General features: G+C 39.8%; 4 protein-coding genes across 9 annotated transcripts; 2 read left to right on the plus strand and 2 right to left on the minus strand.

Moving 5' to 3' along the window:
* The first annotated feature begins 2,295 nt into the window (after positions 1-2,295).
* HAL (histidine ammonia-lyase) lies at positions 2,296-25,015 on the plus strand. Its single transcript, XM_019732150.3, has 20 exons — positions 2,296-2,935; positions 3,654-3,714; positions 3,804-3,831; positions 4,181-4,255; positions 4,351-4,423; positions 4,530-4,596; positions 4,902-4,939; positions 5,755-5,880; positions 7,923-8,062; positions 9,930-9,977; positions 10,624-10,771; positions 11,529-11,624; positions 11,718-11,776; positions 12,650-12,730; positions 15,121-15,186; positions 15,263-15,428; positions 18,124-18,258; positions 21,911-22,019; positions 22,118-22,187; positions 24,616-25,015. Exons 1-20 carry the CDS (start codon positions 2,689-2,691, stop codon positions 24,754-24,756), a joined length of 1,974 nt encoding a protein of 657 aa, XP_019587709.2. The 5' UTR covers positions 2,296-2,688; the 3' UTR covers positions 24,757-25,015.
* Positions 25,016-31,111: 6,096 nt separating this feature from the next.
* Positions 31,112-44,730, minus strand: AMDHD1 (amidohydrolase domain containing 1). Of its 6 annotated transcripts, none has more exons than XR_016020906.1 (9): positions 44,496-44,730; positions 42,983-43,089; positions 41,271-41,335; positions 39,102-39,379; positions 36,845-37,070; positions 34,352-34,476; positions 33,024-33,117; positions 32,290-32,472; positions 31,112-31,457 (listed from the first exon to the last, which is right to left on the minus strand). XR_016020906.1 is itself a non-coding variant. In XM_074326175.2 (9 exons), the coding sequence occupies exons 1-9, from the start codon at positions 44,630-44,632 to the stop codon at positions 31,448-31,450; spliced, it is 1,203 nt and encodes a 400-aa protein (XP_074182276.2). In that variant the 5' UTR covers positions 44,633-44,729; the 3' UTR covers positions 31,112-31,447. The 6 variants fall into 6 exon arrangements, 3 of the variants coding, with proteins under 3 accessions (XP_074182276.2, XP_019587752.3, XP_074182275.2); XR_016020905.1 differs by having other exon boundaries at positions 31,112-31,436; positions 44,496-44,729; XM_074326175.2 differs by having other exon boundaries at positions 32,290-32,450; positions 44,496-44,729.
* A 95-nt stretch (positions 44,731-44,825) lies between these two features.
* CCDC38 (coiled-coil domain containing 38) lies at positions 44,826-84,858 on the plus strand. The gene is made up of 16 exons (XM_074326182.2): positions 44,826-45,437; positions 51,814-51,867; positions 54,459-54,556; positions 55,895-56,060; positions 58,347-58,411; positions 60,552-60,715; positions 60,828-60,908; positions 63,204-63,367; positions 65,182-65,271; positions 66,023-66,185; positions 71,961-72,030; positions 73,350-73,501; positions 74,801-74,936; positions 79,345-79,550; positions 81,559-81,652; positions 83,930-84,858. The coding sequence occupies exons 2-16, from the start codon at positions 51,828-51,830 to the stop codon at positions 84,041-84,043; spliced, it is 1,803 nt and encodes a 600-aa protein (XP_074182283.2). The 5' UTR covers positions 44,826-45,437; positions 51,814-51,827; the 3' UTR covers positions 84,044-84,858.
* Positions 84,859-85,063: 205 nt separating this feature from the next.
* SNRPF (small nuclear ribonucleoprotein polypeptide F) lies at positions 85,064-90,955 on the minus strand. The gene is made up of 4 exons (XM_019732190.3): positions 90,797-90,955; positions 88,769-88,894; positions 85,767-85,831; positions 85,064-85,178 (listed from the first exon to the last, which is right to left on the minus strand). Exons 1-4 carry the CDS (start codon positions 90,797-90,799, stop codon positions 85,112-85,114), a joined length of 261 nt encoding a protein of 86 aa, XP_019587749.1. The 5' UTR covers positions 90,800-90,955; the 3' UTR covers positions 85,064-85,111.
* Between the last annotated feature and the right edge of the window lie 15,769 nt (positions 90,956-106,724).

A 106,724-nucleotide genomic window follows, 5' to 3' on the forward strand; every position in this document is an offset into this window, starting at 1 on the left:
CTGGGGCTGGCCCTCTACATTTATTCACCACTAATAAACACGTTGAGTGTCTAGGTGTCAGGCTGGATGTATGCGTAATTTCTGGGTGAATAAAGGTAGGTAATGTCTGCAGAATATTAAAGACGAGGGATGCTAAAGCAGCCCAGAGAAGGGCCACTTAACCCCAACCAAAGGGTTTAAGGAATGCTTCATGGAAAAGAGAAGGCATAAACTAAGACTTGAGGAATAAGGAAGATCTAGCCAAGCAAATGTGGAAGTGTGTTCTAGGTGGAGAAAGAATAACATAAGTAAAGGTGTAGACTTACGGGTTCTTTGGGTCATGAATCTTGATGGAGCCAGTGGAAATAATTTGTCTCTGCTCCAGTATCTAGGGCCTGTGCTTGGAATCCTCAAATGGCTGGTTGGGATTCAAATCGCTGGGAGCTGGTGTCATCTGGAGGCTTCTCCCTCACATTTCTGACATCTGGCCTGGGATTATGCAAAAGCTGAGGTCAGCTGGAATTGGCAACTGGAGTGCTGCATCATTTGGGTTTTCTTACAACACAGAGATGTTGGACTTCTTATCAGTCCTCCTGATATGTCATCACCAGAGAGTAAGCGCCATGAAGGCAGACAATGTATCTTATTTATTTCACCCCTAGCACTTAGCATAGAGCTTGGGACACTGGGACATAATAGGCGTTCAAGAAATATTTGTTGGAGGAGTGAACGAGCAGAAAGTTAAGGTACTTCATGTGTAAGGGCCTCAGTTTTCTCAGAGGGAGGAGGTAAGGTTTTCCTCTGAGAATTAGGGGAGGTGGATACTGAATAGGCCCTTGAGGAGTGGGGTAAATGTTTGGAAAGCTCTGAGGGGGCACGGCAGGTACACAGCCAATGCCATGATCTACACCATCACAGGACTTTCTGTAGCAGAGCCTTCCGGCTGGGTGAACACAGATGGAAGTTTGCTGTTAGGACTCTGTTTGTCTCAGCGTGCAGGCATAGGTTTAGGGTCATAAAGGAATTTCAAAATGCTGAAGAAAGTGGTACAGGTGAGCAACTAGGGGACCAGCTTCCTAAGAAAGGAAGTATGGAAGCTAGTGGGAGGTGGACGGAAGAAGGAACTCACCAGAAGTCAGGTCCAAGGGCAGAGATGACTGAAGTAAGGGGAGAACTAGAATGCTATAAGGTCATGGTCAGAATGTCGAGTATTGGAATTTAAGATTTATGTATATCGAATTCAGGTGAGGACAAATTCCAGTGTGGTCAGGGTGTGGGTGGCTCAAGCGCAAGTTTCAATAAGGCTGAAGGGGTGGTATCTCTTGATCTGTACACATCCCGGAAGCTGTCAAAGAGATGCTGGGTGTGGGTGTTCTCTGTGAGCAAATGTTTCTAGCCCCAGAAGTCTATTTTAGTGGAAACAGGGTTTTCAGGATTTTCCTACTGCAATAATCAAATCTCTAGAAACGCTTCCTACTAAAATGCTGCTTGATTCCTTTTTCCTGCTGTTCAGAGTCCCTTATGCTAGTGATAATGAATTGGGTGCGGGGAGCAGTTATCTGTATTGAAGAAGCTTAATTGGATTAGAGCTATCCATGTACCAAGAGTAAAGAACATTTATAAAGCAATATAGGTATCTCGAGTATTAAAGTCCAAATAATAACAATCACAAACACTTTGGTAGCATTTCCAATATCCCAGGTGCTACTTTATATATATATCCCAGGTGCTCATATATATATATGAACTCACTTAATCCTCCCAACAGCCCTTTAAAATAGGTACTATTATCTCCATTTTATAGATGAAGAAATAGAGGCCCAGAGAAGTCAAATAACTTGTTAGAGGTCCCACAATTAGTAAATGGCAGAGCCAGGATTTGATCCCAGGTAGATTCAGAAAATACTGCAGTGAGACAGTTAGCATCTTTGTCTTTTGAAGAGAAAGCAAAGGCTAATTAATAATTTACTTGCTGGAGGCTACTAAGTCGTGGACCTGGAGTCCCAGCCATGGCTGTGAGAGCTGTAACCTCCAAGCCATGGTGGCTCTTTCGTCCAGACAATGACCTTTAGTTATAAAAATGATCTCTGGCCTTTGCAGCTTCCCGCTGTGGAGGGACAGCTTCAGAAAACCTTAGCAGTGGCAAAGAGTAGTTGCTCAACACATGTTAGTGGAATAAACAAATGAATGAGGATTGCCACACTCCCTGGTGTCACACTTGGCCAGCAAGGTGCATTTTACAGTTGAGTAATTCCAGATAAAGACAGGAACATGGTGTTTATAAGCTGCCCTAAGGGATGAGAATGCAGACCAGAGCCAGGAGAGGGAGAAATCAGGGACCCTGAAGAAAGGGGGCCAGCATGCAATAGGACCCCTAGGCCTTCCTGCCAGCAGGGCTGCACCACAGGTGGACAGGCGGCTGGCCTGCCTGCACCCCAGGTCCCCCACTCCAGCCCCTAGCTCAACTGCAAAAACCCAGAGACAACGTGGGGCCCTTAATAAATATTTGTCCAACGCGTGAATGAGTCAAGTCAAGGGAGGTGGCATATTTTGAAAGTCTATCCTTGGCCTCCCCGCCAACCACAGCTCAGGAGTCCCTGCCAGATAAAACTCTCCCCTCCTGGTGACTGTCACCAGTACCTGTCACCGGTATAGGTGCAGGTGCCTGGTTGTGGTGGCCTCATCGGGCCACAGGAGCGGCAGGGAGCCATGCCCCGGTACACAGTGCACGTGCGCGGAGAATGGCTGGCCGTGCCCTGCCGGGATGCACAGCTCACCGTGGGCTGGCTAGGCCGCGAGGCCGTGCGGAGGTACGTCAAGAACAAGCCAGACAACGGTGGCTTTGCCTCGGTGGACGACGTGCAGTTTCTCGTGCGCCGCTGCAAGGGCCTGGGCCTGCTGGACAATGAGGACCCACTTGAGGTGGCCCTGGAGGACAATGAGTTCGTGGAAGTGGGTGAGTGGCCAGAGGGGAGCAGCGTGAACTGACGTGGCATGGCCTCACATAGTACTGACATCCCTCTGAGGGAGGTTGCGTTGTCATCCCCACTCCCGGGAAAATGCGTGAGGGCTGGGTGCAGGCAGGCTAAGCCTCTGTGTGCCTTAGATTCTCACACAGCCCTGCGAGAAAGATTCTCACACAGCCCTGCGAGAAAGCTCAGATTCTTATCCACCTTTTATAATGAGGCAATGGACTCTAAAAGGAGGCCTTATCTATACTCAGGCGTCTAGTAAGAAGCAAAGATCACATTTGAACTCAGGACTATAGGTCTGAATCCCTTTGCACTTACTGAATTACTTTGTGTTACACAATTATTTTTACAGACTTGAAGGTGAAGATCTTTTCACCCTTCCAAACAACTTCACCCACTAGAGGCCAGTGGCATAGAGGAGTTCAGATTCAAAACAAAGCCAGGGATGGGGGTAGAGGTGGGGGTTTGATCTTGAACTTTCACTTAAACCCGAGGCAATGCCTGTCACCTACATCTCTGCCTTTTGCTCTCCTTCTTTGTAAAGACGCTAAGAACACTTGAAAGTATCTAAAGTCATTTTAAAGAGACCATGTCTATAGAATTCAAAGGCAATTGAAGAGTCCTTCCTTGGTTTACCAGCAAGGCCAAAAGTGGCTCTCGGTTGTGATAGGTCAGGGGTCTCCTCTTGTGTTCTTGTTTCAGTTATAGAAGGAGATGCCATGTCTCCTGACTTCATTCCATCGCAGCCGGAAGGAGTTTACCTGTATCCTTTCCTGCAGGCTCCTTGGCCTGCTCTGGGGGCTGGGGCTCTTCCGTACTCCCCAGTATTTTTCTTTACCTGGCTGACTTCAGATACAGCAAATACCGGGAGCCTGAAAAGGTAAGCTTCAAAACGACTGCTCTTTTGTTAAGAAAATTAAGCCCCCTTCCCCACCCCCCATTGAAGTGGGTGGGGAGAGTCAGCAAAATCTCTGAGCAAACACTATCAGATAGGACAGGACTTTGACCAGCTCTATGTAGTAGGGAAAGTCATTATGCTTTCTTGTTTCTAATTTTCCTTACTCGGCCTCCTCTTAAGCACGCTGTCTTTTAACTGAGCATGTTAGTGTGTCCCAGCAATGATAAAAATCTCTGAAGTGTCAAAGTTTGGTTCTGCTTAAGGCTTCCCTTCTCGCTTATACGAGCAACTGAGCTGTTTGGACTGATGGAGGTCCCCTTCTTTTGTGCAGTACATCGACTTAGATGGGGACAGCTTGACCACAGAGGATCTGGTCAATTTGGGCAAGGGATACTACAAAATAAAGGTATGGGGGTGGGAAGGGAAGGATGTCCTCTGCCTTTTCTTCTGCTGCGTGTGGAAGTCTTCAGTGTGTTCAGCTCTGACCAATTGTTTTCCTAGCTCACCCCAGTTGCTGAAAAGAAGGTGCAAAAATCCAGGGAAGTCATAGATCGCATCATAAAAGAAAAAACTGGTATCTTTTTCCCTTTGTGTCATACAATTATTTTCATAGACTTAAAAAACATGGCCTGAACCTAATTGTGTAACATCTGTTTTTTGGTTATTTTTTTTTATTCCAGTTGTTTACGGCATTACCACTGGTTTTGGGAAATTTGCCAGAACTGTAATTCCTATCAGTAAGCTAGAGTAAGTTGGAGTCCTGCCCTCCCCACCAAACGCACACACATTCACATGCCACCTACCGCCATCTTTGAGATTTCTTTCAAAAAGGGAAGTAATTCATATTTGCCCCAATTTACAGATGAGGAGGATAAGGCTTGGGTTGACTTGCCCAGGAGCTGGTATTATAAACGCAGGCTTGCTGCTTTCTTCCATTGCTTCATGCTACCTCATCCTGTCCCTCCAAAGGTTTAACTATCCCTCCCTTCGTTTCTCCAGCTGAGGGAACACTTTTACCAAGAGGGTTGTGTTTTTTTTTCTTTCTCTTCTAGGGAGCTCCAGGTCAACCTAGTACGTTCACATTCTTCAGGTAAACCATTCCAAACACTGGGTGCCTCCTAGGTCTTGTCTGATTGGATGAATAAAGTACAGCACAGTGTGGGGCATCCTGTAACAGCCATGAGGACTAGGTGCCAATTCTGCTCGAGGGGAGGCAAGGAAGCAGGAAGCATCAGACAAGACCACCTTCCAGCTGACTCTCCAAAAAAGGAACAGGCCAGATGGAAGGATAGGGTTGGGACCGAAGCCTGTGTACAATCATGCCAAGAGAGCGGTGCATTCAGGAAATGGAATTAAAGCTGAAAGTCAGGGAATGAGTGGGTCAGGATGAGGAGAGATGGGACAGTGTGTCAAGAATCAGCTCCCATCAGATTGCAAGGGAACTTGTGCTCAGGAGTCTGGACTCTATTCTAAGGGTTTTGAACAAGTGGTGGGGGCTCACTAAAAATGTTCCAAGAAGGGGAACTGAGACGGCAAAACTGGGGTTTCACCTTTGTCTGGAAGATGGGAGTTTAAGAAGCAAGACAGGAGGGAGAGCAGTCCAACTACCTGAGTCAAGAAGTGGAGAAAGACTTTTTTAAATTTTATTGCGGAATATTGGAGAACAGTGTGCTTCCCCAGAACCCATCAGCTCCAAGTTGTGGTCCTTTGATCTAGTTTTGGAGGGCACAGCTCACTGGCCTATGTGGGAATCGAACCAGCAACCCAGTTCTTCAGAGCTCGCCCTCTAACCAACTGAGCCATCTGGCCATCCCAAGAAGTGGAGAAAGATTTGAGAGATAAAGGCAGTCAGAAGGTGGAAAAGATTTTGTTTCTCTTGTAGAAAACATCAATTCTGTTTTGTAGGTGTTGGGAAACCACTCATCCCTGAGAGATGTCGGATGCTCTTGGCTTTGAGGATCAATGTCTTAGCTAAAGGATACAGTGGCATTTCCCTGGAGACCCTCAAACAAGTTATCGAAGCATTTAATGGTAATGCAGTGGATCCCCAATCCATCCCCTGAGGCATGTCCCACAGGGCAGACTTGATTGATGGGTTGGTGAAGAATCGGTTGAGACAAGAAGACATAAAATAATGGAGATGAATGGAAAACGGTTTTGGCAAGGAGGACAGCTAGGTGTGGGATTATGGCAGAGAAGCTTACCCCTGTGTACTCTAACCCATTCTCTATCATCCTTCCCTTAGAGTATTTGGCATCTTTAAGACTGGAACCAGCCCCTCAAGTGTGGGCTTAAGTTCAGGGCTGGAGAGAACTTTGATTCAGTGGTGCCCAAATGTAGTTAGAGAAGTTGCGTCAAATCATCTGGGAAACATCATGAATCTTGGATGTCCGTCCCAAAGACTGACTCAATAGTTGTGGTTGGTGCCTGGGCATCTGAAATCGTAATGCTCCCCAAGTGGTAGGATTGCCAGACTTAAATAACTAAATCTAACTTCTCCCAAAGATAGAACAGAAAAGAGATGTAAGACTTGCTTGTGATCGTGAAGCCATCTAGTGCTAGGATATGATGCAGTTCAACTCTTTGGAGCTTACTTCAGGGGATAGGAAAATTAAAATACGGAGACAAGCTTTGAAATGCTTGGGAGGCCATTGTCCCTTCTCACAAATAGTGATAAATATTTAGGTCAGCAGAGGCTCAGGCACTCTTTGTGGGAGGAGAAGCAGGGCTGGGCAGTCACATAGACCAAAACACATGCTAGAGTTCCCATGCTACAGACACAAGTGATCCATAGATGTGATATGCTGATCAGTGAATAGCAATTTGAATGAACCCTCTATTGTGTATGGGGCTGTGCTAAACAGACCAGTCATGATTCCAGCGCCTGTTTATTTCTGCTCCCATCCTGGTCTGCCCTACAATCCCAGATAGTACAATTTTGGCCACAAACCCACATATGTATGCTTTATGGGCGAGTCTAAGGCACCCCTGGGTCCCTAAGAGTTCTGAGAATTCCCCAGGGTGACTTGAACTCTGATCTGGATGTTGGCTTGTGGGTGGCACTGCTTCGTTCTATCGACATTATTTAGCAGTGGCAAAAACACTACTCTCAGGCATCTGAATTTACTTAGAAAAACAAAGCCTTTTTTTTTTTTTTTTTTCAGTAACTTACTGGGAATTTCCTATAAAACTATGTTCACTTATAAGTGGTAGTGAGGTGGCAGACCGGGTGACGAGGAATCTGGCAAAAAGAAGAGATTAACTTGCCTATGACTTTCCTCTCCAGAGAACCCCTGTCAATACTTTGGTGGACCTTATCCTCCTGGAACATTTTATATTACTTTTCTAATGTAAATATTTACATGTTTCCAGACATTCTCTAACAGGTTTTAATGGCGACACACAACTTTTGGTCATAGGAAAATCTCTTAATTCCGTACTGAGATCTTTTGTAACTTTTTGTTCTTAGAGACAAGTCTATAAGGAACAAGTTAGTTCCTGATCACGTCTTTAAGATGCATTGCTAGAATTCTTGAAATTTCTAGGTCAGATTGGAACATGCACAGTAAGTGAAGGGGCAGAGGACCAAGAAGAAGGAAGAAGTTAACAGATAATCGTTATGGGGATATGGGTTCCAGATCAGCTTTCTGCCATCTTGATTGTTTCTCCATGTAGTGTTCCGCCAGCCACTTTCACACAGCAAATCTGAGCATATCCTGGCTAACACCTATACTGCTTCCCTTTGTCCTTAGGAGAAAGTCTAAACGTAGAGAGGCTTACAAGAGAAGGCTTGGTTACTGGGAGGGTCCTCTTCCCTTCCTGCCCTGACTTCCTTTCCTCCCTTCTCCCTTCCTGCCTTTCTTTCTCTCATCCTCCCCCTCACTCTTTCTTTTGAACTCAGCCAGGTCACCTAAGCATTAGTTGTGTTTGAGGAATTGTCTTTCCTCAGGTATTTGTGCCATGTGTGCCGTAAAGTGATACTAGATCCTATTGGGGGTGGTTGGTCTCACTGGCAAAATGGGACAGCCAGAATGAAGTACTCCTGAGGTAACCGATGCCTACTTCCCTCCCAGCCTCCTGCCTGCCCTATGTTCCAGAGAAAGGAACCGTTGGTGCCAGTGGAGACCTGGCTCCACTCTCTCACCTTGCCCTTGGGCTAACTGGAGAAGGGAAGATGTGGTCTCCAAAAAGTGGCTGGGCTGACGCTAAATACGTAAGACTTTCATAACAGCTTCCATGTGCAGTATTTTCCCCACACTGGGCATTGGGTATATTGCATGCTTCATATCACTTAATCTTTACAGCAGCCCAGGGAGGGAGTTGCTGTTGTCCATACTTTATAGATGAGAAATCAAAGCTTGGAAGTCAAATTAGTCCAGAGGCTGACAAGCTGACAGTTGAATTCCATACTTGGTGATCACCTTGGTGAAAAGGTACAGCTACCAGTGTTGATCCAGGAATTTATTCTGCATCTAAAACACTTCCAGTGCCTATCCGGGAGGTCACACATTGTCGCAAGTTTACTTAGTTGCTGGTCTCACAGGTGCAAAGCTGAGCATCGTAGCACTTACTCTGTAGCCTCTGGAAAGCAGGTTCCATTCCTCCCTCCCCAAGCTCCCACCTTGGTGGCTAATCAGAAAGGCTTGTTTTTGATAAAACTTTAATGTTTTCTTCATTCATCTCCAAATTCCATCAGAGAAGCCCAAAGAATGATTTGAAGTGCCATCTCTGATCAATTGCTGGGAAGTCCCCAAACAGTAAGCAAGAGGACGAGGACTAAGAAGGAGGGAGAAGTTAAGCAAACAGATAATCCTTATGGGGATACAGATTCTAGATCACCTCTCTGCCATGCAGCCCCATCTTGATGATGTCTGCATGTGCAGTGTTCCTCAACCTCCTTCACAGCAAATCTGAGCGTATCCTGGCTAAAACCCATGATGCTGCCCATTGCCCTTAGAAGAAAGTCAGAACTCAAAGTGGCCTACAAGACGGATGTCTTGTTTGGCATCCCTCATCCCTCCCTGCCAGGGTTCAACATCACAGAAGCGGGAGAGGCCATGCAGCTGGAATATGTTGTGGCCCAGGCAGAGGAACCAGCACAGGTCCATTCTTCTCTTCTCTCCTCACTCCTGTTCTCCTTCCGATAAGTCCCCTGGGAAACTACCCTCTCTGCTCTTCTGGCTCCACACACCCACCACCCCCACCCCGCCCTGTCCCTTTTGCTCCTCCTTTGTGCTCTCCTGGCATCTTATGTGATTATCTTCCACTGAACTGTACTCACTTCCTACCTCCTGCAGCACTTAACATTCTATCACTGTAATTGCCTTTGAGCTCGTCTTTCTTAACCCAGCCCCAGTCCAGCACCTAAAACAGAATTGGGTGTTTAACAAGGACTCTAATAAATTTGTGAAATTGACCTAGTAAATGATGCTTGCTCTGTCTTTCTTCTTGCCTACAGAGACCTTAACCTAGTGACTGCTTTCACTTCTTTTATTTTGGAGGAAGATTGTTCTGCCCATTTCCCCTCAGGACTGTGTTTCCATCTGTTAGGCCAACAACCCCACCCCACCCCACACCTTCATTGGTGTTTACACATTTGCCCCACAAGTAAGAAGCCCTGCTCTGAGGTTCTGCTAGTGTTTAGATAACTAGGAGGAGGGGAGAGGATGTCTTATGTCAAGCTCTGGAGGCAAGGAAGTGTAGACAGATAGTCAGGAGCCCAGCCTTAGCACAGTACAGGTGGGCATATGTGCCCAGGAAGCAGCAGGAGAAAGGTGAATCATTAAAGTGGGCACTGAACACAAAGCACCTAGAAATCAAAACTCAGGGTTGATTCTGTAGACACTAGAGCCCCTGATTTAGGTATGAATATTATTGAGAGCTAAGTCTGCTTTCAGACTAAAGGACAGAACTAGAGAATAAACCAGAGATGATGAACAGAACCAATGCATGTAGGTCTAACCTTTTATAAGACAGACTTGTGGGCTTAAAGATCTTTCATTAGATCCCTCATGAAATTAGAAATAGGCTGGTATTTCATTTGATACCCATTTTTTATATTTTTTTAAATTATTCTTTAGGTCCTGGAAGCCCATGGGCTGAAACCAATTATTTTGAAACCAAAAGAGGTAAGGAGATTCAAGGAAAATCTGCTCATGTTAACAAGTCTTTATGCACTATTTTCAGTCTTAATTTCAGTCTCACCAGTTTCTTAAAATAAATGTGACTTACATGTCTGTTAAAATTTGTCCACCAAAGAAAGGGCTCCTCCATATGCATTTAAAAGATTCTTCATGCCACACGTGCTTAGGGGTTCTCTTACCTAAGAACTTAAACTTCACATCGGGATCTCTAGGGATCCCTAAGAGATACTCTCAGCCAGCATCCCTTCGGATGCTCTAAACCAAGATTTTTGGACCAGACATGTTTCCAGGGGTCTTGTCTACAATGATGAGAAGTTAAAAAAGAAATGCAGCATAATTAAGAGCTAAAGATTTTATACGCATTGTACACTGGAGCTACACTGCTGCCTTGAGAACAGGGATACTTACTAGCTATTCCATTTGGCAGATGCATAGTAACGACTTCACATAGGATGGCACTTAGTCCTCAAGTGCTTAAATAAGCACTTCTACACTGCACTTCAGAAACCCTGAATCAGCATCCTTCAGCTGACAGCCTAACTTTTCCCTTAGGAAAGCAAAAGACATGAAATCAACTTCATAGGCTTGTTATAATAAATACAGTAGGAAGCTTCTCTCCCCCGCCCCAAAGGGTCTGGCGCTCATCAATGGGACGCAGATGATCACCTCCCTGGGCTGCGAAGCTGTGGAGAGAGCCAGTGCTATCGCTCGGCAGGCTGACATCGTGGCCGCCTTGACCCTGGAGGTGCTGAAAGGCACCACCAAAGCCTTCGATACCGGTCAGCATGTTTCTTCCTTTTGGTTGCTATTCATTGAACCAGAGCTGGTAGGCTGGGCTGGTTGAGGTCTTTAGTCACAAGAGTGGTGGAGGTGGGTGGTAGGAAAGAAGGAGAAAACCCAAGTGCCTATGGCATACCCAGTGCTGCGACAGCTTCATCTGGATTATGCCGCACTTGGTCCTTGAAATGATCACATTTGACAGACAGATGCTGACCCTGAGAGTTAAGTGACCTGTCCCAGATCACCTAGGTCTGACTCCCAACAAACTATATGCTGTTTTAGGAATCTGTTTGCAGGGTTTTAGAATTATAGTGGAACGCAGGTTGGTCCCCATTAGAAATTTGGAAGGAAAAAGAAAACTGTAGAAGTGGTAGCTTACCTAGAAAGTAGTGTTTGAAAGACTTTCCACTATTATATATAGTAGGACAGAAAAACTGTCTAAAAATTACTTAGTTAAATTAAGCCATTACAGGGCTCCCTTCCATTATAAGCCAAAATATTTTTAGGGTAACTCAATGTCTTCAGCTAAATTCCCAGTAGCCTCAACACATAATTTGCACTCAGATACTGAAAGTAGAAAGAACAAAGACAACAAGGAAAATCTTGCTTTTGGTGTTCGCTTTCTTATTCTAAGTGGTTAAGGACCCCTGGGATTTTGAGGGTTGTATTAGCACACCATGGATGATCCTGAGCCATCCGTTGTAGTTCGTTCTAATGTAAGAGTTGCTCAGACTTTTTCTCCTTTATCAATTCTAGACATTCATAGTCTTCGCCCTCATCCTGGGCAAATTGAAGTTTCTTTTCGATTTCGGTCACTCTTGGACTCGGATCACCATCCATCAGAAATAGCAGGTCTGGGCATGCTTATGTGAGTGAGCTTATTAGGTTTTGTGTGGGGGGGGGGCAGGAAATGGATAACATGTTCCCCCTTCATCTTTTCCACAGAAAGTCACAGGTTCTGTGATCGTGTTCAGGATGCATACACCTTGCGCTGCTGTCCACAGGTAAACAAACAAACAAAAAGCTTCTTTTCTCTCTCCCAAGTCCAGGGGTAACAGAAAAAGAGGAAGGTGTTGTAAAATCACGTCACTGTCAATTATAACCTAAATTTCTTACTGCCTCTGCTAAAAATTATGTAGATCATACTTCCATTTGTCCAATTATTGTAAAGTTTCTAGTCTGTGTAGTAAGCTGTTTGTTTCCTTTTCAATTGCTTTGCTCAACTGCCTTGCAGAGACGTCTAACAGAAAGCTGACTGTGTTGATTTAGTGCGCTCATTTTTTTAAATTCTGAATAATAACATCATCCTAACCAGTCAATGGAGTTTTACTTGTTCTTCCTGTTAGATAAAACTAGAACCAGCCTGCCAGGGATGTTCACAGGAAAGACTTAATCCAAATTCAAGTGCCACCCTCGGTATACCTTATGTGCATTTAATAGGCAGACCTAAATCATCATAAATGAATCTGTCTGTGAGGCTTAACTTTAAATAAAAAATGTAAATGACCTGTGTTGGCAAGCGGCATCTTGTATTGCAGATGTTACAACTCATTTGCATGTGGTAGCTAGTTGAATGAGAGATCAATATGCATATCAAGAATGAAACAACAGCTCAACTTGTGCCAAATTCCAGTCTATAGGGTAATAAGAGTCCACTCTAGAGTAAATACCCTCACTTCCTTGTACCGAGCAAGTTCTATTCTCCTTAGCTAGATCAAAACAGCCTATGGGGAAGAATTGCTGAAGAATTTACAGTAAAAATAAATCCCACTTTCAAATACTCTTGCTATTCTAATAAGAATATAAGATTCTGTGACAGGCACCATTACGAGGGTATTAACTTTCCATGTATTAACTTATTTAATCTTATATTTTAGGTTCATGGTGTGGCGAATGACACAATAGCATTTGTGAAGAAAATCATTACCACGGAACTAAACAGTGCAACAGATAATCCTGTATCTTTTGACTGTGATTATAGAATTTCAGCTGGTCATTTTAAGACCTTCTGAAGTGATCATTTTCTGTAGCCTCTCTGTCCTGTCACTCCATTTCATACACCAAGTACCTGAGGCTCAGAGGTTAAGTGACTTTCTCCAGATTGGAGCTGGTAAGTGGCAGAGGCATGTCTCTGAACCTAATCTCAGGTTTGGAGTCTAACGTGCTGTGCCTTCGAAATTGACCCATTAAAGATTAAAGGAGATATTTCCAGCATTGGCTGAGAGCTTTCATGAAAACGCTTGTCCTAAAACCCACTGCTGAGGTTGTTGGTAGAAGGACAAAGACCTACAACACAGCTGTGACCGTGTAGACCCTGGGTAGGTTGGCATGTAGGCAAGCCTTCCTCGTTCTACTGACTGCATGATGTATTAAACAAAAGGCAACCTTTTAACACGTACCAAAGTGTTGATCAAAGACTTATGGCTTTCCCTAGCCCAAGTTTTTGTTCCTGACATGAACTTTACTCAAATCAGTGTTTCCATATTTGTACTAAGAATAGTAACAACACCCATTTCTCAAAGGTGGAGCTCTTCTTTCTATCATGACATGGGTCTCTCAGTTTTTGCTGTGGAATGTTCTGTGAAGGCTTAGTTCCCTCAGGAGCTGCTGTGATCAGTCAGGGGTCACACTGGCAAAGTCTTCACAGAGACAATATTGCCTTTGAAGACCACCATACCCCCTAGGAATCTGTTTTTTGCAAACTCATGTCTGCCTCAGTTCTAAACACTGGGAAAATGCTGAATTAGCAGCCCTGAAAGCAGTTCACAGCCGGGGTTAGCAGACGGGTTCACAAAAGCTGGGTAAGGTTTCTCACAAGAACTTTTCTGTGTGGCTTCTCTGACAGGCTTACTTCAGGATATATGTTTTATGTCCTCGCAGACTGTTTTACAGTTAAGTCAAACCCACACTAAGTAATACTCAACTCACTAACCTACCTCAACACTATCCCCCTCCCAAAATGGAGTGTTAGTTTTCTTGAACTCCATGCAGTCTTGTCTCAGTATCAGCTCATGGACTGCAGAGAGGTATCCATTCTACACTTACATAATTTTAGACTTGAAAGGGTAATTTAGACTTTAAAGGATATCTTATAGAGTTAAAAAAAAAAACCCAACATTAAATTATAGGAAATGGGGGAGGAAATAATTCCCTACTAAATTCTTCCCCTACCACTTGCCTCAGCAAAAATTTTAGCCAAAAATCCTTTACTCCCTCAATTAAAGATTTTTAATTGCTGATGAATTTCCAATAGACTAATCTTTGGGAGCTCTCCTGCAATACTGGTGTTACCTGAAAGAACATTTTTTCTCAATTTTCTTTTGCAGATATAGAGCACCTATTACAAAGTTGTTGGATGTTATGGGAGTTAATATCTAATTGTTATACTCTAATAGCCAACAAATTTGGAACAACTAAAGAACAACAGAACATGCTTAAGTTCTAAATTGGTGCCAAGATCACTTGCTATCAGGATTCAGAGAATGGAGAGAAGACCAAGTCCTGTGGTTGGGGTGGGTTCACGGAGAAGAGCACGAGTGAGGCCTAATAGGCTCATGGTTATATGTACAGAAAAGGCTAATTCCAAACTTGACTACGTTAATGTGACACACGCATCTCCAGCTCTTTGGAAGTCAGACCATTTCTCACACAGAGTGATCTCCTTGTAAATAAGTAGTGAATATTCTTTAGCCCAGTAGATGACAATTAGCTCTTTGGAACCTAGAAGGAGGGTCTGTTATTGCCTTTGTCTGGGTGCCTGTTGGTCTCAGTAAAGTGCATGAAAGAATGGAATGATCCCTGAGAAAATAACATTCAGTGAGTCTGACTTAAACAGGTTTGGGACGACCTTTTGACCGCCATTGCTGCGATCACTGAGTAGAGAATTTGAAAGTTTTCCCAGAATCAATTGTCCCAGACAGTCTGGTCATTCAGCAGGTTCTTCTATGGAGCACAGGCTCACAGTGCCCATTGAAAAAATAGAATTTGCTCTTGAATTGGTTCGTGGTCTCTGCTGTTAGTTTCAGGTTATAAACTTTTTGAGGGCAAGTACTAACCACCAGATTAGTACAGTTATGGTGCTAATGAATCTCTAATCTCAAGAGAGAACATCATTTCATGCCTCATATTTCTTTGGCCCCCAATTGCGTGTACCCAACTCCTCTTTAAGGTTGTTTTGTTTATTTGCTTGTGTTGTGTGTCCCTTTATGTCAACAACTGCTTGTGGAGAGACTCTCCTTCCACATTTTATAAGAGCTGCCACCTCAATGTTAAAAATAAGCAGATTGGAAAAGACTTATACTTGAAGTAATCAGCAAATGTATGTTCAAGCCTTAACCTACTTTGAAAGATGGTTTTTGCCAGCAGGGGAGAGACTATTTCTGGAGGAAACTTCCATGGTGAATACCCAGCCAAAGTAAGCTTTTTAGAATTGCTCCTGACCCTGAAAGCATATTCCAATATAGGCCAACTGAATTGAGAATCTCTTTCAGGCCCTGGACTATTTGGCCATTGGTGTCCATGAACTTGCTGCGATTAGCGAAAGAAGAATTGAAAGGCTCTGCAACCCTTCCCTCAGCGAGCTGCCTGCCTTCCTGGTGGCTGAAGGTGGTCTGAACTCTGGATTCATGATAGCCCACTGCACAGCTGCAGCCCTCGGTAAGGACATTGGTCTTTTCCCAGAATGCAAGCCTGTCCATTGAAAGTCCTTTCCGTTTTACCTGAAATATCAAATTTTCTGTTTGAGTGAGATTTCACTTTTTTAACACCTTCATTAGCACCCCACTTTTCTCAATAGAAATACAGCAGGTTGCTTCTTTAATTGTTTTTAGGGAAAAAATATAAAAAAAAACCTGAACAACATTATACTGAAACATAGAATACATAGTGAGGTTGCAAACAACAAGGTTTCCACAATTTCTCTGTAGGAAGCAATTTGACATACATATGAACTTAATCTGCGTAATTTTTCCCCTATTCTCAATTTGAAGATTATCAGAAAGAAAAAGACAAAGATGTTTATAGTTAATGGTGAAACTTGAAAGGACCTGAATGATTACACTTTGGATACATTTCATTAGATATACTAGCCATGAAAACTGTGATTACAACGCGCAATAATGCTTATAAGAAGCAGGACGCCTTTATGAAAATTGAGCTTCAATCTAGCTGATTTCTGAGCCAAGACTGTAAGGGACAAATAAATAACTCATCAGAACAGGGCCTGGCACAAAGGAAGTACTCAAGGCTTCACTTACATTCAGTCACTTAATTGTCACAACAATATCATGAGGAAGGTACTGATATTACCTGCATTTTACATATAAATACCTTAAGATCTGAGAAGTAACTCACGCAATATTGCACAGTAGTAAGAAGTAGAGCAAAATTGAAGGCCAGGCATTTTGGCTCCCACATCTGTGCTTTCATTTCAATTAATGAGGATCTCATTTAAATCAATATTTAATCCTAAAACACGGTTGCAAAATTTAACAAATAGAAGTGCAAGAGGCCCAGCTAAATTTGAATTATTTGGGACATATTTGCACTAAAAAATATTTTTTACCTGAAATTCAAATTTAACTGAGCATCCTGTATTTCTACCTGGCAAACCTACCCAAGAGGCAGGAGAGTGTGGTGGTTCATTAAGAGAACAAATTCTGGGTTCGAATCCTAGCTCTGCCATTTACAGTGTGATATGGACCAAGTTTCAATCCTATTTACCCTCAGTTTACTCCTGTGTAAAACAGGCATGATAAATTTACCTAGTGGGGCCATTTTGAGGATTAAATGAATTAATGCATATAAAGCCTTAGAACTATGCCTGGCACTAAATAAATACTGGGGGTGCCAAAAAATGTATGCAAGGGGACACTTTGGTCAATGCTGCTCAAGCAATAGTTCCCCATAATCAGAAGTGTCTGGATGCTGATGGTAACCACTTTGAGCACCTCTGGTAATTGCAGAAGTTAAACATGACTTGTATTCATCTTTTGTTATCGGTATATATTGAGCATTATAATTTTAATAGTTTTCTTTCTTAAAATGTGTATACATTTTTTGGCATGCTATGTATTAGTTGCTATTAATATTATTCCTAATCCCTTTCATACCTAAGCCTCACACCAAAACTCAACACAGATAACCAACAAAGAGCTGCTGAATTAATTTTCTCCTCTGTCCAGTATATTCTATTTGCTCACTTACCTGCTTACTAAAATACCACTTCAAAGAGTAGCGATTTCCCACATTAATATGGCAGGTGGAGTGGTAATTGATTTCTAGAGAATATTATAGACTTTGAGAAGCCCCATTTGGATGTGTATAGTTTCCCAAGCTGCCTACTAAAGTCGTTCAGCTTGCTTTCATTATAATGAAACTGGCGGTATTTTTTGGCCACTTGTACTTTATGTTTCTGAACAGGCCTCACTACGGCCTGCTGACCCACGTAGCAGGTTTAAGGTCCCAGAACCCAGAGCTTGCAGTGCTAAAACTGAAAGTCCTGGGTAAACCAGAATGAGACGATCACCCTAGTTTATAGCTACATTATCTCAGATAGGATCCCTGGTAGCATAGAAAACAATGGAAGCTTCACTCTCAATGTCACAGAAGGGAGGGAAAATACTTTGATGTTTTAACCTTTCCAGGCTTCTGACGCTGCGGAGAAGGAACTCTATAATCTAGGTCCTTGCTATTTAAAATGTGGTCCTTGGAGCAAAAATACAGCCATCACCTGGGAGTTTGTTAGAACAGAAGAATCTCAGGCCCCACCTGAAACTCAACATTTGTATTTTAATAAGATCCAGTAATTCATGCGCACAATATAGTTTGAGAGACATTAATCTAGGTCATCTCTCGAGCTCCCTTACCTTCCCAAGATATCTCTGGCGACATCAAGTTCTTGCTTAAACCCAGAACATCCACTTATGTCATCATTGACCAGACTGAATTGTTAAATCTTCTTGCCCAAGATCTGTGAGGCCATCCTCAATCCCCAAATGCCACAACTGGATTCCAACCCCACCTCCTCTGGTGACACAACCAAATTGTTCTCCAGTACCTGAAAATAACCAGGTTTCTTTTTCCCTAGTCTCTCTGGTATGTTCAATGCTTCCAGCATTTTGTAATATTACAATTTCCATCCCACTCTTATCTCAGAAGCTTTAGAGCCCTTTCACTTCGCCGGGGTGAAAAGAAAACAACAACCTACTTCCTTTTCTCAAAGAATTTTGGGCCATCTGGTGCTGGGATAACAAGCGGATAGTCCATGCCATGGAGCACTTTGGGAAAACACAGGTCATGTGGGCACTTTTTCCTGTTGGGAGTATATTTATCTTGCACTGATCTCTTGCAGTTTCTGAGAGCAAGGCTCTGTGCCACCCCTCGTCTGTGGATTCTCTCTCCACCAGCGCGGCCACGGAAGACCACGTCTCCATGGGAGGATGGTCAGCAAGGAAAGCCCTCAGGGTCGTTGAGCACGTGGAGCAAGGTAACCCCAGCCAGCTCGGGTGGCAAGCCTGGTCGATAAATGACGCTGCCAGTGGTCCTCAGACTGGAATCTCTACCAGCAGCATCAGTATCACCTGGCAACTTGTTAGAAATTCTCAAGCCCCTCCTCAGACCCACCAACTGGATCCGAAACTGTAGAGAGGACAGCAGAACAAGCTGGTTGTAACAGGCCCTCCAGGTGGTTCTGATGCTGAAGATTAAGACCCACACCTGCTGGCTAAGCCAGCTCATCCACTGGCTTTTTTAAAAAACAAGACTTTCAATATATATTCAAAAGTAGGAGATTAGTACCATGAACCTCAGACACACTTCACTCTGATTCAACAGTCAGCACATTTGCTTCGTATTTTCTTTTGCTTTTCTCAAATTATTTTCAAACAAATCCCCATATTATTTTCTTCCTGCATACTTTAACTCTTAAATATCACGATGCTATTATCACATCCAATGAGTCTTGATATCATCACTGAGTACATATTCAAATTCTCCCAGTTATCTCAATGTCTTTAGAGTAGGTTTGTTCAAATTGGGATTCAAAGCCCACCTTTTAAATTTGCTGATCAAGGTTTTACGCTTCTTTTCATCTAGAACAGTCCCATGTCCCCTTTTTTCTCCATACCACTGACTAGATTAAAAAACAGGTCAATTTTCTGATAGAGCCCAGTATTTTGGACTTACCTGTTAGCTTCCTGGTGGTGGTACTTTTAACTTGTTCTCTGTTCCAGGCATTTCCTGTACGTTGCAGTTGATCCAACCTTTTTGGCGAAGATACTTCCTAAGTGGACCCTTGGTTAGGCCCACCTCTCCCTGCCTTCTTAATTACTGCTTGTTTTGTTTTTTAAAGGGAAATTGCCTTCCTTTAGGTGTTATTCTCTAAGTTTTTCGGGTTTTGCAACTGTATTGGAAGCAGTTGGCTGACAAAAGAATATCACAATTTTGATAAATGTGAAAGCATTAAATATATATATATATATATATATATATATATATATATATATGTAACAGCTGTATTGAGATACAATTTACATACCATAAATTCACCCATTTAAAAAGTGTAATTCAGCTTTTTACAAAATATATTCACAGAGCTGTGCAACACCACCACAACCAATTTTAGAACGTTTTCGTCACCTCAAAAAAGAAACCTTGTACCCTTTACCTATCAATCTCCCAATCTCCCTCCCATTCCCTCTCCCCCCTAGGCTTAGGCAACCATTAATGTACTGTCTCTCTCTATTGATTTGCCTATTCTGGACATTTCATAAATGGAATCATATAATCTGTGTGTGGGGGGAAGGTTGTGACTGTCTTCTTTCACTTAGCGAAACGTGTTCAAGGTTCATCCATGTTGTAGCATGTGTCAATACTTCATTCATTTTTCTGGCCAAATAATATTCCATTGTATAGATATACCACATTTTGTTTATCTATTCATCAGTTGAGGGACGTTTGGGTTCTGTCCACCTTTTGGCTAATATGGATAATGCTGCTATGACATACGTGCACAAGTTTCTGTGCGGACATATGTTTTCATTTCTCTAGAGTGGAACTGCTGGTTCACATGGTAACTCTATGTCCATTTTTTTGAGGAACCGCCAGACTGTTTTCCAGAAATGGCTATACCATGTTACATTCCTACCAGCATTGCTACCAGAGAGTTCTGATTTCTCTACATCTCACCAACACTTGTTATTATCTGTCTACCACAGGGTATTCTTAATGTTCATTCTTAAAACGGCCTCCCCATTGAACATGTTGCTCTGGCCAAAAGCTTATGGAGCCACCCTAATCGATACTCAGATTTTCTCTCCAGTTCATCAGTAAATCAAACTTACCTTCAGAAGACACCAAAGCCAGCCCCTTTCATCTCCTTGTGATTGATCTTGTTTTCACTACTGTTTCTCTACAGTCACCATGTATAATATCCAGAGTGAGCTTCTTAAAACGTAATTGTGACCATGCCGTGTCCCTACTGAAAATTTGCCAGTGACTTCCTATTGCTCAAAACAAGATCCAACCCCCTTCCTGTAGCCTACAAGGACCATGCAGAGCATGATCTGGCTTCTGGCTCTCACTGCCACCTCTCTCCATCCCATTCTCTACCCTGGAACCACAGTGCAATTCTTGTACCTGCCAAGGACACATCCCTCTCTCGCACCGGTGTCCTCCCTGGTCCCTCTGCTTACAACACTGTTCGCAAAGGACTTCACATGGTTCACTTCCTCACTCCATCTACCTAGTTGCCCATTTACACCTCAGATGCCGTCCTTGTTTAACCTGCTAAAACAGCACCCATCATTCTGTTCCCCCCTCCTTTTTCCCTAATATCACTTCGTATTCCTGACATACTTAGGCTTGATTGTCTTTCCCAGTGGAAGATAAGCTACATGAGGACAGGGATCTTGGCTGGATGGACCTAGAATACCTACAACAGTGCCTGGCACAGACTTGGTGTTCAGATGTTTGCATAACAATAAAGTTAGCACTATAGGTCCAAATTATAGATCTAGCTCTTCTGATGTAGTTCTATCCATTCATGTCACGGGGGTGCAATTAAAAAAAAAAAGAATTGGCAGTTTGTATTTCAAGCATGTTCATTTTTACTTCAGTTTGCTTTGATTACAGATATTAAGCAAATACCTGTAATTCTTGGAATACAATGGTGCTGGATATAAAGTACAATATAAGTACCTGCTTATTACAGCAGATAGTGATTCTTCATTGCTTAGGGGGCACAGAAAGATAATAATTCCACCTTGTTGCGGTGGAAAGACATCTACCATTTGATAATCCACAGTGGATTAAACAATGAATGAGATATTCTTTCTCTCTGCCTTCTTGGAAATTATAGTCTAACTAAAAAAGAGGACATTGGACAACAATTTGGCAACTCTTTGTAGCATTTAACAAAACTATGATTAAAGAATAGAGTTCTAGGAGGATATAAATGAACCTAATGTCATCTGAAGGGATGAAAACAGGCATCTCTGAAGGAGAATTTAGGATTAAGACCTGAAGAATGAATAGGGCCAGCTAGTTGGGGGGAAGGATGCAATATTAGTTTTGTAAAGGAAGTGGGGTATGCGCAAAATAAATTGTTCTGGGATGCATTGCGATGAAGATAGAAGACATCCAAACACCAGCTTCTAGAATTTCGGTTTTAGTGGACTTGGGAGCCTTTGAGTTTGAAGGCTTGAAACCGACATTGTACAATCAATCCCAAGGCAACCAAAGACTCATTTGCTCATTCACTGGCTCCTTAAATCCTTTGATGAAGGTCGGTGTACTTTAGGCCAAAGGGACCAGCAAGACTAAAAACAAATTGAAATTTGCACAGAAGTGGAAATAGGAAACAGATCTCATCTGGCTTGATTAGATGTGGTGAGAAGAGGAGCATTGAGACATTTACCTGGATTGTTCTCCCCTTTACACCATTAAAGATACAGCCAAGGGGTTAGAAAAGCAGATTTAGAATGGTAACCAAATATCAAGGCGGCTTCATTCTCTCAGTAGACAGAGAACCATCCATCCGTGAGTTGGCTGGCAATGGCAGTCAACTTCCGTGTGATTTCTGGCCCTCGAGCAGGAAGTCAAACTTTAATCAGTCGTCCCCTCCACCTTTCTTGTTTTAGTGCTGGCCATCGAGCTCCTTGCAGCCTGCCAGGGCATAGAGTTTCTACGCCCCCTGAGAACAACCACGCCCCTGGAGAAGGTCTATGATCTGGTGCGCTCTGTTGTAAGGTAAAGTCTAACAGGTCCCTGGAAGTGACAGCATCTCAGCACTGTGAACTCTGGCAGTGTTAATGTTTGGCTGACGATTTCCTGTGCCTTCTCTGTAGGCCCTGGATAAAAGATCGCTTCATGGCCCCAGACATCGAGGCAGCACACAGGCTGCTTGTGGAGCAAAAGGCAAGCTGGCTACTTGGCTTATTTCTTAGTTTGGGGTCATTATGGGAAAGTACAGAGGGAGTGGGAAGTGGAACAACATGGTCTTATCCTTTTGTTTTCTGGCTATTCCTTGGAGGTGAACAAAAAAGTTTCTGATGCAAAGCAACCAAGAAGCTGTTTGATACGCTCTGATGCCCCATGTGGCACCCAGACAATGAATAGCTAAGGATTAGAAGCTGAAATAAATTTTAAATAGAGTTTTGGAACAAGCATTCGTGGGGAGAAAATGAGATGAAAGGTTCATGGACCCCTTTTACCAAGAACGTGCTCTCGTTTAAAAGGACTTTCTCTTTCTGTAACGCTATCGCCACCACCTGGCCCAATGCTTGCATAGATCGCTTCAAAGGGCTGTGGGTCTGTCTAGTGCTATTGTGTCCTGCCCATCGTCCTAGGTGAGATACAGTTCCCTTTACTGCTGATTTCCTCTGGCTGCTTTGACTATCGATTTGTCTGATAGGGACAGACACCTAGCATGCGGACTCATTTTTAAATATGTTTTGTAAAGTTTTTTTAAGCCTTTTCAGTAATTTGTGGGTCTTGTGTTCTGTAGAATTGTTTGATTTCCCCTGGAATTGTTGCTCTGCTCTGCTCTGCTCTGCTTTTGGGGAACGATTTTTCCCTTGGATCCTCACACCTGTTCTTTCTAAGAGTGCCCTTCACCCTTTGAAAGGGAGCCCTGTACTTGCCAACTTTGGTGCTAGTAGAGAAGTGCGTGAAAGATTTACCTTTTTTAATTGAAATAGAATTGGCATATACCATGGTGGTAGTTTCAGGTGTACAACATAATGATTTGGTGTTTGCATATATTGCAAAATGATCAGAATAAGTCATTAACATCTGTCACCACACACAGTAAAAATTATTTTTTCTTGTGATGAGAACTTTTAAGATCTACTCTCTTAGCAACTTTCGAATATATAATACAGTATAATTAACTGTAGCCACCATGCTGTGCATTACATCTCCGTGACTTATTTATTTTATAACTGGAAGTGTGTACATTTGGACCACTTTACCTATTTTGTACACGCCTACCCCCCACCTCTAGCAACCGTCAATCTGTTCTCTGTATCTATGAATTTGGTGTTATTTTATTTTTCAGATTCTACATATATGTGAGATAATGCAGTATTTGTCTTTGTCTGACTTATTTCACCTAGCATAATACCTTCAAGGTCCACCCCTGTTGTCACAAATGGCAAGATTTCCTTTCTCTCTCTGTCTTTTTTTTTTTTTTAAGATTTCCTTTCTCTTAATAGCTGAACAATAGCTCTATTATTTCATATTAAACATTTATTTTTATTCTTTCATCCATTGATGGGTATTTAGGTTACTTCCATGTCTTGGCTATTGTAAATAATGTGGCAATGAACACGGGGGTGCCGATACCTTTTTGAGGAGGTTAGCCTTTGAAAGAATACATTTTCTAAAGTGATACAAAAGAATAGCACAAAAGGCTCCTTGGCTGTCTGTGGCAATTAGATAAAAAGCAGCTGTAAACCAAAAACAGGCCCTTAATTTGAGAAGATACTATGCTTGACAGAGAATAGGTTGGTGGATGGAGGTAAAAGCTAAACAAGGGTCTGACTGAGGCAGTGCTTCTCACACAGTAATATGTGTGTGAATTTCCTGGAGGTCTTGTTAAAATGCAGATCTGGATTTAGCAGGTTTCAGGTGGGGCTGACATTCTGACTTGCCCCAGGTGACGCTGATGCTGCCGGCCCAGGGCCACACTTTCGAGTAGCAAGGGCCTAAGAGACAGAGCAAGTGTGGCAGGGTTTAGAGCAGGGGTGTCCAAACTTTTTTCAACATTTTTCACCAAGGGCCATATGCGGTAAAATACACAAACAGCCAGGCCACTCACTCGAGGTGAAGTACATATTGCCTCATCTGGTTTATTTAAGTAAACTAAATATATTTTTGGAATTTGCTGCAGGCCAATTAAAAATGGATTGCGAGGCGCAGTTGTCCCGCGGGCTGCAGTTTGGACACCCCTGGTTTAGAGCAAATGAGGAAATCCACTGCTTTTTATCATTCAAGGCTTTCTTTAGAAAACTCATGGTCAGACCCTTGGGCAACTTCCCTTAATTCTGTCCACACTGAATTCTCTAGGTTTTATTTGTTTATTGGCTTGTTTTGCTTTAGAAGAGTAAGCAGCTAAAAACCTTTATGGTAACTTTAGATAAGTTTTGGACTTTGTATTTGAAAAGCTGTGAATGCCACCAAAGACTAATTGTGTGTCACATTGCTTAAAATAAAGGCAAGTAGACAGCTGTTATATGTCCAGTCAGGTATAGATGATGTTTTGGCTTCAGATGAAGCTGATGCTTAATGGCACGTGAAAACAATGCTGTCAACATTTTGACTTTGTTTTGTCCTTGTTTCTCAGGTTTGGGAAGTAGCTTCACCCTACATTGAAAAATACAGAATGGAGCATATTCCAGAATCAAGACCTGTTTCTCCAACGGCCTTCTCGCTGGAATCTCTGAACAAGAAATCCAACAAAATCCCAGAGTCTGGGGATCTTTGATGGGCTCTCTTGGAATTGCACTTCAACAGCAAGCAGTGTCGTGCTGAAGGAGAGACCCAAGAACTTTTTTAGGTAGAGCGATTCATTATGTAATTCAGTCCTTCTAAAACCTACTTTCGTTAGGCTGGTGGCAGCATCACAGATAGTCGCTAACTCTAGCATCGTGTTCTTGTGGACCCGGTTCAAGAAGCAGTAGGTGTTTTTAGGTTATAGGAGTTTTCTTTCTTTGATGATCTCAACAGACCATTCACTCTTAAGGGTGAGAAGAGCAGCCACGCTGCATGGGTCTTTTACTCTTAACATTAGGTGAACTCAGATCTTGAAACAGATTGATGACATTCTTTCCTAAAAACATTAGACTTTTGTGAATCTTTTTTTTGCTTTGACAAGCTCTCCACTGATTAACTTTGGTTGATTGTACTATGCCATGATATGACTAATGTTTCTTAATATGTCTTCATAAACCACCCTTTTTAAATCATAATTTATCCTTCAGCTGCTCTTTCTTGTATTATTTGAGTCATAGTAAAGAACGGTCAATCGGTCAACAAGAGGTTTGGTGTAAAGGAATTAAGGAATGAATATAAAGATTGCTATCGAAGTGGCCCTTATTGAACTGTGTATTTCATATTTATCAAATACCACTACACATATTAAAAAAAAAGACTCAGATGCTTAAACTAGAGTTGGAGGTTAGTTTTGTCACTTCCTTGCTACGTGTTAGTTACTCGATTCACACTCATAATAACCCTGCATTTTAGGAAGTCTCCTCGTTTCACAGACAAGGAATCGGATATTCAGAAGTTAACCAACCCTTCCCTGTAATGGTAACCATTAAAATGAGGTCCTTTGACAAAGATCAAATGGGGACCCTAGGATGTATTATCCAATGTGTCCTCTCCCCCAAAGAAGATAAAGAACCTTATGGGAAGGCTTCAGTGTAATCGTGCAGATGAAGGATGGGTCAGATGACCTCTGTGACTTTGCATCCAACTGTGCAAACATGTGCTAGGCCTTCCAAGTTCAGGAGTCTGAAACCATGGCTCTAAAACCTGCAACTGGTTAAGCAAAGGACAGACACACTTGCCAGCTTGCTTACCTGATTGCAGCCTAAAACAGGTCTAATAGTATATTTCATAATAGAGTTTTCACTCTAGATTGCAACCGGTCCACAGGAAAGATGGAGATAGAAGTGAAAACTGCTGCCTACAGCAGTTCAGTGAACAAAATATCTGCTGAGGAACTTGTTTGCCGAAAGGTTTTTCTTGACGCTGTTATTTGCTAAAATGTGCACACACACGAATGAAGTTTATGCATTCTTACCTATGAGCTGCAGTTGAGCCAGTAAACCCCACTGTCTGATGGTTGCTTTTTACTCCAGTTTGGGAATGCTGGATCCCACAGGCCCCTATAGTCCTCTGGGGCACTTTGTCATTGAGCTTTTGCACACAGCTCTCTTAGTAACTGACATCACATGCCTTCAAGGGAACGTCAAGGTAAATATGGAATAAACTGACTCTCAGTTGTCTTAGGTTGTCACAGTATTCTTAGATTTTTATAACAAAGTTTAACTCCTGCTTAGGGGCAGGCTATTCTAACTGCAGTTAATCAAGTTTCTGAAAGATTTTATCAATGACTGTTCACCCATGAAAAAGTATCTTTAGAAAGTGTGATTGACTCAGTATACTTTCTCATTCCTGTTGAGTAGCAGCAAGAGTTAGAGGCATTGAGATACACCTGACTTCTTAACCATCTTAGGGCAGCCACAGGCGAAGCCCAAAAGCAGAGAGGCTTTTCTGGCTTCTGCTGTTCCTGTTGGCCAAAGAAAGTCAAGGTCAACTTGGGAGAATAATACTCCAGGACATGGGCATATGATTTGAGGACTGCTATTATAACAATCTACAGCATACATAAAATCCCATACATAACCCAAAAATTTTGAGAGAAGATAATTTCAAACTTCTTTAAACTTGTGTTTCATTTCTAGATATGGTCACTGGATTATTATCTTTTTATTACATCTTCTAATTATCGCATGAATAGCATGATCATTTTGCACTTGGGAGGCTACTCCTGTTAAAGGTATTTATCAAGTTAAACACTGACAATACACCAAAGAAACAAAACCCCCAACAAAAAGAGTTGGCGGAAATTCATTTCAGCTCTAAGGGTAGGCTTGGTTTGTGTCAAGTATTCCCGTTCTCTTTGCTTGGTGGTTAGTTCAAGCAAGGGCTGAGGTTGCGATTTGGGCCAACAAAACAGAAAAGAGTTTTACTGGAGGCTTCGAGAATCTGTATTCTCTGCTGAGAGCCACAGCAGCCAGCCTTCTCGCCCACCTGCTGGAGCTGATGAAGAGGCATGGAGCACACGTGCCTGTTGACAGCCAGCCCAACCCAAGGAAGAATCTGGCCTTGGGGTCACACCAACACTGGGTGGCAAAGCAGAGGGAGGGAAGAAACCTGGGTCTTCAGAATTATTGAGCTGCTGGATAAACTATTTCTGAAGTCTGATCTTCCTGTGAAATGTCCAAGGCTGAGCCAATAAACTTCCTCATTCCTTAAGCCAGTTTTAGTCAGGTATTGATTCTTATAGCTGGCAGAATGCTACCCACCACAGCCACTGTTTGTGAGGTGCTGTGCCGGAGCTATGGGGCATCCATATAACATATAACACTAGATGGAAAAGACTTTCCATCTGGTTGGGGACATGAGACAGCAATTACTTACTAAACATGTGTCCTGGAGGAAGGCACCATAACTACAGCGCCTTTAGATAATCAGGAGGGCTTCCTGAAAGAGGTGACTAAGTTGGGCTTTGAGTGATGGGAGTCAGATAGAAAGGGGAGAAAAAGAAGAAATGTGAGCTAAACTTCGATGTCAAAAGGCATTATGCCAGAAACCAATTCTACGTTTGGTCAATTTCGATCATTAAACCAATGGTGGCCAGCGTGGTCCTGGTCCTTGCCCTCGCGACTTATCGCCTAGGCAGAGGGCTGGAGGATTAAACAACAACAACATGTAGAGATAAGATGGGAAGTTTGGGAAGTAAATAGAAGCCAGATCATTGAGAGCATGAGAATCCAGGCTAACGGTACAGTAAAGAAAGCGAAACTCCACCAGCACTAACCACCTCTGAGATCTCGAGGGTGCGTGAGCAAAGACAGACGGCTGTGGCTCAGTGGTGGTTTCTACTGTCTGGTGCCTGCTTCCCAATGCCTGTAGTAGCTTCAGCAGAACCAACTGGAAAACATGTGCCTTCATATTTTGGAATAACTTCCCATCAGAAAAATAAATCTCTCCAAGAGGCTGGCATTGACTGTATCCTCCTACGTACTGATTACTGTTATAAAGACCAAGATGCTCATGCTTTGGGGGGAAATCTGGCAAAAATTTTTAAATTTAAAAATTACTGTTTTACCCAGAGTTCCTTTTAAGACAACCAGCTCTTAATATTGCCTGCCTTTGTTCTACTCTTTAATGTCAGTCTCACTGCCCTAATTGGGTTGTAAATTCCCTAAAGGCAGGGCCCAGCTTCAAACCAGAATTTCAGAGATGGAAGGAATCCAACCTCTACAGATAAAGAATTCGAGAAGAATCAAAGCCCAGATGTCAAGGGCCAGATTTGTGTTCCCTTCAGCGTATTACATTGCCTCACCTGTCTCCCACAGCATCTGGTACAAGCATCCTCAAAATGGGGGTGATGTTGACCCCCAAGGGGATGAAATTGGTTTGGGGGAGGCAAAAAAAACTTACATGTTGTTATGGTTTGTGGTTTTCCAAAACTCAAGCTTATCCGATAAACTCTTATTCCTCAGGAAGAAATGTAATGTTCTCCTGGAACAGTGGCCTGGTCATTTTTAAAGGTTGAGAAAAGGATCGTTGATCTAGCCCAATGTGGCGTGTAGAGTAGTGCTGGTCCCTCACCGTGCGCCTGCGGAAGATTTCCACCCCAACTGCTAGCATTTGATACCTCCCACTCGCTCCACCAAACGACCTGTTCAAGGTGTCTTGCCAGAGTCCACTCACACAACAAATATTTGTGTGCCTGCTGTGTACACTAAAACCAGGTTATTCTTCCTACAGCAACACTCTTGTGCTGGTCCTAAACTGTTCAAAACCTTCCAGTGGCTTCCCTGATTTTAAAATGAAGTTCCAACTAGTGAGACTGATGTTCAAAGTCCTGTGAAAGCTGACCCGACCTGATCTTGTAGTCCTAGCTCCCCACTGAACCCTCTGCTCTAGGAGGACTCATCACCTATCTTCCAAATACTTCATGATGTTCCATCCTGGAACCTTCCCCTCTTATCACAATCCTTCCAGCCTCCAAAGCTGAGAATGGCAAGCCCTACCCCCACCTAACCTTGATACTAATTTTTGTTTAGTTTTACTCTTACACTTTACGCCCCCATGAGCATCGTCCTTTGACATTATATTAAGGAATTCATATGCTCTTTCCAATCCACAGAACGACTGCATCCCTGGGCTGGCCTGCTTAGTGTATTTTGATAAGTAATTTTCACTATGACTACTTGTGTGTTTGTGTAGCCCTTTATTAATTCATTTATTCATCACCTGTGCTGTGAACCAGTCCCCATACGAGATCCTGGGGATATGACAAGGTCCCTGCCCTCTATAAACTCACAATCTAAAGGGAAAGACATTTAAGTTACAATGTTATAAAGACTATCATAGAGGTTTGGTATAATGGTGGGGCTGGGGAGTGACTAGCTCTGATTTCCCACATAGAGAAGAGAGGAAAAACATTCCAGGCAGAGGGAACAGTGCTACAAGGCCCGGAACAACGAAAGCAGGTGGTGTTTTAGAGGAATGGTGAAAGTTGGTGAGGCTGGCGTCTAGACTTTAATGGGCACCCAAATCATCTGGGCTTCTTAAGCTGCAGCCTGATTCAGCAGGTCTGGGGTGGGGCCGAGGTTCTGCATTTCTAGAAAGCTCCCTTGAGTGGCAAGGGCTTACAGGACACTGGCCTAAGAGGAGTAAGGCACTTCCAGGTGTGTATCCTCTTCTGCTTTCCTTCAAAAAAGACATGAACACTATTTGTTTAGAATGAGGAAACACTATTTGTTTTCTATAAGGAAAACAAGGTGGGCTTTGCCTTCTTATTCCATAGGTATAAGTATGTATAGATACATATATATACATATACATACATATATACATGTATGTATATGTATATGTGTGTGTGTGTGTGTGTGTGTGTGTGTGTGTGTGTGTGTGTGTATACACACACATGTCTGTATGGTCTGGGTTCCGGGACAGATCCAATATTTATTTTTAGCTTTTATATCTATCTCCTGCATCCCACCGGTGACAAGGTGATTGGTCATAGAGGAGGCTCACCCACAGTAATCACATACCTCTCACACCCCCTCAAGACTCCTTCCCAAGCATGTGAGGGACAGCTGCTCCACAGCCCCCATACTACCAGGGGGTGACGGCCATGTGCAATGTTACCTTTAACCTCCCAACAAAGGGTGTCTTGATTTGATTTATACTGAATACAGGAAAGCCTCATTGATTCAGCCTCTATTAACCTGAAATGGATGGTAATTTGGATAGTTAACGTTTACTTCTCAAATCATTTCTTCATAAATAGGACAAAGTTTGATAATACAGTTGTGGTTATAAAGATGAAAACATTTAAACAGATTTCAAGTAAACTTATGCAGCTTTAGAAATATATGTGTGTGTGTGTATATATATATAGAGAGAGAGACACAAAGAGATATTCATCCACTCTTCACAAGTAATTTGTTTATTTCCTAAGAGGCGCTAATAGACAAGACCACTGATCGACTTCCAGGGCTGTAAGGAGACAGCAACAATAATAATAATAGCAAATATTTACTGGGAATTATAAAATGTTTTCTATACTTTTGTAAAAACTTAAAAATAATTTTTAAAAATTATACTATTGTATTGGGACAAAATGCATCCATTACAGGAAGGCCTGGGTCCCCGTGTATAAAATGACAGATCTTGAACTCTGCTGTGAAGGCTGTTTTGAGCTAGGGTTGAGAAAAAATTAGAAATGGAAGAACACCCTCCCTCAGGGGGCACTAATGTATTTGAAGAGCATCTAGAAAGACACACTGTGGGGATAGGAAAATCTATTTGCTTATTATAGAAGGTTACAATTGAACTTAATTTGGGGCATATCACTTGGTTTTCCCTCCCTCCCCCAATTTTCAATAAATGTAGTCTAAACACTGCAATTTGAAAAACAGAAGCAAAATGTGAATGTCAAGCTACATTTACCTAATTGCCAATCTGCTTTCCCCCACAGAGGCATTTTTGTGATATTCCATTAAAATAATCATCAGAATATTTGTGACAAATCTTTGTGAAATAATTTAATGTTTTGAGATTATCACCACAATTGGTTTACCTGTTTATATGTCCAGGTGCACATTAAAATAATCAATCCCTTGCGTTTTACAAGTGGATTAACAAAACACTGAAATACATTTAGGTTTAAGTGACATCATTCTGGTAAACGACTAAGGTATTTTAACTTTTAATATAATTGTATTGACTTATTTTATAGAATCGAAGAATCTTTTCTTTCAGATCTATCATTTTTTATAGATGACTTTTCCTTTAGCTATAACATATTCGATTAATTCATGATGGCCTCCAAACTGGTAAATCAAATGCTCCCATCTAGAAAAAAATCAAACATTACTTCAATGCCTGTAAGTCAAAATTATCACTGTCATTAAATGCTAATTTAAAAATATATTCTCTAAAAATTTCTTTACACCTACTTATTGATATTGGGCTTTTTTTAAATAAAAAAAAATAGTATATCACTAGCTAGTCTATGATAATGTTAATGATCATAGTATTTGATCTTAAAATATTTGATTCAATTAAATGATGCATAAATAATAACATCAGCATTATTTTCAATAGCGAAAGATTGGTTTACGATCATAGAGAATAGAATCATAGAACCACTCACTTCTGTTGAGCTGAGATCCAAAAGCTGTGATAGACCCACTAGGATCAAGGATCTGATTTAGAAGAATAACTCAAATTATCACAATGGAGGCCCAGGTGGCAGCAGACTGTACATGAATAATAAGAAACCAGGGCAGGAAATCTGAAGAAAGGATTTTGGGAACCCAGTAGGAATGAGAAGTCAGAGCGGTAAAGAATCAGACCCAGGGTGACAAACCAGAGGTAGATCACACCTAATCCAGTGTGAGCACGAGGTCAGAAGCCAAGCAGAAAAACAAAAACCCATGCCAGGGGGCACATAAAGTCCAAAGTCCAGAGCGGAAGCCTGGAGCTCTATAAAAGATGTAAGACAAATGAAGAGACCAGAAAACTTAGTCCACCCTGTAGTTTGGGACCTGTAGGGAGGCTTTCTGGTCATAAAAGGATGGCGATAGAGGGGACTGGATAGCTTCTGAGCCTACACAGAGCCTGACACTAATCATTAGTGGAAAGGGATGTAAACCAAGTCTACATACATAGTACAATGGACACAAAATAAAACAGCTCCACTCACCTGGATGAATTAATGATAATGAGATCTCCCTGTTTGCCAACTTCCAATGATCCATGTGTGTGAGATTTTCCCAGTGCGTAAGCTGCATTGATGGTGGCAGCAGCCAAGGCCTCAGGCATGGACATTCTCATGTTTACACAGGCCAGATGCATGACCATTGGCTAAGGCGGGAAGAGAAAAGAGCTGGAGGAAAGTAACCACATGGCAACTGCTGCATAGGACATTTCTCAACACAGCACACCAAATAAATGGTGGTTAAATGTATAGGTGGAAATAGCTAAATTGACATGGGAAAATTTAAGTTAATACGTAAAAGTTCATACGCTTTAGAAAAGATTCCTTTATTATAGAGATTACCACATATGTATTTAACATTTATTTACGTTTCAAGACCACTTACTGTATAAAATGAAGCTCCCCTCCATGCTTATTTACTAAAACTTCTTTGAGCTTATGCTAGTCTCCAAGAGGGGAAATGGGTTATTGTAAAACCACAATGCGCAGGGCTGAATCAGAAAATCACGCAAGTAGGACTTTTCTATTTTCTCTATGCCTGGAGGCATGCCTGTGGTATTGAAATATCCAATTACACTACTATCTATACCTCTTTTTCTTGTTTCACAGGAAATTATTTTTAGATCATCAATGCATTTTAACAGAAATATTTTTAAATTATTTATATGCTGGGTAGCAGTTTGACACTCTGCTCAGAAAGGCACATTAAAAATAATTACCATTGAAAAGCAATAGGCGTTAGGGTTGAAATCACTGCCCAGAGCAACTATTACCCCTTCATCTAACATCTTCCTGGCTCGAGGTTGCTTCAGTCTAAGGGAGGGAAAAAGAGGTATCAGTCTCCGGAATTGGAGTTTTTGTAGAATAGATGATCAGAATGGAAGAAGACTTAAGTTATATAACCCTTTTGTCTTCTGGAAGAAGAAACAGAAATTCAAGTTTAAGTATTTTTCCTGGTTGTAGTCTACATTATGTCTACTCTTAAAAATAAGACAATAGCAATAATAATAGAAATGTATAAATGTATGTGCATAAAATCATAATGAGAAAAGCACTGAAATACTTCTTTCTTCTTCCTTATAACAGTTACTCAAAGCCTGGCTTTTCAATCCCTAAGGCAGAGTTCTCAACCTTGGCACAGTTCATTTCTTGGGCTGGTTAATTTTTTGTTCTGTGCATTGCAGGTTGTTTAGCAGCATCCCTGGCTTCTATCCACTAGATGTCAGTAGCACCCCTTAGTTGTGATAACCAAAAATGCTTCCAGACATTGACAAATACCCCTGAGGGGCAAGAGCACCCCAAAGTTGATAACCACTGCCCTAAGGCCATAACTGCAGAACCACGCCCTGAAAACCGTGTATCCCAACCACACAGAAAGCACTTTGTCCTAAGAGAATAAACTGTTTCTGGAATTCTGGCCTCCCCAAACACAAACTCTGGCTGCCATGGAAGTGCTACAATGGAAAGAGTCAGAAGATCTCAGCCTCATAGAACTAGACAATGGCAGCTATAAAAAAAATGTACTAAGTATATTCAATCCATAGAGGGCATACAGCAAAATTCCTGGGGAGATTTTATAAAATACACACCTCCTCTCTCCTCCCACCCCCAGGATTTATGAGGAGCACCTACTCACATCCTCTCAGAAAACAGCTCATGCAGATCATGAATACTGTTAAATAGCCCTAACATCTTATGCATGTTTTTTGAAGTATAAAGCCTATTTCATTATTTTCTAATTATAAAAATAATGTATACTGATTCTTTTTTAATTGGAAAATTCCAAAAACTAAGAAAAAAAGGGGGGGAAAGTGCCCCCTCCTCAATAATCTCACCACTCAAAGTCACTTGGGGTCTAAGCTCCTTCCTCAGGATAATTCATTTATGAACATCACTCCAGAAATGGCATTTTCCATGAGCTAAGTTTTCTTGATCTGCATTTGTAAGGCATTTGTAAGGGCAATGAAATAATACTTGGGGATCTTGGAAGTCTGTGTCTTCATTGCTCGTACTTGCAGTTCTTGTGTGGGGGTGAGAATGACCTCACCTCAGCATGTAGGCCGTGGTGGGAAGAAGGACAGCGGAGCATCCGGCCGTTGCCATGGCAGCAATGCCTTCATCGCTCACTTCTTCCAGGTGACTGATTGCCCGGGCTCCCAGTTCAGCCCCAAGCTAAGCAGAATGTGCAGAGAGAGAAGTCTGATCAATAGCAACAACAAATCAGTAAAGTGCCATCAAATTATCTTTCCTGCAAAAATAAACACCACTCTATGATGAGGATTTCTTGCCAACTACCTCTTGGAAGCATAAGCCCCAAAATGGGTAAAAGTTTGTGATAGACATTCATTTGAAAATTAGATAGTGTGCTACTTCAAAAACTATTCCTAAACACAAATGCTTACTGATATTCTTCAGACATTTGCTAAAAAAAGAAAATGTTATGACTTATCGATCAGAATAAAACTTTGAGTAATATTGGTAATAATATCTATTAGAGCATCATCAAATCACAATAAAGAAAGGTATCTTGGAATGCCATTGCTCTCAGTGAAAACAGGTCAGTTAAGAAAACAAACTTTTAAAATGTGAAATCCTATGTATAATTTGAGAATACTACTTGAGCTTGATTTCTCTCCAGATGGAAAGTTAGGGCTAGATTGTTAGAAGAAAACCAAGAGGAGGCAATGCTATGATGATCATGAAATGATGCATTAAAGTGGATTTCTTCTGAGCTTGAAAAAATTTCATACACACACACACACACACACACACACACACACACACAGCCCCAAGCTGAAGGGTAATATGTTAAGGACACATACTCCAAGGAAAGGAGAGTAGACAATACTTCCAAAAGAGCTGGCCCCTCATCAGCAGCTGGCTCAGGTCTAAGAGCAGTTTTGGACTGGGCTCCGGGGAGCCCTGCATCCACAGGACAGACTAGGCTCCCCCAAGGGAGTTCCTTTCTGACCTTGGAATCACCCTCACTTTTCCAAACTTGATTTGCTCATCCCGGGCATTGACCTCTATTGATTTAGTTCACCACTCTCTACCACCAAAAGCCTCTTGTTGATCATCCAGTTCACATTCATTTAACAAACATTCAACAAATATTTACCTACTGAAGGCCATCGGTATGCCAGGCGCTGTGCTAACCTCCAGGGATAGGGCTGTGTAAGACGTGGGTGCAAGCCTCACATGTTTCCCGTCCAGTAGGAATTATAGAGGTAATTTTAACCCAGTGGGATAAGTACAGGGAGGTGCTATAAGCCACTCTTGGAGAGCTTTTGGAAGGACCCCAAAAAAGCCATAGCTAAAATGAAACAGGAAATGCGTTAGAGTTAGCCAGACAAGGGGGAGTGTTCAAGTTAGAGAAACAGCATGTGCAGAGGTATGGGGTATTCAATGTACTGAAAGTAGTTTATTGTGGCTGGTTCATGGTGGACAGGGTGGGGGAGGTGAAAAAGGAGAGGAGAGAGGGGAAAATAGAGAGGTAAGCAAGGGCAGGATCCTAGCAAGCCTACATGTATGGAGTTTGGAATTTGTCCTATGAGCAACAGTAAGCTTTTAAGTGGTTTTAAGCAATGGAGAGAAAGGATAAGAAGCACCGGGGGATGGATTCAAGGAACAGATTAAAGTGGAGGCAAGCACAGTTACAGGAATCCAAGTCAGAGCTGATGGTGGTTGGAACCAGACAGTGGAGTGAAGAGATGTGGATCTAGAGACACTTAGGAGGAGAATTGGGAGGATTTGCTGGTTGGGTGAAATGTGGTTGGGGAAGGGGAGGGAGGAGTCAAATGATGTTGGGTTTTTGACTTACGACGAAGGCAATAGATAGAGAATGTCATTCACGGGGGCAGGAAACACGGGACATAATTTGGAAGTGATATTAAGAGATCAAGCAGGACATGCTGTGCTTGAGACACGTGTAGGCTATGTACATCTATATTTATGCCCCCAGGATAGTTGTTTACTAGATGTCTCCCCAGGGCTTAAAGGAGAAACATCTAGACTCACTTCTGCAGGATTTTGTCTGTCTTATTCACTGATGAATTCTCAGTGCCTGGCACACAGTAGACACTCAAATATTTGTTGAAAGCATGAATAAATGAATCTGGACAAGACATATAGATTTGAAAACCATGCCCTCTAGGTGTCCTTGTGGTTACTAATGGCGCTAAAATTCATCTGGATGATGTCACAGAAAGACTCTAGAAGCTGCATGTGCAATTAATAGTCTGTTACATAGTATGGCTTTGTGTACCAACCAACATAGGCTGAGAATTCAGTAAATGAGATCACAAAGGTACTTCTTTTTCTACTAACATATCGGCAGTTGACAAAAATGTAAATGACCAGCAAAAAACTGCATTTCTAATAGAGGTCAGGGATTCCAAGGCTCACCAGACCAATCTTTACATTGTTCAAACAAATTTCCCCACTCTCCATCTTTTCAGCAGGCCACTCCTGTCTTTGAACAAACTAAGTAAGTTTTCCATAGCATGAGTGTTGACAACAGAAAAGCAACGGTCAAGCGTACCTCAGCAGCCTTCATTGGGTGGAGTTCATCCCCATGGAAGTTAATCTGTAACCCTATATCTTTTCCAGCTTGAAGAATCCTTCTGGTGGAGTCAAGATCAAAGACACCCTTCTCACAGAACACATCTATGTTGTCAACGTGAATTTGCCCATTTCTGCCAAGTTCCTTCAGCTTTGGCAGATGGTTGTTGATGATGTCAGCAGCAGCTTCAGCAGCAGTTTTTCCTCTGAAGAAAATGAGATTACCATCGGCAAATATATATATATTTTTTTTAATGGAGAAGGGGTTTTTGGTGTTTGGAGAACCTGAGAAACTATAGGTAAATGACCTCAAACTTCAGAAAGGTAGAGAAATCATCAAAGCTGTAGCTCAGGATTCTTAACAATTGGAACTTGCCCACCTAGCAGAGATACTGACAAGACTTCTGGATGTACTGACCCTGTAAACAGAGACTCAAATGGCTCATCCGTTCTGGCACACTGGTATTGCCTTAGGGAATGCCAGTAAGGTCTCTGGATGAAAAAATGAGTCTGCTTGTCAAGGACACCTAGAGGGCATCTGGAGGCTTCCTGACAACCCTTACCTGGGCCTGAGCTATCACCCTGTCTTTTTCTTCTTCCATACTGTTTCTAGAAGAATCTGCCTAAGGTTTCCTATCTCACCATTTGGGGACATGGGTGAAGAGGATAGTAGGAGGCCCGAAATTCTAACATTCTGGGGTAGTTATATATTAGAAGGGGCTGGGTTTTTGAAGTCAGATATACACAGAGCTATACCACTTGCTGGCTATGTAACTTTTTGGACACGTTATTTAAATGTAATTTGGCATACTCTGAGCTTCAGGCTTTGTCATTGGGGATCAAAATGCAGATCTCAGAGGCTCATTGGCAGATGGAGAAAATTTCTGTAAAACTTCAGCCGTGTATTTGGCACATAGAAGAAGCCTCTCATTCAACAACAACCAATTGGGTGGGTAGATAGAGATGGATTATGAGGAGACAGGCACTTACATACATTGTTTCTAATTCCCAAGACAACCATAGAGAATAGGATGTCATTTAGCTGTTTTACAGATGAGTAATTCATGTCCAAAAAGTTAAGTGATGCCCTCAGAATCACCCAGCTGAAAATAGCTAAGCTGGATTCAAACCCAGGTATTCCTCCAAAGCCTGAGACTTTTCTACCATGTAACACTGTTTTTCCTATGGAAACAAACAAACAAACAAACAAAAAACAAACTACCCCGTATTCCATTTGAAAAACAAAATCTGCTTTCTTTAGACAAGATGTCCAAAAAGTTTTAGTGCCATTTCAGAAGTATAAATGCTAAAAACATACAATAAACATCATTGGAAATATTAATGTTTCTTTTCTATTTAATTAGTTTTGTGAATTTTAATACATTTTCATGTTGTTTTAGCTCCTCTGAAGATGAACACAAAATTACCATTAAAATATTATTTTTCAAAGTTCACAAAACTGAATACATTATCAAAATATGTAAATTATTTTTCAAATAATTTTTGTAAGCCTGTAGCATTTATATATCTAGGTTATCAAAGTTGAAAACTGCACTAAAACTTTGGAAAAGCCCTGTGAATTTTCACATCCTGGATTTCTTTGAGAACTTTTAGTTTCAGAACTGCGGACATTCCAGTCTAGAAATTCCAGGACAGGTACGATGCAGATGCAAAAGGGGACAGAATTCTCTACAGTAAAATCATATAGGAGAAACTTTTTAGATAAAGGAGAAAGCTATAAAACACAACAATGAAACAAAAGTGGTTGTGGTTAAACAAGCAAATATGAACAAAAATAAAACTGTTCTGAGTCCTCTTGACTTGGAGATTTGCTCTATCTCTTACAGGGCGTTACTCTCAAACTCTAATGTGCTTCTATGCTAACCGTCATAAGGAAACCACTTAGATTAATAGCTGTCATTTTAAAAGGACCTATAAGGAGACATTTCTCTTTGTTAACCAAAAGCGTCTTGACCATCTCCTCCTTCCTTCATCATTAAGGGACTCGCAAACTGATGGGTCTAGTGGGGATTGCCTTCCTAAAACCATGTGTGTGAGGTGACTGACCATTAGAATCAGAACCCTTTTCCAAAGGCCTCTACTGTTCTCTCTGCGAGAACTAAAGTGCCGAGGCACCTCCACCCTCTGGAGACTGTAGCCCCCCTCTTAGGCGGCACATGGCCCCTTCTTCGTTCCCAATGCCCGAGTTAAACCCCGGCCTCCTGTGCTGAGGTTACTTTGGCACGGAGTGAGCCCCGCAGTAAGTGGCTGAGATGCCGACGTCCAGCTCCCGCCGGGCGCGCTCAATCACACGCAGCATCTTGAGCTCGGTCTCCAGGTTGAGGCCATATCCGCTCTTGCACTCCACCAGCGTGGTCCCCGCCCTCTTCATGCACTGCAGCCGCTGCTGGAAGGAGCTGAACAGCTCCTCCTCCGAGGCTTGGCGCGTGCGCTCCACCGTGAAGTTGATCCCTCCTCCAGCCTGGTGAATATCCATGTATGTGGCTCCTGCCAACTGAACACAGCTCACCCTGAGTCCCCGGCAAATGCGCGGAGGCTGCGGGCAGGTCTACAGCCTACCCGCAGGGGTGCTACTCAAAATCATTCACAATCGATATGTCAGGTACCAGCCAATCAGAAAGGACTGAGGCACACAGTCCTAAAAACTGCTACTCTACCCGGTAGTGGGGAGTTGAGGTGGGGTGGGGCCCAGGAAGGGACTGGGGTGGCAGAAATGGGAGATGTGGTGGGGACTTCAGGTCTCAGGGCAGCAGCAATTTACCACCACAGAAGTATTTCAGTATTTTAACAACCCAATACACCCCAGTGTGTACCAGTTCAGTCTCCCCCTGTCCCCCAGTACCTGTGAGAAAACAAAGCTTAGGACATTCGGGAGTTCCACTGCAGTTATTCACATCTCTACTAAAGGGGAGGAGGAGTGTTCTTTTTCTCAGTATTTGGCCCCTAGACTTTGGGGCCTGGCCTCTGTCATTCAAGCAAATAAAGAGGCTCTTTCTGGGATCCCACTGGGCTCTTGTTACTGGGGCAGCAAGGGGAGTGGGGCAAACACAGTGCACCGGCCTAGGGGGCTCCCTGCCAGTTTTCATCTGGGTTCTGCCATGTGAGCTGGTGAATTCACTCAACACCCTTCCTTCTGTGGACCTCACTTTCTGCAGCTACATAAAGAGAGAACTGGACTGCAAATCTCTATGGTTGCTTTTTGGCTCTGAAAATCTGTGATTTAATAAAGAAGTCTTAAAAACAGCTCCAGTTTGTTGAGAAAGGTACACAATATCGGAAGAAATTTTTTCTTTTTATGAAATAATCCAATTTAGCTGTTGGGATATACACTTTTAAAGAAACAATGTAAAGAAAAGGTATGGAGGAAATTCAAGTGCATATTACTATGTGGAAAAAAGCCAATCTGAAAAAGGCTACATACTATATGATTCCAACTATATGACATTCTGGAAAACACAAAACTATGGAGATGCTAAAAAGATCAGTGATTGTCAGGGGTTGGGAAAGAAAGGGATGAATAGGCAGAGCACAGAGGATTTTTAGGGCAGTGAAATTACTCTGTACGATACTGCAATGGTGGGTACATGTCCTTATACATTCGTCCACACCCACAGAATGTACAACACCAAGAGTGAACGGTGACGTAAGCTATGGACTCTGAGAGATAATGATGTGTCTGTGTAACAAATGTACCATATCCATTGTTACAAATGTACCACTCTGGTGGGGGCTGCTGAAAATAGGGGGGGCTGGGGGTGGGAGCAGTCGCATATGAGATGCCGCTATAGCTTCTGCTCAGTTTTGCTGTGAACCTAAAACTGCTCTAAGAAATAAAGTCTACTAAAAAAAGATAAATAATGTGAAAATGGCTCCAACCAGGGATTTGAGGGTTAACTATGACTAGTTAATGATTGATATAGACTACATTTTATGTTTCTTAATTAGTGTCATTTTTCTGAAAAATTTTTGTGATTAGTAATATATTTTTCCAAGTTTGACACCAATGAACGGTGATTTTCAAACTATTCCTTGGGGCACCTTCAAAGGCCACCAAGGTGGTGGCGTGGAATGGGGAAAGGGAAAGAGAGGAGAAATTAGTGAGCAAGGCAGCTCAGTTCTAGTAAAAGGAGAAATTTTCATTTAAAATTTTTTGAAAACTATATTATACTTAAAATGATTGCTAGCCCTGTGCATAGTGTAAAGATTTGGGACAGTTATAAATTAGTTTTGTTAGAATTTATTTTCCATAGTCAAGGCCGGTAAAAATATCCATTAAAAAGACATGTAGGCACATGTTGCAAAGCCTGAGAGCCTACAAATTCTTTAGAAAAAGACTTGTCTATGTCTGTGCTTCTTTTTGACTTGCTATCATTCACTGCAGTTACCTTCATTGCAAACTCGTGAACTCTGTCACCAGCCCATACTGGATGTGTGTGTGCATCCACCAAACCTGTAATCAATAAATCAAATCATTTTCAAAGTAAAGAACTAGAAAGCCCTTAGATAGCAGGCAGACTATACCATCTCGCTCTTGGGAAACCATGATGGTAGTCAGCCATATTGGAGGGATGAGGGAGTGAGAATTTGTCTCTATGGTTCTTCCCTCAACAGAGAGAAAACAAGAGGACTCTCTGCATAGTTAGTCTAGAAGGCTCTAATGGAGGAGGGTGACTCAACCTGATGAAAATAGTCCTTAAAAAATACAGCTCCTTTTGCCCATTAAGTCCATGTTCACCAAGCAAATTTTTAAAAACAGGATGTCAAATCTATTAGTTGAACAAAACCAAGGACTATACCACCAAGGAATAATCTGGGTGTGAAAATAGAATCATACAATCCCTACCTTCAACCTTAAGAAGGAAAAATATGAAATCAGAAAGATGAACATTTCTTCAAGAAAGAAATTTTTCTAATTAAAGAGAAACTATAAAGCAATCACTTGGAACTTTTGTTTATCCAGGTACAACTTAGTAAAGTGTGTCCTTCCAAAATATTCGAAATTCCTGATGGATCAAATGGCACATTAGCGGTTCTGGTTGGAATAAAATCAAAAGTCCCTACTCAGATTGCTTTTTAGTATATTCTGCTTATGTTTCTCATAAGGTTTCACCCTGACTTTGTCTTCTAACTCCCAAGAGCCAGAAGGTAGAAGCTCTGTTAGATATACACAGTACACCCTTTAAAAATAGAAATCTTAGCTTTTATTTCCATAGAACTCAAAATTTGTGAAACTTGTTTCACATTACATGAAGCCATATCATGTAATATCAAAACATTGACAGCAGGGCCGGCCCGGTGGCTCAGGTGGTTGGAGCTCCGTGCTCCTAACTCCGAAGGCTGCCGGTTTGATTCCCACAAGGGCCAGTGGGCTCTCAACCACAAGGTTGCCGGTTCAACATCTTGAGTCCCGCAAGGGATGGTGGGCTGCGCCCCCTGCAACTAGCAATGGCAACTGGACCTGGAGCTGAGCTGCGCCCTCCACAACTAAGACTGAAAGGACAACTTGAAGCTGAATGGCATCCTCCACAACTAAGATTGAAAGGACAACAACTTGACTTGGAAAAAAGTCCTGGAAGTACACACTGTTCCCCAATTAAAAAAAAAAATCATTAACAGCATAGGAGATGATAGTAGGTAAACTGATTCTGTTGTCAATCACTCAAGATACCAATCAGCTTGCCTGTTTGCCTCCCCTATGCAACGGATTAAGAAAATTCTTCCAAAAGTTTTTGAACCTAAACACAATACAGCTGGTGTCTCTGCATCCTGTGAGTGGGAAGAAGTGGAATGAATGGGTTTGATTCCCAGCTTTCCCCTTACCTCTTTAGCAATCTTGGGTAAGATATTTCACCCCTAACCTTCAGTGTTCTAATCTGTAACATACTGTTAATGATACTTACCTTACAGGGCAGTTATAAGGATTCAATATGAAAACATGTTTGTAAAGCAGCTAGACATTTAATAGTAGAAATTCAATAAATGGTAGCTATTATTATATTTTAATATCATTGTGACACCCCATTTAAAACAATCTACTACTCTTCCTCTTTGCATCACTAAAACTACTTTCAGGGTTTTACTGAAAAGAGGTTAATACCTGGCAAGATGCATTTCCCAGAACAGTCAATTCTTTCTTCAAACATTTCTTTAGAAAACTGTTTTTGAATAGTATCAGCAGGACCAATGGCTTTTATAAACCCATCCCTGAAGAAAAATCAAGAAATAATTAGTAAAGTTTGGGGAAACATTGTGAGAAATCTGACTAATGACTTAAAATGTCATTGATGTGTTTTGGTGTCAGTCAACATTTATTATATTTTCTTCTTGAAGTTGTCTTTGAAAAAGTGACTCTAGCCATATGCAAGGCAAAAAGTCAAATCGTGTGTAGCAAAGAATGCTAATTGTTCCCCAAGATCATTGTTCCTTTCCCCACAGTGCTAGATTCCTAAATTTTAGCTGTACACAGGACCACCCAGAATAAAGACTACATTTCCCAGTCTCCCATTACCAGGTGTAGCCATGTGAGTAAGGTCTAGCCAATAGGATTGTTTTCGCTGCCTATCTCCTACTGGCTGGAATGTAGACACCATGAGGAGAGACAGAGCAGCCATCTAGGATGATGGAGTGACAGGAGAAGGAGGGTTAAGCACAGCAGTGCAAGATAGTAGGGGCCTGGCTCCTGGGAACTCCATAGAGTATGGCCATCAACTAGGCCTGGATTCCTACCTCTGTGCAATTCCGTTAATTGATTTTAACACATTTTTTACAGTAATAGTGGGAATGTTTATATTGCTTTGTTTTGTTTTAAAAACAAACACACACAAAGTCCCTAAAAGCTGGACTCTTACACAACCCTAAGCAGCCTCAGATAAGGGGTGAGACTGACTGATCTTGTGCAATCGCAGTGCCATGGGGCTCCCCGATTCAAATCCGCATCCAATACCCACTCCCACTCCAGGCCCTCCCTCCCACACTTTGGCTCTTGTTTTATTCACATCTGGCAATAAGCTCAGAAGTTGAAATGAAAATAATTGAAAATGTCCTTTTTCTAGTGGCCGAAGCTTAATTTCCTATCAACCAAAGCTATCACCATCTAAATGTCTTCCTTGGTTCTCAAGCTTTAGTGGGTCGGCGAGGTATTTTGTAAAAATTCCGGTCTCAGAACTCCACCCACAGAGACGCTGAGTCAAAAGATCTGGGGATGGGGGCATGTGTGGAAATCTGTCTTAAAAAAAAGTCTCAGGCCATCCGACGCGGGTGGTCCCCTGGCAGCACTTCGAGAAGCATTGGAGAAAACACCAGCCCCTTCTGACTGTTGGACAATGATACTTTATCAACAGAAGTGCGATCCTGATGCGTCCCAGTGGCATGTACAGCTTGAGTGCGTTTTTCCACCAAATGACAGCCAACCCGAAGCAGTCAAACATGTTAGCAACAGGTGCCTAAAAGGCAGGCCTGCCAATGTCTCCCTGGGTGCGAGAAAGCTTTCACCCGGTTTCCTTCCACAGCGCCCAAGTGAGAAAAAGAGCGACAAGCCGGGCCCTGGCTTACGGGTCCTCCCAGCCCTCGGCCTGGGCGCCGGTAGCCCCCCTGCGCCCACGGCCACTTACGTGCCCACCACCAGGCTGGCGCCCTCCAGCACCGCCAGGCTGCGCAACGCGTCCCCCGCCAGGAAGCGCTCGCCGTGGGTGCAAACCAGCACAACTTGCTGCGCGTTCTCCAGCAGGAGGCGGTGGTCGCCCGCCATGTCGCCTTGCGCCACGGGTCGCACCGGATTGGGGCCGCAGGCGGGACGGCAGAAGAGGGTGCAGGCACGCAGGCGGCACCGCCTGGGACAGGAGGGTGGAGCAGGGGCGGGAGCTCGCAGCAGCGGCCCTTCCAACCCCTGGAGGAATGAGCTCCTCCCCCCAACCATAGCAATGACAGTAACAGTACCTTACCAACAACGACAATATTGATTAGTAATCACTGTGAAAACGGAATCTCCTCTTTTTTGGTCGCCTTGTTACGTTCTGGGTAAATGTGGTAGAGATTATTGTCCCTACTTTACAGATAAGGAAACTGAAGCTCTGTCACCTGCAGAGGTAAAGGTGTGCGACGGTCACGTGGCCAGACGGTAGGGGTCATCCTGGGCCAGGGTCCCTAATGGGGGAAGTGTGGGAGAAACCTGGTAGAGCCAAGTGAGGGCATCTGGGACAGAGCCCAGCGAAGGGACCCAGCGAGGAGAAACCTCTGCCCAGGGGACTGGGCGGCAGCCTGGGACGCGGAGGGCCGCCTGCTGAAGGAACCTGGGGTAGAGGGAGGGGGATGCGGTGGGGGCGTTGCTCCTGAGTCCGCGCGGCCACCAAGCAGATTGGCGGGTGCCGAGCACTTTTCGGTTGACCAGCTCCGCTCCGGGATCCCCTACCAGACGATCCCCGAGATGAAGGGGGACCGGGGTGGGGGATGATAGAGCCGAGACTGGAGAATCGATCGGCCCCTCCGCCTATCTTTCCCCTAACGCCTGTCGTGAATGATTGGTTGAAAGGGCTCCTAGATCCAAACTCGCTGAGGTAAAACTGGTTCCAACTCTGTGTCCCCCACACCCTCAACTGTATCTGGTGGGGCAGTGGGGCTTACCTTCAATTTGCATCCAAAGTAGGAGACAGAATCAACTTTGTTTAAAGAAGATAGTCTATAATTCTCACCTACATCTCTTCCCGCCTATCAATTGCTGTGAAAACTGGCAGGGTTTTGCTTGGAGTTTCTTAATTATTTCATTTTGTCTACATACATTTAGTAGAAGCTTTGTTTTAGGCCTGTGGAACATACAGACAGGAAGGGCATTTTCCCTGCCCAGCACAGACTACAATCAAAAGGAAGACACTTTATGGATATGAATAACACACCATAATAAGCAGGCTGGGGCCTGTAAAACCATAAAATACAAAAGTAAGTCAATTGAGTGTCATTTTAAAGCCATTTTTAAAAAAGAACAGAAAGCAAAAACTCCTTTAGATGAACAAAAATAACAATATATTTTTAGTTTCTTATTGTGGCTGTAAAAGAGAGAGAGAGACCAGTCAGGTAGGAAAGAGAGGAAAGAAGAATATTGGAAAAGAATTCAATAGACAATGTAAGTACAAGAGACCCACAAGGAAAAACAAAAATCCATAGATTACAATCACAAGAAAGGTATAATATGTAGAGAGAAATAATATAGAAAGAAGTAGAAATAGTGGAAAATAGAAACACAAACACTAATTCATAAATACTAAAGTTTTATATGACAAAATTTCTACTAAAAACTGTTACATTTTACAATTATATTTGCAAACTATCCAATTATAAAGGATGGTGTGAAATGATAGGAAAACAGAAGACTTTGGGGTTCAGTATACTTGTCTTAATCCTATTTCTGTTACTTATGAGCTGTTTGACCTTAGGAAATTAATTTCCCTGAGGCTCAGTTTTCTCATCCATATCATGGGGATAATTGTCTTCTACTTTAGGGACTTGTTTGGGCTTTAAATAAGATGAAATGTAAATCATTTAGCCCAGTGCCTAGCTCTAATAAGTCACAGCTATTATTATTATTACTACCACTACGATTAGTTTATTTTAATCCTGTTATTTGTCTTGCTGGTCAATTAAGTTAGATTTCAGCCAATAGTACTAGGTCCCCTCCTGACTTCACAGAATGTGCCATGTACTTAAAGCTTCTAAGCTCTTGGCAAGTCTAAAAGAAATTGTACTTTTATAATATGGGGATTTATATCTGTGGGTGAACTGAGTGCATTCAATTACAGTCCAGATAAACAACATTGCCTGAAAAGCCCCTGCAAACAAGAGGTTTGCAGAGCAAGAAGGATGAGAGTGGACTTCTCTCCTCCTTGGTCATGGTTAAATAGAGCGGTAAGGACCACACATTTTTTTCCTTTGTAATAACCAACATCCCTATAGCTCTTCTTAGTTTACAAAGTACTTTTCACATCATCTGACTTGGATTGTCTGACTTCTTTTCCCCTACTTTTCCTTCCACTTGACCTCCAGTTATGTTTTGTTTTGTTTTTTTAAGTTTGCAAAAGGGGCAGTCAGAAATGTCAACAGAAAAGTCCACACAAAATTGCTAGCTTGACGCCAGCAGTGCCTTAAAGGCTAAGCTGAAGGTTATTTCCTCATCATTATGCTCTGCTTCTGACCTAATCAAAAAGGCAGTCATCGGGACAGGCCAAGGACCTAGGGGTTCCTGGCTCACGGGTAAACAAAATAATTGCTAGCTCTGGTCTCTACACACCATCCAAGGACACAGTTCACAACCCTTTCTCCTAGTATTAGTCCAAGTGGGTGGGAAGGAAGTGGGAAAACATTGAAAGGCATTGGGTCTGAGAGACTCTGTGTAAATCTTCGTTTGCGTATGAGAGATAAAGCTCTTTATAGTGTTGAGAGAATTTAGAAATCAATTTTTGTTGAGTTTGTAGAGAGAATTGTTGAGAAATTCACACACAAACTTCTTTCAGTAATATCTGGCAGATAATGTTAATTTTATTTTGAGTTGGTCCAGGGCTTAGGTTTGGGCGTTATAAACCTCCATTCCTCTTTCTCCACTTCTGCAAAGCTTGGGCTCTTAAGAATCTGCACTAAGGTGGGTCAGGTTCCCCAAATTTGCACTGACATTGCTGGTAGATTCCTCTCAAGTGACTTGGTTTCAAGAACTTTAATTCAGGGTTTCTTACGAAAACTAGCTGTCAGTTTATTTTCCAATGCTGGTAGTTATTCATGAGACAAAGTGGTCTAGAAAGAGGACAACTCTGGATATGTACTTTGAGGAAAGTATAAGCAATTATTTAGTTCCCTGTCACCCTACTGTGAGTAGGCACTTTGCACATATTATCTGTGTTTGAAGATTGCAACAAGCCAAGAAGAAAGGTATGAGATTCATACTTGGTAGAAGACCCTAAGGTACTGAATTTAATTGGATAGGCCTAAAAGACAGAGTTGATAAGAGTCAGAAGCAAATTCAAACCTGCCTGCTCCCAAAGGCCAGGTCTTTCCACAGGGCCTTCATGCCACTTCTGTGATGATACATATCAAAGGACCTGACCCAGTGACCACATATAATTGCATAATGTTAGAGGAATGCAAGAATTAAATAAATCAACCAGCATGGTGTTCACTTGGAAGAACAGCATATTTTATACCCATGTCCCTTAGATTAGCTAATAGATATCTCAAACTTAACATGTTCCAAACTGAAGCTTTGATCTTCCCAACTGCTCCTTCCCCCACAGCCTTCTCTGTCTCCGCTCATAGCAACTCCATCCTTTCTTTCCTGAGCTCTTTATCTCATACCACACATCCAAACCATCAGTCAATTCTTATCAGTCAATATATACTTTTCAAATATATCTGGAATCTGACCACCTCTCACCATTGCACGATTATCCCGAGACCACATTATCTCTCACCTCCTAATGGCTGTGGGGTTCCAACAGGTCTCCTTATTCAACCCTCATTCTCCTTCGATAGTGTCTTCTGAGCTCAGCAGTCAGAGTGACTCATTTCGTGATTCCCATTCCACTGAGAAAATGACCTCCAGAGCCCTTCTTATCGCTTTGTCCTCATCTGTCACTCTTCCCTTCATTCACTGTGCTGAAGTGCCACTGGTGCCCTTGCTGTTCTTCAAACACGACAGGTACCTACGCTCCTTAGAATGCTTTCTCCGTGGGTTACACTCACGTGGCACTTGTTGTGCACCTGATGCTGTCCAAAGGCGGGCCATGTGTTAACTCACCTAACAATCCCACGACGTAGGCGCTATTCTTATCCTCCCTTTAGAAAGATGGGGAAATTGAAGTGTGAGGATTAAAAAGCACAATGACAGCCTATGTTCTTAATCACTAGCCTATGCTATGTTTAAAAACGAAGGCTTGCAATCACACACCACCATTTTTGAATCCCTGATTTTTCTGAGCTCTATGTTTTTCATGTCAGAAGTTGGATGTGACCATGTAGTTTAGATGTGAATTTGCAGGCATTTGCTATACAATCCAACAACATTTTCCCTCTCTTGGTATAAAGCCTTTACTTAGTCATCATGCAATTTTTATTTTGCATAACAAAGACATTTACTAGCTTTGACATTTTTTTCCTGGTTGGTATATCATCTTGGTTTAGTTCAGAGACCTTTATAATCCCTTCCTAAGAATAGCTGGTTCTCACCTTCTCTGTGTTCTCCCCCAACCCTTCATTAATCAGTAGGGGGGTTAATATAGAAGTAGAGAAGCATAACAACTTCTAGAGACTATTTATTCCATTTACGTGTTCTGTGAATTACTGGAGAGACGAAATAAGAGCAGATATCTGCTAGTAGCAGTTGGCGTAGGGGAGCAGGAACGTGCAGCATTTCTGTGAGTAAAAAAGTGCCAGAACCCATAATAAAGATGTTTACTGCAGATAGACTTTCAGGATAAAGGGAATGGGAGTGGGGATGGGGAAGGGAGTGAATTCAGATAGACAGAAAGATTGAAGGACCAGAAGTATGACAAGAAAGAGGAGAGCAGAACCTTAGGGGTGGGGATAATTACAAAGTGGAAACTTAAGAAAATTTCCTACAAATCTTTATGTTGTGTCATTGGAATTAACCCCTGGTCATTTGCAAAAGTTGCATAAATTCACAGACTCAACCTGAAATGAGGAGAGCAAAGAAGTAAGTTTCTTCAAGAAGAAAGATGCCAGCATAGAAGATGCCAGGATACACAACTGCACCTAACTTTAGGTTAGCTTTTTCCTATATAGGAAAGGGTAGGTAAATTTCCTTACAGCAGGAGATGTGATGTATAGACTGAGGTCATTTGATTGACATATGTTGGTTATATAACTAGTTTCTTTCTGTGCATGCTCTTACCCAGAATGCATATAGAAAAACCCAAGGTGGGGGGAGCCTTAATTTTCATTTTATTTTAATTTTATTATAATGAGGCTAGAGTTCAACTAATGGACAGGTTTTAACAGTTTGCGCAGGCGTCAAAACCAGATTACTCCAGCTAGGGTCTTATCTCCTTTTTTTAGGAGGGTTTGGACATTTTTTATTTATTTCTAGGAGACGAGCCTGGGTGGTTCCTGGGGAGGGGATGCAGGCCTGGGCAGGCCCCCTTCAGGTTCACTTTTATGGACGCTTTTCTGCCTCATCACTTTATGTATCAACCCAACAGATTGTCATCAATTTTTCATCAACCTTATTCTTTCCTACCTGTCAGAATGAACCTAATCCCTGTGAAAGAAATCTTCAGTAATCTGAAAGACTATAATATCAATGCTGTAGGTTTTTATTAATTTTTTTCTCTTTTATAAGCTTTAGTATAATTGATTTTCTCCTTTTCATCTTTATAATTACTGCAAGTAAAATCGCATACTAATTAGTAAATATTAGCATATAATAGCAACCGCTTACTGAGTTCTGTCTGTATGTGAGGCACCCTGCTTAGTTGTTTACATACATTGCCTCACTTGAATCCTCATGAAAGCCTTAAGAAATGGGACTATTATTCCTATTTTATGGAATAGGAATCTGAGGCTCAGAGATACTAAGCAATTAAAATGTAATCTCCATTAAGACAATGGTTTTTGTCCTTTGTGTGTGTCTTATTTTTTAATTGCCCTGTCTCCATCACTACACCAGTACCTGGCACATAGTAGGTACTCAATAAATATTTGTTGAATGTTAAATGAGCTTGCTCACACATCTGTAAATGCCAAACCAACAGGCTTGTCCACTGCAAAGTCTGCGTTCTTAGTCACCGGCTACCGTGTTTCTGGGACACTTAGCGCTTAAACATGGCTCTTTGTGTTACTGAGGCATAAACTGAAATGGGCAGCCCGAAATCGAATGTTTTATCCCATTGCTCCTGCGGTGGGCACACCTTTTTATATAAACTCCTGAATATTCCATTCCCCCACCCCAAAATGAAAATACCATTGCCACTTTTTTTCATTGTAAAAATCAGACAAATTTGTTTTCAACAAATTTGTATATGAATTATACAAAAAAGTATAAAAATTCAAGACAAGGAAGGATTAGGGTGAGGCAAGTAAGGCACTTGCCTTGTGTGCAAAATGTAACGGGGAGACAAAAACTCAGGAATCAAAATAAAATTTCAATTCGCTATTTAAAAAAATAAAAATTAATGTGAAAAATCCATAATGAACAACACATCACAATTTTAAATAAAAACAAGATCTGTGGTCTGGGACAAGAGTGTGGCAATGAGACACTCACTCTGGATCATATAAGTGCTGAGTCAGATCCTATCTATATTTAAAATTTTGATATTTCACTTTTTTCTTGAATTTGGAAAAAAACTTTTAATTGTATTAACATGTTATTTGTGTTTTTCAGGGCACTTCCTTGAATTTCGCAGCTAAGGTGAGTGACTCACTCACCTAACCCTAATCCCAAATCTGATAAAAAGTAAAGGAGAGATTGCTCTAAATCAGAGACAACCATTATTAATGTTTGGTGAACAATTTTTCAAATGCCTCTCTGATTTGGCATGTTTTTTTTCTTTTTTTATGCACACTATTCCTTTTTAAAATATTTTGGTTTTTAGTTATATAGTAAAAAAGGTAAATAGTGACTACAACATAGTTTTAAGGGGCCACATGGCAATTCATTTTATGGGTATACCATAGTTATTTAATTAACTCTCTATTTATTAAATAACTCTGCAACCAACATTATTGTACATACATTTTGCCCACTGATCTGATTATTTTCTTGAGAGAAGTTCCTGGAAGTGGAAATGTTGGGTCAAAGACTTTGTGTGCACACTGCTTTTATAATAAATTAACAGCAATAAAGCCTATTTGGGAGTCACTGGCGGTTGAATTTAATGGCTTTGTGCAATGCTCACAGAAAAATTTTAAATGTATTTTCTTTTCTTTGGACAGGGTCAGGAGACAAAATGTCACCACGTTTTTCACCGATACCATTGACTTCTGAAGGTAAAGAAGATCAATCAATGAGTTCTTACTTTGTGCCTAGCATGGTCATACTCTACAGTAGGTTGGGAGAGTAAGAAAAGAAGAATACTATGTAATAAGCATCAGACATGGTCTCTCTATGGAAAGAGTTTATAAATTACCCACTGAGAAGGTTCTCGTCTACTTTTTAGTTCTCAAAAGTCTTCAAATTAGAGGAGCATTAAATTGTCATATTTAGCTAGATACTAGAATCTTTTGAGACGTAAAACAACTCAAAATAAAAAAAGATTTAAGGTTGGACTAATACTTTCTCCATTGATAGGCTTTTTGAATGTTAAATGATATATTATGTATATTATTTAGTTTACTAATTTATCTGAAATAAAGTTTTAAGGTTTAAAAAACAACTCAATTATTAATATTTGTTATAATAAAGGACATGAATAACTATACTTTATCAAAATCTGCCCTCTCCTTTCCTCTACCACCCTCTCTCCTTACCCTCCCACTTCTTCACGACTATACAAGGAATTAGTATTTATCAATGTACAAGAATAGCTTTTTTTTCCACTTATAAATTTGACAAAGATTTAAAAATTGGATAACACCAAGAGTTTGTTATGGGTAACAGGTACTCTATAGGAATTGTCTTTAAAGGAAATTTGGCCTTATCTATATTTAGAATTAAAAGGTTTAGCTGCAACTGACAGAAAATATAAAATCGCAGTGGGTTAAACATGATAGAAGTTTATTTCTCTCTTAGGTAACAAAGGCTGTATGTAAGCTTTCCAGGGCCTGTGTGGAGGCTCACATGAGGGGCCCAGGCTTCCCCTACCTTGTTGCTGGCCTATTTTCTTGATCCAAAGTGGCTGCTTCTACACCAGTGATCACACCCATATTCCTGCCAGCAAAGAGGAGAACATGGAGGGGAGAGCCTGCCCCTCCCTTGTAGGATGTGACCTAAAGTTGCACTCACCACTTCCCCTAACATCCCCTTGTCTAGAACTTAGCCATATGGATATATCCAGCTCCGAAGGAGATTGAAAAATGCAGTCTTTACTCTGGGTGCCCATATGCCAAGCTAGACTTAAGGGCTCTATTCCTGTAGGAGAAGGGAGAATGGGTACTGGCAGGCCACCAGATATTTTAAAAGCATTTAAATAGGGTGTTGGGAAAATGTCCCAACGTATACTGAAACTGACTTCCAAAGGAAGACAGGCCAAGAGATTGAGGAAAGAAGCTGAGAACGCCAGAATTAAACAAAGAGTTTATTAAGCAAACTTAAGGTGTCAACAAAAAGGTGGATCTCCACACACAAAAAGGGATGGAGGCTTAATATATACAGCCTCCAGGAACACAGAAGGCTTGTAGCTAAGTGACACCTACTTGTTAAGAGCTGTATATGCCAAAGCATTAAACAACTTAATAGGCTTACTTATCTATGTAAGGACATTCCTATCAGTCACTGAGAGCAACTTGTTTCTTAAGACGGCCTTGGTCATGTCAATCAGCAGAAATTATTTTGCCTAACAGGGCCATGTCGGCAATTTATTCTACAGACACATCTGCACACATGATCAAAGATGTGTACAAGAGTATTCATCACAGTATCATTTATAATAGGAAAAGCCTGGAATCAACTATACCGTCCATTGGTATGGGATTGGTTATATAAAATATGATACATCCAAGGAATGGGATGCTGGGATGCTAGCTAGCTAGCTATCTTTTTTTTTTTTTTTTTTATGAGGTAAATATATATATATATATATATATATATATATATATATATATATATATATATATATATATATGAAAAGAACACCTAAATATATTGTTAACTGAAAAGAAATTCAGAACCATAGAATAGTATGTATTGAATGGTCCCTTTTTTATTAAAGGATTTATATTACTTTGTCAAGAACTGTGAGGGAGTTAAGCTAAGCTACTGCTATAAACCTTCATGTACAAGTTTTTGTGTGAACAAGTGTTTTCATTTCTCTTGGGTATATATCTAGGAGTGGAATGGCTGGATCATATGGCAGCTCTATGCTCAGCCTTTTGAAGAGCCGCTAGACTGTTTTCCAAAGTGGCTGCACCATTTTGCATTCCCACCAGCAGTGTGTGAGGGTCCAATTCCTCCACATCCTTGACATAGTTGTTATTATCTTTGATTTTTAAGACTCTCTAGTCTAGACTGAGAATCTCCCTAAGGGTACTGGCCGTGTCTATTGTGGCGGAAAAGATAGTGTAAGAGTAATGGTGGGTATATTGGTAGTGGTGGGAAGAATCAACATGTTAGTATGTTAAAATATGATCCCACTACCTTGTAATAGCCCCCCCTTATCTATTTACATAACAAATGTAGAATCCTTCCCCACAAATCACTACGCACTATGCCCAGTGCCATGGGAAACAGATGACCTGTGGCTCCTGTCCCCTAGATCCAGGCTTCTCATCCCGATCTCAGTTGGGGTGGCGAGGCTGACTTCCTCCTCCTCCTGGAAGACCCACATATCCCACTTACTCTACCCTGGCTGGTGGGAGCCTGGCCATCTGGTCAACAGAGGAGGGATGGCAGAAGTTTTTCCTTCTTTCTTTTTTCTTAACAGAAAAAGCAAAAGATGACTCACTCAAAAAGGAAAGGCCATACAGGATCTTTTTTAAAGATCTCTTTCTTTACAAAGAAGATGAAATGACAAGGAAAAAGGTAAGGTTTTATTAAAATCCCAGTCCAATTAATGTTAGAAACATATTTGCTTCTCCATCACTTTTATGAATTTTGCTGAGTTTAGACATGGGGTCAGATGTTAATGCATGTGCCACACTCTGTGCTGGGGGTCGGTGTAAACACCCACCACAGAATAGCATCCAGCTCATGGTAGGGACCTATTGATCACCCCCTCCTGTCTTTCCAAGACAGACACACCATTACAATCCATTGCGACCATGTACAGCATACCCTCACTTCATTGATTCTAACACCCACATTTTCATACATTTTCTTATTCCTGAAATTGGGATCCAGCTTCTAGAGATGGGATGCCATACATAACTGGCAGTGCACAAAATAGTGCATCTTAAAGTTGATGTCAGTCAATGGCATCTTAAAGTTGATGAAATGTGGTAATAGAGGCATACAAAGGAAATCTAGAGAAAGTGGTTGGCGAGAAGTGGGAGAGGAGGGTGGTGTTTGTGTGTGTGTGTGTGTGTGTGTGTGTGTGTGCGTGCAAAGAGTCTACTGAGAAGACAACAGGAGCAGAATTAAGAATAAGTCAACATTTGCCAGGCAGATACAGATGAGAGACAATATATGTATGTATTGGGGGGGAGGAAGAAGTGGAATTGGGGGGGTTGTTTTAGAATTACTTGGTATGAAGCTAAGTCAGCGATGAGGCTAACTTTCCAGCTGTACCTTACAGTTAATCTCGCTACGTACATTGCATGGTTCAGATTTCATGAGGTTTTCTTTCCTTATTCCTAGAAGTAATGGTTGATTGCAGGATTTAAAAAAAAAAAAAATGAGGAAAATATCCAGAAATTCTCCATAACTGATTCATCTGTGGGTGATGGTTTTACACATGTGCTCAACAGTTTGACTGAAAGTATCCAAAATAAAATTGAGAAAAGATTCACAAAGTCAGAAGGCTGATTTTTTTATGTCTACTGGGAAGATGCATTTCCTCTCAAGTTTTCAATTTCGCAGGATCACTCTATTCTTTTCAAATCAGTGGAATTTACAAGTTCCCTGCATTTTGGGCAAGAAAACATTGTGACAATAAAGCCAGAGCAACATTTTCCAGTCTTGTATTTGTCATGTACATTTTTAATAAAGGTTGAATGTTTTCACATTTGTGCTCAGCTTTACATGAGAAGGAACTGAAAACTAAACACAGTTCTTCAAAGATAAGAACTTGAGGTTGCTTGTTTAATGTATTAGTCATGAGAAAAACACTTGTTGAACATGCTAGTTTTTATATATGATCACTTTTAAGACAACAGTATTTTGGTATATTAGAAATTCTTTTAAACTTTTCCACTTGGGCAGGAAAATTTTTCGAACCGCAACATGAAAGTCCACCAAAAGTCTACTTTCTCATCCCGAATGAAGAGTCGTTCACACCTGAGCCAAATAGTGTTTTACTCTGACACAGCAGGTGGATCACTTGAAAAATTTGAGCTAGATCCCACTCTTATTCTCAGATTAACAGAAGGTAAGTCTAAATTATTATTTGTTTAAGAACATCGTATTAAATATTTACTATTAATGTCAGATTTGGTGGCTTTTCTGGAGGTAAGAAACATAAGGTGTGCTGTCTCATAATATGGTGTGGGGGTGGGGTCTTGGTAAATGGGGGTTGAGAGTTGGAATAAAATCTATTTTAAATAAGAAAACATACTTTTCCAAGAAATAGACTGTTACTCGTTTTCATGGCTCTAAGGAAGAAAGTCACTGCCAAAATGATATAGTAGTAAAGATAATTCTTAGATGTAGAAATATAGAAACTTTCTAAAGACAAGTCTTGATTGTCCAGGCCATACAAGCTAATAGAACGAAATAAGTTTACCTGTTGTCACACCGGGTCTCTAGTTCTGCTCCCTGCACAAGAACGCAGGATATGGTGAGGCCAAAAAGGGACACCAACGGAGCCATGGATGGGGGGGTTCATACCACTATATTCTCACTGGCGGCTGGGTTGGAGACACAGGAAGCAGGAGCCACACAATCTGCAATCTGCTGTCCGAGTCTCTGCCAACCAACCAACCCCTTGCTAACTGCAATCCACTTGCTAACCGCACTTGCTACCCGCAACCCGCCATGCTAACTGCAACCCCCCTTGCTAGCTCAGCCACGGCAGTTATATCAGTGACTAATGGCTAACTGGTAACAGCTGATGGCCATCTACTACCTGAGCCAGCACCTTTCCACGTGAGGCCGAGAGCCTGGAAACTGCTCTCCTGGCTCTGTTCCCACAATCCTCCACAAGGTGCTTATTATTTTCGTGTATGTTAGATGTTTTTGCCTCCTCTCTGATGAAAATGGCTCAGTGAAGTTGAGTCACTTACTCAAAGTCACTAAGTGGGTGCAGAATTCAAATCAATGCCTGTCTGACTCCAAAGCTGCTTGTTTGTCACCCACCCTCACAGAACTATTATTAATGATTATAATAATCATTATTACTACGATTAGTGAAAAATTAAGTGATTACCCATTCCAATTGTATTTTTGAAATAATAACAGCTAACCATTCTTAAGAAATTACTATGTGTTTTATAATATGTTACCTCATTTCCTTCTCACAATACCACTATAATGTAGAAAGTAATAGTAATATATCCACTCGGGCTAATTTACATTATAGTAATAAACCACTCCTAAATTTGAGTGGCTTACAACAACAGAGCTTTGCTTCTCATTCACTTGTCAACTTTGGTGTTTTCACTGAATCCTGCACTGAAGGAACAGCCCCCGTCCGGGACGTTGCTGGAGTTATGACAGAGGGAGAGAGAGAGAACCTGGTGGTGGTTCTTGAAATTTGCGCATGGGAGACACTTAGGTCCCTTCCACTCCCATTCCCTGGGCCAGATCATGTTAATGGTCAAGCCTGACATCAAGGGGTTGGGGTCAGAGGTGGGGGTGGGGGAGTGGAGATAATCTTCTCACACAGAGAGGCAGCAAATATCTTAGAACAATATAATCCACCACAATTATTATCCTCATTGTACAGATGAGGACACTAAGGCTTGGAGAGGGTAAGTCATGTACTGATGTTCCCACAGCTCGCAAGAGGTAGAAGCAGAGTACAATCCCCGGAAGGCGTGGGCTTCCTGGTGCAGCCCAGGCTCACTGGTTATTTGGGAAATACTCCTTTATTTCTACTTCCATTGACCTTCTTATTAAAAGATTTTATTTGCTATCACATTCTGTTGGTTTTTCATGAAGCGAACATTATTGAAATGTAGACTATAATTTTTCCAGAACCAAGTCACCTTGAAAGGAAATTTTGGTATTTTCGATTGCCAGATGGTGAGCTGGTTGACATCTTTTCCTTTCCTGCCATAAATTTGTGATTTCCCACACACACTTTGCATAAAGAGTTCAGTTTTATGTCTAGATTGGCCAAAAAGTTAAGATTTAAAACAGCCCAGTCTTATTTAGCACAGGCTTAGGAGTTGTTGCCCCTCCTTCTGTGTGTTTGCTGTGTACTCTTGGGCAGGCATCTTGACATCTCTGAGCTTCAGGGCCTCACATACAGGATGGGGAGAGAGTAATAAGTACCTTAGTGGGGTTATTGTAAGGATTAAATAAAATGATGTATTTCAATTGTCTAATAAAATTCCTGGAATATATGGACACAAAATAAATGGTAGTTAGTCTTACTGAATTAGTTTTTAAGTCCATACATACTATATGCTATAATTTAATTACATAACTTTTATTTTATACATTTTTGAGAGATAATGAACTAAACCTAAGTCAATTTCAATTTTCTTTAAAGGTGCAGACACAAAAAAGACTGTCCACGAATTCATTAATGACCAAAGAGACAGGTTTCTGCTTGAGGTAGTAAAAATACTTTTTCTCCCGTTAGCCAAATAGAAAACGTCTTACATAGCATTGCCAAATTTTCACCTTGACATTTATTTTTCCATTACATACGCAGATTTATTGCCCTTCCTTTCCTCCCCTAACCCCACTTCAATCTGGCTTTTGTCCTCATCATTCCAACAGAACAACTTTGGTTAAGGTTACCAATGACCTACCTTTCTATTGCCAAGTTTGAATTGTCCGTTCACAGTCTCCCTTTTACCTAAACTTTCAGCAGCAGTTGGCCCATGTGTTCACTTCCTCTTGCTTGAAACCCTTTCAGCTGATTTCCGGGACCCACTATCTCTTGGTTCTTCCACATCACCGGCTGCTCACTCCTTTACCATTTTCTTGTTCCTCTTCTCCCTGATCCCCAAATGTTGAGATGCCTCAGGGCTCACTCCTCCCCCGTGCTCCGTCTACCCTCCTCCAGGCCCATGACTTTAAATTCCACTTCCATATTAACAACTCCCAAATTTATGTTTCTAGCTTGACCCTTTTCCTGAACTCTAGACTCACAAATGCAACTATAGTTCTTAATATCTCAATTTAGATGCTCAACAGACACCTCAGATTATACATTTCTAAACCTTTGCCCCTGCTCTACTCTTCCCTACCCCCCAAAATCTGCATCTCATGCAGTGTTCCCTACTCAGTAAATACTAATCCCATTTTTCCAGTAGCTTAGGTCAAAAATACTGGAGTTATCCTCAACGCTATCTTCTTACAACTCACATTCAAATATACTTTTAAATATATTTTTTTCCATGATCACACCACTTTTCATGACTGTCACTGCTGTTATTGTGTAGTCCACATTACTAATATCTGTGGCATGAATTGTTGCTATAACTTCTAAACACTGATCTCCTGCTTCCACTTTTGTTTCCTACAGTCAGTCTGTTCTCCACACAGCAATAGGAGTGTATTCTCACACATGCCTCTAAAGACCACTGATGACTTATCTGGTGCCCAGCTCTCTCTCTGCCCTCATTCCGACCACTCCCCCCTTGCTCCATCTGCTCCAGCCACACTGGCCTCCTTGCTGTTCCTGGGACGCACCAATTATGCTGTTGCCTCAGGGCCTTTGCACAGGAGGCTCTTCCTTCCGGGAGGAACATTCTTCCGTCAGATATCCACATGAGTTGCTCCCTACTTCCTTAATTTTCACCATACCAGGGAGGCTTTCCTTGGCTATCATAATGACAAATGACAACCCCTGCCCTTGCCCACTGGAGTCCTTATTCTCCTTTATCTGACTCCCACCTGTACTAGAATGTATAGCCCATAAAAGCAATGGTGTTTATTTTGTTCATTGCTCTATTAATATCACTTAAAACAGTCCTGGCACACAGTAGACACTCAATCAATATTTGGCAAATAAAGTAGTAAATGAAATATATTTTTGTTATAAATTTGGAGTATCTAATTATTGGTTGTGTTTCTTTAAAATGATCTCATTTACATATTTTTAGTTCATTTATCATGTATGTGGCTTTGTTTATTTATAGTTTATTTTCCATGCATGGCATTAAAAGCCCAAGTGGATTCTTATATTCTGTACCAAAAAAAATATGGACCCTTGATGTCAAACTTGGATTTGGGGACCTAAATGGGGCTCTTTGAGGTTAAACACTTCCACCCTTGGGCAGGCTTGGAGGCATGCATCACTGGTACAGCAGCAATGGGACCTGATTCTCCCTGGATATGTCCTATAGAAGAAGGCTCTAGCTGCAGACAGCCCAGTTTTCCAATGCTCGGAAAGTATTGGAGGGACACTGGATAACACCAGGTGGACCGGTCCTTTGGAGCAATATGTAGCTATTTTTGATTTGTGTGGCACAGCCGTTTTGGAACAATATTGAGCCTCTTCATACAAGTGAAAGAGAGAAATTAGTCTCCCATCTAATTATCCCCAAAATAAAATTTCTTCATGAAATAAAGCCCGTGGCCCCCAAATTTTGGCATACCATTTTTTTCTAATACAAATGATCACTTACAATGCAAGTTCCCCCTCCCGCCCGCCCCTTTATTATGAGACTGTTGAAATGTACTAGAAATGTGCTGGAAATGTGGAATAATGTTCTCAATGCACTTCTGTTTTCAATATTGCTAGTATGCTCTGTCAACCAAAAGAAATACAATCACAAAGTATGATAAATACATAGCAACGAAGGAACGGCAACTCCTGAAAGCAGAAACAAAGCTCCAGGAAGATGCAATGGCCTTTGAAGAATTCCTTCGAGAAAATGACCAGAGATCTGTAGACGCCCTTAAAATGTTCGTTTTGTCCTTCTGGCTAAATTGCTTTTTACCTCCCTCTTTCTTCTTTTTAGTTTCTCAAAGCACAACACAACACAAAATAAACTAACGAATCTCTGTTACTTCTCAGTGCTGCACAAGAAACTATAAACAAACTCCAAATGATGGCAGAGCTAAAGAAAGCAAGTATGGAGGTACAGGCAGTGAAAAGGTGAGGACAGGTCGTCATCTTTTCCTTGTCAAGTGCCCACGCCCCATTAAAACTTATTTGTGCCGAGCAAGACCTAGGTGAGAATAATCCTTAGCAGCTGATGATTCCATAAGTATGGCCACATTTTGAAAATGAGTAACCTGTCTATCAAAGACCATGCCTGCCTGAGTATCAGGACTGTACAGTGATCTCTGGCTGAAAAGTTTCTCTAACTTGTCCACACAGAAGCCAAGAAATTAGTTGAAAAAAAGCAAACCAAAGTTAGGCGTAAACAAATTATTTTCTACGTGTCCTTTTACTTTCATTTTAACATTTTCCCCACATTTTAACATCTCCTCAAGGGGGATTCATTTCACAATTATCTTACAATTATAATTGGCAATAGTTTTTATATTTTTACTTATACTTAGTTGAATTTAGCCTTGATATTAGAAACCGGGATCCATCTATAATGACAAAAATACATGAGCAAGAGTTGAGATAAAATTATTATACCACCTGCAGCTATTTTTTTTTTTCAAATCTAAATACTTTTTTCTATGGTCAAGTATATCTCACTTAATCTCATTTTAAATATCTAAAGAAGCTCCCTTCTGTCATCATCCTTGGGCAGTAATTTCATGACCTGGGAAACACTATAATCTTGGTATCAAGTCATATTAAAATTCGTTTTTTCTTTTTGAGGACTTGATGTTTAGCTTGCCTCTAAAACCAAATCCTAAACTTTGCTCCTATACTTTTTTGAGGAACTGGACAATAGCCTTGTCTAAAATGCAGCAAATGGACTGGATGATAGTTTCTTTGAAACCAATTGTTATTAACAAAATGTATGTTTCAAGCACATTCTGGCTATAGCAGCCTCTTCTATGTTGAGAGTCTAGTTGAAGGCGCTCCAAGATGGAGAATTCCCTTTCCTCTTTGACTCCATAATGTAATTAGATGATTCTGTTCTACTTATAGAACTAGAGTAGTTGCCTCTACGTTCGCACAAAGCACTGTATTTATGCACAAGGGCCACCCAGTTACATCCTCCAAACAGCCTTGCTGAAGAGAACTTGCTGATTGTGTGTCTCATTATCTTAGCAAGGTGCAAAAGGTAATGGAAAACAAGCTGGTAACACAGCAAGGGATGCAGGCACCTGCTATTTACTTCCCTCTTCATTCTCTAAGGGCTAGAGATGGGCCCTGGAGCTCTTCCACTACAGGCATGGCTGGAAATCTGTTTACAAAGGGAACCGGAGCTAGTTCTGAAGTTTTTGCTTGGAAGTGGGGCAACTCTAGGTATTTTAACCCTGTTTTTAGTAGCACATCTGGGAGGCTTTCAATCTAAAAAGAAAGTGGTGGCAGAATGAGGGGCTCCCAACATCCATGACTGGTGATATGTGAGCTTCTTTAGATATTTAAAATTAAATCAAGTGAGATACACTTGACTGTAGTTAAAAACATCCAGGTTTGACTCTTGAATATCACTCACACACCAGGGCTTCAGGAAGGCGCTGACCAACAGAAGCTCTGAAGCTGAAGCTACTGATAGAGGAGTGATATTGATAAGGGTATTGATGAGCGTAGGGATAGGAAAGCTCTGAAGGATAAGGGTGGAACTCGCCTCCTGAGGGCCTTCATTGTGATATTAAACTTTCCTTCGGAATCCACTTTGACACATGATGATGGGAAAGCCCGGTGAGGCTGGGGAAAGGCTTTCAGTCCAGGCTACTGTGGATTGTTGGCAAGAGTCTGGGCATCTGAGTCAGACAGACCTAGTCTGAGTGCTGGCTCTGCCACTTACCAGACAGATAGCTTTGCAAGTCATTCATTTCTTCTTCCAAAAGATAGGGATGATAATGCCTATTTTAAAGTGCTGTACTGAGGACGAAATTATATCTGTAGTGTGTCCTGTGTATTGCCCAGTACGTAGTAGGTGCTCATTGAGTGTTTCCCTTCTTCTCCTCACATAAGTATCATCTATTGCTACCTTCTAATTTCTCCCTATGTCTACAAGTTAATATAATATTTCCCTCAGAAATGTATAAGTAGAGTCAAACTATAATCAGTCTATCCTACCTGGGGCATGTTTTATGCAAATAGCATTCCTACGGATTCTTCTCATCTCATAGCTTATGGATGCCCATATTTTTTGGTCATATTTATAATTTTTGCTAAGTAAATTATTATGCAAATACATAATCAAGAGAATGAATTTTGTAGAACCTTTTTTTTTGAAAATGAATACGCTTTTACACAGATATATCTATGTGAACATACTTTTTAAAACATACCTTTGTTTCCTTTGAGTAGTGAAATATCAAAAACAGAATTCCTCCTTAGAGAGTATATGAAATACGGATTTTTTCTGCTAAAATTGTCTCCAAAACATTGGCAAATCCAGCAAGCGCTGAAAAGGGCGAAGATGTCAAAGAGTAAAGAAAGTATGAGTGGCAGTCTTGCAAAAAGATTAACAAGTAAGTCATATATTCTTAATTTCAATTAAGTAAATATCCTTTATTGTAAAATGTCTTACTTCAGTATTTTTTACTTGTTAAATAATTACAATTTCCATTTCAAGCAAAACCTGAACAAGGGTCACCACTATCTCTGATAATATATATTATTAACTGGGAAATTCAGGTTAATGTTAGAAAAAAAACAATAACAACATATATATGGACAAAGAGAAAATATATTATTTACAGATGATATGATACTATACCTAGAACCTCCGCCTGTAAAACACCTGAAAAACTCTGATTTTATTAAAGGTTCTGTAGAGTGAAAGGTGAACACAAAGTCAATTATGCTTTATTAACTTATTAACCTAAACAAACTCTTTATTAATTAGAAAATATACAAGAAAATTAAATCCAAGAAAGCAACAATAACCTTAATTATGTGACCTGGAGATTTGACAGATAGAGAAATATGTTGTGTTTTTAGACAGAAATATTGCTATTGTAAAGCTGCCAAATTTTCTCAAATTAATGTATAAGTTTTATGGAATTATAATAAAAATGTTACCAACAATGTATCAAGGAGTTGGGTGTTGGGTTGGGGAGAACTTTATACAATGATTCTGAGGTTCATCCAGAAAAATAAACAGTTTTGAAGAAAAGAGGTAATGGAGAGGGGTGTTACTAACCCTTTAAGATACATAACGTATTCTGACAAGAGTCTCAGGAATTCAAACAGTATGGTGCTGGGGTTTGGAAGTCAGCTCAGTGGACCAGAAATAGATCCTATTATGTGTATAACAATTTAATAAGTGATCAAAGTGGGGTCACCAGTCAAATGGGAAGACTGCCACTTCTAGTAACTTTGGGGTAACAAGAACGAGACACACTCCCGCCTGAAAAGTCTGAAAACTACGTCAAGCAACAGTTTTCAGACATTGCCCATCAAGGAGCAGTGCAAAGTCATCCTTCAGAGAAAGGAAATGAATGAGATAAGCCTTATGATGGCCTCAGGACGGAGCTTAGGAAGGGAGAGCCCAGGGGTGCCCAGCAGTCCCCATGAATTGAAAAGCCAGAGCTGGGGGTGCAGGGAGGCGAGTGACTGCAGTTTCCAGAGAGGAGCACTACAGAGGAGAAAGCTACCCAGAGGGTTCTGAAGATCTGCAGTCCTCAGCTGAGCAGCTGATCCTGAGACTCGGGGGGCAAAGAACATTTACATCACAGAGATCAGTAAACTGAAAATCAGGGAGAATCCCCACCCCACCCCACCCCCGCCCCGGAGAGGTGGTTGTTAAACATTTACCAGCACACCACAAATGGCTGCCCTGCTCAATTCTCTTGTGTTCACTGTGCTGGGTGTGATTAAATTCGATCGTTGTGTATGAAATAGCCAGCACAGTGAGGACACTTGATTAAACTCAACCAAGTGTGTTTAATCAAGTGACCAGAGAAAAAACAAACGAAAGGAAAAGTGAGAAGTATTTGCATCTAACAGCTTAAGATTCAGGCCTCCTAGACTTGTCATCTAACTAGGGGATGCTCAGAAAGCAATGAGTCTCAGTCCAAGGAGCGAATGGCTCCCACTGGAATTTTTAGAGGCTATGACAGATGGACACGGGAGACAGGGACCTTGTGCTCTGTGGGTGGGTCTTCATCCATTCCACCTGCTCCAAAGACCGGCCCTTGTCATCTACATCAAATATCTGCTGGTTACAATGTCCCCATCTTATATTTCTTTCCCTGAACATTTTCAGTGATTCTGAGATAAAGCTCTCATTCTCAGAAGTGGTTTCCCCCACCCCATCTCTCTCCTCTTTTCCATTTCTTAGAATTAAATACAAAGAAAAAACAGAGCAGTGGTGAGGGCACCAGGGGGACATCATTTATAGAAGACCGTCCTCTGGGAAGAGGGAGCCAAGGTAACACAAGAGATTTGGGACTTCACTAACAAAAGTCAAACCAGAGAAGATGCCCACCTCTGGTTTTCATCTGGAGACCAAGGGCCTATAAGCTAATTGGGAAGAGAGAGGGTGGGGAGAGCGAGGCCTGCTATGGTTTCAAGACAGAAGAGGAGGGAGAGTGGCTGAAAGTCATGAGTGCTGGGGTGAGAAAAGATGATCTGGGGGGACCTGGTGCCACCACTGGATGAAAAGATCCAAGACTATTGTCCAGGGCTCAGTCTCAGACCAGGGTCGGGGTAGACATTGATGGGTGGGGACAAGCGCAGGGGTTACTTGAATGTGCCCATGGCAGCTTTCTCCACAAGATGGAATGACTGAAGTGGCCATCCTTTTAATTTTTTCCCTCAATTAAGATATCTGATTAGAAATATACATGATTAGGTAAAAATAGAACCATGGCTTATATTTCACAATTTATATCCCTGATTTGTGACATGTATCATGTTTTTGACAAACGCCACACACTCCCACCCCCAACCAGTGCGCCTTCGATTTTATTCTTATGCTTGGAACCCAATTGTAGTAAAATAAAAGAGCTGCATTTTCTATACAATCATCGTTGTAATAATTTAAAAAGGTAGTGGGCATATCCATGCAGAAAAATGAATAGCTTGCACCAAGTAACAAGGATTCATTTCTAATTGCATGTTATTTCTTTTCACCATCACCATCACCAATGACATGGACCTCACCTGGACATGTTGAACAGGAAAACCATCCAGGAAACCCACTGTCATCCCAGAGTCTAAGAAATCATCCTTATCAAAGTACAGTACATACTTAATTAACTCTCTTGGAAATTGTGAATGTCTTTTAGCAAATATCTTTTTTGGCCTTTCTTCAATGTATAGCATATACTCACACCCATTGTAACAGATGCTGGAGGTAGTGGTTGCCATTTCTGCGTGCTCCTCAGGTGACTGAGCTCGTACAGGCCTCCAAGTTCTTTGATGAGTGGCTGCAACTGCTGTTTACAGAAACTGCCCGTCCCCTGCATCTTGCTTGGCACTTTTCTCTCAGAATCTACTGCCCAATTGTTTAAGCTACTTTCCTGGCCTGTGTGTTTTCAATTTTACCATGTCATTCAAAATTGCTGCAATAGGACCATAAATCATTTTTTATTGTTTCAACGCTGGCTACCCCAAGGAGCTTTAACAAAATATATTGATGTCCAGGTTGGATACACTGGCCCCGAGGAAAGATCTGGGCCAGCAGTGCAATATCCATGACAATCACACGTGACAAAAATCAACACAGACACAGTGTTCTGAATTCCAGGGACACTGAGGTCCTCCACTACTGTGGCATTTAGCAGTCACCGTTTTGTTTTTTTAATTAAATTTTTGTTTTGAGATAATTGTAGAGTCACATGCAGTTGCAAGAAATAATAGGGAAAGATCCCATATGTCCTTTACCCAGGTCCCCCCAGTGGTAACCTCTTGCAACAGTGTAGTACCATATCACAACTAGGATACCGACATTGGTAGTCAAGATAAATCAAACACAGAATATCACCACAAGGATTCTTCATGTTGCCTCTTTATAGTCATATCCACTTCCCTCTCTCCAACTCTCATTAGCCCCTAGCAATCCCTAACCTGTTCTCCTTTTCTATGATTTTTACCATTTCAAGAATATTATATAAATGGAATTACACCATATGTAGCCTTTTGGGGTTGGACGTTTTACTAAGCATAACTCATGCAAGCTGTTGGGTCTGTCAATAGTCGGTCCCCTTTTATTGTTGTGTACTCGTATTCTATGGTATGGGAGGACGCACTACAATTTAGTTAATTCACTCATTGAAACACATCCAGATTGTTTCCAATTTGGGACTACAATGAATAAAATTGCTATAAAGAAATTTGTGCAACTTTTTGTGTGAATACAGTTTTCATTTCTCTGGGATAAATGCCTCGAGTGCAATTCCTGAGTTGGATGGTAGATACATGTTTAGTTTTTAAAGACACCGCCAAGTTGTTTCTCAGAGTGGCTGTTCCATTTTACATTCCCACCAGCAAAGTTTCTTTACGTCCTCACCAGTATTTGGCATCTTCACCATTTTCTTGTTTTAGCTATTCTGATAAATGTGCGTATCTTATTGTTCTTTGAATTTGCATTTCCTTAGCAGCTAATGGTGTTGAACACCTTTCCGTGTGCTTGTTTACATTTTTATATCCTCTTTGGTAAAATGTTCACGTCTTTTGCTTGTTTTCTAACTAGATTGTCTGGTGTTTTTGTTTTTGTGGTTTTTTGAGACTTCTTTATATATTTAGATACTAGTCCTTTGTAAATATGTGGTTTGCAAATATTTTCTCCCAGTCTGTAGGTTATCTTTCATCTTAACAGGATCTTTTGTAGAGTAAAACTTTTAAATTTTGATGAAGTCCAATTTATCAATTTTTTATTTTATGAATCATGCTTTTTATGTCAAGTCTAAAACTCTTTGCCTAGCCCTAGATCCCAAAAATGTTTTTCAAGTTTTCTTCTAAAAGTTTTATAGTTTTATATCCAAGCCTGTGATCCATTTTGGGATAATTTTTATATAAGGGTATGAGGTTTAGACTTGTTTTTTTTTTTTTTTTTTTTGTCTATAGTTGTTGATTGTTCAAGTCCATTTGTTGAAATGGCTTCTCCCCTGAATTGCTTTGTCAAAAATCAGTGAGGCATATTTGTTCAGGTCTATTTCTGGATTCTCTATTCTTCTCCACTGGCCTATGTGGCTGTCCTTCCACCAATATCACATGGTCTTGGCTATTATAGTTATTAGTGTTGAAGTCAGGTAGACTGACTCTTTTTACTTTATTCCTACTTTTCAAAATTATGCTAACTATTCTAGTCCCTTTGTCTTCCTATAACGTGTTTCCCCGAAAATAAGACCTACTTCAAAAATAAGCCCTGGTTAAGATCGTCAGCCAGATGGATACATTTAGTACATTATGACGATGTTCCAGAAGATGAGATGACTTATCTGAATAAACGTAGATTGTTGTACATGAAAAAATAAGACATTCCCTGAAAATATGCCCTAATGCATCTTTTGGAGCAAAAATTAATATAAGACCCGGTCTTATTTTCGGGGAAACATGGTATATATTTTAGAATAATCTTGTCCATATCTACAAAAAAAAATCTTGCTTCAATTATGATAGGAATTGTATTTAACCCTGTTATAGGTTGAACTATGTCTCCCAAAAGGATATGTTAAAGTCTTAACCCATGGTATCTATGAAGGACCTTATTTGGAAATAAGATCTTTATAGATATAATCAAGTTAAGATGATGTCATTAAGAACAGGAAGAACATCACGTGATGACAGGAGCAAAGATCGGAGTGATGCATCTACAAGCCAAGGAATGCCAAGGATTGTTGGCAACACAAGAAGCTAAAAGGCATGGAACAGATCCTTCCCTGGAGCCTTCAAACAGCATGGCCTTGCTGACACCTTGATTCTGGCCTCCAGAACTATAAGAGAATAAATTTCTGCTTTTTTTAAGCCACCTCATTTGTGGCACTTTGTTATGGCAGCCCTAGCAAACTAATAAAAACTTGTATAGCAATTTGGGAAGAATTGAAATCCTTATTATGTTAACTCTCTCAATCCATGAACATAATATGTCTCTCCATTTATTTTGTTTTTTATTCTTTCATTAGTCTTGCATCATTTTCAGCATACATGTCTTGTACATGTTTTGTTAGATTTACACCTAAGTATTTATTTTTTTATTTTTTAGCAATTGTAAATAGTATTATAGTTTCAATTTCAATTTCCTTGTGTTCATTGCTAGTAGATAGAAATACAATTGATTTTGTATATTTATCTCGTATACTCTGACCTGGCTGAACTCAGTTATTAGTTCCAGAAATTATGTTTCTGTTTTTTGAGTTTTAGATTCCTTTTGATTTTCTATGTAGACCATAATGCCATCTGCAAATAGTTTTATTTCTTCCTTTATGATCTGTATGCCTTTTATTTCATTTTCTTGCCTTATTGCAGGGGGTAGAATTTCTTGTGTGGAATGAGTACAAGGAGCAAACATCCTTGCTTTGTTCCCAGTCTTAAGAGGATCCAAGTTTTCACCATTAAGTCAAATGTTAGCTGTAGGATTATTGTAGATGAAGATACTCTTATCAAGTTGAGGAAGTTCTCTCTATATTGTTTTTTTCGGGGCGTCTTTATCATGAGTGTTGAATTTTGCTAAATGCCTTTTCTGCACCTATTGATGTATAGTAATATGCAGACACCACATTCACTCCCTCAGAAAGCTCACCACTCTCAGTCTCTTCCATTCACTCAACAAATATTTATTGAATGCCTATAGACCCAACAATAAATAAAAGACAGTCTCTGCCCTCAAGTAGTCTACCATCTAGTGACAAAGACAGACAAGGGATTAGTTGGTCATTATCATATAATATGATAATGCCATTGGAAAGAGAAGCTTAGAGTGGCACAGGCTTGCAAAGGAAGGACTCTTAACCCAGAGAGGTGAGGCAGTGGGAGAGGAAGGGCAGGATCAGTGAACACTCTGCAGAACAGGTGGCATCTAAGCTGAATCTGGTGAGAGGAGAAATCAGTGAGGACAAGCTCCAGAAGAAGGAGGGGCATGGAAGTGGCAGATCTTGGCTGTGTTCAGAATGGCTGGCTCGCAGGGTGAAAGTGGGAGAGGCCTGAGGGGTAAATAAGTACAGGCATACCTTGCTTTATTGCGCCTCACTTTAGCGCATGTCACAGATGTGTTTGTTACCACTGAAGGCAAGACCCTCCACTAGCAAAAAGATAACGATTCACTTTATTGTGCTGGTCTAGACCTGAACCCACAATATCTCTGAGTTATACCTGTATTGTATCACAAGCAGGTAAGCAGAGGTGCCATCCTAAGGAGTCTGTGCTTTGTCCTAAGAGCCCTGAGGAGCCACTGAGGCTTTTTAGCAAGAAAGTTACAAACTCAGATTTGCATTTTAGAAAAATGGATGACGTGGTAGTTATTTAGAAAAACGGGTGATGTGGCAGAATGAAATGGAGGGGGACAAAACCAGAGATAGAGAGGCCAGTTAGGAGCATGTTCTCACAATTCAGGTGAGAGATAATGAACTGCTTCAATCAGACAGTGGCCGTGAGAACGAAGAAGAAAAGACTGAGACACATCTGGGAAGTGGCCTCCACAGGCTCTGAAAGGATTGCATAAAGATCGGGGAAAGTGTGAGGAAAAGAGAGTGATCAAAGATAACTCCCAAATTTCTAGCGTGGCAACTGGGTGTATGGTGCTGCCATTCAGTGATATTGGAAACGCAGTACGAGGAGCAGGCCTGAAGACAAACAGAAGGAGTGTCATTTTGGATGTTAGTTTTAGCTGCCTGTGGAGCAGTCAAGTGGCTACTGATGTCCAGTGCAAGTAGGACGTGGAAGTTTAGAGCTCAAGAGAAAGAGATGAGATGCAGGAGTCATTAGTACATTAGCAGTGGTGGAATCCACGAGAGAAGATGATGACACCCTTCCCCAAAGAATGGGTAGAATGAGAGGAGACGAAGGCTGAGGAAGCACAGACGTTTTTATAGAAAAGGAACCTAAAAAGGTTAACAAGAGTTTCAGAGAGGTGGGAGAAGACTGATGAGAAACTGATGTCACTGAATCAAGGAGAAGAGAGGGGTGGACAGCAGTACCAAACGCTCTCTCAGGGGATGGTTCCCAGATAGTCATGTTCTCCTACGGCCCTTTCTCTGTTTTCCCACGCCGTATTTCCCATTGTTTAAAAGGCAGCTCCAGGTAGCTATTTTGTCTCCTCAAAGTCAACATGAACAAAGCAAATATTACTGTATTTCTTATCCCATCCTTAAACTGTTTTCCTTCCTGTTAGTGCTACCTCCATTATTCCGGGCTCACAGACTACAAACGTTGGAGTCATCCTGTCGCTTCTCTCCTGACCCCAGTAGTTCTTCCTATTCTTGGTTCCTATTTCATTCTTTCATGTATCTCTTCTCCTCCCTCCCCTCACCCATTTTCCCATGATCACTACCCTCTACTTGAAGGTTCCTACCTCTTTAATGGTCCAATCATTTTCGATATATCCTTTCTAAAGAATTTTTCCAGAGCCACTTTGCAAGCCACGTAATTATTCTTTAAGAATGTACCTCATCACTCATACCCTCAACCACCATTTCCTCAGCCTGATCAGAAGATACTTTGAAAAGTAAAATCTTCTCTTAAAAAGACAAATATTGTATTACTTGGGGCACAAGCTTTGTTTTGAGCACTAGAGCAAGTTTAGTTTCTCAAGAAGCCTGCATTAAAACGCACAAAATTGATGTGGTAGTGTAGATGGTCATGTATTTCTTAAAACAAAACAAAACAAAACAAAACAAAACAAAACAAAACAAAACAACCCTTACTAATTGGTACTGTATGGTATGGCCCTTCCATGTGGTCTCATTCTTTGCAGATGTCACCCTTGTTTGGGTGAATCTGATTTTCTTTTGCATACTTATGGAATCCATTGATTTCTGCAATAAGCATTTCCCTGAAAGGCTAAACAGGCTATTGAAAAGAACAATGTTACAGTTAGGTCCCAAAGAAAATGTAGCAGTGAAAGCAAATCTGTTGACAGACAAAGGCTCAGAAATCAGGCATTTTCTTTTTCTTTTTCAGCCTCTCTGAAAGTATAAGCTCAGAAGACAGTTTTGAATTCTTTCTAGATGATGATACGGACTATGATCTGGTAACCAGGTTTTATTTCTTGATTTAAATATTATGTCAGGTAAAATGTATAGATGCTCATGTCTTCTTTTGAAATTAAATTTTCCTATTCCAAATAGTCCACAACTTTGCAGAAGAAAATACGATTTTGATACTGTGCCCCGGTTGTACATATGGTTCATCTTTGTCATCAGACCTTTGATGAAAAATCAATGTCTGTAACATGATAATAATTTAGGAGATATATATCATCTACAGTCTTCCTGTAAAAATAGCTTGCTTCTCATTTTATTGGGGCTTGAGAAATATTGAGAAGCTGAACTGTAAGATAAATTGACTTTTAACAAAATAGCCCTTCACGGCTACAAGACTAACTTTGAGCTAACTCTACCCTGAATACAACCAAACTCAAAAGGAACAAAAACCACTGTAAAACACCATCCATTATTATATATCACACACCTTACCCAAGTCACCTTTTTTTTTTATTGTGGTAAAAAAACCTAAACTGTACCATCGTAATGATTTTTAAGTGGATGTTACAGCAGTGTTAACAACACTCATCGCCGTGCAACAGAATCTCTAACTTTTCATCTTACAAAACTGAAGCTCTAGACCCACTGAACATCTCTCCTAAGGCCCCTCCTTCTAGCCCCTGGCGACCTCTACTCACTAAAAGTCTGATTACTTTAGGTATCTCATAAAAGTGGGATCATGCAGCATTTGTCTTTTTGTGATTGGTTTATTTCACTTAGAATAATGTCCTCCAGGTTCATTCATGTTGTAGCATGTGACAGGATTTCCTTCTTTTTAAGGCTGATTAATACTCCAGTATATGGATAAACCACATTTCCCTTATTCATTCACCCATCGAGGGACATTTAGGTTACTTCCATCTCTTGGCAAATATGATGAACGTGGGTGTGCAAATACCCAAGTCATCTTTTAAAAAATTAAAGTACTATATACTTGTTCCTAAAATCTTGGAAAATGTAAAATAATTAAAATGCGGGGAGAAAAATGACCTTCACTCAGCTCCCCGTCTTTACCTTTCTCGTTTCTTCTCCTTTGCCTTTCCCTAGACCCACCTCTCCCTTTTCCCTGCCCTGGCCTCATTTTCTGCTCCTTCCTTGCTTCTTTTCCTCACCCTCTTCTTTCTTTTCCCCCAACACCCCAAATGTCCTCCTCCTGAGGGCCAGCTCTCACGTGGAAAGAGGCTCCATTGTCATTTTCTCCCTATGTCTCCCTCATAATCAGAATGGTATTCCTTGGCCCCACTGTATTTTCCTAGATACGTCACATGTGCATAAGAAACATATTGTATTCTTCATTACTGATTAGGAGCCAGAGATTTATTTCAAAGAACCAGAGGAGTTACTTCAAGTCTTTACAGAGCTGGAAGAGCAGAATCTTACTTTGGTACAGTATTCCCAAGATGTAGATGAAAATCTTGAAGATGTGAATAAAAGAGAAAAACTTATACAGGATAAAATGTAAGTCGTTAAAAGCAAAGTAGACTTGTTCTATTAAGTGATTTCTGACCAGAGACAGAGTCCAACTCATTCATGTGTGGCCCTTTGTTGTGGTTTCTCTGGATTTAGGGTGGGTTTTTATTAATAATAGTTTACATTGCGGAGTATAAAGAGTGGAAGTTATGTTTACACAGAATAGACTGGCTTTAATTTTAGTCCTTACTTCCTTTCACTCATCAAAATATTTTCCTAGCTAGCAATAATAAAAGATTAAAAATAACTGAAGTGTCACCCTGCTGCCTTAATTTTTGTTCACTGCAATTTTCCCCCTGTCATCTGGCTAATCAAATCATGCTTTTGGATGATAACGCTAGTAAGTGCATTTTTCTTGGCTGTGACTCTTCTCAGCAAAACAGCTATTTTTGTGACAAATATTGCACCATTTTGTAAAGTACATATCAATATATCAGGGCTAGTATAAAAGGGATTTCTGTCAGGGGAAGGAGACTGGATTTGCTGACTCACAAAGTTCCTTTTTACTCTAAAATTTTGTATTATGTCAATTTTGGAAAACAGCTTCAAGTCACAGAGAACAGATCTTTATATCTACCCACTATATTATTAAAAATGCGTAGAACCTTTGTCAGAACAGTGTTCTGGGCCAGCAGATGGCAATCTTTTTAAATAGGTCAAACTACATTGAACTTTGGAACAAATTAACTTGTTTAGAAGTTAAGAACCTAAAAGTCATGATCTCATTGCCCCCCGTTACCACAAATGTATCCTTTTAATCCCAATCCTCACAGAGTATGGTGTCCCCATCCCTGACAATATTTTGGGGGATGCGGTGGGCATAGTTGGGCACGAAAAGGGGATCTATGTCAGAATCCATATCTAGAAGATCTGTATCAGAATCTCTAGGTGAGGGACTCAGGAGTCTATTTTTCCCCTGGGTTCCCCAGATATTCTGATTACCAACCAAGTTTGACAACCCAGACCTAATAGGTCTCACCACAACTTGGGCTCCTGACACCTCACCTTTACTGCTGTCTATTTGGGGGACACATGGGAACTACAAAAGTAGTAGAGGGGAAGAAACACTTCCTGATGGGAGTTAAAAGCAGCCTCTGTGCATTTTTCTTATTTTAACCTGAAAAGTTGCATATACTTTGGCAATGTCTTAAAAATATAAACTCGGATTTGGCTTGCTAGACATAGGATGCTAACACATGATCTGGAAGGAGTGTTGAAGCTCTTGACTGATGGTTTATTTCACTAACCCACAAATTACGGACAAGGGTCTTTCTTCTTTTACAATAGAAATAGCAACATAGAGTTTCTTTTGGAACACAAGGAAATACTTAAGGCCAGCTGTGTGAGAGAAGAGGAAAAAGCAGCAGAACTGGAATTAAGGTCCAGGCTATTTAGTTTTGGACAATTTAACTCAGATGCCCAGGTAATCATTCTTTGCCTATGGTAATTTTATTTTGGCTCATGATAACAATTTGCATTCCCTGGATACTGCACATTGGAATGGGGAATGGAAGGAAACCAGAAGTCCCAGCTTAATGATAAAGGCAGAAAACCAGCTGGGAGTTACCTTTTTAAGTATGCAACAGTCAATTTACATAGTAGATAGAAAGCATTCAAATTGGCATTGGGGGTTCTCTTGAAATGTTGCTGAGATTTTCCCCCCTATTTCTTTTAGTCAGAGTGTAAACATATGAAACAGTTCACTGCCTAGGATCATTCTGGTAGTAATTTATGGAGCAAATAATTAACAGAGGAAGCACTGAATCAACACTGAGCTTGTATAGATTTGGGCCTCTGGGCCTGCGGATAGATTCATTAAAGAGCACCTGGACACACAGTAGTGAGTTATTTATTTACATGTTAGTCTCTTCCAGCTGGATGCAAACCCCTGGAGGGCAGGGATTTCTTGCTCATCTTAGTTAGCTAAGTTTAGTGTCCCTATAAAGTAGGTGCTCAATAAATGTTTGTTGAATGAATGATTAGGTTAGTTTCTAGACCAACGACTCCAGTTAACATTGGTTTCCTTATAAAAATCTCAAATAAAATTCAAGCTAATACGTGAGGCTAATATCACACTTATGGTTATGAACTTGATTTTCAAACAGAAGTAGATTTGGGGGAACTGCACTAGACGATAGTCCTTGCCTACCCATAGGTAGGGTTACAAAAGGCACCCCTTCACACACATATATTTCCTAGGGTGGTACAGCACCCCGAGTTAGGAAGGGATAGGGACATGCAGTGCTAGAGGAAGAAGTGTGATGACAGCCACCTTTCATTTCTTCAATGCTGGATTTTTTAAACTTCTCTTTTACTGTGGTAAAATATACATAACATAAATCTTACAATTTAACCATTTTAAGTGTACAATTCAGTTGCATGAAGTATATTCGCAATATTGTATAACTATCACCACTATCTATAGAATTTTTCATCATCCTAAATAGAAGCTCTGTATGCACTAAACAATAATTCCCCAACCCCCTATCTTGCCAGGCTCTGGTAAATCTCTATTCACCTTTCTGTCTCTATAAATTTGCCTCCTTTAGGTACTTCATATAAATGGAATCATACAATAGTTGTCCTTTTATGTCTGGCTTATTTCACTTAGCATAATGTTTTCAAGGTCTGTGCATGCTGTAGCGTGTGTCAGAATTCCTTTTATGGCTAAAAAATTTCCTACTGATTTCCATTTTATTTATCCATTCGTCTGTTGATGGGCACTTAGGTTGTTTCCACCCTTCAATTCTATTTTAAATAATTGACATGAAAAACGTCAAATAAATGTGATATCACCCCCTTCCACCCATCAAGCCCCTTTCTCCCACCAAGCCCCTTTCATGCAAGTTTAGGGCAGTTATGAAAAAAAGTAGCATTTTCAATACTCTTAAACTTTGAGGCAACCAAATCCCTAAACAGAAAAAGTACAAGTGATCTGAAAATTTCCTTGTAAAGGAGATTTGCGTCAGAAGTATCATTTTGGCGTTCATGTATTACACACTCTGGGAAGATGAACACTCTCCTACAGATACAAAATGCAGGGGTGAAAAGGGGGAGGAGAGCAGGAAAACTGGTAAGGGAAAAATATTCTTAGAGTTTTCCTGCTTGCAGCACCACTCCCATTCTTTCAGATCTCAAAATGTGCAAAACATAATCCTTTATGAGTAAATAAACATAGATGCACCTAATTTTGATATTCATAAATTATCAGTTACTTTGGAGCTACAATCACTATAAAACCAGTATTTTACTCTTTCAAAATTTGCACATTCCTAACTGTACTTAAGCCCCTAAAAATATTTTTCATTGATTTAACATACTACTTTAAAATTTTTAAATTCAGGTATAATGTAGTATTGAAAAGTGCGCAAATCGAAAGTGTATTTCTCAAATAATTTCCACGAAGTAAACACACCCGTGTACCAGCCCCTGTATCAGGGAAGAGACCATTATCAACACCCCCAGAAGCCTTCTTCATGCTTCCTTCCAGTCTCTATCCCTCAAAGGTAACCACCATCCTCACTTCTGTTGCCATTGGTTAGCTTTCGTGTTTTTGAACTTCATGTAAATGGAATCATGTAATCTGGCTTATCTGGCTTCTCTCAACACTGTGTTTGAGATTCATCCATGCTGTTTTGCGTAGCAGTTATTTTCAATGAAAATGGAATGGAATGTAACCTATTCCACTTCAATTTGCAGAAGGTATTCATCTCTGGTTTAATTTTTCTTTCAAACAGGGAGCTGATCCAGTTCATCTGGGAGAGTTGTTTACAATAAACACACGGAATGTGACGTGGTTTAGAATTACAGAATCCTTGAGTTGGAAATTTAAATGACATCTAGACATCTCCCCACTCCCCTACCCAGTTTTGATTCAATTCTTCCTTCTACACATTGCTCTAGCCAGATCACTTCCCATCCACTGTGGGAAGGCATCCGAGATTCTTACCCGGCTTTCAGTCTTGCACAATCCTGCCCCACTGTACCTCACGGAGCAGCAGGAGCTCCTCCCATCCTAGAAGCCTTTCCTAGCAGCCTTCTCCGAGGTGCTCTGGGCGAGGCCTGCCATCTGGTGGCCATTCCAGGGATAGGCCTGATACTGGGCTTGTCATCAGGAGGCCTGTGCCTTGAGCTCCCTTTTTCTTTCCTCTCAATCGCTTTTTCATGAGTATTTTCTTTAACCTCATTTCCTAATCCTATTTTTTACATAGTTCTTACCTTGTTATCTCAGAAAAATATCTCTCCTTGTCTTTTTCTCTCCTGTTTGCCCGGAACTTATAAGACATCTTGAAAGGACCCTGTCCTACAATTTCTAAAACTCTTAAGGGTTCAAGAGGTCTTCAGAAATTTGTATCAGGTACTAACCATTCTCATATTAAAGTTGCTTTTCCTCAGAATCAGTGTTCAATATATTTTTAAAAATGATTCACATTGCAGCAATACTGTTCATATACAATGTACATTTCAGGGCCTCGATAGGTCACTTTTACTTTTTTCCTTTTATATTTTTCTGTATTTCTAAAGTTTTCTAAAGACGTGTTAAATAAATAGAAAATACAATGTTATTTAGAAAGGGAGAGAAAAAAGGAGCTTTATGGCAAATACAATTTTTGCTTTTTTTTTTACTTTCTCCATTTATATTTTGTACTTCTCTAAGTTTTCTTTAAAAAGCATTCTAAATATAAATAGTAAATACAATATGTATTACTTTAGAGAGAAAAAAGGGGGGCTTTTTGGTAAATAGGATCATCAGAAAGGTGGTTAAACTAGGAGGTGGGAGAGAAAAGCTGTTGGAAGTACGACTCTTGGTAACAGGACTTGACTTGTAATTGTACGTGTCTCCATAAGGAGTCTGTGGTTTCAGGACGGCTCCAGGAGCCGCATCTGTCTTGACTGTTATTTGTCCTTGGCTTCATGGTGCTTCTCATCTTCTTGGGCAGAATCGGGCACGGGGCAGAATGCTACCTGGAGAGCGATTCGCTTTGCCCAGCAGTTTGTTGAGGTCCTATTAACTGCGAATGTCCGGGACACAGTGGAGAAAGAGGAGAGTTTTTTCGAGGTCCCGAATCACGTTACGTACAAGCTCCAGCATCTCCACCACTTAAAACGGCGCGGTAGCCGGGTCATTAGCAAGGTGTGGCCTAAGCCTCTGCTTAGACTAGAGTACTTGCAATGGCTTCCCAACGGAGAGAGTAGAAAATTAAACTCAAAAGGCTTTTGTAGGCAAATCTGGGCATCAGTTTGCTTGTGACTTTTTTTCCTCTGAGAGAATGCATTAATTTATTCAGCAAACATTTATGAAGTGCACAGTTATCTGCAAGGCGTTGTTTTAGATATTAAGTGTAAACATAATAGCTCCTGCCCTCCAGGTGCTTACAGTCTAGAAAGGGAGACAAGGCATGTATGCAAATAACTATCATACAGGATAATTGCAGTTTTAGCAATTCGAGTAGTAAGTGCAAAAATAAAGGAGCACACATGCTGTGCTGCAAGGATATGCACTGGAGTAGCAAAACAGGATTTAAAATGTATGTTGCCTCTACTTGAATGCTCAGGGAATCAGATATACAAAAACATTCAAACAAAAAGATGATAATTATATTTATACCTAGACTGAAATATTTTTAAGAAAATAATCCAACGTTACTACAGTAATGATCTGACTATAAATTATCATTGCTGCATTTTCCCTCACTCTTCTGTTGTATTAAAGTTCTTTTAAACAAATATTTGTAGCATATAAAAATCTTTTCATTATAATAGGAAAATAGAACTTTACATTTATTGAACAAGCAAATAGTGATGTTTTCTGCTCTCCTTCTCAATCTCAGGAAAAACTGATAGACTCTCTTAGTAAAAAAATTAATCAAGTTTACAAAGTCTGCATTGGAGATGGAGAGGTTGGCAGCCTGGACCCTATTCAAAAGCTGGTAAAAGTAGAGTCTCGCCTGGTGGAACTGAGTGATCTCATTGAAACCGTTCCCAAAGAAAATGTGGAGGCAATTGAGAGGATAAAACAGAAAGAACGACGGCAAAAGTACAATGTCTTATATAAGTGTAGTGAATGACTTAATAAGTAGCTGTTTTTGCTTGGATTCTATCAACACTTATGTAGCAAGGATGACAAGAGATGCAGTGGGAGGAAGCAAACCCAGCTTTGCCCTCCTAAGAGCTATTTTTTAGTGTGAAATATATTCACCAAATATTATGAAACAAATGTGTCACTACCAATGGTCCATGGGCACTGTGAGGGAAGGAACCACGTGAATAGAAAGTTCACCAGGGACAACTTAGTTTGGGATAGGCAAGGAGTTCTTTTAGCCCAGAAAAGTGAATTTTCAGGGTGAATATTCATTCACTACTTACATGATTTCTGAAGAGCTATCATGTGGAAGGAGAACTGCAGTTGTGGTGAAAAACCCAAGGCATAGATTATAAGCCCTTTATTGGAAAACTGCAGGGAGACTCAATCTATGAGAGAATTGTTTGAAAGAGACATGCAGTGAGGGTTTTCCTGTAACTGCCAACGCTTCCATACACAGCATTTACACATCAACTCATCTATTCCTCACAAGCTCATGAGGATTATCATCCCTGGAACACGCCACACCCTGCCCCATCCTTGCTTAGTTTGGGGTCTTTTGGGGGAATGCACCGATTTACCAATAATTTCCATTCCGAGTTAAGCAAGGATTTTATGTATATACTACCTTTGAGGCAATGATTATAAATATATGATCCCTAGTATAATTTGGCATGTACAGAATGCTTACAGGTGGAACAATGTTCATGTTACATAGCAGAAAAGCATGTTGGGAGGTCGACTAGCACTATGGCTATAAGCAGGGGCATGAGAGCCGACCTGCCTGGGTTCAACCCAGGTTCCGCTGTGTACAACTTGTGTGACCCTCAGCAGGCTGCATAACCTCGCAAGTCTGTTTCTTTATCTGTAAAATGGCAGTAATAACCTGTAAGGTTGTTGTGAGGATTAAATTAAATGATCTATGTAAAAGCACTAAAGTGTGTCTGGCACATAGGTACTCAAATGTTAGCCATTAATATTAGATATTTTATTATTGCTTATTTACATTATCCATATATGGGGCATGAGATTGTTTCCCCCATATAAAAATGGAGTCTAGTATATATTAAAGTGGTCCTGATAGAATTTTATCAAATATAAAGCAAAATTTTAAAAAATTATAAATGAAAGATGATTCCCATAACATGACCTGTTTAATTATACTAACAACACTGCAACTTTTTTACAGTAGGAAATGAATTGTCATCAAAGTATAATTACAACTTATTTTCAGTAGTGATACATGTTTCTAATTGTAATTATCATTCTTATCAAAAAAGAGGATTTTAGTTGATTTTCCCCATGGTTTGGACGCACCTAATACCTAATTTTGTATTAAAAAAATGTTCAGTTATACGTAAAATTAAATATGTCCACAAAATAGCTATCACTTATTGCCAATTCTGCACCAGGCATTGGAGTAGAGACTGCATAGGTCATCTAATTTTATTTTCACAACCCCAAAGAAAACAAGATAAATAGCATTTCTTGGTCTTGAAAATACCATTCAAAAAAATTAACTGGAAAATACACTTTTGTGATAATTCATTGAACTACATACTCATGATTTGGGTACTTTTCTGCATGTTCAATAAACAGGTTTAAAAGGGGGGGAATAACTGCCAGTTAATCCAAGTTGCTGTTGTGTAGATAAACTGTGAAATGCTGACAAGTAAGTGGAGCGATGAGGTTTTGGCTGAACTGCTTGTTTTAGACCAAGATCGGAATAGATTTTTACCCAAATGGCAACATGCAATTTCTTCCCACTTCAACACAAACAGGATGTTGTTGAGACTTCACATAAATATTCAAAAGCCATAGTTATGGCTGCAGATAAATTATTATTTTCATTTAACCTTAATGGAAATCTTATAATAGTTCATTACCAAATAGTAATGATGTAGGTGTTTTTTACTTTCCAACTGTGATTTATACTTAGAAGAAAATGTTCTCCTCTTGCCAGGTTGCGTGAAGAGAAAATGAAAGAAAAACAAAGACACCAGGAGGAAAGGCTAAAAGCTGCTCTTGAAAGAGCAGTAGCACAACCAAAGAAAAAGGTTTGTGTTTTGTTATTAATAGGTCCAGATACATCAATGTGAGTGCTTTTGTGGTATGAAAACAAAATGCCTAATCCATCTAAATTATCCAGGATGAACTTCAGTAAAATAATCTTTCTTGCTTACAGCTTCAATTGGTCTCTCTGGTTCCTTGCTACTTTTACAATTCAAATTTCTGGGTAACAGTTCTCCATTAGACCTCCTTTTTAGTAAACCTGTCCCCTCTCCTCTTTTTCTTAAGCTCCAGGTTCATGAAACCAGAGAATTATTTTTTTAAAATAATAGGTGGTACAAGCATATGGTTCAAAGTTCAAAAGATACAAGAGTATTCAGTGAAAATTAAGTCATCCTCAGTTCCCCTCCCTGGAAGCAACCACTGCTGAGTTTCATCCCCATCCTTCCAAAAATATCCTATATATTTGTGTATATTCTTCTTATAAATGGTAGCTATGAACTTTGCTTCTTTCACTTAACAATGAAGATAGTGAACCCAGAGAATCACATTTAATTGGAAGGGTCTTCCAATCCTCACACTGTAAAAATAATGAGATTAATGGTTGAAGTTAAAACGATTTACCCAGTGTCACTTCAGATTTAGCAGCCGAGTCAGGACCAGAAGCCAAGGTTCTTTATATTGCACGATCCCCTGCAGTAAGAAGCTGGGGACTGGGCAGTCACTGAGTGCTTACGGTCCACGCCTCTGCACTGTGTGTGCAGGGCCTTTTGTTTCCGGATGCCACTCTCCCTCCTCTAAGTTAGGGTCTAAAATATATTCCAGGAAGCCAATTTCAAAGCTATCTACAAAGCTAATGTGGACATTGATCCTTACCATAGAAATAGCTAACCTACAGTGAATGCTGTGCACCTCACAACCAGCCTTTTGAAGTACTTGAAAAAAGTTCTGAAGTATGATAACTGAATATGTATGTCAAAAGGTGATAATTACCTTATTTTATTTAACTATTTAAATGTTAGTTTATTTAAATAAGCATTTTTAAAAGTCTGTGCTTTTCTAAAAAGTTCAACGCTTCCTATGAAGACCTGACTTGTCCTCTTCTTCCCAAAGAATTAACCATTCATCACCCTCCCATATGTACATGCTATTCAATAAACCCACAAAATTGAAATGATTATTTTAAAATATATCCATCTTTCCTTCTAGACCATGAATGAGTTTTATGACCTTTGTATCCCCAATGCCTGCCACAGAGTGGACACTCCACAAGTGCTTATTGAATTAACAAACAAAAACTGAGAATGAAAACTAAAACTGGAAGAAAATTGGAAAAAAAAATAATGATCTGATAAGTTGACAAGGCATGAAGATCTGTGATAGAAGTTCTTACCCAGCTGGGACACTTCATCACTGGAGATTTTCTCAGACATATTAATACCAAAAGTTACCAAAGGAGATCACTGACAGTGGAAAACAAAATTCTGACTTTCAAAAAGTAATTTAGGGATTCCTGTCCCCTAAGGACAATTTTGTTGGTATAATAGGCAGGAACACTACTGTTTAGTTCACTGGGCCAGGAATGTCAAACATTCTCCAATGCAGGGCACTGTTTCACATAGGGGAAGCGCCCGTTTTGAGACACAAAGGAGATGTCCCCTCAAATGTGAAGTCCAGTAGAATATAAATAGTTTTCTCATCCATTTAATTTACACAAATTCAGATATATAAGCAAAACAAAACAAAAAAAGATTATGGGGGATAAGACTAAAAGAGAAAAATAATTAGCACGATGTACTTTAGTGTATGCCCCAGAGAGAATGAACAGGTGTGAAACTAGGGATTTCCCTGAGCCTGTTCTGGTGGGAACACTTCCAAGAGTCAACAGGATTACTAGTGTTGAAGACAGCACATGGTTTTCTCAAGTTTTGTTTAACAGGATTTTAAAATGCTAGTCAACAGGTACTCTCAACAGAGAAGAGCAATCTCTTCCAACCAATGGAAGAAAAACTAGATGTGGCACTGAGAAATGCTGGCCTCAGGCATGGTCCTTTTCTAGGCTGACATGTCTGAATTGACCTAAATCTCCCACTTCCCCATAAAACCTAACTGCTTTATCTTCTGCATACTCCAATGTGCCATCAGTTACTTTACTTTGCCTAGCATGTTGGCCCAAGGTTCTCAATCCCTTTGTAACTAATTATTTACTATTCTAAACCACATTATTCCTTGGGGAAAAAATCAAGTTAATATTAGTAATTTATTTACACTTCAATAAGAAACGTTATACTGAAGAATATTAAATATTTTTTCTTTTGTTTCAGCTGGGAAGACGACTTGTCTACCGTTCAAAACCTCCATCCAGTGACAAACATGAACTACTTTTAATCAAGGATACAAAAACAAAATCAGTAGAGGATGAATATTTTTTCACTTGAATTGAAGCAGTAATGTTTTAGGTATATTTTGTAGATTTTGGCTTTCAATGATGGCAATATTCTGCCCTATATGCTGGCCTACCCAATTTGAAGAGAGGCTTTGTTCTAAAGGTTACAGGATTGGGAATGGGAGTTATTTTGTTTTGTTGTTGAAGCCTTTCATTATCCATATTTTAAGTATTATTCTAAACATTATATATCTACACGTTGAGTTGTCCCAGTTGGGGATTCACATCTAAAGTCTACTGATGTAATTATATGGTGAACGATCATTAAATTGCAGCAGTGGCAGTCTCTGTCAACATCAGACTTTAAATGACCCATTTAAAGTCTGGTTGAAAAAACCAGTCCACAGGAAAGTTCACAGTATACATTTTATCACCATGGAGTATAGATTTTAATGTTCAACTCTAACACATCTTAAGGGTTTTTGAGGAGTTTAAAACTGAAACGAAAACCACTAGGTTATGTTCTTAGAACATAACTGTAAGACTAGTTTTTAACTCACATTAAGGAGTTCTGTTCAGAAAACTTAATTCTCTTAAGTGAACAAACCATGTCTTCAGCCTAAATGTGTTTACAATTTCTGTTGTGTTCTATATCCACAATCATTTAAATTTTCAGGTGATGTTTCAATTTTAGCTATAATATGTGTACATTATTTAGCTTACACTGATATATTATGTAATTTGTCAACTAAGTAAAATACATTATATATTTGTAAGAAAATGTTTAACTTTATACATGTTAAAAATGGCTCAAAATAACTTTAAAAGCAGTTGCTTTTAAAAGGTCTCAGTTAATATATAATTACAAGAAAGGGATGAAATTCACCTTTATAAACATAAAGCATATAAATAATTTTCCCTTTTAGAAAAAAATAGAGTATTGGGCTTCCAAAAGAAAACCAGCTTGAATGAAGTTGGGTGATTTTTCAAGCATTACTTTTGTGGATAATCTTTCAATTGTTTCAACATTTGAACTTTGCCTGTAAATATCTGAATATGAATAGTTCACCAGTCAGAATGAAAATTTTTTTATTTTATAAAAAAATACCCACAAAAGATGTTATTCTCTCATTTCCCCATCTTCTTCCTCTTCTTCAACACCCCTGATATAAAGCACATTATTACACCTGTAAATAGAAAAACAGTGCATTTTGTTGTTCCAACTGGAAACCACATAAGATCTGATTTACAACTACTAGATTTTTTTCATTATAAAAAATACTGAATGCTAAATTTACAATATATCATTTATTCTTTCTCTTTTAAAAAAATGTTTCTACCATTGTTTTTTTAAAAAGCACATGGCACTTATTTTTTTTTTTACCATTTGGTTGTTATAAAATGGTATCTCATGATCTTCCAAAGAGAATAATGACTAAATTGGGTGTAAAGTTAGTTCTAGAAAATGAGTGTAACAAAAATCCCAAAAATGCATCCAGACACAACTAAAATTCAAAACCAAGCTCCTACAATTAAAATCATTGAAAAAGGTTCCAGCTAAGAGCTAGAAGTTTAATATCAATACTAGAAAAATCTTAAGGATGAATAGCTCCAAAATATTTAAATCTTCTTTGACAACTTTAACAATTTCAAAGACTCCTGAAGTCTAGTTGTAGACTACTATGTTAAATAGGAACTTAAAACGTAATTCTGAAATTGAAGCACTAAATTATTTCTAATACTCGTTATATATACAATTACTGCTGTTTGGTTACCTTATTAAAACTTCACCCAGATGTCCAGACAATGCTCCATCTATGTATTCTTCTGTGTTTGCAAGCTTTAAATAAAAAGAAAACACATTAGTATGATACAGAAAGTAAATAGTATAAAACACCTAACACTGGTGACAGAACTTATTAACTGAGACCTTTTTATACCAACTCACATTTATCTATAATTAATACTAGAAGATAACCTTTCTATTACTATTGTAGTACTTTTTAGTTTCATATAAATACTCAGTAAAGTTTAACATTGATGGATATAGAACTAATATATAGTAAAGCTCATTTCAACATAGTTTTTTAAATCTCTGTTGTGTAATACGTTTTTCTATTAGACAATAAAACAATGTATTGAGGAAGGCAGTCTCCCAATTTATTGAGTACATTTCAATTAAAAAGTTTTCTGAAAATTCAATTGCAAAGAAGCAAGCAGACATTAACTTTTCTTGGAGTAATGATGTTCCACTGTAGTAACATATTGAGGAACCCAATGGGTGTACAAAAGCTATGGCTAAAATACCAAGTACTTTGATATTAGTCATCATCCAAACCAAAGAACTGAATAAGAATTTTTTTTTTAATTATGTGCTAATAAACAGAAAAAAAGTTCTTAAAAGGTTAAAAATGAAGAACGACCTTACAAACTTCCATTTATAAAATATTCACAGGGATGTAATTATCTGCCCAGGGAATACAGTCAATAATATCATAATAACTTTGTACAATGACAGATGATTACTAGACTTATTGTGGTAATCACACTGTAGGGTATATAAATGTTGAATCTCTATGGTATACACCTAAAACTAAACATATAGTTTTAAGCAACTATACTTTAGTAATAATAACAACAATAATAATAAACTCATTAAAAATTTTTGACCCAAAACGCCTCAGGAATTGGCATTTGAAATTCACTCATAAATACTGAAACTCAACATTTTCATTACTAAATTGTGGATGGTGGGTTATATATCTATTCTGTGGTAAACATTTATTTATGATATTTTAGGCATCATCAATGTGGTTAGTTACTTAGAGATACATTCCATAACTGGCAGGCTCACCAGGAAGCTCCATTTTAAAACCAAATATTTGGTGGGTATTCTTTATTCCTTTTTTTTTTTTTTTTTTACTGAGATATAATTCCTGTAACATAAAATTCACTTTCTAAAGTGTACAGGTCAGTGGTTTTAACTATATTCATAAAGTTGTGTAAGTCTGGAAGTTGTTCTAAGTCTGGAACATTCATAAAGTTGTTCTAAGTCTGGAACATTTTCAGCACAAGGGGCACTCTTCAGATTCTTCTATGGCCTTCATAAATGATTCCTACTTGGGGAATTTTCCAGGACAAAACCATGCTCTATAAGAACTTTGGGGACCTGAGCATCATCTATTCAGGGGGTAAACTCTTAAATTAAGGAAAATCTCAGCTTTTTGCCTGCAAGTAATCCTGTTAGTATTCTGCCTACAAGTTATAAGTCCTACCAGTATGGAATACCTGGAATCATGGTTGGACTGACCACCTGTCTAGGTAACCTTTAAAATTCATCCATCTGCCATTAACCAGTCACATAAATACCTGAGTTTCAGAAAAATATAACCTCAAATTGTTTCTTCAAAAACCTGGCTGGAAACTATAACTATGCAACAAAAAACAAAGACCCCAATTTAAAAATGGGTAAAGGGCATAACTAGACATTTCTCCAAAGAAGACTGTATAAATGGCCACTAAGGACATAAAAAGATCTCAGTACTGCTAATTAGGAAAATGCAAGTCAAAACAATGAAGATACCACTTCACACTCACCAGGATGACTATTATCCAAAAAAAACAAAAACAAAAACAACAGGTGTTAGTAAGAACGTGAAGAAATTGGAATCTGTGGGCATTGCTGATGGAATGTAAAATGGCACTCCTGCTATGGAAAACAGTATGGCAGTGTCTCAAAAAATTAAACAGAGAATCACTATATGATCCAGCGTTCCATTTCTGGATATATACCCAAAAGAAATGAAAGCCGAGACTCTGGCAGATATCTGTACAGTCATGTTCACCGCATTATTCACAATAGCCAAAAAGTGGAATAATTCAAATGTCCATCAACAGAAGAATGGATTAAAATGCAGTATATATATGCAATGGAATATTTATTTCAGCGGTAAAAAGGAATGAAATTCTGATACATGCTACAACATGGATGAACCTTGAAAATATTATGTTAAATGAAATAAGCCAAAAGAACAAACATTGTAGGATTCTATTTATATAGGTACCTAGAATACACAGAAAGAATAGTATTTGCCAAGGGCTGGGGCAAGGGAAAGGGGGCGTTATTATTTAATGGGTAGAGTTATTGTTTAATGGGTACAGACTTCCATTTTGGGTTTATGAAAAAACTGGGGAAGTGGATACTGGTAACGGCTGCACAACAATGTGAATGTACTTAATGCCACTGAGTTGCATGCGTGAAAATGGTTAAAGTGGTAAATTTTATGTTATATATATTTTTAAAAACCTGGCTGAAACATTTACAGAAGCTAGTGTAACAGACATGTAGTCAGTTAATCAATTCCTTTGGCTGGTATGCTTTCTCCCTCAAGAAATGCTTTTATGGAATTACTTTGATGTTGTGCCTTTAGCATTCATTAAAAGACTTAAGAATTTCACTTGAAAAATTTCTTTCAGAGCTAAGTGCTGGGACGTTTTGCTTTTTGTGAAAACCAATGTGTTTTCCTTATGGCATTATGAATCAAACATCTGAGCTCTTCTTGCTTTAATCACTAGGAGTCACATCTGTGGCTGATTTTTTGTTTAACACCTTTCTCATACGTAGTTTATCAGTTATAATATCCTGTCCTTGACTCTATTCCTGAATTTTGCTTTGTCAATTTCATTAATTTTATTCTTATAAGTCACACTAAACCTTTGAGGAATAAGGTGAAGAAAATAAATACAATTTAATGATCTTTATAAATCTTTAACTTACCTGCATGTTCATATAGCCATCTACAGATACCAGGTAGCCTTTGTACTCCATTCCCCACTTAAGTTTCACCATTACTGGCTTCCCTGTCAATCCATTGAGGAAAGGTTTGGGATTAAGGGGCAAACTCTGCAAAATGAACAAAAAAAGAACTCAGTCAATCATTTTCCTGAACTAAGCTCCCACCACCTAGTCTTTGCTACCAAAGCACCAAAATTTGATGGTATCCAAATGAAGCAAACTCTTGACTCCTCACATTAATTTTCACTTTTATTTGTTGAAGAGCACCAGAGAAATGTAAATACCTAATTAGCCAATTTCTTCTTCAACCCATCAAAATTTATAAAAAAGTATTCATTATTTCCTTAAGAAACACTGAATACCTAATATGCATCATTCACTGTTCCAGGCTATAAAGAAACAAAGGTAAAGGCAGTTAAAAAAAAAAAAAAAGAAACAAAGAAAAAAGAAAACAATAACAATAATGCAGGTGACAATGTTTGTCCTCAAGAAGCTCACAGTGGGAGGGGGAAGGACAAAACACACAGAGAGAGACAATTTATATTGCATTGTAGTAAGAGGAGATATGCTATGTATAAGGGTACCAAACTAATCCAGCATCAAGAGAAAAGGAAATAATGCCTCCGATTTAAAGGATGAGAGGTATTTCTAGAGGGAAAAAATAGGCAGGGGAAGCTACCTATGTAAAAGGAAGGAAGAATTAAGCAACAAAGTGATGTCAGGGACATACAAACAATTCAGTGTTGTCAGAGTCCCATATATGAGGCTACAGAATGAAGCAGGGGACAGATCACATTTGACAGTCTTTCGCTGAATTCTGGGAGCTAGGACTGGGTCTTACCTGACTTAGCAGTGCCTTCTATATATGAGCTACTACTTAATGTTTGTTTATTCTGCAAACGAGAGTATCCTCAGTGAATTCAGACATTTTTTCTGTCCCTCATCTGCTCACCCATCAGCCCAAAGAAAGAACCAAGAAACTTAGCTATGAAAACTAAACCCATTTAAGATAAGCATATTCAGTGATCTCAAAGGACATGGGACAACCACAATAACCTCCTGAGTCTCCCATTGTCACTCCTGTCTTTCTCCAACTTATTATCTATTATTTTTACTATTTTTAAATCATGTTATAGCTCTGCTTAAATGCACCAATGGCTTCCACTTGCACTTGGAGAATGCTGACCTCCTAACATGACCTGAGAGATCTTGCCTGACCCTGTCTCATAACCACTATTCTTGCAAGCAGCTGTGGCTTTCTGTCAATTCCTCTAAGTGGTCAAGCTTTCCTTCCGTACCTAGGGCCTATGCTCATGTCCCCTGTGCTTGGTACACTCCTCCTCCTGCTTTTTAAGGCGCTGTATTTTCACGTCCTTTAGGTTTCAGATTGCATCCGTCCCCTTCCAGGGAATGCCATCCCTGACCACTCTTCTAATGTGCCATCACAGCATCCTGTCTACTTCTTTCTTAGCACTTAACACTACTTGCAATTATATACTTCCGTTACTATTTGATTAATGCCTCCCACAGCTGACTGGGTTCGCATCAGTACTTTTCACTTTATGTTCCCAGCTCCTAGCACAGCATCTGCCAGGTAGCATGAGCTGAATATCTGCTAAATGAACAAATGGATGCTCCAAAGCCTGAGCTCAGAGTTCCAGGGCACTGCGGGGCTGCGAGTCCCAACATCATGGAATGAAAAGGGGGACTCCGCAGCGTGGTAAATGGGACGCGAAAAACCGCTTCGTCGTTACCCTGACCCTGCGGCTCCAGCCAGCAAAGATGCCTCAGGCTCAAACGAAGAGGGGGAAGGGGGCAGGTGCACTCCTGGGGAGCGGAGGGCAGAGGAAGGAGCGCGCGCCTCAGACCCCAGAGCAGGAAGAAAGCGGGTAGCGAGCCGGGGCGCTGCTCCTCACGCGGATGAATGGGAAACGCGCGAACCAACCAAGGCCCGGAAGGCGGGTCACCCGCCTTCTCTCCGGCGACTCCAGCTGTTCTTTTCCTCCTTACCATTGTAACGACGGGCAAATGCTGCAGGTTACAAGTCCCCGACCCTGCTGTTGTCGTCCCTCGTGACTGGAGCACCTACAGCAGGGCCGGAATCGCGGTGCTCCAAGAGAAATGGCCGCCAAAAAGCGGCGTGACCTTTTACCTCCGACTTCAGCTCTTCCGCGCCTGTGATTGGACGCAAAGAGATATGTGCTGATTGGGTGAGATGGCTGGGCAGTATCTCTGGCAACCAGCGGTAATGCGCTAGTGTGTGCCATCCGCGCTGCTTGCGGCCCTATGGGAAGCTGTGGGCTATTGGACTCCGGAGCGTCGCTGCGAGGCTGCAAAAACAGTGAGGCCGCCCGGTGTCTGGTCTGCTCACCTCCAGGGGCCGGCTGAGAGATGGACGTGATTTCTCGCCTACCTGGCTAATGGGGCATTCCTTTGTCCTTTTACACCTGTGGGAACGAGTTTGAGGCTCTAGAATTTTTTTTTTTTTTGAGGCTCTAGAATTTTATCCTCACTTTCCCACAGATTCTGTGATTTCGGCGCTGCTCTGCCACAGTCCCTTTCTACGTGACCTCTATTCTGTAATGCTTATTTCAACCCACTTTAAAGGACGTGGGAAAGCAAGACTAGACTGAGGGAGGTGAAACGCACCGTAGAAAGTACAGAATGTATTTCAATGAGGTCAAGTTGAGTCTAGAATACGGTGTGGTGGTCTCCCTGTCGATCTGTTTTGCATTGCCAGCAGAAACCCAGTCGGGTCTTTTTACATGTATTTATAATTAAGGACGTGGGGGATGTTTACGCTATCACGGGATAATCCTCGATGGCAAAAAGGTATTGATCAGAATCTCACCTGTTTTTCCCCAGTACAGACGTTCAGCTCGCTCAGCTCTGAAATGCTAAATGCAGTTCTTGGAGAATACACGCTTTAAGTAGTGCTGGTTTGGGTTTTGTTTTTGCAACCCTAAGGAGATGACTTTGGAATTTAGGCTTAAATGTTGCGTATTGAGGCATCATGGATTAGTGGGTAAGATGGGAGGCAGCCTGAATTCAGAACCTCGGCCCATCTGTTGGGGATGGTGTTGGGTAGTTTCTTAACCCCCTAAGGCCTTTGTTTCCTCAGCTATAAGTGGCTTTTAAAACAACACTACCCACGAGGTTGTGAGGATTAAATAATTAATGTGAAGAGGGTAGGGCTGTGCTTGGCCATGTAAGGGCTCAGTAGATGTTCATGTTGATTTTAATGTCCATATAAATGTTGGAGAACACTGACAGAACACAGTAATTTTGTTTTAGTGTAGTTTATGCCAAACAGTTGGAATTATTTACCCCAAAGTTCAGTGGGGTTTTCCGTAAGTTTCACCATCATTTGGTGGATATTTAGCCTTTGTACAGACTTTGAGTTCCTACTATGTGCCAGGCTCCTTCACAATTGTTATAATGGGAATCTTACCACACAGACTGATTTAGTGGTTATGGCCCCTTTTTAAAGATGAGAAACAGGCTCATCTTGTGCAGGGCCACACAGTGGGTTTCATCCTGAAAACTGTATGCTTTTTCTACTTTACAAAGCTCACTTTCAAAAGCTCAATACCATTTTCCCCCGAAAATAAGACCTAACAGGAAAATAAGCCCTAGCATGACTTATCAGGATGACATTCCATGAACATAAGCCCTAATGTGTCTTTTGGAGCAAAAAATAATATAAGACCTATTTTCGGGGAAACATGGTATATATTTTTAAAGTCTGACTTATTTTTTTAGCTGTTAGTGAAGGGAAACAAAATATTTCTGTAATCTATATAAAGATAGTTGTATTTAAAGTTGTTTTTTTCTCATGTTAAATATTAATCTTACTTTATATGGATCCTAGAGCAAATTAAGTCTGAAACATCACAGGAAGCGAAAATATCAAAACTGAGTGTCCTACTTCAGGCACATAATGAAAGGCAGGGTTCTTTGGAAAAGACAGTAATGGGGGGGAGGGGTATAGAAGGCAGCAGGAAAAGAGGGAGACCAAATATGAGATGGACTGATTCATAAAAGAAGCCATAGGCATGAGTCTACAGTTGCTGAGCCAGGCTGCTGAGGACAGGATATTGCAGACATCACTAATTTGTAGAGTCACCGGGAGTGAGTCAGGTTTATTTCATACCACATTAGTTCTAGCAATTATCAGGCTATGTTATTTATAGTTGCTGCAATTCTGAAAAGAAAATATGTAAAATATTACACTTGGTATCATTGATATGTGGTTCAGTCCCTGTACCTCTCAAGGTCTTAGTTACATATTAGTCAAATTAAGGCATTGAAATAGATTATCTTAATATATATCTTTGATATTATTATTCTTTGATATTTTAAATTAATAACGAAAAAATGAAGATTAAAATAAAAAATGTCCCTTGCATTGTAACTATTTTCAATTACAGAATTAATTATAGTTTATTGATTATTATTAATAATAAATATTAATTAGAATCATCTCTCAAATAAAGGACAGAATAGTTTTTCAGTTTAGGGAACAGTAAGTTTCTTGTAGATGAAACCTTTCAGTTTTCCATGTATGTTGAGAATGCTAGGCAGGAAAATATAATTGTTTTAAAACCATACACTGTAAAATGAGATTTTGCAGTGATGGTGTTGAGACTGTATCTTGGTTTATAAATGTGATCAATTAAGAAGGGAACTTAAACTGGTTCTGTTTCTGTCTGATTATAGATAACAGGTTAGATTATATTATTGACAATGAAAAGGATAAAATTCATCAGCAGAAAATATTTTTATTCATAGTATAATTCATTTGTCCATAATGATTTAGACTCAACAAAAGTTTCCTTCTCCCTGTAGGTGCATATTCTGTTTGGGGAAAAGTCTAGACTCTTCTTGGATCGATATAATATGTAAGCCAGCAGCACCACCACTACCACCACCATTACGGCTGCCATTTATTGAGCACTTATGTGCCAGTACTTTACATGACCTCATGTAATTCTTACAGTAATTCTGTGAAGTAGGTAGGATTAGCTAGAGTTGCTAAGTAACTTGCTCAAAGTGCCACAAGGAATAAGCCTCAGAGCCAGGATCTGTCTTTCTCCAAACTTTGCTCCTTAGCTCTTCTATTCCAAACTAAAAGAACCTCAGGGAAAACAAACAAAGCATCTTAATTCCACACATCGTTCACAGCCTCAGTAAGACAATGCAATTCCTATACTGCAGACTGAGTTATTTTCAGATATGTGACTGTTGACTTAATCGCCCATACACATGACCTTCTGTATCGCATCAGATTCATCTGTCAGTCTCCGAATCAGGTTTTGGTGAGTGGTCAAAATTAAGATCACTCATGTCAGAATGTCTTTATTTTATTCTCCGTACGCAGACAGAGGGCCCACAGACAGCTTCTGGGAATTAAAATTAGAGGAAGACTTTCTTAGCTTTTTACAAACCTACCCCCTCTTTTGAATGATGGTCCTTCATAGGCTTGCTTAAATAGACATTTTCCCACGGCCCCCTGCTGATTCTGAATGAACAGATTGTCAGCCCCCTACTGACTGGTGACTATATTGCTTATCCTCATCTTTACTCTTTACTGACAGCCTTCATAATAACTTGCTTAGAAGACAAATGGCATGGCAGAATCTCTGACAACTCAGTAAGGAAGAATACACTGGATTCCTGCCAAATAGTCCTACCATTTTAATGTGAACTAACAGCAGTTTTTGTCTTGATGGAAGAAGAAAAGGATGATACTAAGAACTACTGCCTTTTGTCAAAACAGCATTATGTCTTTGCATTGTTTTTAAAGATGATTTAATGAAGAAGTCAACATATAGATTATCTACAGTGTTGTGCCTTTGCACGGGCTGTGCCCTCTGCATAGAATGCCCATCTGTCCCTTCTCTGCCTGCCTTCCAAAGCCAGCCCAAGTGGTACATTCAGTATGAGCCCTTCCCAGGCTCCCATGGCATCACTCCTAACTCTGGGCTCTATCACCCTTAACACTTTTTTTTCTACCTCTGGTATAGCAATTAACTCATTGCAGTATAGTTTGTATAATTATTTGTCTGTCTTGACTCGACTAGAAACTTCTTGACCACAGGGACCATTGCCTGCTTATTCATATTTGCATCCCCTGCACCCTGAACAGTGTAGGCGCTGGGTTACTGATTGTTAAATGACTCCCCTTCCATCGCATAAGATTTTTCTTGTTGGGGTCCAGACCTTCTTTGAGTGTGGTTATTTTGATCATGGGAACTATTATTGGCAATTCCCAGCTCTGCTGATTCCTTGATGGGTAGACTTTCCATGAAGTTTCCCATTCTATAACATGGGATTGTAACGATACCTACGTCAGGCAAGTAAGCTTCTGCAAATGTTTTCAGGGTTTTTTTTGTAGCTTTCGATTTCTTCAGGTTTTCTGCTGTTTATTATTGTCAATTAATGTAATTTATATTTTCCTAAGAATCATTCATGTCTTGTTTTAATTTATTTTCATAAAGTAATAATAAATATTCTGTTTGTTGATTTCCTTTTATACATCTGGTTACTCAGATATCCCATTCTTAATCTGTGTGTGTGTGTGTGTGTGTGTGTGTGTGTCCTCCTGTCTTTCTCTTTTCCTCTTTCTAGAGAGAAATATGAAATATGTTAAAATGTTAATAATGGCTCTCTCTTCTGGGTGATAAGATTATGGGTTTTTAATTGTTCTGTTTTTTTCCAAAATGTTCAGAAATCGATGTATATATTGCTTATGTATTCACACACACAGAAAACTTAAAGAAAAATCCCTTTCAGTTTTTTTATTTCCAAGTAAGGACACTGAGGCCAGGAATGTTACATAGGTGGATAATGGCCTTAGATTGTAGCCAGAAAACCTGTACTTGCACAGCCACTTTTTGCTATCAGGTAAGAGCCACGAAACCTCCATGATTTCTCTAGTTCTCATCTGAGAAAAAGATGAGGCCCATGGGTCCAATGGATCTATTTGGAATGTGTTAGGCTATTTGTTAACTAAGGTGAGCTATAATGAATTTTTGGAGGCAAAAAAAAATATGTCTTTTGCTCTAAGACTATGCAATGTTTTCTGAAGTTACGTTTAGGGACTGTAAGATGAGAGGGTTTTGTTCGATTTGTTGTATGCAATCCTGATGGCTAAGAAAGAATAAATGTTAGTAAAAGCTAACTTTGGACAGAGGATGTAAGAATGACTGTTTTCCTTTTGTATTTTTCTACATTTAAAACATTTCCCCTGGGAAATCAAGCCTAAATTTCTCCTCTTTGAAAAGGTCAGACAACCACTTACCTAAAACATTGTTTTATCATCTTAGTACAGTGGTTCTCAACCCTGGCTACTCAGTAAATCATCTGAGAACTTTTTTTAATGCCATACCTGAAACCAAATACAGAGATTCAAATTTAATTGTTCTGAGGTGGGACCTGGGCATTATTATTGTTTAAAAGTGTCCCCCAGTAATTCTAATTTGCAGCTAGGCTTGAAAGGCAATGAGGTAATGTGCTACATTATCTAAATATCTCCCCAATCTCTTAGTAAGCGCCTTGAGAAGGAAACTGATTCTAATGCTTCATTTTATTCCTTATGGAACATTTGATTCATATTTATTGTTTGACTGAAGGTAAGAAGGAAGATAAGAAGGAAAAGATGTGTCCTGTGATCTGAACCTTTCAATCCAATCAGAGACTCAATTGGTTTATTTTTGACTATTATATTTCAGTGCCACGCATTTATTCTATTATCACCCTTAAGCTAAATTTCAATGCCTGTACTTGCTAGAAATTTTACATTCATGACTGGAATAATAATAGAACATGTTCCACGACCCTTGTCAGTCTGTTCAATGAATAGGTGACTGGCCATATGCCACGGGGATCTGCTGCCCTCTGGAGGGTGTTGTGCTGTTACACATGAAAACAACATTTCCTTATGTACTAGGTATATTCCAAGTAACATGAGAAGTTATGAAACAAAAAGTGAAACAAAACAAAAAGGTTTCATGGTCAAATCATTTGGAAAATGCTACATTATTTATGTGTAGGGAAGTCACAATGCATATTAACAAAATAAAGACTGGGAAGTAAAATAATAAAGAAATTTGTTCAGCTTTGTTTACGGTGGCCAAGACATGGAAACAACCAAAATGTCCTTCGATGGATGGATAAGGAAGTTGTGGTATATATACACAATGGAATACTATTCTGCGGTAAGAAAAGATGATATAGGATGATTCGTGACAATATGGATGGATCTTGAGAGTATTATGCTAAGCGAAATAAGTCAGACAGAAAAAGCAGAGAACCATATGATTTCACTGATATGTGGTATATAAACCAAAAACAACAAAATAACGAGACAAACAAATGAGAAACAAAAACTCATAGATACAGACAATAGTTTAGTGGTTACCAGAGGGTAAGGAGGATGGGGGGTGGGAGATGAGGGTAAGGGGGATCAAATATATGGTGATGGAAGGAGAACTGACTTCAGGTGGTGAACACACAATGGGATTTATAGATGATGTAATACAGAATTGTACAACTGAAATCTATGTAATTTTACTAACAGTTGTCACCCCAGTAAATTTAAAAAAAATCATTTGGTCATAAAAAAAAAAATTTGTTTACCAAACTAATTGCATCTTTTTTTTGGGGGGGGGGGAGGGGAACAGGATTTTATTGGGAACAGTGTGTACTTCCAGGACTTCTTTTTTCCAAGTCAAGTTGTTGTCCTTTCAATCTTAGTTGTGGAAGGTGCTGTTCAGCTTCAAGTTGTCCTTTCAGTCTTAGTTGTGGAGGGTGCAGCTCAGCTCCAGGTCCAGTTGCTGTTGCTAGTTGCTAGTCTTGCAGAGGGCGCTGCCCACCATCCCTTGTGGAACTCGAGGAATCGAACCAGCAACCTTGTGGTTGAGAGGACGCGCTCCAACCAACTGAGCCATCTGGGAGCTCAGCGGCAGCTCAGCTCAAGGTGCCGTGTTCAATTGTAAATGGGATTATATTTTTAAATATCTCTTTCTGACAGTTCATATTGGTGTATAAAATGCAACCAGTTGCAGGGGGCGGAGCCCACCATCCCTTGCAGGACTTGAGGAGTTGAACCGGCACCCTTGTGGTTGAGAGCCCACTGGCCCATGTGGGAATCAAAACGGCAGCCTTCAGAGTTAGGAGCACAGAGCTCCAACCGCCTGAGCCTCCGGGCCAGCCCTAATTGCATCATTTTTAATTTCCCACCTAAGTCCTGTTAATATTTGGGAAACTAACATTATACAAATAATATTTTGTATTAATCTACAAATAACATTTTGGGTTTGGAGGAAAACCTGAAAGATTTTTTTTCAAGATGAATAATATTTTAATGAAAAAATTTAAATTATTTTTTTCAGTTACAGTTGGCATTCAATATTACTTTATATTAGTTTCAGATGTACAGCATGGTGGTTAGACATTTATATAATTTATGCTGTGATCCCCCTATTACTCTAGTACCCATCTGGCATTATATATAGTTGTTGCAACATTACTGACTATATTCTCTAGGTCGTACTTCACTTCCCACTTGTGTTTCTTAATCTCTTCACCTTTTCCACTCAGCTCTCTAACTCCCCTCCCCTCTGGCAATCATCAGTTTATTCTCTATATCTATGAGTCTGTTTCGGTTTTGTTTGCTCATTTATTTTGTTCTTTAGATTCCACATATAAGTGGAATCTCAGTCTGACTTATTTCACTTGGCATCATATCCTGTAGTTCCATCCATGTTGTTGCAAATGGTAAGATTTTTTTATGGCAAACTAATATTCCATTGTATATATGTAACACCTCTTTTTTATCCAATTGTCTGTTGACAGGCACTTGGTTTGCTTCCATTGATTTCAGGTAACGTGATACCTCCAATTTTGTTTTTCTTTCTCAAGATTACTGTGGCTATTTGGGGTCTTTTGTGGTTCCATATAAATTTTAGGATTATTTGTTCTAGTTCTGTGAAAAATGCCATTGGTATTTTGATAGGGGTTGCATTGAATCTATAGATTGCTTTGGGGTATGGACATTTTAACAATGTTAATTCTTCCTATTCATGAGCATGATATATACTTCCATTTATTTGTATCTTCTTCTAGCTCTTTCTTCAATGTCTTATAGTTTTCTGAGTACAGGGCTTTTACCTCCTTGGTTAAATTTATTCCTAGATTTTTTTTGTTTTGTTTTGTTTTGTTTGTGTGTGTGTGTGTGTGTGTGTGTGTGTGTGTGTGTGTGTGTGTGTGTTTAGGCAACTGTAAATGGGATTATATTTTTAAATATCTCTTTCTGACAGTTCATATTGTTGTATAAAATGCAACCAATTTCTGAATATTAATTTCGTTACTTTAATTAATCCTGCTACTTTACATGTATCAGTTCTAACAGTTTTTTTGGTGGACTCTTTAGGGTTCTCTATATCTAGTATCATGTCATCTGCAAACAATGACTGTTTTACTTCTTCCTTTCCAATCTGGATGCCTTCTATTTCTTTTTGTTGTGTGATTGCTGTGGCTGGGACTTCCAATACTATGTTGAATAAAAGTGGTGAGAGGGGGCCTCCTTGTCTTGTTCCTGATCTTAAGGAGAACACTTGTAGCTTTTCCCCATTGAGTATGATGTTAGCTGTGGGTTTGTTATATATGGCCTTTATTATGTTGAGATATGTTCCCTCTATTCCCACTTTGCTGAGAGTTTTTTTAATAATAAATGGATGCTGGATTTTGTCAAACGCCTTTTCTGCATCTATTGATAGGATCATATGATTTTTATCTTTAATTTGGTTTATATAGTGTATCACATTAATTGATTTGCAGATATTGAACCAACATTGCATCCCAGGAATAAATTCCACTTGTTCAAGGGAAAGACTTATAAAGTAGATGCATTAAAATGAAAAGATCTCATATCCACACAGTGACATTTTGACTAGAGATATACAATTGGATGTGGCCGTGTGATGTGCCATTGCAATAATATTCATGTTTATCTTTCTTCTTAGTTTTTATCCTAATGAAACATTCGAGATGTTTGTATTGTTGCATAACAAATGGAATTGTGACTCGTGTTTTATAACATACGAAATTGAGTTCATATACTGTCAAATGTACCAGGAATCATATTCGACCAAAAATGTATGGATAGTGGGAGGCTAGGCATGTGGGGTTCCACCCAGAAGTTCAATTAGTACAAGTGTAGGTACCTTGTAGAAACTTACAGCTGTATTTTCCTCTGGCTAGGAAGATAGCGTGTTTAGTAGAAATAAAATATTTTCAGTCAAGAGGCTTTTGTGTCACTAATTATGTGATCCTTGCCAATTAAATACATTTCTCATGTGTTAAAGGAAGACATACAGAGCTGTTGTAACTGTTCAATGAGGTACTATATGTAAAAATGCTTCACACAGCTTTTGATATATATATATATGTATATATATTTGGTGCTCAACAAATTTAAGTTCAATGTAGAGATTATTGCTGAGCACAGAAATGAGACCAAATTAAAAGAGTCATGGAATCAAAGGGGAGGAAGCTGAAACTGGAAGTAAAAAGTAAAGAGACCAACTATCCCATCCCAATTTGCCAGGGACTGTCCCAGTTTTCACACTTAAAGTCTGATGCTGGGGAAACTCCTTAGTTCTGGGCAAACTGAAATGGTTGGTCATCCTAACTCAGAACCCAGAATACCCCAAGAAAAAACCAGTAGTCAGAACACAGACACAAAATCTAGGAACATTAGGAAGAACGGTCCCGAAATTGACCTTATTTCTCAGTCAAATGGCAAACCGGTCTCAGAGTGTGAGTTGGGCTACGACCACAGGTATAGGCAGTAGACACAGGAGGGAAACTCAACTGAGGGAAACTCAAGATGATATACACGTAGCTGTATGCAAGAGATATTTTACAACTAATTTCTTGAGTGACTGTGGTGGTAAGATTCCAGTGAACAATGAGGAAGGAATAGTCTTTTCAATGAATGTCAGGACAATTATTAACCATAGGAAAAAAACATTCCTTACCTCATACACTACAAAAGTTAGCAACATAGAGGCCCAAATATGGAAATACTTTTTCGAAGAAAATAAAGGAAAAAAGCTTGATGAAGGATTTCTTAAATAAGCTATAAAAAGGGAAAGATTAATAACATTGATTACATTGAAATGAAAAGACCCCATGAACATAGTGAAGAGCCAAGCCATAAACTGAGGAATAATATTTGTGATGCGTCGAACATACAAAGTACTTGTATCAAGATATGTGCAAAAAACCCAAATAATGCAATAAGGAAAATGTCAGCAATCCAATAGACACATGAGAGGAAAGGAATTCAGAGAAGAAACTTGGGTGGTAAAAACATTTTTTAAGAAGCTCAGTTTTACTAATCAGAGTAATGAGAATTAAATAACAATGAGATAACATTTTACACCAAGCAGATTGTCAAAATTTAAAACCCTGATAATATCAAGTGTTGGTGAGAATGTGAAGCAACAGAAATTCTCTTACACTTCTGGTGAGGGTGTAAATTGGTGCAACCACTTTGGAAAGCAAATTCTCATTACAGATATTTTAGAAGTACACACCCAAGCACTGTTTTCTAGGTGTACAGCCAAGAGAAACTCTCAAATGTGTGCATAAGGGGTCAGGTGCAAAAGTGTTCGTTGTACCATAGTTTACGAGAGCAAGAGACTAGAAAAAAACCCAAATGTCCGTCATCTGTGAGATCAACAAACTGTGATCTAATTCAGTCAATGGATTGCTGTCACACAGCAGTTTAAATAAATGATGAGAGCTAATGACCAATATGAATAAATCTGAAAAGCATAATATTGAACTAGAAAAAGCAATTTGCAGAAGGATTTAGACAGTATAGTATCATTTATATTAAGTGTAAAAAGTGCAATGTTATAAATTTTATAGGTACACAAATAGGTAGTAATAATATAAAAATAGTCACAGAGATAATAAATCAGATAATGGTTACTTCTGAGGAGAAAAAGATGGAAATGAAATCAGGAAAGAGTCCACAGGACATCAAATGTGTCTATTATGTTTTACTTTTAAACTGTCTGAAGTAAATATACCAAAATGTTAGGATTTGCCAAAATTAGGTGATAGATACACAAGTGTCATTTTGTTCTTTATACTTCTCTCTGTGCTTTGACTATTTTATTTTTAAGAAAGTAAAAAATATTCTTAACATTTAAATTCAGATTATTTCAAAATTAGTGTAAAATGTTTTTAAATAATGAAGCAAAATTGTCATTTTAGGAATTGGTCAGGCCAAATTTAACATTATTTCCAAAGAATAGGTTATAGCTACCCAGTGTCCTGACACTATTTCACTGCCACTTAACCAACACTAGATGTCACTTTACTTCATGCATTTAGTTTAATATGAGAGCTTTTTAGCTGTGTTAGATGAACTTCAGTATGTTTTCTAATTTTTCTCTCCAGTTGATATAGAAAATGAGGAAAAATGAGAGTGCTTTCTGCTACATATCCATCCAGGAAGGCCAGAGACACGTCTGTTTTGGTTCATCATTTTTATCTTCAACATCTGCACAGAATAGGACTGCAAAAATATTGTTAGCTGAACTGACAAAGGGTATAAGCGACAAACAGAAGAAATGTTTAGTATCACCAAAATGAATAAAATTACATGGAATGGTTTTTCTGTCAATGGCAGTTAGGTGTTAGAAGGATTTGCCAGGGAAAGATTGTGACTCTAATCTCAAAATTCAATTTGTGGTCGACAGGAAAAGGTCATCATTTCAGATCTTTTAATTTAAAATTGTTATCGCAGTTTATTGGCACACTGGATCTTCCACGAGCGAGGACTGCTTAAATCAACGATTGTTACCCGTTTACGGGGTAAGCACCTTTGATAATCATGAAAACCATGGACTTTCTGAAAATTTTCATATAAACACATAAATTGTTTGTGTGTTTCTGCAGGTTTGCAGACCTCCTTAAAGTTCATGCATGGACCCCAGGTTGGGATCCCCTGCCGGGTCAGGCAGAAGCACTAGCCCAAGTGCTTTTCCCAAGCGTCTTTAACTCTGCTTTTCCTCTGGCAATAACCAGAATGTGCAGCTGAAGCCTGCACACATGATGCGGACTAAACAATTTGATCACGTGAATGAGTGGTACAGAAACTAACCCTACAAATTCAGGTGTTAACCAAACATAGGCAATATCTACTTTGGAAATATTTGGCTTATAGATACCAGTCAAAGTATTTATATATTCTTATCCTGTCAGAATATTTAAGAAAATGAAAAATGCAATAACATATTTATTTGCTAAAATATTTATTTGGAAATTTATTCTTTCCTATAGAGCAAACTAAATCCCAGGAATTGTTCCACAAATTAAAAATATTTCCTTGTGCCTTTTTGTTCAACTGTCTTCATTTTACACATGATGAGAACTAATGACCAATATAAATAAATCTGAAAAGCATATTGAAGTAGAAAAATCAAGTTGCCAAAAGATTTATATACAGTATATCATCTATTATCAAGTGTAAAAAATGCAATATTATAAATTTATCAGTACACATTTAAAAATTTTGTTACTGATTTTCTTGCATCATAAATATTTGAAAAGTAACCTTTAACCTAAACTAGGTGATAGTAGTTGACTTTATGAATATAATTTAGTGAAATTTTACTATATAGTGTAAAGATACTCAAAATCAAATAAGCTTGAAACCTTTTTATCTTCTTTGTTCCAGATTCTTTCCTTATTCAAAAGGCCTCAGAATTCTTCTTTATCATGACAACCCTTTTATTTAAACTACTTAGGCCATAGTTAACAACAGATAAATTGGGTCAATTTTTTTAAATTGTGGTTTTGCTCAATAGAGACTATGTTAATACTATGAGAATGATACCAAATGATATGAGAATTTATTTTTCTCATACTCTGCCACTCTACTATAAGTGTGCTAGGCCATGGTAAAATAAACCAAGTGTATTTTAGAGTCCTGATTTGGTGCAGTAACTGTGTAGACCTAGTCAGTCATAGCACCCACTGTGAAATTACATGTGAAAAATGGAACCTGCTGTAAAAGAAGAGAATCTATATTGGGTTCTAATTATCTCACCACCAAAACAACCCTTTCTAAAAGTTATAGAAGAACATAAGGCCTTTATCAGAGATATAAAGGACTCCATACAGCTGTTTTATTGGGGCAATTAAAATTACGTTTGCTTAAAGCAAAGAGCCAGAGTACTGATCCTTCTTTGTAATTGACAATTATCCCTAGGATGTTTTCTTAAACAAAATGATCAGTGTAAGCATTTTAACTCTATGGAGAAAAAAGTTTTTTCACAACTAAATATTGAACCATTTACCCGATGAAATCTGTAAATTTTCAGTGATTGATTTTAACTATTTCTCTTTGGCCTTAAAACTTAGAAATATCTGACTTCTCTTTATTATAAACTATTATCATAAGTGCTTAATTGAATGACCAACTTTTTCCTTGGAGGAAACCATCCTATATGAGTCATGGCAGGCTTAATCAATAGATTCCTATTTCCATAGCCAAGATCTTGCAACAACATTTGATTATTCTGTCAATTTATGGTTCTGTAATAAAGTATTTTGTTTTTATATGCTAACACCATGTGCTGAATTTAAGTGTTTATTTTACCTTAATTCTTGACATTTAAAAAAATTATTAGCCTTTTTTTTTAAGGTGTAGAATTTCTCAGCTTGGGGAGAAGTTGGGTGACGACTGCTGGGAGTGTTAGCATTGGACCCGGGTGTTCCTGAAAGCTGGCTCCACCTCCTTCTGCTCCTCCTTGGAAAAACAGACTTTCTTTCTAGCTCAAATTATATCTTCTTTTTATTGAGTTGTAACCACATTTCAAGGTCTTGCAGTCTTCTCTCCTTCTTAGTAACACAATAGAAGTAATTGGGGGCAAATGGGAATCCAATATGGTATAATTTTGGCAAAACAGAAAATAATGTTAAACTTCTTCTGATTATACCCTACCTGCACCCCTCATCCCCAAAGAATGTTAAGTGTCATGAGAGTCGGAACCTGTCTGTTTCATAACCCCTGGAATCCCCAGGGACTGAAACAGTGCCTGCCACCTAGAGGGAACTGTCAATACTGACTGAATGAATGAGGGAATAAATCCAGTATTTCGGATTATGTGACTCTGGCTTTGGGATAAGAAGCCTATTTCAGTTCTTGCAGTCTCTACTCCCCAAGTAGCATTGTGATTTTGAATGATTACCAAGAAGAATTTTTAATTATAAACATTCTCCCAATTCATGAGAAAATTCCACCTCTGAAGTGATCCCATGATCTTTAGTATTTAGTACACTTTAATATTTTGTAGTATCCTGAGCCATTAGTTTGTTTAAAGACTTTCACAAGTGAATAGATCAACTACATCTATTTTTACATGCAGTATCACTAAGTTTGTCAAGTTGGATTCACTTTAAGAGAATTTTAAAAATGCAATTGATGTCACTGGTTTTAGTGTTAAACAAGTACTAGGTAACTATACTTGGTGACTATTTTAACTCACTTATACTCAAATCCTCAGAGTTCCACCATTTTCTTTGCTTGAAATATGAATTTTTATGAGGCAAATCTACATCACAAATAATGCTGAAATGTAGGGGAAATTTTAGGAGCTTTTCGACCTCATGTCTCGTCATTTGATCTGGCCAACTACTCTAAGAAGGGCCACCTACTCTGAGAAAGGGTGAACGCTTGGTCAGAGCATGGACTTTGCAGCCAGACTGTCTGCATGAGGATCCTGGATCGGCCACTCACCAGTTCCATGGCCTGAGGCAAAACACTTATCCTCTCCTCGCCTCATTTCCTCATCTGTAAAGTGGGGAGGATGACCATGCCTCTGTCATAGGGTTGTTAGGAGACCACCTGACTTGTATCTGTAAAGTCTTTAGAACAGTATACGGAGCATAGTGTTTTGCTAAACAAACAAACAAGAAACATATCATAGTAGATGTTAAATAGCTGTCATCCAGAGATGCTATAAAAGAGATGTTTGCACACTCAGAAAGATGACCTCTAAGCTCCCTCCAGTGCTGCATTCTATTATTCTACTCGCCTCTGGGTACCCTGCACCTGTAGAACAAGCCTATCCAGTGTATCCCAAACATTCCTTAGTCAACTTGAAACCTTCGCGTATGGCTTTGGAGGGTGTCTTCCCTTATCCTCTTTAAGTTATCCAAATCTTATCATCATCTCCACGCAGCTTTCTTCCTCTCCTCCTCTTCCTCCTTCTTGGCATCCAGTCTCTTTTGGTGTTTTATTGCTTTATATTCTTCTCTTATTGTCTTATGTGCAATTATTGTAATCCTAATCACACTGTAAGTCTCTTGAGAACAGTCTTATGCTTCACTTATGTTTCCTAGCACATAAGTAAATACTTAATGAATGAGTAAGTGGTAGGAGGGAAAGTAAATGGGGAATCAACTCTTTAGTGATAATTAAATGCAAGTAAAGTAGATTATATATTCAATGTTTAGACTATTAATGAGAAGTTCTTATTTCTAAAGAAGTTTTGGTTCATAACTACCCCCTGTCAAATTTTTTTTTTTTTAGTCTGATCTACTGTTAGTGAAATATTTGTAGATTAGCTGGTTCCGCTTCATTCCTTCTCTTGAAACGTGTGGTGAAGTAAAAATGCCTAAAGCAATAATTTGTGGATAAAAAACAGCTGCACATGAAAAATAATTGATGTGGTTTTAAAATTACTCTGAGGTAGAAATTAAAATGCCTTTTCAACTTATGCTCTAAAAAGAGTGCTAAAGCTAATTCCTTATAAATCATGAAATGGAAAGAGGAAGACACAAATTTTTGGATAGTCGATTGATTTTAAATAAGTAGAGTTTTAAAAATTTTTATATAACATTAGAAAAT

Source organism: Rhinolophus sinicus, chromosome 1 (assembly GCF_057876585.1).
Source record: "Rhinolophus sinicus isolate RSI-liver-muscle chromosome 1, RSI-T2T, whole genome shotgun sequence".
Classification (NCBI taxonomy): Eukaryota; Metazoa; Chordata; class Mammalia; order Chiroptera; family Rhinolophidae; genus Rhinolophus; species Rhinolophus sinicus.

Coding starts and splice junctions, on each gene's coding strand:
- HAL (XM_019732150.3), top strand. CDS start 2,689: ATGCCCCGGTACACAGTGCACGTGCGCGGAGAATGGCTGGCCGTGCCC. Junction 4,940..5,754: donor AGTACGTTCACATTCTTCAG/GTAAACCATTCC, acceptor TCTGTTTTGTAG/GTGTTGGGAAACCACTCATC. Junction 18,259..21,910: donor CGTTGAGCACGTGGAGCAAG/GTAACCCCAGCC, acceptor TTCTTGTTTTAG/TGCTGGCCATCGAGCTCCTT.
- AMDHD1 (XM_074326174.2), bottom strand. CDS start 44,632: ATGGCGGGCGACCACCGCCTCCTGCTGGAGAACGCGCAGCAAGTTGTG. Junction 37,071..39,101: donor GGGGCTCACTCCGTGCCAAA/GTAACCTCAGCA, acceptor CATTTTCTTCAG/AGGAAAAACTGCTGCTGAAG. Junction 33,118..34,351: donor ACCACGGCCTACATGCTGAG/GTGAGGTCATTC, acceptor TCCCTCCCTTAG/ACTGAAGCAACCTCGAGCCA.
- CCDC38 (XM_074326182.2), top strand. CDS start 51,828: ATGTCACCACGTTTTTCACCGATACCATTGACTTCTGAAG. Junction 74,937..79,344: donor AATTTAACTCAGATGCCCAG/GTAATCATTCTT, acceptor TCTCAATCTCAG/GAAAAACTGATAGACTCTCT. Junction 79,551..81,558: donor CAGAAAGAACGACGGCAAAA/GTACAATGTCTT, acceptor TCCTCTTGCCAG/GTTGCGTGAAGAGAAAATGA.
- SNRPF (XM_019732190.3), bottom strand. Junction 85,832..88,768: donor ATGGCTATATGAACATGCAG/GTAAGTTAAAGA, acceptor TTTTATTTAAAG/CTTGCAAACACAGAAGAATA. Junction 85,179..85,766: donor CTGGGTGAAGTTTTAATAAG/GTAACCAAACAG, acceptor TTCTATTTACAG/GTGTAATAATGTGCTTTATA.